Source organism: Cupressus sempervirens, chromosome 11 (genome assembly GCF_028749045.1).
Source record: "Cupressus sempervirens isolate cs-2001-9-10 chromosome 11, ASM2874904v1, whole genome shotgun sequence".
Lineage (NCBI taxonomy): Eukaryota > Viridiplantae > Streptophyta > Pinopsida > Cupressales > Cupressaceae > Cupressus > Cupressus sempervirens.
This window is the reverse complement of record NC_143128.1, coordinates 429,291,907-429,436,085: the sequence shown is the minus strand read 5'-3', so window position 1 is coordinate 429,436,085 and position 144,179 is coordinate 429,291,907.

Below are 144,179 nucleotides of genomic sequence, written 5' to 3'. Positions count from 1 at the left end.
CCAACTTAAAGGGTACTATATTTTTGACACCACTTACTTGCATTATATTGAGGATGGAGAGCGAGAGGACTGTATTCTCATGGGGTTGCAACATGCTAGCTCAACTATATGACGAGCTCTATCAGTTAGTGGATATCAAAGATAGAGTCTGTCTATATGCAATCTTCTATAGATTTGGTTGTTCGAGAACTTTACCTGTATATGTCCATAGGGTATCTCAATGATGGTAGATGTGAGCACAACTAAGGTTTTTTCTTATCTACTGAAGAATGCTTGGCAATTTGGAGATATCTTGTTTTAGAGAGTATCTCTAGACCACATTCCTAGTATAGATGTGATATGGAGGCCCTACTACCTGATGATAGAGTGGCCTGATACATGATTCCAAATGAGATACTCAAAATGGAGAAAGATTCTAGAGAGTTATCTAAATCATATAGTGGTGCCTTACTACTATGATCGGGTGATGAGACAATTTGGTCTAGTACAGGGTGTCCCTAGAGCAATACCTCACTATGTACATCCGATGATATATTATAAGAGATTTGACACTATACACCAACCATTGACAATAGATATAGAGGATAGTGATGTTGATGATATAGAGGATATAGAGGTACCATCAGATGTGACCTATTCAGACATGAGCCAAGACTACATCAGGTACTAGAGTCTATAGGGGTCCTATCCTATCTTCCCTAAGGATTATACTATAGGTGATCTAGGTGCTTCAGAGAGGACACATTGAGATGATGGTGTAATAGATGAGGATGAGAACATTAAATATGAGGAGGAGTACATCTCTAAGGTAGAGCCCATGGAGGAGGAGAGAGAGGAGAGAGTAGAGGATAGAGCAGAGGAGAGAGTAGAGGAGATGCCCCCATCTGGTGATATTTGTGTAGATATACACATTTATTACATATCACCATTGAGATCCCAATGACCCCCATGCACCCACATGGAGACACCATTAGCAAGGCCTAGACACGGTTAACATGGAGAGTAGTCACTCCATGCCCCCACCATCTAGACTTTTCAGTGATATCTAGGAGGGAGGCCTAGGTATGAAATATGATAAAATATGTAATTTGATTCAAAAAAATATGAAATTGATAAATGTAACTTTTATTCTACAGCTAGTGTAGCGAAGTGGAGGAGTTTTGTATTTGAGGTTATGAAGGATACATGTATATCCTACCAACTACTAGTGAGCTAGTGAGATTCATCACTTGGCTACAAAGATCTTGTCAGGCATGTCGATATCTTTGCAATTGTCCAATGAGAGTTAAGGATGTGTAGGGAAAGGGGGGAGAAATTGATAGCTAAGCTATAGAGTGCCCCAAAGTGCTCACATGGTATGAGCATACCTAGGAGTCATATGCAGACATAGATCTGCCACTTCCTATTATTGGCCAAAGAGATTTGGCAGCCCTTGACCATTAGTTAGCAGTGATAGGTGTAGTGATAGATAGGGTCATTGGCCATATATGTATCAGAACTTAAATCACTTTGTGATGAATGAAAAACTTTGTTTACTGTTTAGTTCTATGTTTGATATAAAAATTAATAGAAAGAAAGAAGATGCTTAAATATATTCAACATGTACTTTTTCTAAAACTACATAACCTATAAAAAATTTCCATAAGGAATATATAAATTCATAAAGAAAAAGAAAGAATAAAATTAAGGAAAATAAAATTTAAGATGCACAATATTAATAGGTTCCTTAAAAGAAACACAATCCATATCAACAAGTTATAAGCACTTGAACCAAAATCTTCAATAACAACAAAAGGTCCAAGCCAATTAGGGCTAAACTTTCCTTTTTCACCAGGTAAAGCATTCACATTTCGTTGATCCTCATATAAAACTAAATCACCAACCAAAAATGTTCATTCAATTACCTTATGATTATGTTGCTTCTGTAAAGATTTATGATAAGCTTTTATATGTTCTAATGCATGTATTTGTTGTTCATCCAACTATTCTAACTCTTGTAAATGTTGTTCTCAAAAAGTATCATTGCCAATTATCCCATGAAATGAAACACACAAAGAAGTTATTTCTAATTCTAAAGGCATAATAACATCAGTACCATAAATGATATTGTAAGAAGTACTCATGGCAGTATGAACACTTGTCCCATAAGCCCATAAAGCAAATGTCAATTGAGTATGCCACTCTTTTGCATGCTTGTTATTTTTCTTAAAATCTGCTCAATGATTTTATTTGATGCTTCAACTTGACCATTAGATTGAGGATAGTAAGGAGTTGAAAATATATGTTGAATTCAATATTTCTAAAAGAATTTCACAACTTCTTTGTTTTTGTAAGAAGTACCGTTATCTGAAACTATCGCTGAAGGTATACCACATCTTGTTATGATATTATTATGGATGAAGTCACAAATAACATCCATAGTTGTTGAACAAAGAGGAAGAACTTCAAACTACTTTGTAAAATAATCTGTAGCAATTAGAATGTAAGTATGTCCTTGAGAAGAAGGTGGTGAGATTTTTCCAATAAGATCAAAACCCCAAATACTAAAAGGCCATGAAGAAACTTGATTATGAAGCTCATGAGTAGGAGAATGAATCAAATTACTATGTTGTTGATATTAAGGAAATTTCTTAAGAAACATAAAAGAATCTTGCTCCATCGTTTTCCAATAATATCCCATTCTATGTAATTTATTAACTAGAGATTTTCTACCAAAATGTCCCCCACAAGAACTAGAATGAGCTTCTCCCAAAGCTATTGAAATTTCAGTTTTGTTGAGACATCTTGATAAAAATCCTTCATAAGAGAGTTTGTAAAGTATATCTCCTAAAATGATGTAACATGATGCAAGCTTCCTAATATGATTATGCATGTTTCTTGTTGAAAATTTAAGAAAAGTACCATCTTTCAAAAAATGAAAAATGTGAAAATACCATTCATCCAAATGCAAGTTAAAACGATCAGAGGTAATATTTTTAGAAATTATAGGGTTTTTAAGAGTTTGTATAGTAAATTGAAATTTCTCCACATTATTTTCAAGACACACCAAAGAAGTTGTGCTTACCATGGCGTCCGCATGTCAATTATCTTTTCTAGGTAAGATTTGTATTGTATAGGAGAATTGTGAAAGCACATCAAGAGCCAAATCTGTATATTGTGTCATTTTATCATTCGTAGTTTGATAACCTCCTTTAACTTGTTCAATAATCAATTGTGAATCTCCATAAATTTGCAAATGTTTGATGTTAAGGGATGAAGTTGCTCGTAAACCAACTATAAGAGCTTCATACTTCGCAATGTTATTAGTACAAGGAAAGGTTAGTTTGTATGATAAGGTATTGGCTTTTTTGTAGGAGCAATTAAGATAATACTAATACTAGATCTTGTCTTACATTTAGATCCATCAAAATACAATTCCCAAATATCATCTTGTTGAATGCGAGAATATTATCATTAGGAAATTCCATTGAAGTAGAACATGTTTCTGAATGAGGAAAAGGAACTTCAACCAAATAATCTGTTAAAGCTTGTCCCTTAATAGATTTTTGAGAAATGAAATTAAGATCGAATTCTATAAGTAACATCACCCACTTTTCCAAATAGCCAGAAACATTAGTTTGTGAGAAAATATGTTTCAAAGGATCAAACTTGACAATCACATTAACTTCAACACTCATAAGATAATGCCTAGGTTTATGACAAGAATAAACTACAATGAGACATATTGTCTTTCCAAATCTGTGTATCTTGTTTCATAATCAAGTAAATTCTGACTGATGTAACACACAGGTCTTTCCTTACCATCATCATCATTTTGGGCTAACAAGGTACTCACAACCTTCAAAGTCGCTAAAGACTATTAGTGAAATGGATTATCAAATTTAGTTGGTTGCAAGATAAGAGGATTTGCAAGATACTCCTTAAATTGTTCAAAATTTTGTTTACATTCATCATTCCAAGAGAATGATGCATCCTTTCTAAGAAGGAAGTAAAAAGAATTATTTGATCAACTGACTTAGAAACAAAGTGACAAATAACTTGTATCTTTCCTTGTAAAATGCATAGCTGAGAAATATTCTTAGGAGGAGGCATATTAACAATAGCACCAATCTTTTCACTATCAACCTCTATGCCTCTCTTAGAGATTATAAATCATAATAATTTGCTAGAGTCGACTCAAAAAACACATTTCTTAGGATTCAATCTCATGTTGTAACTTCTAATCCGTTCAAATATTTGTCATAAAATAATAACACAATCTTCTCTTTGTATAGGCTTTTCTAAACTATCATCCACATAGTCTTCAGGAATCTTATGGATGTAATCATGAAAAATCAAAGTCATAACGTGTTAATGAGTTGCTATTGCATTCTTTAATCCAAAAGGCATCATGACCCCAAAAAAGTTCCCCAAGGTGTTATAAATGTAGTTCTAAATTAATCTTTAGGAGGAATAAAGATTCAATTATATCTAGAAAAACCATCCATAAAAGATAACAAAGCATGACGACCCACTATTGAATCCACAATCGTATCAATATTAGGTAACGAGAAATCATCCTTTAAAGAAGGAAAGTTTAAATATCTAAATTCAATACACATCCTTATTTTATTTTCTCCTTTTGAAATAGGTACAATGTTTTAAATCAAATTGGAGTAATCAATAGAACGAATAAATCCATAATTCAATAACTTTTCAATTTCAATTTTGACTAGTAAAGCAATCCATGGATTCATCTTTCAAAAATTCAACTTCATAGGCTTCATATTTGGTTTTAAAAAAATATTATGAGTAACAATCTTAGAATTAATACCCAACATATTTGAATATGTCCAAGCAAAAAAGTCCTTAAATTCTAGTAAAAGGGAACTCAATTGATCATGTTCATCCTAATTTGAAAACATTTCCCGATCTTTATTATCTTGTCAGGATTATTCTCATCCATTTGAATATCAATAGTCTCACTTATAAAAAAATCACTTTGTATCAGAGGATCCATTGGTAAAGGAAGAATATCTTGATTATCATGTTCTCCAAAATAAGCATCGCTACTTAAACAACAAGGCTTTCTTCATTTATGATGGAACTTAGGTAAATCATCATAAATCCAAAAAAATTCCATTAAACTTTCATTTTCAGGAAAAAATCCAAAGTAGTTTTATGTCAATAAGAAGTGGGTTAACCAATGTCATCTGACCACCACATATATGATTAATATTAAGAGGAAAAGTAGATAGTTCTTTATATAGATTAAACCCTAATCCATACATATGATCATAAATTTCATTAGCCAAAGGTACTTGGATACCTTGCTCATAATCACCATATCCTTTTCCATTAAATCCTATTTTCTTAAGAAAATGATAACCAAAGTCGTACCAATCAGACATTTTAGACAGAGTCCAAGGAGCAACATATGTCACAATATAATAATAATCAGGTTTTATCATTTTAATTGTTTCATTAATCAAAGCATCAACAAAATTACTTTTTAGTTCCTCAAAAAGTGGAGAAGGAATACAAACTTGTTTCTCAAATTCAATTTGTTACTTCATGAATTCCAAATCAAAGACCTTATATTCTCCAATGCAAGTAGGATTAAAATCCAATGTCCCCCAATCATCCCTAATTAAAGGAGAAGATGAAGTTTCTGACTGTTGAATCACAGGTTGTATCTCAGGTTGTTTCTTAATCTTTTTACCTGGTTGAAGAGGCTTAGAGATTTTAACATATTCTAAATTTAAGAAAGGATTCAGTGCATCATCTACATGTAATGTATAAATTAAGTTGTTATAAATTAACTGAACTTTAAGGTGAAGAGTAGAAGGAACCACATGCATAGTATGTAACCAAGGTCTACCTAAAAGAAGATTATAATTGAGAGGTCCAGGCATAACATGAATAGGTGTATTAGGAATAATTGGACCAAATTTAGTAGGTAAAGTAATAATGCCCAAAGTTCTCTTTGCAATATTATCAAATCTGCATATAGGAACATTATTAGGTTGAATAGTAGTAAGATCAACCTTAATTGCTTTAACAATTTCCATGCTACAAGCATTAAGTCCATATCCATTATCAATTAATGTTCTTCAAATGATGCTTTGATTAATAGAAACAACAACCATAAGAGCATCATATTGATTTTGCACCTCAAGTTAAGGTAAATCATTATCATAAAACGCAATAGGAGGTACAAAAGGCACAATATGCATGCAATCCAAAATAGAATGAATGTTGTCTTGATTAGGAGGCGAAGTAGGGAGATTAGATAAAGATTTTTGCAATGCCTCATAATATGTTGAAGAAGTTTTTAGTAACTCCCTTAAAGATATCTTAGCAAGAGTAGCACGTAATTGATCAACTAAGTTATACTCCTTAAAGGTAGAAGAAAACTTAGGATCTTGAGGAAGAATAGGTTGAGAAAGCGGTAAAGATACCAAAACAATAGGCTGAGGGTTATTCTACATGCAATAAGCATGTAAAATGGAATCAGTATTATCAAAGAAATTGAAAGGATTTCTAGGTTTACCCTTAATTTTAATTTGAAGACATCCTTTAACCGTCATGAAAGGGGTAGGATATATCATTTTAGGTTTATCAATATTGAATATAGTGGAACATGAAGGTAACTATGCACAAACCCTATGGTAAAGATCAATTACAGAGGTTGTGGAGGAGAGTGAAATAGGAATAGGATCAATGGAGATCTTATCCACACTATTTTCAATCTCACTTCCATGTACCTCATTAGGGAATCTATCCTCTTTTACACTAAAAAATCCATCGAAGTATTCCAAACAAGAATCATACATATTGAAATACAAAAAATGTGAAAATGTTAAGTTTTTGTATTTTTAAAGAAATTTTGCAATTTTTTTTGTATTTTTAAAACATATAAATAGAGGAAATCTAATTAACATGCAAGATCTAACACAAGATGCAAATCTAACACCAAAAAGAAAGAGATGCCTATCACAGGTTCACTAAAATGAAGTGTAAAAATGGATCTTTAACAATGCGTAGGACATTCGCCACTATTCATTTATTTGTTTTAGAGTTGATATGAAATAAGTAATAGAAATGCTTGAAATTTGAAAGGATAAGATACATACCTCAAAATGAAACCAATATGAAAATAATTATTTTTGATGCCTGTTCACAATTTCCAAAAATCTACAACTTGTTCCAAACTAGAAATGTCAAAATGGAAAAAAACCAAAAAATATTTTTGTCTTCTTGAAGGGATGTCAACCTTGACCCTGCTGGTAGGGTACAATTGTGCCCCAAAGTACAATTGTGTCCCAAAAAGTTGACCTTGACCTTTTCTTCTTTGATGAATTTTTTTTTTATGGATCTCAAATCTTTGCAAAAAAGAATATCCAATTCTACGCTTTGATATTTGAAACAACACCTACATATATCTAAAAATAGGGCTTTGGCGTGGTTATATAGGGTTTTGCCTTAGTCAAACCCCCATTTTGGTGATTTCCACCTCCATGAATAGCCAAATATAATACAATGTGTGTATTGAATGTGTAATGCCAAGATCTAATCTACTAGATTGAAAATCTAGCATGAATATATATGTATGAGAAAGAAACACATAGACTTGAATAAAATAAGAAAGAATACCAAGCCCCCAAGGCTAAAGTACTCCTACCAAACCCATAATCCATGATTGCTACCCCATGATTGTATCTTTGAATACTTGAATATCGATAATGATGGATAAAGGAAGATTGGATCTCTCTTGCTCGAAATAGATGTTCATAATGGTATAAATTTTTCTTGATATCCATAATAGCTTGATCTTCTATATCATTCTCTTGCAATGTTTCATCTTCATAGCATCATCTCTTGATTCTAGTTGTCCTTCTGGTTATTGCGTTCATGTTCCAGTTGTAGAAAGATGCAAGTGAGAGTCTTTATATAGAGGCTTCAAGGTGATGATTCTAGAGTAATGTGAGGACCCATAATTCAAATTTTGCCTCAAATTATGGTCCAATCACAATAACCAACTAAGGAAGGAAAATAATTGAGTGTGAATTAACTCCTTTCTTATTCAAATTTGAAAGCTTGACATTGATTTTAGAGCCCTCGAGGACAAAAAATGTAAAAGGAGGTCAAACTCCTAAAGATGTAAAGGATGACCTCGACCTCGACCTAGGTCATGGTCAACCTCAACCTTTCTCTAGGTCAAGGTCGACTTGGTTGACCTTTCCCTAGGTCAGTGTCGACCTAGGAATCATCATCAGGTAGAGCAGAAAAAGGGAGGATTCTGAGGATGCTTGGAAACCTAGAAGTGATGTCAAAACATGATTAAATGCCTAGAATAGATACCAAGTCCTATAATGGATATGATAAAGGATAGGAGGACCTATTCCTAAGTCCTACCCATAAAATAGAGCTATTAAGGAGGTAAATTAAGGAGAATCTTTGAGATCCTAACCTTATTTTCACCTAGAATGAAAGAATCAAATGCATAATGCATCCTTGATGCTAATCTATCATAGTAAATATACTAAGAGAGGGTGCTAAACCTACCACAATGGAATTGCTTCCATTTTAAGATGATACAAATGCTAAGGTTGATGTGAAAAGGTGGTATAAGACAATTTAGATTGCTGATGAAGCCATGGTTCATTTGAGGAAGGAGATATTTTCAGTGTGTACATATAACAAGTTGAAAATGAAGAAGTTTGGACTATGCAAGATAAAGAAAAAACATGAATTTGGAAATGCTTATGAAGTAGAATTTCCTATTGAACTAAATATTTCACTAGTATTCCAAATTTTAGATTTTACAAAATATTATGAGGGAGGTGATGGAAATGAAGTTGTAGAGGCTCTATGGAGTATTCTAGTATCTACTTGAGGTATACATGAGATTGAGGAGATATTGGACAATTGTGTGGGAAGAAGCACAGGGAATAAGACATATGAAGAGTATCTGGTCAAATGGAAAGAGAGGCTAGTGGAGGATTCATCATGTCTAGCATGAGAGGAAGTTGACTATATTGATTTTCTTCTAACTACTTGAGATATGACAGGGTCTCTTCTCAAATTACCATGGGTGTCTAATGCAAGAGCATCCTTGGTGTGTAAGGGTAATCTTGCATCACCCAAAAATATTTCTATTTCTAGTTTTCCAGTTTTTGCATTTTTAATAAGGGCTATTGCTGCACAAAGTTTCTATTTGAGGGAGATTTCTAATTTTAGTAAGTTGGTATTATGTGCTTATATTGCTCTAATATCATATGTGGAGGTTCATCTTAGACATATCAACAAACTCATAAATTCTCAAATTTTTACTTTCCACCTTTTTGTAAGTAACCATGTTCAAACATTTATAATATTTTCTTCTTATGAAATAACCTAGGAATATACCTTCATCACTTTTATAATCAAATTTTCCATTCCTATCATCCTTAAAAATATAGAATCTACTTCCAAAGATTTTAAAGTAGCTAACATTCAATGTACGTCCATACCATAGTTCACAAGGTGTTTTATTTATACCTTCCTTCGATTGTACTTGGCTTAGTGTATATAAGACATTGTTGATTGCCCCTCTCTAGTATATTTGTGCAATCTCCTTCTCAAATAATAATTGATTTATTTCTTCTTTCAATGATTCCATTCTATTGTGGAGTCCTTATTGCTATTGGAAATATAAGAGTAACTTAGAGGGGATGGGTGAATCAATTACTACTAAAATAAACCCCAAATCCCTTAGATGTTAGTACAAAATAAATTTTGAAAATTGAATGTGGCTGATGCTCAGTAAACACACATAAAATGTTGTAACTTGATAAGTACCGATTATGCAAATCCAACTTTTCTTCATTAACTGAGTGAGCTTAGTTAACACTCATTTCTTGTAGACTTTCCTTCAACAATACTGCATTCTAAACTAGGAAAACTTGGTAGAGACAGAAAAATGTTTTCATTGCGTGAGTGAGCTTGGCATACACTGACTGATAATGATATGCCATTTGTGTAACATCAAAGACAATGCACAATTAATCAATTGTATCCAATGATCTCCGTCTTTGGCATTGATGGCAACACATGTCATAACACATTGAAATTTTGGAACAAGAATAAAGTAAGGAACATATTCTTAGTTTTATTCATGGGAACTCCCTCTATTAGTGTGAGCTCTTTCAACCTTCTGTTCCTCCTTCTATCTACAACAACTTCTGCCAAGTTCATTCTCCCTCATAGATATTTCTTCTTAAAAGTTTCTATGATAGAAAACTTCTTCCTCTTACAAAAAACTTCTCCTTCTTTGTAATAAAATTTCTATGAGATATGATAGTAAACTTCTCCCTCTTTGAAAACACATGCCAAAGATAATAACTGTGTTAATATCAATGTACCTTAAGTATTGATTCATTTGCAACATGCCCTTGTCAATTCTGTACCAACTGATTGATCTTCAAATTGCTCTAGTTTATGCATCACTAAAATTTATTTAGTGAGCTTCAGATAGGGGGATGAACCATAGCTTACTCTTAGATACATAAATACATCCTTAGGTAATGTCTTGGTGAATATATCTACAATATGTTCTTTTGTACTTACATATTCCAATCTGACTTCTTTATCCTACAACAACTCTCTTAGGAAGTGATATTTTATAGCAATGTACTTTGTTTTGGTATGCATCATTGGATTCTTTGATATATTGATTGCACTAGTGTTATCATAGTATATAACTATTGGATCTTTGATCTCTATCTTCATTCCTTCCAATAGTTGTTTGAACCAAACAATGTTAGAACAACTAACTACCATTGCCACATATTTTGCTTTTGCTATGGATTGAGAGATGCAATTTTGTTTCTTGCTTGTCCAAGACACTAGTATTTTACCAACAAAGAATGCTCCACCATTAGTTCTTTTTTTGTCATCAAGGATTCTTGCTCAATCAACATCAGTAAACACCTTCAAGTCCAAATTACCTCCAAGTTTGTACCACAAGCCATAGTCTTCAATACCTTTTAGATATCTCATGATTCTCTTGATTTCCATCATGTGATTTTCTCTAGAATTTGCTGAGAATCTTGTCACCATACAAACTGCTCATGCAATATTAGGCCTTATATGCACTACATATTGCAATTTTCTAATCACTGATCTGTTTGTCATCTGATCTACTTCTTTGGAATCATCATTCTTGGAAAGCTTATGTCCAATAGACATAGTAGTTCCAACTGGTCTTGAATGTTCCATTCCAAACTTCTTTAGTCTATCTTTGATATTCTTAGATTGAGTGATGCAGATACCATTTTTGTTTTGATGTATTTGCAACCCAACAAAGAATTTTATCCTACCAAACATGGACATCTCAAATTCTTTAATCATTTCTTCTGAAAATGCTTTGCACAAGTCATCATTTCCTGTGAATAAAGTATCATCAACAAATATTTCTACCAACATAATCTTCTTGTTTGGTCCTTCTTTGATATGCAGACTACTGTTATCATTTGTTCTTTGAAAGCCAATCTATATCAAGTAATTATGAAATCATTCATACAAAGCTCTGGGAGCTTGCTTGAGACCATATAATGCTTTGTATAATTTGCAAACCATGTCTCTTTTGCTAGGATCTACAAAACCTTCTAGCTATTCAATGTAGACTTCCTCATCAAGTATTCCATTCAAGAATGTAGATTTAACATCCATTTGATATACTTTAAATGCTCTATGTCCTTCATATTCTTGCAAAGTTCTAACACCTTCTAATCTTGCAACAGGAGCAAAAGCCTCACCATAATCAATACCTTCTTCTTGAGAATAACCTTTACATATCAGTCTTGCCTTATTTCTAGAAACTTCTCCATCTTCATTTAGCTTATTTATGAACACCCACTTTGTGCTAATTACATTTTTATCCTTGGTTCTAGGAATAAGAGTCCAAGTTTTTTTCTTTTCTATCTATTCTATCTCTTCATTCATTGCTTCAACCCAACTTTCATTATGTAATGCATCTTAATATTTCTTGGTTTAAATTCAGCAAGTAAACATGTACCTTTTAATTTGCTTCTTATCATTGTTCTATTAGATTTGTCTCCAATGATTTGATCAAGTGCATGATGCCTTCTGACATATCTTGCTAACATAGGTTCTTTGGGTTTTGAACAAGTTCCACTATTTTCATCATGAACTTCAGTATCAAGTTTAGGTCCCACTATCTATGACTCGGGTCCATTGGACTCAATTTGAACTAGCTCAGTAGCCTCTGACTCTGACTCGGGTCCTTTAGACTGTGACTTAGGTTGCACTATCTACAACTTGGTAACTATTGGAGATTTTAGGGACTCAAGAGATGAAACCTCCTTTCCTTCAGATAGGTTTGGTAGGGTATCAGGTTCATAGTAAACAAATCTTCTATAATCCTCTGGCTCTTTGTTGCTTTCTTCTTCACTCTTTTCTGCAAACTCATCAATTCTAATATGTGTACTTTCTATTATTTTATGAGTAGAAAAATTCAAACATTTGTATGCTTTACTTTTGTAGGAGTATCCTAGAAATATGCCTTCATCACCTTTTACATCAAATTTTTCTTTCCTAGATTCCTTTAGGATATAACATTTGCTGCCAAATACTTTCAAGTAACTTACATTAGGTTTGTAGCTATACCATAGTTGATAAGGAGTTTTGTTTGAATCTTTCTTCAACTTTACTCTATTAAGGGTATGAAATACAGTGCTAATAGCTTCCTTACAGTATTTGATAAAAACATTCTTTTCAATCATCAATGTTCTTGGACAATCCATGATGGATATATTTCTTCTTTCAGCTATACCATTCTGCTCTGGTGTACTAGGGGCTGATACTTATCTTTTAATTTCATATTTAAATGTAGAAATTATTGAATTCATTAGAGATGAATTCACCACTTCTATCTAATCTTCAACATTTCAATCTCTTTCCAATTTTTTTTCTACTTTTGCTAGATAACATTTGAATTTTTTCAAAGGCTTCTGATTTTTCTTTTAGATACATTACAATCATCATTCTAGAATGAAAATTTTTTCTCCACTGTAACTCTCTATTCTGATAGGTCCACATAAGTCTATATGAACAATTTCTAGGACTTCTTTTGACTGATAGTTTTTGCTTTTGAAACTAGTCTTTCCCATCTTACCGATTTGGCAATTCTTACATAAACCCATATCAGGCTTCTTCAAACTAGGAATATCTCTTACTCTTCTATGTTTTCTTATCTTAACTAGATTATCAAAGTTTACATGATATGATCTTTTGTGCCATAACTGGCTTTCTTCTACTTGAGCAATAAAATATGAACATTCACTGAGATCAAGATAAAATAGATTACCTTTTGTTTGTTTACCTGATCCAACTAGATTTCCTTTTCCATCTAGTAGTTTGGCCTATCCATTCATGAATTCTACCCTTGAATCCAATGTTATTCAATTGTGCCATACTCATTAGATTATTCTTTAGTCCTTCAACCCAATAGGCATTGTCACATACAAGTTCTTTAGTCAATGAAATACATCTTTTTTCTTTTATACAAGGTTCATTGTTTCCAAATCTCACACTACCTCCATGTGCTCAAATTTTGTTTTATCTCTAGTCATATGGTGTGAATAGCCACTATCAATAATCCATATATCATTTTTTTTTCTAACATGAGAGATAAGTGCCATCTTATCTCCTTCATCATCAAATTCATCTTTTACAACAATATATACCATTTCATCTTCATTGTTATCAGAATCTTTAGCTATAAAACAAGATTTCTTACCTTTGTCTTTGTAGTTCTTGTATTTCTTGGAATCCTTCTTGCCTTTGTGCTTATTGCTTTTCTTTTCATATTTGATTTATTTGTTTGGACACATTGTAGCAATGTGACCAACTTCTTCACAAGAAAAATAGATTTGAGGAACTTTACCTTTTTACTTTCCTTTGCCTTTGGAATATTTTCTTGCAAGTAGGGCTTCAAGAACTTCAAGGTCACTATTTGAACTTTCTTCTATTTCTTCTTCTTCACTTCCTGATTGACTAGACTTTGATTTTTTACCCTTTTCTTTGAGTGAGAGTTTAACTTTAAAAGCAGACTCAATAACCTTTGAACTAGGAACATAGTTATCAAAGTTATCTAACTCAAAAGTTGTCAATCTTCCAACTAGAGAATCCAAAGATATTTTATTAGTTGGATCACATTTCATCTCTTGACTAGCAGACACTCTAATTGCATAAATAGGAAGAAGAGTTCTAAGTACCTTGCTTACAACTGTTTTCTCTTCAATGTCTCCTCTAGATGCTTTGATTCTTTCCACATATTTTGCAATGTTCTCATCTTCTCTCATTTTCATCTAATCAAAATGACTTCTAAGACTTTCAGCCTTAGCTCTTCTTACATTGTCATCTCCTCCATATATGTCTTTTAGTTTGTCCACATCTCATGAGTTGTTTTGTAGTCTTTGACTTCATAAATTTCAACATAACTAAGAGCAGATGCAATATCAATCATCATGATGTTATGATTCTTCTTTTTAGAAATATCTTCAACTAATAATGTTTCAAAAGGATTCTTGTATTTAGTATCAAGATATTTGCACTCTTAATCACTAATAGTAGCCAAATGTAACCTCATAAGTCCTTGCCATGCTTCAAAATTGTCCTTGTTCAACTTATGAATCTCTCTTCCGTAAGACATCCTGATCTTTAGCTTAGCTACTTGAAAATGTTCTCTGCAAGCACCAAAAGCTTTGATACCAATTGTTTGAAATATAATAGTAACTGAGAGGGGAATGGTAAATCAGTTACTACTAAAAAATAATTCAGATCCCTTAGATGTCAATACAAAATAAATTATGAAAACTGAATACTATTGATGCTCGATAAACACACATAAAATGCTGTAACTTGGTAAGTACTAATTATGCAAATATTTCTTTAACTTAGTTACAAACACATTAAAGAAAATAGCATGAACATATTTGACACCAACATTTAATGTGGAAACCCAATTTGAGAAAAACCACCAATTGTAGCTAGTTACTATTTTCACTCTTTTGAAGTGAGCCCTATTAGGAGCCAACCTTATTAAAGATTACAAAATAGATTGTTAGGTGTGACCTTGTTAAAGGATTTAATCACCCTATTAGGAGTGGCCTCTTTAGAGGTCTTCAGACAATTCAATAGATCTACCACCTCATTAGGGGATTTACAGATAGCTGTTAAGCCAACTTTGTTAAGAGATTTAGATCACTACTACAATGGTTAGAGAGTAACAATGAGATGACCTAATTTGGATGTAGCTAAATTGTTGATTACAAATTTCTATTTTGGCTTGTATTTGATCCTTCCTAATCGAATATGACCTTTTTCTCCACAAGGATATTCTACTTATCCTTCAAATTCACTTCCTCTCTTCAATAATTAAATCTTCAATACATTCATAACTTCTAACTTTCTTGAATCCATAACTTGACCTTATACTTATATCTTTCATATTGTCAAGTCAGCTCAAATACAACTTAGAATAACTAGTATTCATCACCTCAATCAGCTATGACCAATAGATAAATCAATTAAGCTTAATATGCCAAAACAAGAAAATCCTTTATTAGCTGACCCAGCTTGGTAAACACTAACTCAGAAACAATTTCCTATGTTAACCAACAAAAGCTTGGTTAATAATGTAAACTCACAAAGATCCTTTGGCAATTGAGTGAGCTCAATTAACACTAGTTCCATCCAACTTTTCTTTATTAACTGAGTGAGCTTGGTTAACACTCATTTTCTATAGATTTTCCTTCGACGCCCGAGTGAACTTGGTAGATACTGCTTTCTAAACTAGGAATGCTCAGTAGACACAAAAAAGTATCTTCACTTCTCGGGTGAGCTTGACATACACTGGCTGATAATGATATGAAATTTGTGTAACATCAAAAATAATACACAATTAATCAATTGTATCCAACATTTGTAGAGAGTTCTCTCTTAATTCCATTCTCATTGCTAAAGAGTGAAATCTGTTGGTCAAATAAATAGTATTAACAAATGAGTGTCAACACACTTAACCATTTTCACTATGTATGCTGAGTACACAATGTATGCCAAGCCAAAATTTCAATAGGTGCCGAGTCATAGTTAGTGCTGAGCAATCCAGAATTGTTCATGTACCGAGTAATAGAATCATTTAGATGCCAAGCAATTCAAAACAACATATGCTGAGAAATACAGGATATAATAGGTGCTGAGCAAACTAGATAACATAGTTGATGTTGAGCAATCCAAAAACAGTATGTACTGAGCATCAATAATACTTCATGTGTCAAGCAACACATGATCAACATAAGAGTTTGTATTTTCACAAATTAAGATGTAAACCATTTTTGGAGCCAACCTAAAGAAATTTGGAAGGTAAAAAAGGATAAAGAGGAATTGTTTACATTCCCTATGCAATTTGCATGCAACCAATGAGAAAAATGGTGAAGGCATGCAACCAATAAGAAAAATGCAAAGTATGAGCAAGAATTTGAGATTCAATATAGATCGTAGATCCATACCTAACCCTAAGTCTTCACATTCTTTATAAGGAGAATGAATGCACCATTGTATTAGTGGAAAAAAACAACATAAGGGGAGATTATAGCAAAATTTTAGTGTGAAGAGAAAAGACTTAGTGGAAAGAACAATATTTATACATCCAGTTGATCAAAATAGAATAGGGGACATATTTAGAGATCAGATCTGGTAGAGATCAAAAGAGGAAGAGCAGATCAAGTACCTAAACTCAGTAGTTTGAGATTGCATTCAATCAGGTCAAATGTTCTAATACTTTGTCACAATTGTATTAGAGGTTGAAATCCTATGGTGATAGGTTAGCTTAACAACTAGGTAGAAGAGCCTTTGGAGAAGGTTAATAAAATCTTATGTATTAGGTGGGTTTAACAGCCTTTATGTAAATCCTTTAATAGGGTGACACTTCATGTAAAGTGTTTGTAAATCCTTTCAATAGGTCACATTTAATAGTGTGTTGTAGCCTTTAACAATGTAGGCTTTTAACAAGGAAAACCATCAGAAGTGGTTGAACTCATTGCTAAAGTAATTTTTGTGGGTGTCATCTCCACCCCAATTTTACCTTTTTATTTTTGGAGGTTTTTTGGGTTACCAAAACATCTTGTGTTATGCGTTGATGCATGCTTTCATTTCATTTTTGTTTATATGTTTCATGCATGGAAATTGTTTTACAATTATATGTTATTAAGGGTTTGAAAAGGTTAAAAAATAGTGTACTTCTGATTCACCCCCCACCCGTAGAAGTACCCTTCCTATTTGAACATTCCAACAATTGGTATCAAAGCTCTAGTTCTCACAAGAAGAAGCATAATAGCTCGGAGAAAAAGGTAAGAAGATGGAATTTTTCAAACTTGGGAAGATCATTGACAATCAGGTGATTGATGTGCAACTAGCTCTACACAAAGTAGAGGAAGCTAGGGAGGAATTGAGAAAATCTTTGAAAAGAAGAAAGGAGATACCCATAGCTGAAAATGACATACACTACAAGGAGATTGACACCACACATGTATTTTCCAATGGAGATTCCAAGGAATTTGATGCAACAATATCATAATCAATGGAGAAAAATAGAGCACAAGCTAAAGAAATCAGATTACTCAAGCTTGAACAAGAATCACAAGCCATAATACTTTGTGAAGTGACTGAACAAAAGAAAAGAGCTATTGAAGACAAGGCCATGGTAGAAGATGACAAGAGAAATCTCATCAATAGGCTGGAAGAGAAGACAATTGAATTTGAAAAGATTTCAAATATGCAGTTAGACACCTTAAGCCAAATGATGAATTCTCATCATGAGCTAAACATGAAGGATATTGAGATCTCCACCTTGAAGACACATAATGAAAATTTTTAGAATGAATTGAAGAGAGAAAAATAAATAGCAGAGAGTTATAACAAACCCAATGAGGCCATCAAGTATTTTGAGCAATTGTTGAAATCACCAAGGGCTAGTAATGATACTACAAGACTTGACTACATCAGCACTGAACAAGGAGAATTATCCAAGGCTATAGAAGAAAGAAGCAACAAAGGTAAGAAAACTAAACTTACTTGTCATTTTTGTGGTAAAAAGGGACATACCTCTAATATATGTAGAAGCACGAATAGTCATCAACATGATAAGCCTACAAATGCAAATTTCTGTTAGAAGTGCAAAAAACAAGGACATTTAACACAAGATTGCAGAACCAAGACCATGAGGACACCAAGATTTGAGGGTCACTACTACAACTACAAAAAAATGGACATAGAGCATTTGAATGTAGATCAAAGCCTATGTGGACACCAAATCATCTTGCAAGAGGAATTAATCATGCACATCACTACAATTGGGACTACAATACAAGGAAAAGTTGTCACTACTGTCAAGAATATGGTCATGTACCTCAGAATTGTATAAGAACACACTTCAAGGGGAACTACAACAGATGGTTGAATCAAACCACTTGTTTCAGTTGCTTGAAGACTAGAACTATCAGTAGGAACTGTCCAACAAAGGTCAAGGCACCCAAGACTAAAGTTAACAAGGGCAAAGAAAAAGTTGATGTGGAATACATCAGGAAAGATATGAAGAAGACATGGCAAAAGAAAGGTGAATGCAACACATCAAATGGAGAGGCCACTTCACCCAAGAGGTCAAGTGATCACACCTCATCAAATTGATCACTAGAAAGGCACATGGGGTGGATACATATAAAGATGTATCATATGTCAGCCCAAAAGAACATAGGAACATTGCAAAGAATTTTTTTTTGCATAAGTTAAGATGTCAAGATAAAAGTTGGAAGATGATGCCAAGTTACCTTTGGTTGTTGAGTAAGACTTGATAGTGGCTTCTGAGAAATTAAACAAGATCAGTAGATGTCGAGTGAAATGAGATAGTAGCTACTGAGTGAATGAAATAGAGTTGATGCTGAGTTGGAAAATCCTTTGGAAGTCAAGTGATAGTTGTAAGCACGAATGCAATAAATGCTAGGTTTCAAGCCTAATAAAAGAGAAAATTGTTCATTTATAAATCATTCAAACAAAGAGAAAAGATGAGTAGAGTGATTGAGCAATTTCCTAGCAATCAAAAGGTGATTTGCAACAATTCAACAACAACCCAACTCCATTTCATTGATTTGCTAGGTATTTCATCCAAGTGCTGAGTTACGTAGTTTGAAAAGTTTGTTTAAATAGTAAACCATAGTTCGGTTAGAAATGGCATCTAGTTCTAGGTCTAAAAAGGGAAAGGAAGGTTTGGAAATTCAATTAGTTAGAAATGAAGTTAGATAGCCAAAGTTTAGACCCATCCCTAAAGTCACTTACAAAAATGATCCCACTGGTGCCCTATTTGCGATCCCTGATAAAGTAGTAATTGTTCAGGATGTACATGAATGCTAAAACTATAAGATAGGAGCAATAGGTGATTTTGATATTTTTAATGCATTTGATAAGCTCTATGAAAATGGGAAACTTAAAGATGAATTCTCCATAGTTGAGAAGAAGGGTCTGACCAAAACCCTAGTTTTTCCTATTGTCTTTAAAACAAAATGGATACGTATTGTGTTGAACAGAGTCCATGATGGAGCTTTTTGGATAGAAACAGGGCCAATAAAGTTTAGTAAGAAAATGGTACATAGGGTTATTGGTATTCCAACCCTAGATCGGCCCAAAACCCTAAGGAGTGATAAGAGGGAGGCAATTGAGAAAAACACTGGTGCCAAGTGGAACAACATGGGTGTGACAATTGGCATCATCAAAGACCCCCTACTAGATTTTGCTGTGAGGATTATATCTCAAATTTTTTACCAATCTAGCAAGTTAAACGATGTACCCATGCATAGCAGTAGATGTTGCCTACAAGCTAGTGAAAAAGGATCATACTTATGATCTTGTAGAGTTGATGATGCAGCAAATTAATGAAAACTTGGGAGCCATAAGGAAATCAAAAGGGGCTCAATGCAAATTTGGTTCAGTTTTGGTTTATATGTTTTTATACATAATGAAATAATTCCCTTTACTAGGCAAGGTGAGATGGGATCCAAACAAGACCATTATTGACCAAATAAATGGATTCATTGATCAAATGGGTGAAAATTTTGATGCCCAAATGATTGGTTATTTTGAGGATTTCACGTAATCCATGAATCAAAGAATGAGAATCCCAGTCTCATTGGTGGAGCATCATGAAAAAGACATTTGTTTTCTAGTGGATATTGACTATACTTACATACAAGTAGTCATCCCTAGAGTCAAATGGCTTAGACCACTAGGTTACGAACTTGATGTGGATCAGGCTTCAACAGCTATTATAGCTCTACTTGCAGAGGAAATTGATCAAACTACAATTTTTTTTGGAACTTATGATGTTATCAAATCAAGGGTGGTTACAGACCCCAAAACAGCCTTAGCAATGAAGAAGAAGGATAAATTGGTCAAGAAGATCAAAAAGAAATTTGGTGTTGAAGAGGTAGGCACCGTAGAGGAAGAGGAAGTAGATGAAGAAGAGGAAGACAATGAAAATGAAGGAGATGAGACTGAACAAGAATCTCTACAATTGACACAAGGCTTAGGTGAGGATGAAGAGGAAGGTGCAGAGGAAGAAGAAGCTGAGGAAGCATCTATAAGAATGAAAGTCACCAAAAGAAAGGCAAAAGTACCACCTGCTCCTTAGCCCAAGCCAAAGAAAGTAGTAAAGACTGCACCCAAGAAGCCTACTACTAGAGCTACTACAAGGGCTACTACACAAAAGGCAAAAGAGGAGGCAACAAAGAGGAAGAAATCCACTGAGAAGACTGAAGATGAGCCAAAGAAAAGAAGAAAGTTTGTGGCTCAACCTGATTCAGATGAAGAAAGGATAGAATTAGAAGACACTAGTTAGTTTAAAGTGGTAAGTCATCCACCAAAGTCTTCAATTGACAAATTATGTGTTAAAATTAGGAATGGTGACTTGAATGATTTGAAGAATGTAAATTTTAATAAGCTCACAAAGGATGAGCAGAATAAAATAGAGAAATCTCTCTATAGTATGATGGCAGAATATAAACATAGACCTCTTGAATTGGATAGCTCATTGCCAAAGGAATTATATAAGATTGTAGAGGATAAATGGCATTTTTGTTTGCAAACTAAGAAGGAAATAAGGGAGTATACCTTAGCAAGAATGTTGCCTGATTTGACTAAAAGTCAAATAACTAATGCAGTCAAGAAGCACAATAATAGATTTACTCCCAAATACAGGGCATTTAGTATTCTATAAAACAAAATTGAAGAGGTTGTGAGCAAAACCATAAAAGTGTGGAAGATTATTTACAAGAAAATTGATGATGTATTTGATGAAGAATACAAGGTAGAAGAAAGTGCCAAAAAAAAGGAAATAAAAGAAGCAAGAAGGAAGAAAGTAGAGGAGAAGAAGCTAGAAGAGAAGATAGTGGAAGAAGAAAAGAAGGATGAAGAAGAAAAGGAGGAGGAAATGAGTAAAGAAGAGGAAAAGGGGACATATGTGCAACAAGAACAGAGTGTGCAGGACACTCAATTGCCACCTCCTAACGCTCCTCATTCTACCATCACACTTGCAAAGATAATCAAGATAAAGGATGTTATTGATACTTCTGGTCAAAACATTAACCCATTAACTACAAAGGATCTAGCAAAGATCCTTGACCAATCAACACAAGCAGCTAGACTATGTTCAAGCCCAATATTGGTCAGTGTTGATGAACTCCAAAAGGCAGTAGAGAAATCAAAGGAAGTCAAGGTGCAAACACAAGAACCACCTATGACCACACAATCTACTAGACTCCTATTCCTTCCACCACCATCTCCACCAAAAGAAGTTACAAATGCACTTTAGGAGCTAAGTGCAGTAGCAGGGGATGATAAAGGAAAATTAGTACAATCAATAGGTACACCTTGAGCCAGAATGATAGAAGAAGAGAAACAAGCTAAAGAGAAAGAAGAGACAAGAGATAAGGAGGAATCTGCATTACAAACTTTGGTTGAACTACCAAAAATAGGTACTCCTACAAAAACTCTTTAGCAACCAAGCACTAAAATGTTAGCATTGCAAATTAGAACACCAGGCTCGAGCTCAACAAAAGTAGCTAGGAAACTTCATTATGGAATTCCTGAGCTTGATGAGGAGATTACAATACCTTACTATGAATCTAGTACTCTTGCTAAGGAGAAGATGAATGAAATTTAGAATGCACTGGATAGAAGAAGAAGACAAGAGGTATTGAGGAAAGAATACAAATATAGGAAAGCATTGAATGAAATCAAGGACATATTCATGGATGCCTTTAGCCTTCAGTCTCCAGATGAGTCAAGACCAATTATAGAGCAACTATTAGATATAGTTGATCAGGTGACAAATTAGGACCATGACACCAATGACAAACTAATGGAATGGTTAGAGAAGAAGTTCCAAGGAAAGATCAATAAGAAGATATCAAATGATATCATTTTGGGACAAGTTGACCTTGCTAAGAAAATAGATAAAGTCAAAATTGTACTTGGGAATATATTCTCCCTTTACAATAAATTGTGTGATTTTTCCAACGTCACACATGAGACTAGCCAAAAAATAATGAGCTTGGAAAGAAATCTAAAGATTTCTAGCATGCAACTTCCTACCAATCCATCTCAAAGTGAGAAGCATTTTTCTCAGACGCTTCACACTCAAAGGGAACTAGCTGTATTAACAACAAAGGAGGCTAATATAAAAGCCAAGCTAATGGAAATTCAATCCTCCATCACCCCTCACTAGGAGGTACTCCACAAGGAGCAAATGTATGCAAAGACAGACCTGAAGAAAGATCCCAATCTTTCTACACATGAAGGACTTGTAGACTTAGTAGCAGAGCTTGCAATCCAACACAAGTCATTGGATATTACATTAAACAATTGGGATGCAGCTCTAAAGATACTCCTAGAGGTTAACAACTCATTTTTGGCCAAACATGGTATTACTCCATAGAACCCTTTGACATCAGTGTCAAAAAGGGGGAGATATATTATAGGGGGAGTGATGAGAAAAGGAGGAGATATGTAGATATTATGGGTAATTACCAAATTTTGATCATTTTGATTACATTCTTTCACTCCATTTTTTCATTCATTTTGAGAATAAAGGGGAATGATTGTAAATGGTCAAAAAAGGGGGAGACAAGGAATAAATGAGTGAAGAAGAGATGTAAAATTTTGTTAATCACATGGAATACAAGGATATCACACAGATCAAATACAACATATAGGCTCAAAATGCAAAAATAGGTCAAAGGACAGAAACGATCAAGCACATTGGCACAAAACTTCAATTTCAAAGGCATAATCAAATTAGGGGGAGTCATAAGATATATTGCTACTCATAATTTTTTAAATTTTGCATGAAAGCCAAGCAAGTAAAAAATGTACTCAATAAGGTTAGGATCACCAATGCTTAGTTAAGTGTTTTTGACACTCATGTCAAAGGGGGAGATTGTTGGTCAAATAAATAGTATTGACAAATGAGTGTCAACACAGTTAACCATTTTCACTATGTATGCCGAGCCAAAATTTCAATAGGTGCCGAGTCACAATTAGTGCCAAGCAATCCAAAATTGTTCATGTGTCAAGTAACAGAATCATTCAGATGTCGAGCAATTCAGAACAACATATGCCAAGCAATACAGGATATAACAAGTACCGAGAAAACCAGACAACATAGTTGATGCCGAGCAATCTAGAAAAAGTATGTGTCGAGCATTAGTAATACTTCATGTGCCGAGCAACACAGGATCAACATAAGAGTTTGTATTTGCACAAACTAAGATGTAAACTATTTTTCAAGCTGACTTAAAGAAATTTCAAAGGTGAAAAAGGATAAAGAGGAATCATTTACATTCCCTATGCAATCTACATGCAACCAATCACAAAAATCGTGAAGGCATGCAACCAATAAGAAAAATGCAAAGTATGAGCAAGAATTTGAGATTCAATATGGATCATAGATCTATACCTAATCCTAAGTCTTCACATTCTTTATAAGGAGAATGAATGCACCATTGTATTAGTGGAAGAAAACAACATAAGGGGAGATTATAGAGAGATTTTAGTGTGAAGAGAAAAGAGTTAGTGGAAAGAAAAACATTTATACATCTAGTTGATTAGAATAGAATAGGGGACATATTCAGAGATTAGATCTAGTAGAGATCAAAAGAGGAAGAGTAGATCAAGTACCTAAACTTAGCAGTTTGAGATTGCATTCAATCAGGTCAAATGTTCTAATACTCTGTCACAATTGTATTAGAGGTTGAAATCCTATGGTGATAGGTTAGCTTAATAGCTAGGTAGAAGAGCCTTTGGAGAAGGTCAAGAAAATCTTATGTATTAGGTGGGTTTAACAACCTTTATGTAGATCCTTTAATAGGGTGACATTTCATGTAAAGTGTTTGTAAATCCTTTCAATATGTCACATTTAACAATGTGTTGTAGCCTTTAATAGGGAAAACCATCAGAAGTGGTTGAACTCATTGCTGTAGTAATTTTTGTGGGTGTCATCCCCACCCTAGTTTTACCTTCTTATTCCTGGAGAGTTTCTGGGTCACCAAAAACTCTTTTGTTATGTGTTGATGCATGCTTTCATTTCATGTTTGTTTATATGTTTCATGCATGCAAATTGTTTTACAGTTATATGTTATTAATGGTTTGAAAAGGATAAAAAATAGTGTACTTTTGATTCACCCCCCTGCCCCTCTTAGAAGTACTCTTCCCATTTGAACATTCCAACAGAAACTCATCAGAAATGAACTAACATCCTATATTAGATCTTAAACACTTCAATTTCTTACCTATTTCTTTCTCAAATCTTTTGTTATACCATTTGAACATTTGAAACACATCATATTTTTCTTTCAAAAACATCACAAACATTATTCTTTAGTAATCATCAAGAAATAAAATGAAATATCTATCACCATAATAATTTTGTACTCTCATAGGACCATAAATATCAGTATGAACTAACTCAAGTACATCATTAAATGAGTAAGACTTTCTTTCAAAACTGGACTTAGTTATTTTCCCAATTTGACATTTGTTACATATCACTTTATTAGGTTTTCTTAAGCTTGATAAACTTCTCATTCTTTTCTTCCTACTAACCTTGCTTATGTTATCAAAATATTTTATGCGACAACCAAATATCTTCAACCCTTGCAATAAAACATGTATCATCAATAAAGTTTAGAAATAATAAGCTACCTCTTGTTTGTCCTCCAACATCATTCATATTTCTAGCATCATCATAGATCTTCACCTTTTTATTCTAAAACTTCATTTGTTGACCTATGTTATTCAATTGAGCCATATTCAATAAATTGTATGTTATTCCTTGAACCAAGTAATCATTTTCACACCTAGTCTTCTCATTCAACATAATGGAACATTTTTTTTTCATCGGACATGGAGCATCATTTGCAAGTTTAAAAAATCCATCATTATAATGCTTAATATTATCAAACTTGTCAAAATGACCAGTCATATATTGTGAACAACCACTACCAATAATCCATGTATCATTCCTACTAACTTGAGAAATAATGGCTCTTTCATCTTATACCTTTCATCATAGTTGAGTCATCATTTATAGCAACATAAACAACTTCCCCACCATCATCTTTATTAGAAGTCTCATACTTTGTGTCCTATTCCTCTACTAGGTAATAATACTTATTTTCTTTTTCCTTGTAGTCTTAGTTTTCTTAGTATCTATTCTCCCTTTTGTCAGTCTTATCATTTATGTTCCTATCATTCTTAGTATCTATTCTCCCTTTTAATCACCTTTTGAAGTTGCATAGAGTAACTAGGAGGTAGCCAAAAGCCACAACAAGTATTCTCAAGGAAAATCAAAAGGGCCAACTATTAAGACTATTTTAGTTTTCTTCCCTTTGAATTTTGCAGGATTTAGGAAGTGTACCTTGGAATTCACAAGTCTTCCACATATTTGTCAACTCTTGGTATGAATTCTAGAATAATAGATGAATGCATATGATTCTTCTAATTTAAGAACTGATGAAGGGATGCAAGATGGATACTTCCTCAAACCTTAAGACTCCTCAAATCAAATTCAAGCTATACTTTCAAAATTACAACAAGAAAATTTAAATATTTGATTGATTAATTTTGCACTATATAGTCCATCTAGATTTTGCCAATCCTAAACATGATTAGTGCCTTATTCATTGGGCTATTACTCATAAAATTTGATACTTAAGATCAAATCTATCCTATCACTTTGTGCAAAGGAAAACAATACTAGATATAAAATCTCATTCTTATCATAATATTCTTTTGAATGCACATCAAGCATTTACACAATCCATTAGATTATCAACAAAATATGAACTTAGATATAATCCATAGTGAATCATGACTGAGATTTAATAGACATTGTCATCAAATTTTAAAAACTTAAAAGCAACTCAAGAAGAGACAAGATCTAAATTAAGTAACCATCCAGTAAATGCTTTTGTATTATCTTCTTTAAAACTATACAATTCTATATCAACTTTGTAAGAAAACTCAAAAAGATTCAACAATTTAACTTTGCACTTTCATTAATGGCATTCCTAGGATAAAAAGACTATACTACTATGTACCAACTCCAAAACATGAGCTATGTTTCATTCAAAATGAAAACTTAGATGCTTCTCTAGCCTTGGGAACTCACTCATATAGGGTGAGTTGCAACAAGCTCTAGATTTAGAGGAAAAAAGGATATTGGTCCTTTAGCAAAACACGGTTACACTTAAAGGAAAAATGTCATTTTCAAAAACCCATGGGACAATTGATCTAAGAACATGTAGCCTAATTTGCATGTTTTGAAAGTAGTTTCATGATTTGTTACATAGGTATACCTATAGTGGATGAACCACAAAGGTAAGGTATCTTATTGCAATAATTACTTTCTTTCCTTTTGATAATCATTTATTGCAATACATCCTAGCTATCCGTGCTTTCTGGTCGGGCAAGGGCCTCTTCAAGCTTTTCCTTTTCAGGCTCACTAACAACCTCTTATCTTTTTTCCTCCTTTCTTTCTTTTGTAGGTTGTGGGCCATCTTTTCTTCTTCTATATTTTATTTCTATTTTTACTCTTCTACTTCTTTAATTGTTGATTAAATATCTTTCCCCTCGCATTGAACACATGTTTCAATTGATTGGTACTCCTTCTTAGTTGTGTCTAGGTCTTGTGTTTTATCCTCCATTTCTACCTGTGAAGATTCTATTATTAAAGAATATTTTGTTACCCATTCACCATAAAATAAATCATATAACTAATCAAAATTGAGGATATCTTTATCCTTAATCATGATATTCTTCCCTATTTTCTTTACCTCTTCAAACTTAGGCTCAAAAGATTCAAAAAATATTTGGACATTCACAATTTCTTCAACTATCATTGCAAACCAAATATTATCTTGTTTTTTTATAATGTCATTCATTCTTAAGCTCACAATTTCTTTCAATTCATTTTCCCATGCTTCCTTTGATTTAATATTAGTTGGGTTACTTAGGACATGTGGGAAAATACCAAAACCCTTATTAACATATCAGGAGAAACATGTTTTCATCTTTCTTTGTAGTATCTCTATTCTTGTATCAAAATCTAGCAGATCAATAGTTTGATCATATGTTCTTTCAATCTATGTGCTAGTATCAGTTTTATCAATTATTTTGACATACCAATTAGTTACCTCTTGTTCTCTCCTGATCCATTTGTCCAAAGTTTGTCTCAAATAAAATTCACTCTTGTTTAATTGAGCCCACATGGTTACCAACTTAGAAATTTCATAATAAAACAAAGGCTAATTAACACGATCAACCAAAAATAGAATTGTATCCCTGATTTTGTCTTCATCTTTTAGTGATGCTTCTACTTGTGCAACTCTCTGTTTGGCCTTTTCTTCTTCCATTTCCTTGGTATAGTATTCTTGATGTGTAGGTGTGTCTAGGATTTCAACAATATTCCTAGTAAGAGGATGTTAAGTAGGGGATGTTGCAATCATTGCTTGAGCTAATCCTTCTACCTTTTCTTTTCCCTTGTTGCCTCTCAAATCTGGAAATGATCTTTTCCATTTCATTGATTTTTATATATCTCTCATCATAAGATTCCAAAAAAAAATTTGAACTTGTTATTTAAATCAATGAATTTCTATTTATCCTTCTTGGCCACGTCTACATTAAAATCAGCTAGTTCTTTATTCATTAGGGATGATTGTTGACTCTCAGTTTCTGACACACTATAGACCATCAAACTTTATGTATGTTTTGCATCTCAAAACTCTTGTAACCTAGATTCATTCCTCTTCTGTAGTTATAATCACATAAAAATGGTCATCTAGACTAGTAGCCCCCTTCTCAACATTTTGGCTAAATTATTTAATCATTTACCTAGGCCAAATTGATAAAAATCAATTAATTAATTTAACCTATATATTGATTATATTATCCTAAGTCCCTATTTGATTAAAAGAATATGCCCCCTTTTAATTAAATAAAAGACCCCATTCTTCTAAACTCACTCAATGTGCACACATAAAGTCCTTTTTTCATTTACAAATTAAAAGAAAAGGCTTTTGTCTCACATGAAAACTCAACTCTTTTTCATTGGTTGAATTTCTCTTATGCATGGATCATTCCAAAAGTCAACCCCCACCCTTGATTATCCAATTCTTGATCTTGATCTCAACCATCCATCTACCTTTAAAAGGGAGAGCTCTCTCCTAATCTAAGGATCCCATTTTTGAGTATTGTTAAACTGCAAGTTTCTCAACAAATTTCTTAGAGCTTTGTGGAGAACTTCTACTTCTTTTCTAAATTCCCTCATCACCATTCTCATACTAGCTTAGAGTCATTTGAAAAGTAGTTTAGTTCATTTTGAAATAGCTTAAATCACTTTAGTTTAATTATCATGGATTGGTAACATTATCATATTGTTAACATAGTTGCATTCTTACATCTCATTCTAACATAGACCATAGTTGAATTTCATACTTGGGGACTCATTGTGGACACTTACATTCTTGTTCTTGTGTAACATACCTACCATTGCATGGTTTAATAGAAAGGGCTGCATCTCTAAGGCTCATTTGAGGGCTCATTTCATACTTGTCTTATGCCCCTTGCACTCCATGGATACAGAGATCTAAGATGCCATTCAAGCATTCCAATTCATGGGATACCTTGGATAGAAGGGTTTAAAGAAGTGGAATTTCTTTGGGTAAACTAGTGACCACATTACTAATTCTTGGTGGTCTCCACTATATTTTACCCCCTTATAAGTCTCCTTAGCTTCTTTCTTTGTTATGAATTTTGTGTCTTTTTCCATCCCAATAGAATCAAAATCTATGGCATTTGCAATGCCCATTTAGGAAGTATCAAAACACCAACATCTTTTAGTAGTTACCTTCTTACTTCAAAGGTTATTCAATCAAAAATTTGCATCAATTCCTCTTTTACTTCCTCTTCTACTATAGAGTCATCTTTACCAGGTTTCTATGTTTTCAATTTATTGCATTTAGCCTCAAAATTTGAAATATTAGCTCACCAAAAGAATTGAATGAATGCTCTTTATTTTACAAAATCATCACCAGAAATAAACTTCTTGGAAGCCTATTCAATAACATGATCAATTTCCCTTCCCTTAAAATCCTCAACCATGAGGTCTAAAACTAGTGTTAGGGACTCTTGTAACGTTCCTTCTAATTATGATGTTGTTATCAAACCATCATCATGGTCTCCTATTTGCTTCAATTATTTCCTCATTGTATATTAATTATCAAAATGCATGGGAGTTTGGGAGGGTGAATATTCCTAAGCTCTTGATGAAGTCCCAACTTCCAATTTTTCTCTCTATGTAAATGGCTCTAAGGGAGGACTTTTAGAATATTGTCTCTAATATATTGGAACATGATGTGCATCCATGTTCCGAACCACAGTATATCTAGTTCTTCTTTGGAGGGTGTATTGTCGTGGATTAATGACCTCCTAGAAAAATTATTCATTACCTCCTTTTCCTTCTCTGGATATGTATTTGTTAAGGCTTCCTTCTTCTCATTCAAAACTTGCACGATCTCAACAAAATGTGACATTAATTTATTGATCTTGTCACCCCAAAACTTTACATCCCTTAATGAATCATAATCTCTATCTAGAGAATTTATAAAATCCATTACCTTTGTGAAGGCTCACCATTTTTGTTTCCTCACCTCTTGCTCTTACAAAGAGAATTCATTCCTTATAACATCTTTAGGATAATAGAAATTATGACAATAACTCCTAGCCTTAGTGCTTTCTTTGAACATTTCATAGAGACCCCCAGGATCTTCAAGCCTATGGTGGGATTGTGCCATTTGATATTTATCCAAAACATTTCCTAGGTGTTTCTATCCACCCTTTGTTATCACAAATTGGTGGGCTACAATAAAAATTGGAAAAATTGTCCCTCCTGACCTCACAACTAATTCTTTTTCCTCTAGTCCTCCAACTTGCAATAAAAATTCAACAACACCTATTTTGAGAGGAACTTGGTAGGGTAACACATGAGGTTTACCTTGAAAACCATAGACTCTAGAAATAATAGATATAGGGTAAGGGATGATGTCTCCCTAATTAGGGCTTACCTTCAAACCTATGGCATCCTCCTTTGGTCTAATTAATTTCAACATGGGCTTTGGGATTCAAGGGTTGTTTTCTACTAACAATTCCCTCATCTTCAATGAAAAGTATCTATCCAACCTATCAAAAATGGCATCTATCACCTACTAAGACATATCATTATCCCACAACTGACTAATATTTTCTCACCTTCACATTATTTTTCCAATTTCATTTCTTTCTAAAAATCAAAAGCACCTTTATATAGGCATATATACATGAGCATGAAATACTAGCCAAAGGGCTTATCAACTTTACCTTTTCCTATTCCTATTAGTCCATTACAAATATTCTCTGCCAAATAAGAAGCTAAATAATAAATCAAGCTCATTCCATATTGCAAGACTTGGGCTATCATGTGCATGAGGGGAACTGAAATATGCTCTTGTTCTTCTATACCAAATATTTTTCATAAGGAAAAATACAATTCTTGCACCGAAGGATTAAAATACTTCATCAAAGATTTTGGGGTGGATGATGTAACCAATGTCAAATTTCCCACTTTGCTAAAGTGCTCCTAAAGTGGCCCACTCCCAAGGTAGACTCTCTAAGAATTATAATTTGCTTGCAATTTCCCAAAATCAATCTCCTAATGCAGGGTAGTGTTAGGGTTAAACATGAAAATTCTCTAATTACATTTGTTGTAACTTTAAATACCATCACCTAAGTAGTTTCTCACCAATCGTATGTAACATAGGGTCGTACCTCTTGGAAGTCATGTTTAGAAAAATTACATCCATGAAGACTCCTAGTATGATAAGTTTACCAACATCAAACTCCCATACATTATTGTGGGGTGTGTCTTGTTTTCTCGGGGAAAACCATTTCTTAAACTATTTTAAACCACTCATGGATGTCCACACATCCCTCAACAAGTTCCCCTTATCATATAAACCCTCATCAATCTTTAATCTAGGGGCTTTGATGACCAATTCCTTACCCTTGGTTGAATCATTTGCTAAAGAACTCAATTTTTCAAGGAAGTCATCATGAATATTCCTTTGTTGGTAATATACCTATCCAAAAAGTCTCATTTGGGAGGTATCTTCACAAAAATTAAAAAATTTCACCCAAAAAGAATTCTTTACTACTGGCCAACTTTGCCTTACCACCAAAATCACCATATTTGAATTTAAAAGATAAATGACAACTTTTGGAAATATAATATTGTGAGGTCGGGAGATGGAAGTCAAGGGCCTATGATGCTACAAAATTTCATAAGATCATGTGAGGAAAGTATGGAGTGTTGTGACGTTATGATGGTCGTAAGATTGGGGAGCCTAAATTATAAAGGTACGATGCTATGACAAGGGGTCCATCATAAGATCATAATATCAAAATGATGTCAAAGGTCATCATAGAGTTAGGAAAGTGAAACATGACGTTTACAATGTTATGCCAGAGTTGTAAGATTGAGGAATTATAGGATTGGGAGAGGAGAGAGAAAGGCTTAAGATTCTACACCGGTTGAGTGGTCAAAGGCCTTAAAGGGATCATTTGTGATGTTACAAAAAAAGCCTTAACTGTAGCACTAGGAGGGAAAAATATTAGTGATACGATGCTACAAAAATGAGAGGATATCATAAGATTAGGGAATCATAGGATTGTAAGGCCAAAAATGAAGACATAAGATATTATGAAGCTGTTGGATTTTGTGAGATTGTAAAGGAAATTTTCTTGATTTTGATCTTACACTTGAGAGACATGTGTCTAAGGAGATAAATTGCAGTTGGCATTGGTAATTGGGTTGACATTTTTGTTAACCGTTGTGGTTAAGTCTAAAGGAGGTGCGGTTAGTTAAAGTGATATGGTCAATCATGTGGAGACTTTGTGAGGTGGCAAAATGAAATTAGATTATTGGCCCATGCAGCCCATCTTGGTTGTAGGATTTAGTTGACCTATTGATTATGCTAGTTCATTGAGCCAACTATGAAGAAGAGATGCTTTTTGTATAACCTAATCTTCACGATCAATTTCAACCACTCTCTAATGAATGCCATACCTTGTGAACAATGGGAAAAATTCCACCATCTCTAGTTTTATCCATCTACTTGGTTAGAATGACTTAAGGGCACCATTCTATCTTCTCAAGGCTCTATTTTGGCAAAATATTGGGTTTCATTGTATTTGAATCTATACCAGGACAAGATTTTCCCTAGAACTATATGATTATTCTCTGAAGCATTTAAGATAGTGGTTGTAGAGTTACTCTAGTTAGAAATATCTTAGTTATGCCTAAGCTATAAAGGTAGATTTGTAATCTTTGTAAGGGTTGATCATTTTTTGATTCTCTAGTATTGCTTTCATGCATACTACTATAATTTCTCATGCCTCTGAACCATTGTAATCCTCTGTTGAGTCTCTTTTAGCCATTAACACATTGTGCAATGTTCTTTGCCTCTGGTTAATGTTTTTGTCTATGCTCTACAATTTTCATGATTGTATCTACTTTTGACATTTGAATGATATTAAGTGGAGTTTCTTCCTTTAGAATTCTCTTATTGTTTGATCTACATGTAATTGTTGAATTAGCAAGGTTTGAATCTATATTCTTTGAGATTATAACTAGTTGATTATGCATTCATGGGAAGAGATAAGTTCAAACACTCTATTTTGGTGCATCACCCCTTTAGGTTAGAGTAGGTAGATTTGATTTCATGCATCCCTTCTCCCTTTTCCTCTCCAAGAGTAGTTAGGTGCATCCCAGTAGCAAAGGAAGCTAACCTTCTCTAGAGACTCAACCTCATAGTTCAAGTCCCACAATTTGGAGGTTGTTTCCATGTTCCATAAGGTTGTCCTTAGGTAAAAACTTTGGATAAGGGTGCACAATTTTGTGACAACATTTACCAAGATGGGGACAAGAACTTACTGAACTACTCTCATTATTTCCTCATTGCAATAATTCACAATCTTCTAGAACTAAATTCCTAGCTCTTTTTTCTCTTCTCTGGTATTCAATCACTCTTTTGTAGAATAAGATGTGATGCATGCATTATAATTTTAGATGATACTCAGATGAGGATACTTCATTCATCATTAATGTGTTGCAGAGAATAAGTATGTATATTTTGCAGACAATTTTGAAAGTAGACCATTGATTAATAATATATTTGACAATTGCAATCGAATTCCATCACCGAATCATCCTAATGCATGTTGATGTGGTAGTCAAACCAATCATATTTTGCCAACTAGAATACACTTTATCTTTATGAGTCCTCAATGTACTTGCTGGAAGCCAAGAGATGCATGGCACAATATCGCTTCATCGCTATGGTTTAAAACCTTGCATGTTTCAATAGCAATAATGTGATATCCATAGATTTTTTTTGTGTTAGATGGTGCTGATTAAACCTCTTTCTTTTGATTCTTTTCTTCATAACCAATCCACCAATGATAGGTGGCATCACTTGCATAATCATATTTTTTAATAGTTGAGCATCTTTACTTATCGACGCAATGACATCCATTGATATCCTTTTGATCCAATGGTTGGAATATCTGTTATTATTTCATATAGCTAGGACCACATGGGAGACATGTCATACTATTGCATTGTTGCAGTGGTTAAAGACCTTGCATGTTTTAATATCAACAATGCAATGACCCTTAATGTTCTCTTGATTTGATGACTAGAAATACTCACAACTTCCTTTCCTTAGATGGCTCACCAAGGACACATGGCATCCAATTGAGTTATTGCAATATTTGTAAAGTTTGTATGTTCATATAGTGAAAATATGATAGCCATCAATCCTGTCATGATTGAATTGTTAATAATTGCTCATTATTTGTACACTTTTAAGTAGACACTTTACTCGAGATCTTGCCATGTGGAAACATCAAAACATGATTAAGAATCACTAAGCCCAGTACACATTTTAGGTTTCACCAACAACACTTGGCATGTTATCACATTCCTGTAATGAGTACACATCATGTTTTTTTATCTTGGTGAGAATGTGACTATCGTTGATGTTGATGAGGAGCAACAGTGTGAAACTTAGTAGATCTATTACATAGTCTGGCCTATCATGGACATGTGGTGATGTCACATTATTGCATCTCTTAAAATTTTCCATATTTCTGTAGAAAAAATGTGACATCCATCAATCTTCTTTTGATCCAAAAAACAATAACAAAGCACCATTTATATTCTTTCAAGTATACATTTCACCCATGATTTCACCATGTGGATGCATCTAAATAAAACCAAAAAAATTGTAAGTCTTTCACTCACTTGTAGGGACCCACTGAGGAAACATGAAACATTATCACATTATCACAATGGATAAACATTGTGCTTTTTTGTATGTCAACAATACAATAGCTATTAATCATAACAAAGATCAATGGTCCTAAACAAGCTCTTCAAAGATCTGACCTCCTACCATTAGAGTTCCTAATCTTGACATGTGTCTATCATCCATGTATCCATTCCCAACTTCCTTCAATACCAAGGTCCCATTGCATACACGTGTTGTAATGTCACTATGTCATTATGAGTATAGCTCAATAATCTTGCTACAACAACAACACAACAAGCCTTGATCTGATCAAGATCCAATGGTCCACAAAAAACTTAAATTGCTCCACTTGATGGCCCCATTGGGCACAAGTTGGAAGGTAGCTTTCTCACAATGATTAAAACTCTTGCACATCCTAATAGAAAAAGTGATGGTCATTGATCTAACCAAAATTTGATAGTCATGAAGCAACCAATAACATGGGTCCACCAAAGGAAAAATAATTATGGATAATATGAAAATTGAAAGGATTTGACATAATTAATTTCTCATGGCAAAGGGATAAGTAAAATAAAATCACGAATTTTTTTTGGATATAATAATTTAATAAACCCTTCCATTTATCAAAATAGAACCCTAGAGTAGAAGGTTCAAAATTAAAACAATAATAGAGCTTATCTTTTTTATTTAGGGTTTTAAAGATAAATTCCCTCTCTAAGATTTTCAAAATGATACTACTATAAATTTTGAAATCCAAACCTGAAGAAAGACAAAATCCTAAAAGGGCTAACAATGACTCTATATGGAGATGATGGATATTTTATATTCATGCAAGGACTCAAAATTTCTTGTTAAGTCAACCACACACTTGACAAGACTAGAGAGCACTAAAAAAAAATGACAATAGGCTAGAAAACCAAAAAAAGGGAAGACACACTTATATACAAAATATAAAAGATTTACAAACTTGACTACTATTCATAGAAAGCAGGATACCTCTATACTGAAGTACCTCATCAAGAACTATTCATGAATTGGCAGTTCAAGAAGGCCACCTGAAGGTTCTTTTAGATAATATGAATCTTCACCCTACTTGTCATGAACCAGATAAGGGCCTAACTAGATTGGATCAAACTTTCCATGTTTTCCCTTGTCCTCAAGTCTTGCATTCCACAATAGCATGATATCATCTATTTCAATTTTTCTCTCTACTGTCTTTTTTTCAAACAAATGTTTCATTTGTAACTATAATTTAGAATTTCTTTTAGATTATTCTCTTCTATTTTCATTTAACCCAACAAGTTCATCTATGCTTTCTTGTATGTCATCCACTAGATCTTTATCATACTCCTAGATAAATTTGTATAAGCTCATCAGATTGTTTTGAGGCTATCTGGCTTAAACCCCATAAACTAGGTCAAAAGGTGCTAGCCCAATGGCTTTCTTGATTGTCACCCTATCTGATCAAACTACTAGAGGTAATTTAGAGTCCCATTTCTTCTTATTCTCATCCAAAATCTTTTTGATAATCTTTAGCAAACAATTATTTGTGGATTATGCTTGCCCATTTCCCTAAGGATGATAAGGGGAAGAAGTAGACCTAGTAATAGCATACTTGTCACATAATTATATAAACTCATCAGATCTAAAACATATTGCATTGTTTGTCACAATTCTCTCTAGGCACCCAAACCTTATAATTATGTTATTTAGCAAAAAGCCATTCACAACTTTACTAATTTCTTGTCTAGTTTGGATAGCCTCTACCCATTTTGTGAAATAATTAGTAGCTACAAGGATCCATGAATAACACTACTTGATTGATTTTCTATCTCCCCTATAAAATCAATTCCCCATTGCTAAAAAGGTACTTGAACCTACACTAACCTTAATGAGGTGTTCCCAATAAATTATAATTTTCTAGCAAACCTTTGACTAAGGTCATACTTCCTAACCAAATGACAAGCATCTTTAAATAAACTTGGCCACTGGAAACCAACTCTCATCACTTTGTGGGCTATTGTCTTAGCTATGTAATGTCCCCCATAGAATCCACTATGCATTTCATTTAAGACCTTGGTTGATTCCTCTTGATCCACACATTTGAATAACACTCCTTCAAGATTTCTCCACCATAGTTTACCATCTAAAATAATGTACCTTAGTACTTGCAGTTTCAATGATCTCTTTTCATTATTAGTCATGCTAGGTGGATTATCCATGTGTTTTAGTAATGAATGACATCCTTGAACCACTCAAATTGGTCCATATCATAGGTATAAGAGCAGTGATATTCATCTACAAGATTAATTTGGTTAGCATCTAGGTTAGATTGTGGCATTAAATTTGCTAAATCTTGGCCTCTTGCCAATTTTGTGATTTGAACATCTATGCTAAACTCTTGGATAATGTTTATCCACCTACATATTTTTCCTAACACCTCTTGTTACAAGCATATGTCCTTTACAATAACACTTGGGACAAAATCTATGATTGTGGCACTAACCAAGTAACACCTAAAATCATTAACTACTTTCACTAAGGCATAAGCATATTTCTCATTTATATCATACTCAAGCTCTGCAGCTTGAAGTGATTTACTAAAGAATATAATAGGATATTCAAAACCCTCTTCATTTTTCTAAAGAAATACTGCTACAATTGTAGGGAAAGAAGAAAACCAAAAAATATGCATAGGCTTAGTGTAATCTGGAGTCCTAAGTACATGTGCATTTTTTATCGCATATTTTATCTCCTAGAAAGAAACTGAAGGTTATCCATCCTATCTAACCACTCCGCCATTTTAAGTATCTTGGAGATTAGCCTACTAATCTCTATAAAACTTGTTATAAATATCCTCAAGAAATTAACTTGGCCAAAAAATGACTAGATTCCTTTGACATTCTTAGGTTTAGGGACCTTATCAATGGTTGCAACTCTCTCTAGATCAATTTTCACCCTATTCTTGGATATTATATGACCAAGAAGTTTTCCCTCTATAATTCCAAATGTACATTTCCTTGAATTTAGGGAAACTCCATACTCTAGGGATTTTACAAGAATTCTCTCCAAATATTTACAATGATCTTTTGCCTTGTTGGAATAAGTAGTTAGCTTATCATAGTACACCACCATGAACTTGTCTATATAATCAATAAAAGAAACATCCATGGCTCTTTGGAATGTTTCCCTTGCATTAATTAAGCCAAAAGGAAATATAACATATATACAATTTCCTCATGGTGTTGTAAGAGTATTTTTATACTATTCTGCCTCATCAACCAATACTTGATTGTAGTATGAAAACACATCCATCGTTGTTATTAATTCAGAACCAGTCACCCACTACAACATAAATTCCATGTTTGGAAAACCATAATTGTCTTTTAGGGAAGCAATGTTTAAGTTTCTAAAATCTACACATAGCTTGATTAACCCATTCTTCTTCCTAAATGGTACCAAATTTGAAACCCAAGTGGAATGCCTTATGGGCTTGATAATACCTCCATCTCTAAGTTTCATTAACTCTTCTTACATCTTTGGAGCCAATGTAGAATTAATAGGCCTTTGTTTTTGCCTAAATGGTTTGACATTTTCCTTCAAGGGGATAACATGCTAAAATAAATCCTCCCTATAAGCATTTAAATCATCATAAGACCAAGTTGAAGTTGATGAAAGATCAACCCCATAGCTCCCATGAATCACTTGCATGCAAACACCTATTGCAGAAAGAGAGAAACAAAAGCTATGGAGGCTAAAATTCCCAAATCCACAAATGAGACATTCTTGATGAGAAAAAAGACAAATTACTATTATCAAAAGTGAATTAATGAATTTCAAAGAGATCAATCCTTATAAAAGGAGATCAAAGCACTAATAGGTAAAACCTAGGTTGCATGATAATAATTAACTATTATATGCCTAAAGTTTAGCTTAAATAAATTAGAGATAATAAGTGACTTAATAATTAAATAAATATAATTTAATTAATAAAGAAATATATTATTACTCTAACACCCCCCCTTAAGATAAGCTTAGTGAGTGGCTAAAAACCTAAAAACTACTGCTAAAAGGAAATTGGGTCCTGACAAAAAGGCTTCATGAGGTACCCAAGCATAACCAATTCTCTAAAAAGAGAAAAAATAGAGAAAACCACATGGGAAAAACCCTACTCCAAAAAGAGATGGAAAGAATGTTTTAAAAGATAGGAACAAAAGGATGATCATGAAGAACATTACTAGAGCATGAAGCTACAAACTCTACCAAACTATTGATCTTTAGAACCTCCACTATATAGAACATAACTGAGTAGAGAAGAATAAGTCTAAAGAGCTGATCAATCAAAGATGGAAGGTATCTTCATGACCTCCAAAAATTGGAATGAAAGAATATCTATATGGTAAATGATCCATCTCACCAAAATGCATAGTTATCTAGCCATTGAAATCACTTAGTGCATAGGATCAAATATTGAATACATAGCTCACTCCATCAAACCAAGAAATAAATAGAACCAACATAACCCTTTTATAATTCTAAGAGGTAAGATATGAACACTAAAACTGAATGCAATATCTCCTGCAAAAAGAAGAACCGAAAATATTGAGAGTGCAAAAGAAGTACAAACACCTATACTGGCATGTGGCATCCACACATCATGATGCTAATGTCATGGAAGGAACACACACTTGAGAAAGGAAGATGGAAATATGGACAACATGAAATCCCCCAAGGCACTTTATAATGTAGTGTGAGTACAACAAAAGATAAAGATGTGCAAGATCTAAAAATGCAATAGAGTTACACTTTATCTTAGCACATTTGCAAAAATACTACACAAGGATGTCATCATAGTTCAAAAGAGACACAAGGCCAATAAAATAAATAGTATAATCTATGAAAAATGATCTAAAACAAAAAAATTGATCCTTGGACCTAAAACAACCAAGATATCCATCAGAATGCAAAAAAATAAAAAACTAAATGGGATGTACCTGGAGCAAAATCTGGAAAATAGAATGTCTCAAAATATGTCTCCCAAAGAAAAAAATAGAACTCCTAGCTTTAATAGACAAAAAATCCATCAAAAGATCACCAAAACTAAAAATAACCAACACCAATGGAATAGGCTCAAAAGAAGCTTTTTGACAATATCTTGTTTGCAAAAAATGGAGTCTAGATGAGCAAGTTATGGCCAATAAACCACTTGTAGGTCAAAAAAGTGTTGGAAAGGTAAATTATAATAATTATACCACCTTGGGATCCATGAAAGAATGCCTTAGAAAGTGCACTCAATAGTACCAAAATTACCTTAGGTAACGTGCTAGTTTCATACCATAACTATCTTGATTTGCATGCCAATTTTTTTGGTATGTGTGCCAAAAATCTCAAATTGCGTATGAAAAATCTTGATTTGTGCACCAAAAATCTTGATTTCTATGTCAAAAAATCTTGATTTGCATGCTAAAAATTAAAAAAATGCCACTTCGGGAACATGCCTAATCTATAAGCAATATTATTTTGCCTCATATTTCAACTATGTCCAATTTGAACAAAGTTTATATGAAAATAGGGGTTTTTTGGGCACTCTAAGCTCAAGGGTGATGTCTGTTTGGGCTCAAATTGACCTTAAAATTAGTGACCCTCCTAGATTTAGTATAAAATAACTCTAAAAAATGAAATCCTTTGAAAGAAAAAAAAGATTTGAAAGCCAAGCCAGACTTCTCATAAATAGAACATGGGCATGAAGATCTAGAGCTCTCCTACCACATTGAAGTTGATGAAAGGTCAACCCCATAGCTCCCAAGAATCACCTACATGCAAATGCCTATCATAGAAAAAGAGAAGCAAAAGCTACAATTTGAAATTTCTGGATCCACAGATGTGATATTCTTGATGAGAAAAAAATTGCTACTATCAAAAGTGAATTAATGAATTACAAAGATATCAATCATTATAAAGGGAGATGAAAACCCTAAAAGGTAAAACCTAGCTTGCATGATAATAATTAATTATTATATGCTTAAATTTTAGCTTAAGTAAACCAGAGATAATAAGTGACTTAATAATTAGAATCAAAATGATTTAATTAATAAGGCTATTAATATCTCATTACTTTAACATAAAACACATATTTGAATATTATTAATAAATTAATCAATGATCTTCTTATGGTAGAAGAAAAATTATTTCCAATGTACACCCTCTTTGGGGCTCAACAGTTCCAAGATTGACTTCTTCTAATTCTCATGGCTTCTTGTCTTTTACTTCTCATTGAACTCTATCCTAATTATCAAAGAAACTCTCCAAAACTACTAATCCCTTGGGACCCTTGTTTGTTTTCAATTAAAATTTTTTTGACCAAAAATGGTATCCTTCCCATTTATAGTTTTAACAAAAGCACTGTAGTCTAATTCCTGACCATGGTATATATCTTCATTTAAAAGAAATTTTGGTATTTATTTATCATATTCAAACACTTGCCAATTCTTTACATTATCAAGGATAGATGGCCTATTCTATACTTTAGCCTTTGAAACTCTAGTAGAGGAAACATCATCAGTTTTAATAACCACATTAGCAAGCAAATTGGCCATTTTTTTATTTGTTCTATCCATCCAGGTTATGCCAAATGCATCAAATGATTCTATTTCATACCAAACAACATTTCAATACTATCTCAACCTTTTGTTTTTGGATTCATAAGTCTTGTTAACTTGAGACACTATCAATTCAAAATTTGCAATTACATTCAACTTCTTTATACAATGTTTGGTAGCTACTTTCAACCCTAGTAAGAGTGCTTCATACTCTACTATATTTCTAGTACATGCAAAATTTAGGGTGAAAGAATATTTAAATGTCTTCATATCTAGTGAAATAAAAACTACTCCAACCCTTGATCCTTCTTTAGAATTGACACCATCAAAATACATGACCCACCATCCTTGTGAATCAACACACCTAGTTACCTCCTGTGCAATTAATGGGACTGGATTCTTAGTTTCTAAAATAGTTATTTCAGCTCTAAAAGCATTCACATTAGTGTCAAGGAAGCATGTGGCATCATTATCTATATTATCCTCAATCATATGAGTAACCCTAGGCTCCCTATTTACTTTGACAACTTTGTCACCTATGTGGAAAGTAGAAAAGGATAGGCCACATTGTAGGCTTCCTCCAATTGTAGTACTCCACTTCCTTGATAGTAACATACCATATTGGGGAGGAATATCAACTACTAGAACATTCATAGTTAAATGATTGTTAGGGTATGCAACTAATCTATGTGGTAGTGCATTAATAGTACCTATGATAGGGACTTCTCTTCAATCTATAGAATAATATCTACCCTTTCTATTGTCTACTTTAAAAGCAAGGGACTCCATGATTTTGAAAGGCATGATAATGTTTGAGACTCTTGAGTCAAGCATGTAATTCTTGATAGTCTTTCCATTTATAAATAGACTGAGAAAGAAAGGGTGAATATTTTCTATGTATGTTGTTGTTGAAGTATCTATGTGCATTAGAGGTATTTGAGATATCACTCCTTTATATTTCTTTTCCTTTAGTGTGACTTATACCTTTTTTCACAATGATAAACCACTCTGAATGAAATCACCATTCCCAATTCCTCCCAACCAATCGAGGGCTTTTCTTTTATGCTCTTCTATTCTAAACATTCAGATAGTGGAACCTTTACAATAATTTATGACAACATAGATATCATATCAATAGGGTCATAAATTAGAGGTTTATCTAAAATACCTTTATTTTCTTGTACTTGGGTAGTAGAATCCTCAACCCTCTTGACAACATCAGGCTTTACCTTCTTTTCTCCTACATTTGTCTTGATTGAGCTAGCATTTTGGGTTTGCATGTTTTTCTTAGGTTCCCACTTCTTAGCCTTGACATCCTTGACCTTGACAGCTATTTGATCTTTTCCTTTGTTTTCATCATTCATTTATGAGTCACATCCTTGATAAAAATGCCTATGACATTTCTAGAAACATTTTTCACTATCCTATTTCTCAAGTTGTAATTATAATGAACTTGAGAAACAATTTATGTAGCTATCTTGTAAATTTCTTCCTTAGATGGTTTTCTCAAATTCATGTGTCCCACCTTTGAGATCATGTTGTATGCTTTGTCATCAATTTCACTTATCTAAGAAAATTTGTTGATGATAGACTTGATATACATCTCACTAATTACTTACATCCATTTTAAATTCTTCTATATCAGATTCTTCACATTCACAAAAAGAACTAGTCATATTGCAAGCTACACCATCATGATTCTTCTCTTCTTTTCCGTCTTCAAATTGTGATTGCTAGGATGTAGAGAATGACTGAGCCACTGAAAACTATTTAGAAGAATGGGTAGATTGGAAAACCACACACCAAGGCATCTCCTTAGCCATATTTACAAAAAAATTATGTAATGGATCTAGTGTACTCTTCTCATGTTCATTTTGCATAGGGTTATAAATAGGTTTACCAACTTTCTACTATGTGTTGTAGGGAAAATTTTGCAATTTGGTTTGGCTATTATTTTTAAACTATGTCTTTTTAGTTGTATTAGGCTTATTTATATTATTGACTGGAGGCTTCAAGTTCTTCAATAAATTCAACACTTAATCCATCTTATCTTCCTTTGGTTTCTTATTTGTACTAGGCTTGTCTACTTCCTTCTTGTTACCTTGAGGATTAAATACCTTTGAATAATACCTTCTTCCTAACTTCCTAGATGCTCTCCTATTGTTTTCAATAATTACAACTATCTTAAATGCACCCCTTAATGTCTTAGGATCCTTGTCCCTTAGTATATAGGGCATTTTAATATCAAAAGAATTAAAGTAAGTAGTCAAGAACACATTTCACCTAATCTCATGAATTGGAATAACTTGTACATCCCTTTTTGGAATCTAATATTGAAATCAAATGTGGATTTATTCCAATTCTTCTTGATAATGTTCAATTCATTCAATACAAAGCTAACATTAGTGTTATCTCCATATTGTTCCTTGAAACACTTTTCCAAATCATCCCATGAACCAATACTGACATTAGGGAGTCTCCTAAACCAATCCCTAGTATCTTATGTGAGTGAATGGACAAATTATTTCATAACAACATCTTCATGTTCCACCTCATAATAATTCAACATGTCAATCAATTTTCTAATGTGTTCCTTACCACTAATGGCATTATTTATAGAAAGATTTGTGACTTTATCCCTTAATTCATTTGGGATGGGATGGGAGAACTAGGGATACCTACAAAAGACACTTTCTTATATCTTTCCATGTATATGGGCCTTTTATGAGATCCTAAGTTATTGGAAGAACTAGGTCTAGTAGATTGAGTTTGCAAAGAGGTTTTCTCTTTTTTGTGCTATAGTTAGTTGACAAGTTGTGGTGGAAGAGGAAGCTTATAGTGACTGGGAAATTCCTTGATTACATATCATAGGACCACATATTGAGATAGTAGATACACCTTGTGAGATCTAGTTTTTCCCTACTATTAGACCAAAGGTGGATTTCAAGAATTGGATTTTTCTCTACATTTCTGTTGCTTGAGCATCATTTCAGCCTTCTCCAATTCCTTTGCTATATCTTCTCTTTCCTTCTTATCCCTTCCCAATTCTAAATCAATTTTGAAGATACCAAAAATCTTAGATGTAACAATAGGTTCATTGATCTAAATACCAACAACTTTTTTCTTTCATTTGTCAACATTTCTATTAGTGAGATTATTACATTCTCTTCAAGGGGTTTATAGGGTTGGACCTAGGAAATAATGGGTCCTTCCCTCTCATACATGGCACATTCTTGATCTTGAACCTTATACCTCATTTCTCCAAAATATCCAAATATATTTGAATGTAGAGTTGAAGATTTCTCCTCCAACTTCTTATTTTTCTCTTTAAGCATTTCCATTCTTCTAAGAAAGTTTTTCCTCTCTATGAGGGCATTCATGGTAATCATTTCTTTTTCCTTTTTCAAATGTATATGTTTGGCATCCTTCTCTACAAACTTCTTCCTAAGTATTTCAACTTATGACAACAAGTAATCAAGATCTACAAAGGTGGTCTTTGAATCTATAGGATCACTCAAATCTATAATCTTTCTCTCAACAAAAGGAATGTGCCCACAATTGCCTATTATCTAGGGTATTCTTATATTTCTAGTGTTGATCCACTTCTTTAGACACATTTGGTCCAAAAGAAGTATCCCTAGGAGAGGGGTAAGAATTTGGTATAGATTTGACACCATGCAATATTTTTCCTCAAGCTTTCATACCATTTAATTATTTTCCTAAGGTAAGAATGAAATGGCAAGATCTAGAAGCTCAACAGATAGCACAATAGAGATAAGATATGATCAAATGAGAATGGATTAATCACATAGTTGGATCATTGGATGAATACATCATAGAGGTGCAATGAGTAATTGAGAGGGGAGGGGTGAATTAGTTACCACAAAAACAATTCCAAGTCTCTTACATGTCAATACAAACTTTTCACTCAATAAAGAAAATCCTCGCTCTACTCGGTTAGAACTAGATATTCGCTATAACTCAGTTAACAAAGTAGTCTTAAGAGATTAATGTGAATTAATATTTAGTAATTTAGTTGTAGAAACATAAAGCATTAAGTAAATAACATGAACACATGAGACACCAAGATCTAACATAGAAACCTAATTTAGGAAAACCACAAATGCAACTAGTTACAACTTCTCACTCTTCTAAAGAGAGCTCTATTAGGAGCCAACCTTGTTAAAAGTTACAAAACACACGGTTAAGTGTGACCCTATTAGAGGATTTGAATCACCCTCTTAGGAGTGGTCTTGTTAGAGGTCTTCAAACACTTTAATATAGAAATTCCAACTTGTTATAAGATTTACAAAATGACTGTTAAGTCAAATATGTTAAGATATTTCTTCACTGCTAAAATTGTCAATGATAGACCTGATTGATGAAGAAATTGACTTTCTAGATTTAGACTACTATCCTAGTTTATCCTCTTGATCCTCCCTAATTAGAATATACTTTTCAGCTCCTTGGATGTTTGTCTTTAATCATATATCCTTCTTATTTCATATCTTTTTCATTATTTCAAATTACTATTGGAATTCTTTAGAATAACTGAGAAGGGGGTGATTCAATTATCCAAGGTCCAAATGTACAAATAAAACTTTTCAGTACTAATCAAATCCATATCCATAAAACCTTAACATGCATGCATCCATTAGATCATACAATACTTTAACTTTTTAGGTCATTGTCCTAGGTCAAAATAATTTTGTAGAAATGTAAACATGAAATACCATAAGCATATTCACACAATTTGACATAAGGATTTTATGTGGAAATCCAATTTGGGAAAACCACTAGTAACATGCTACCAATTCTCACTCTTATGAAGTGATTCCCTATGAAAGGCCAACCCTATTAAAGGTTTAATACATATTATTAAATGTGACGTGGTTGAAGGATTTCAATCGTTGTGTTAGGAGTGAGCCTTGTTAGAGTACTTTAGACAATTCCATTAGAATGTCATCCAGATAAAGTATTTACAAATGACTATTAGGTGAACCTTAGTCCAAAGGAAAAAATCCACATTGGTAGAGTTGTGAGACAACAACAATAGGACTTGATCTGATAAAATCTTATAACTCACTTGCAAATTATAGATCTCTAGTTTAGTCCTCCATTCTACTTGACATGCATACTCTTTAGCTTTGATAGCTTGTTCACCCTTCAAGCATTCATCTCCTTAAGCCTTCTTGCTTTGTATGCCAGCTATAGTCTCTTATATTCAGCCACTAGATGAAGTAATACTCTAGACTTCTTATCTTCCTTAGGTTCTCACACATGACAAAATTTTCTTCTGACTAGCTAGTCTTTTAAATAGAGAATTTATATCTTTTGCTACTTAACCGCAATCATCCATTTTAGGGTTAGGTAGGATTCCATGAATCTACCCACTTTTCCATTTGGTTGCTCTAGAAACTTCCTTTATAATCTTCCTTGAATTCACCTCAGAATATTTTACCTTAAATTTTGTGCCATCAGATCATCATAATTATCTTCCACATTCTTCACATAATTCACAAAATCAAATTAGTTGGCTTAGATTTGTCAAATCTTTGATTATTACTATTTGCTATTGCTTGACATCTATACTATTCTATCACTCAACCAACACTAGTTCACTCTAAAAACACTAAAGTTTACTGGTGCTCAACACCAACTAAACTTTACTTGGCATATACTAACATTCATTAGGCTTGCATAATTTTTCTTCTTTTCTCGGCACCTATTGATTTTCACTCAGCTTCTATTGATTTCTACTCAGCTTGCACTGACTTCTTGACAAGGCTTGACAAACACTTTTCCTACTTGATCTTCTTCCAGTCTTTGCTTCTATAATCTTTCATTTCATACTTTAAGTAGATAAAAAATATACTATAATATCAATGTCTTACTTGGTTGTAATGCTTCTTTTATACACCAAATAACTCAAACTTTCTCTAGGTCATCTTGTTATCTCCTCTTTTCAAATCCTCTTAATCAATTAACTAAATGATAGCTTTTAGACCAAAAAGTAATTGTCTCACTAGCAGGTAGTAAGTTTGACATCATTGACAAAATAATGATTGTTTCATTATAGGTTCTTCACTTCAAAACTATCTCTTTTCAACAATCTCCATCTTTGGCATTGATGGCAAACCAATACCAATAGCAATACCAAAAAGAAAATAACATCTTTGAAAATTTTCCCTCTATCAGTATATATCTTTACTCTATATAGGGTAATGTGAGCTTTTTCAATCTCCTTCATTGTATTTTCTATCTCTGACTTATATTTTTCTTTCTATGTCTCCCTCTTTGACAACAATGCCAAAGACTTGTCATCTTTTTATGTAGATATAATCAATTCATTTTCTCCCTCTATCACCTTGCATGTGTAAATCTTCTAATTCAAATCCTTCATTACTTTAGGAAACTGCTAAAGTATGATCCACTACATTAGGTTGTAAGATACAATATTTAACTCAGTTGATGTAGGACACTACTCATGCTTCTTAAGTACCTTGGGATAGGGGTATCACCACTAGTTTACCCCTAAGATATTCATGTTCATCCTTGGGTAAATTTTTTGTGAATATATCAGCTATCTATTCTTTTGTATTCACATATTCCATCATTACTTCTTTTCCTTGAACCAACTCTCTCAAGTAATGGTACTTTATTGTAATTTTCTTGGTCTTTGTGTGTATCACATGTTTCTTTGATATATTTATAGAACTTCTATTATCAAAATAAAGTACCATGGGTTCAATGATTTTCTCCTTCATATCTTTGAGTAGTTGTTTGTTCCATATCACATTTGTACAATTCATTGAGGCAACCACATATTCAGCCTCAGTAGTAGATTAAGATATAAAAATTTGTTTCTTTTTGGTCTAGGTGACTAATCTATTGTTAATCTCATATTGGTTTTGACATATGAGTAACAATAAACTTAAGTTATTTAAAAGATAGAACTTAGTTCATGCAAAACAAGTAATGTATGCCAAACAAGATATACAAAATGTTTTGAGTAACTAGTAAATGCTGAGTCACTCAAGAGCCGAGAAGACAATTGATGCTGAGTGATCCATGGATGCCAAGTCATTCAGAGGCCAAGTTATGACATTGAAGATTTAGAGGATGCCGAGCATCAGAGACTTCAAGAGTTGAGTAAAATAGTTCTGGACATAGTTTTTTGTAATAACACAAACATCTAAGTATACAATTTTTGAGCTGACTTAAGTATTGTTTTACAATTATAAATGATAAGAATTAATCTATATTAAGGATCCCTATGCACTATATGCAACCAATTAGTTAAAGGGATGGATTAAGAAGAGAAATGGGTGAATCACAATCTTTGATTCATACCTAACCCTAAGTCACCTAGATCTTCTTAAGGAAGGAAAATCCTAAACATTGTATGTGTGGAGAGATAAGTTTGTATATGTAGATAGAGCATTCATGGTGGCTAAGGAGTTGTGAATTGAAATAAATTGCAAAATCAATTAAAGGAGAATAGAGAAAATAAGTTAGAGGATAGAAGTGACACATCTGATCAAAGAGGCTCAAGGATATATCTGTTATCTAGTAGCAAAGTGCTAACTATAAGATTATTGTTGAGACATTCTAACATGTGAATCAGTTAAATCTCTTAACAAAGTAGTCCTAACAAGCTATTGTAAATCATTTAACAAGGTGCTTAGTTAATTATAAGTTTAAGTCCTTTAATCAGGCATACTTCTAATAGGGTGTTGAAATTCTTTAACAGTGTATGATATAACAATTTTGTAAGATAGAGTAGACCTTTCATAGAGTAGATCATAGTTTATGATCAAAATTCGTAACCTTCATTAGATACAATTTACAAGTGCAGTAGTGTAGATTTGTGGGTGTCATCTCCACCCTAGTTTTACCTTCTCATTGGAGGGTTTTTGGATAACCAAATATCTTGTGTCATATATGCGTTGAATGCCATTGCTTTTATGCTATGGATGAATATTTGCTATAGAAAAGAAGAAGAGAAAAGTAAAGAAGCTAGCAAAAAGAAAGCCCAAGAAAGTTGTTAAAGCTTCACAACAAAAGCCAACAATTCCTGTCACCAGGGCTAGCATAAGAGATACTACTCTCAGGAAGTTGAGAAGCCTAAAGGGAAGAGAGATAGTATAGCTACTAAGGAAGATGAACCTAAGAAAAGACAAAGGAGGAAATATATAGCTCCAATTGAATCAGATGAAGAGAGGACTGAGTCAGATGAAAAAAACCAATTCAAAGTGGTAAGTCATAGTCCCTCTTCTGATTTTGACAACTTGTGTGATAATATCAAGAACAATGTTGATTTATCAAGGTTCATACATATTGAATTTAATAAAATTGGAAAGAAAAAACTGAGTAAAGTAGAAGAATTTGTGTATGCTATGATTGAAACTTTTAAGAAAACTCCAATTGAGATTGCCATCTCTTTACCTAGAAGTCTATCTAATAAGGTTGAGAAAAGGTGGCAATACAGTCTCTTAACTGAAAGGAATATTAGAGAGACTACTTTGGCAAGAGTGATGCCAAACATGAACAAGTCTGCCATGACAAAGACCATTAATAAGTATTAGGGGAGATTTGCTCCAAAATATAGATTCTTTAACATTTTAAAGAATAATATTAAAGATGTTGTCCAAAAGACCACCCAACTATGGAAAGTGATATATGGGGTAACAATAGATGAGTTAAACAAATAGACACCTGTGGAAGTAGGTGAAGATAGAGTTGAACAAGAGAAAGTTGAGGTAACAAAAGATGATCTATAAGGGAAGGATATGAGAGTAAAAGCACACACCTGTGTCACCTTTTATAAAGAAACAAGATATCAAAATGTGACAGTTCAACATTAATGACAAAAAAATTGGTATTTGTTTTTAAAATTTGAAGATGATGTAAACTGGTGAAATGTGTAGAATTGGATGAATTTTATGCCTATAGTTTTTATAAATTTTTTGAGTAAGAATTCATTTTCTTTTATTTTGAAGTCCCATTTTTAACTATAAGAAATATAGGGTGTAGTTTCTATCAAACAAAAATATGCAAATCATCCTCTTTTTTTTTTGTTCTAATTTGAAAATATATTATAGAAGACATGTATAGGTAGGCAACAAAAAAAGAAATAATTATTTTTGATGTATATTTTCTTTGTTATAAGTACTCAATCTTGACCTTATTAGAATCCAATAGTTTTTTTTTCCTCCTATCAAAACTTCCTTATCAAATCTACACCTTCTTGAAAAAAAATTGCATATTCATGAAGAGGACTCTCTCCTCTAGAGATACATATTTTTAAAAATTTTTTTTTGATATGATTTACTATTTTTTTTCCTTTTTTGAAGGATCATCTTCTAAAATGTTGAAATATCAACTTATAATATTTTAAAATTATAACATATTAAAACTAATGAAAACACTTAAAAATTTATATAATGATGATATTGAATCTGAGATCTATAAAAGGGTATTTTTATTTTTTGAGAAAAATTGAGTTTTGATAGAGAAATGAGATTTGACAAAAATAGGTTGTGGTATCCTAAATGGTGACACAGATATGTGCTTTTACCCATGAGGAAGGCACTGTAAAAGAAGAATATACAGAGGGTACAATTGAGGAAGAGAAAAAAAAAGATCAAAATATACCAGAGGTACATATGCCAAGTGCTAGTCCACCTCATGTAGACAAAGAGGATCAAAAAATAGAAATAGTAAAGATCAAGGATGTCTCTAACAACACCACTCAAAACATTAATCCCTTAATAGAGGAAGATATGAAGAAGATATTGATTGATACCACCACCAAGGAAAAACTTTGCAACCATCCTATATTGGTGAGTGTGGATGAGATTGAGAAGGTAGAATTGGCATCTGCAAGGGAGAAAACTCAGGAATTATCTAGTGCCCCCTCAATCTATAGAAGTGCAATCTACCATGCCTATGGTAGTATATCAAAGGAAGGACACAATGTTAGCACATATCAATACATTGGTGCAAATTTTTTTAGTACATATCGTTCCAATAGCTGAGAAAGATGGGACACTAGCTCACATAGGCCAAGAAGCCAGTCTTGCACCTAAAACACAAGCACAAGGTGATAAAAAGTTCAAAAAAAGGAGAAGGATAGGATTGAAGATTCAGTCTTGACTATGAAACCAGAGGAAGTGATAGCGATTCAGACACTGGTTATTTTACTAGATACTACTACTCCTATTCCTAGTCAAACACTTCATAGACCAAGTATAGAAGCTACACCATTTTAATCATCAAGGCCTAGTCCTAGCACATCTAAGGTTGATGAAGTTACATCTTATGGTGATATCAACTTAGATGAAGTGATTAAACTACCAAATTTTGATCTTAAATCAATCACCATAGATAAAATAGAAATATTGTAGGATGATCTAGCCAGAAAGGAACACCAAGAGCTACTCGAGAGAGAGCATAGGTAGAAACAAGTACTACATGACATCAAGGACATATTTCTTATTGCATTCAGCCTACTTGCACTTGATGAAGCCAAGCCAATCATTGAAATTTTTTGGCAAATATTGTGGAGAAGATAAATGATGAAGACCTTGGCACAAATGTTAAATTTTTATAATGGTCTAAGAAGAAATTTCATACCAAGATAACTGAAAGATATCAAGTGTCATTGCACTTAGTTAGGTTGAGTTAGCAACCAAAATTAATGGTGTGAAGAAAGTGATGGAGAAAGTTTTCTCTCTTTACACCAAGTTGTGTGATGTACCTTTGTTCACATAAGAAGTGAAGAGACACATTGAGCACCTCGAGGGATATTTGAAGTCAATAGGTAAAATTATACAACAATATCCTAGTTAAAGTTAGTAACATTTGAAAAATTTGTTGTCAGCACAAGGTCAATCAGCTGCATTGCAAGCTCAAGATGCCAACATTCAGAGTACATTGATAAGCATCCAGTCTATGTTGACCCCTCACATGGAGGTGTTACACAAGGAAATAATCTTTGCAAAAACATTGATGAAGGAAGATCCCCATCTTTCTACTCATGAAGGCCTCATTAACCTTGTTGCTAAGTTAGGTAATCTAATCAAATCTTTAGAGGTAGTGTATGACAACTAGGATGCAACACTAAAGCTTATAATGGAGGTCCATAAATCATTCTTGGAATAAAACACTATCCATATACCACCCATGATATAAGTGTCAAAAAGGGGGAGAATGGGAAAAAGGGGGAGAATGCATAAGTTTTGGGGGAGGCCAAACAAAGGGGGGGTCAGTATAGAGAAACATAGCCATCACAATAGTACATAGATCTACTTAGCAGGAGTACTTAGATTTAGAAAAGAACAATATTAACTTAGGGGAAGTTATAGAATTTTGAGGTATGATTGATAAGTCACAAGTTTTGCAAAATTTTAAAGTTTTGAAATTTTGTATGTAAGCTGAATACTGAATAAAGATTATCTAAGTTATGCTCATAAGTTAAGGATGTTCATGCATGACCAAGTGTTTTTGCCACTCATGTCAAAGGGGGAGATTGTTAATCTCAGATTGGTTTTGACATATGAGTAACAATACACAAGTCATTTACAAGATAGAACTTAGTTCATTTCGAACAAGTAATGTATGTCGAGCAAGATATATAGTATGTGTCAAGTAACTAGTAAGTGCCAAGTCACTCAAGTGTCAATCAGACAATTGATATTAAGTGATTAATACGTCGAGTGATCAATGGATACTAAGTCATTTAGAGGTTGAGTTACAACATTGAAGATACAGTGGATGGCAAGCATCATATACTTCAAGTGCTGAGCAAAATAGTTTTGAAAATAGTTGTTTGTAATGACATAAACTTCTATGTAAACCATTTTTGAGTCAACTTAAAGATTTCTTTGCAATTATAAATGATAAGAATGAATCATATTGAGGATCCCTATGAAGTACACCAACCAATCAATTAAAGGGATAGATTAAGTGGTGAAATGGGTGAATCACAATCATTGATTTATACCTAACCCTAAGTCACCTAGGCCTTCTTAAGGAAAATCCTAAACATTGTATGTATGGAGAGAGAAGTTTGCATGCATAGAAAGAGAATTAATGGTGGCTAAGGAGTTGTGAATCGAGATACATTGTAGAATTAGTTGAAGGAGAATAGAGGACAGAAGTTAGATGACATAAGTGACACATCTGATTAGATAGGATCAAGAATACATGCAAAGAGGTGATCTATTATCTAGCAATAGAGTGCTAATTATAGGATCATTACTAAGACATTCTAATAGGTGAATTAGTTAAATCTTTTAACAAAGTAGTCCTAATAGGCTATTGTAAATCCTTTATTAGGGTGCTTACTTCATTGTAAGTTTAAGTCCTTTAATCAGGCACACTTCTAATAGGGTGTTGAAATCCTTTTAACATGATAAGATGTAACAATCCTATAATCCTTTAACAAGGCAACTCTTTTACAAGTTATATCATAGTCTATGATCAAACATTGTAACCTTCATTGGATACACTTTACAGCTGCAATAGTGAAGATTTTTGGGGGTCATCCCCACCCCACTTTTACTTTCTCATCAGAGAGTTTCTAGGTAACCAAATATCTTGTGTTATATATGTGTTGAATGTCATTTTCTTTCATGCCATGAATGAATATGTTTAGCTAGCTATTTTAGTTTACATGCGAATTGTGAGATGGATGTGTGGTGACTGATTTTATTGTTAAAGTTTTAAAGGACTTATTCACCTCCCAACCTTTTTAGAGTTTACTTTCCCTATTGTATTTCAAACATCTCTTTGCAAAGAAAATTGCTCCACTACTTGTGCTCTTTTTGTCATAAATGTTTCCAGCTCAATCAATATATGTATAGGCTCTTAACTCAAATTTTTCATTTTTCTTTTATTATAGGCGACAATATTTTGTTCCTTTTAGATATCTCATAATTCTCTTAACAACCATCAAATGATAACCTTAGGATTTGCATAAAATCTTGCAACAATCGCAACGACTAATAGAATGTCAGGTCTTCTATGCACTACATATTACAACTTACCAATCATAGAACTATACAATGTTTGATCACTTTAATAGAATCATCATTCTTTGAAAGTTTACCTCCTATTATCATAGGAGTGATAACTAGTTTTGAATCCTCCAATGCAAAAGTTTTCAATATTTCCTTCACATAATTAGACCTGGTGATGTATGTAACTATATTTCATTTGATATACTTGCAAACCAATAAAGAACCTAATCTCTCCAAACATGGACATCTCAAATTATTTCTTCATTTTATTTTCAAATGTCTTACATAATGCATTTTGACCTCCAAATATGATGTCATCAACAAAACATTCAGCTAGTAAAATACCTTTACCTCCTTCTGTCTTCAAGTATTGATTGTAATTATCATCAGTATTCTCAAAACCAATCTTTAGAAGATAATTGTGAAGCATTTCATACCATGCTCTTGAGGTTAATTTAAACTACATAAAACTTTGTGTAGTCTATACACCATGTTCTTGTTGTTAGGATCAACAAATCCTTTAGATTTTTCTATATAAACCTCCTCTTCTAGTATACCATTTAGAAATGCTAACTTTGCATCTATTTGATAAAATTTGAAACTTTTGTATGCAGAATAAGTAAGGAAAGTTCTTACTCCTTCCAATCTTACAACTGGGGAAAATGTTTTTCTATAGTCAGTTCCTTCTTCTTGTACACACTCCTTGCAAACTAATCTTGCCTTATTCTTTGTGACTTCACCATTCTCATCTAAATTGTTTTTGTACACCTAGTTGGTTCCAATCACATTCTTATTCTCTAGTCTAGGTACTAGAGTCCATGTCTTGTTCTTTTCAATCCTATCAATCTCTTCTTTCATGGCTTTAATCTAGTCTTCATTCTTTAAGGCATATTTCACTGTCTTAGGCTCATACATGCTCAAAAAACATGTATCACTTTTAAAAATATTTCTTGTCATTTGTCTAGCTTCTTTATCTCCAATAATTTGTTCAATAGGGTGATGTCTTTTGGCATACTTTGACAATCTTGTTTCTGCTCTTCTTTCTTCAATAGGTCTGTCAACTTCAAAATCACTATGTACTTCTCTATCAAGTAGATTGACATTCTTTTCATCTACACTTATCTCAAAATCAAAATGCACCCCATCTTCTATCTGCAACTTAGATCCTAAATGCAACCCAGTTCTTGAATGCAACTCGACATTCATTCTATGTGACTCAACAATCACTGAAACTTTCTATTGTTGATTTAAAACTTGGTTCACAACAACTTCATCAACAAACATACCTTCATTTAAGTATATAAAATATTTTTACTCTTTAGATTTCTTTATAGTTTCATCTTTATGTACCTCTATATATTCATCAAGCTTCACATTTACACTTTTCAAAACTTTGTTAGTGTTAGTATTTAAACACTTATAAGCTTTACTTCTTGTGGAATAGACTAGGAATATACCTTCTTCACTTTTAGCATCAAATTAAAAATTCCTATTGTCTTTAAGAATATAGAAATTTCCTCCAAATAACTTAAAATATTTTACATAGGGCGAGTATCCATACCATAGTTCAAAAGGTGTTGAATGAGTACCTTTCTTGACTTGTACTCAATTTAGGGTATATAAAACTATACTTACAGCTTCTCTCCAATATTTCAAAGCAACATTCTTCTACATCATCAGTGTTCTAGCATAGTCCATTACAAATCTATTCGTCCTTTCAACAATCCCATTTTGTGGAGGGGTCCTAGGTGTAGAAGTCTATCTCTTGATTCCTCTATCATTAAAAATTATTTCAAACTCATTTGATGTAAATTCTCCACCTCTATTAGATACCATACATGTCAAGTTTTTGCCTTTCTCTTGTTCAACTCTAGCCAAGTACCACTTAAACATTTGGAAAGCATCAAATTTTTGTTTTAGAAACATAACTATCATCATCTTAGAATAATCATCAACAAATAGGATAATGCACTTGTCACCTTTATAGCTTCGTACATCAATTGGTCCACACAAATTAGTATGAACTAATTTTAGAATTTCTTTAGAGGAGTGAGTCTTACTTTTAAAATTAGATTTTATCATTTTGCCTCAATAGCATTGTTTTCAAATCATATTGTTAGGTTTCCTCAGTTTAGGCAAACCTCTGACTCTTTTCATGTTATTGATATTGGGTAAGTTATCAAAGTTAACATGGCATAACCTCTTGTGCCATAGCCACACATCATCAAATTTTACAAGAAAAGTAGCATCATTCATGTCAAGATAAAGTAGATTACCTCTAGTTTGATCACCTTTTCCAACTAGTTTTCCATCAGTGTGATAGATCTTTGCTTTCTTATTCTCAAACTTAGCTTTACAACCTCAATGATTGAGTTATGACACACTCGACAAGTTATAGTTAAGTCCTTCTACATAAAAAGCATTGTCACACATGATTTTTTTTGTTAGTTTGATTGATCCTTTACCTTTTATCAAACATGGGGCATCATTACCAAATCTTACACTATTTCCATTATAATAATCAAGGGTAATAAACTATTTGATACAATTGATTAATTATGTATTGTTTTTGATGTTACACAAATGTCATATCATTATTAGTCAGTATATATCAAGCTCACTTGGGTAGTGAAGATAGTTTTCTGTGTCTACTAAGCATTCTTGAGTTTGCCAAGCTAAGAAGATAGTGCCTACAGAGTTCACTTGGGCATTGAAGGAAAATGTACAAAAGATGAGTTTTAATCGAGCTCACTCAGTTAATAAAGAAAAGTTGGATGGAACCAGTGCTAACTGAGCTCACTCAGTTGCCAAAGGATCTTCACAATATTAACCAAGCTTTTTTTGGTTAACATAGGAAATTACTTCTGAGCTAGTTTCTATCGAGTTGGGTCAGCTAACGAAGGATTTTATTATTTTGGCATATTAAACTCAATTGATTTATCTATTGATTCTAGCTAATTGAGGTGATGAATATTAATTATTCTAAGCTATATTTGAGTTGACTTGATAATATGAAAGAATAAGGACAAGTTGAGAATTTGAAAGTGTGCAAGTGTGACGATGTAATGAATGTATTAAAGATGAAGAAAGGAAGCAAATTTGAAGGATAAACAAAATTTCCTTGTCGAGAAAAAAAGCTATATTCGATCAGGAAGGATCAAGTACAAGCTAGAATAGAGATCTATAATAAGAAATTTAGTTACATTAAAATAAGGTCATCTCATTGTTACTCTCTAACCATTGTAGCAGTGATCTAAATCTCCTAACAGAGTTGGCTTAACAACTATTTGTAAATCCTCTAACAAGGTGGCAGTTCTATTGAATTATCTTAAGACATCTAAAAAGGCCACTCCTAATAGGGTGATTAAATCCTTTAATAGGGTCACACCTAATAGTGTATTTTGTAACTTTTAATAGGGTTGGCTCCTAATAGGGCTCACTTCAGAAGAGTGAAAATAATAACTAGTTGCAATTAGTGGTTTTTTCCAAATTGTGGTTCCACGTTAAATCCTAGTGTCAAATTTGTTCATGCTATTTTCTTTTATGTGTTTGCAACTAAGTTATAATGGTAATCACAAATAACATCTAAAGTTTTCATGTTAAGAATTTACTAAGCATATTCAATACTTATCGAGTTATAGCATTTTATGTGTGTTTACTGAGCATATACAGTATTGTTTTTAGATTGTATTTTTGTAATAACATCTAAGGGATCTAAGATTTATTTTAGTAGTAATTGATTCACCCCTCCCCTCTTAGTTAATCCTCTTATATTTCAAACAATTGGTATTAGAGCTTTTGGTGCTTGTAGAGAAGGTTTCAAGGACATAAGCTAAAGATTAGGATGTCTTACAAAAGAGAGATCCCCAAGCTGAATAGAGATAATTTTATAGCATGGCAAGGACTTATGAGGTTACACTTGGCTACCATTAGTGATTCAGGGTGCAAATATCTTGATACTGAATACAAGACTCCCACAAGAATATTATTAGCTGAAGATATTGTTCATAAGAAGAATCATAACATCATGATGATTGATATTGCATTTGTTCTTGGTTATGTTGAATTTGATGAAGTCAAAGATTGTAAGATAGCTCATGAGATGTGGATCAAACTAAAAGACATATATGGAGGAGATGATAATGTAAGAAGAGCTAAGGTTGAAAGTCTTAGAGGTCATTTTGATTAGATGTAAATGAGAGAAGATGAGAATATTGCAAAATATGTGGAAAGAATCAAAGCAAGTGTAAGTGCAATCAAAGCATCTAGAGGAGACATTGAAGATAAAACAATTGTAAGCAAGGTACTTAGAACTCTTCTTCCTATTTATATAATTAGAGTGTCTACTATTCAAGAGATGAGATGTGATCTAAATAATAAAATATCTTTGGATGCTCTAGTTGTAAGATTGATAGCTTTTGAGTTAAATAACTTTGATAACTATGTTCCTAGTTCAAAAGTTATTAAGTTTTCTTTTAAAGCTAAAATCTCACTAAAAAAAAAAGCTAAGAAATCCAAGTCCAGTCAATTAGGAAGTGAAGAAGAAGAACCAAAGGAAAGTTCAGATAGTGATCTTGAAGTTGTTGAAGCCCTACTTGCAAGAAAGTATTCCAAAGGCAGAGGAAAGTATAAAGGTAAAGTTCCTCTTATCTACTTTTCTTGTGAAGAAATTGGTCACATTTCTCCAAGGTGTCCAAATAAAGAGATCAAAGATGAATAGAAAAGACATAAGAACAAAGGCAAGAAGGATTCCAAGAACTAGAAGGATAAAGGTAAGAAATCTTATTTTATAGCTAAAGATTTCAATAACAGTGAAGATGAAATGGTATATATTGCTGTAAAAGATGAATCTAATGATGAAGGAGATAAGATGGAACTTATCTCTCATGTCAGAAAAATTGATATATGGATTATTGATAGTGGATGTTTACATCATATTATTGGAGATAAAACAAAATTTGAGCACATGAAATATTATGATGGAGGTAGTGTGAGATTTGGAAACAATGAACCTTGTAACATAAAAGGAAAAGGATGTGTTTCATTGACTAAAGAACTTGTATGTGATAATTCTTATTGGGCTGAAGGACTAAAGCATAATGTACTAAGTGTGGCATACCTAAATAACATTAGATTCAAGGTAAAATTCATGAATGGACATGCCAAACTACTGGATGGAAAAGAAAACCTAGTTGAATCTAGCAAGAAAACAAAAGGTAATCTATTTTATCTTGATCTTAGTGATTGTTCATGTTTTATTGATCAAGTAGAGGAAAGTTGGCTATGGCACAAAAGACTATGTCATGTAAACTTTGATAATTTGGTTAAGATAAGAAGACATAGAAGGGTAAGAGGCATTCGTAGTTTGAAGAAGTCTGATATGGGTTTATGCAAGAATTGCCAAATTGGTAAGATGGGAAAGACAAGTTTCAAAAGAAAAAATTATTAGTTAGAAGAAGTCTTAGAAATTGTTCATACAAACTTATGTGGACCTATTTGAATAGAGAGTTACAGCAGGGAAATTTCTTTCATTCTTTTTGTTGTTGACTATTCTAGAATGACGATTATAATGTATCTAAAAAAAAATTAGAATCCTTTCAAAAGTTCAAGTGGTATCTAGCAAGAGTAGAAAAAGAATTTGGAAACAGGTTGAAATGTTTAAGATTAGACAGAGGTGGTGAATTCATCTCAAATGAATTCAATAATTTCTACATTGAAAGAGGAATTAAAAGACAAGTATCAACCCTTGGTACACCAAATAGAATGGTATAGCTGGAAGAAGAAATAGATCTATCATGGATTGTGCAAGAACATTAATGATTAAAAATAATGTTTCTCTAAAATACTGGAATGAAGCTATCAAAACTATAGTTCATACCTTGAACAGAGTATAGTTGAAGAAAAATTCAAACAAAACTCCTTATAAACTATGGTATGACTACAAACCTAATGTAAGTTACTTGAAAGTATTTGACAACAAATGTTATATCTTGAAAGAGTCTAGAAAAGGAAAATTTGATGTAAAAGGTGATGAAGGCATATTTCTAGGATACTCTTGTAGAGGTAAAGCATACAAATGTTTGAATTTGTCTACTCATAAAATAATAGAAAGTGCACATGTTAGAATTGATGAATTTATAAAAAAGAGTGAAGAAGAAAGCAACAAGGAGCCAGAGGATTATAGAAGATTTGTTTACTATGAACTTGATACTCTGCCAAACCTATCTGAAAGAGAGAAGGCTTCATCACCTAAGTCCCCAAAGTCTCCAATAGTTACTAATTTGTAGATAGTGCAACCTGAGTCATAGTCTAAAGGACCCTGCTGGGTGGTCATTATGTACAAGGTCAACAACAGGAATCCATTGCACAATTCCTCTCTTGAAAAGCTAATCTTTTGAGAATCAACTCCAAGGTTCAGTATTTGTCTTGTGACATATCAAAATCTACTTAGTTGAAGATAAATGTGATTGTTCACGAGTAGGCCTTTGTTGGTTCTATTATGATCTTAGAATGAAGTAAATCTATTTGTTATCTCACAATCACACACAAAAGAACAATATATTTGTATGTTGTGGTTTTTTAATGAATGTAATTCTAACAGTGCAACTAAAATGAGTTCCTATTCTAACAAGGGGTTAGCAAAGAAAATAACAAAACTAAAAGAAAATAACATGAAATTGAAATAACTTGAAATTGAAATCCTAAATAGACATAAGCTACAAAAAATAACATGCTGTGAGTTGAAATTTTGAAGAAATCGGTAGGAAACCAATAAAAATAGGAGCAATGATTCGTAGAATCCATTGATGCAATCGTCTGTGAGAAAGTTTAACAATCGTATGATATTTCAAATTTCATCAAATCACAAGGTGACAGAAAGTGCGCTCATGTGAGACAAAAGGCTATGCAAACACAATTTGATGATCTCTTCTCAAGCTCATTATGTCAACAAAATTTATAAATCTATAGCAAACACCAAAACTAAAAGGTCACACAACGAGAAATAATGCAATAAACCTTTGGCTCAATCACAATCTCATGAACAAAATTCACAATAAAATGACACATTCAGGCAATAATGACTACACTCCAAATGCGAGCACCAAAAGCATAATTTTATTACATAATAACAATGGCCCTTGTTACATTTTACAATGGGGTATTTATAAGAAATTGTCTCCTCAATTTGTGTTGAGCATGAGAGATATCTTCATGCAACAAAATGCTTTTAAAATATTAAAACAAACTAACTATATACAAACTAACAATTAATCTAGTACTTAGAGGGAATCCATCCATATTTTATTCATTTATTAGATGCATGAGCCCTTTTTATGTCAAAAATAGAGAAAACATAGGAGAGAAAGTAGGAGAAAACCTTTAGTCAAAGTAGGAGTGTCAGGTGCCAAAAATAGAAGCTGGTCCTTCACTAGGTGTGTGTCGAAGTTAAACTATTGTCAGAATGCATTCCCATTGCATGGAAAATGCTATTTTTGGAACAAGCAGTTAACTCTCAGTGCACCTCTAAATTGTGGAGCTGCAAACTTGTGTACCTGTAGAGTTGTGATAGGGTCAAAATCTCAAAATTTTATTGAGTGTCAAAGTTGAAATTCTGGCATTTGGGTTTTGTTCTTCTTCATCCCAAAGCTATGTTTGGATGTTTGCCCTTGAATTTCTCTATCATCTCAGTTATCTTAGTCACATATAGAAGATCTAAAGCCTCATACTTATCTTTGACCTTCTATCTATAGTTATCTACCTCAATCTAGGTGTCAGCAAAATCCCTAAGTTTGGTATCCAATTCTAATAGTGCTTCTTTAGTCCTAAAGGCTTGTCAGATGTCTTCATCATTAGCAACCTCCACAAAAATCTTCTTGAAATTATCCACTACTATCTCTATAGGTAACAACTTTTCACATTCCTCATCTTTAAAAATACCCAAGCATGCATCACTGTAGTGTCCCTCTGCTTCCAAAATTTGCTCTTGGGCTTAGTCCTTGAGTTGATGGATCTCCTTGTGTAATGTCTCCATTACTTTATTGCTATCTGCTATTTTCTCTATCCAATCATCAATCAAATCCAATTCTTCTCCGGTATATATATCAATAAAAACCTGATATCTTTTGTCCTTTATGGTTTGTAGAGTTTGCAAATCGTTACTCTAGACACATACCTCATCCATGATACTGAAGTCCTGCTTCAAAATTGCTACGATCTTATTCATGTTCTCCTGCATAGTATTGAGTAAATTCAAATTGCCTATGATAATTGTAACACCTTTCTGCTCAAAAATTTCTCACCACTCTTAACAAGCTTTCAAAAATGGGTCCAGTTGTACACCTCCCCCTTCTCTAAGTACAGTGTTCAAAGTATGCTCTAGGTGTTTAGGATCAAGAGGACCAATGACTTTGGCTAGATATCCTTTTAGGATCTCAACTTGACTTCAAAGTGCATGGAGTTCAAACTCCTCTTGTTCCATGTACTTGAGGACTTCTTTGACTCCCATAGTCATCATTTGTCATGCTGAATCCTGTATAGGTCTTCCCAACATAACATCCTTTAACTCATAATCTTCAAGACTAAAGCCTTCCACATCTATGCATTCAGGAGGGAGAGCCACTTGTGCAAATAAATCTTGGTTCTATATGGTGGTGAAAAAAACCAATGGTGCTACCTCATGTGATGGAGACTCAAGTTTTTTCAAGATCTTTGCAATGTCACAAATGTCTTCTTTTGAAGCATGGAATTGAGGCTTAGTACTCCTCATTATCTCCTTTTAGATCCATCTAGGGATGCCTCTTGCTGAGGACCTGACTCTTGATGATGAAGGGGTGTGTTTTACAACTTCCTTCCCTTTGTCACTCTTATTGGGAGTTGTATTCTATCGAGAGGTCTCTCCTTGTGTAGCCTCAATCTCAGTAGACCCTATAGCCTAAACCTCGGTGTCATGGGAATGTGGTTGAGAATATTCCACCATTTTTCCTTCTCACACTTCACCGATTACCATTTGTTCTAGTCTCTCCTCTGATAATGACTCCTTTTGAACATGCTCTTCCTTTGAACTCTGAGGTGGGGGAGTCACCAAGACTTGTTCTACCATTGTAACTTGTGGTGGAGATGGAGGAGTAAGATCAAGACCCTATGTATTTGGTGGCATCTGCGTCTAGTCTTCCTATTAAGGTTCACCTATAGGGGTGTCCCTAATTTTAGCCCCGATCAACTCTGTACATATGGGCATGAAATCAAAATTAGACATTGAGAAAACATCATCACTTTCTTCACTCTACTCATCCACCCACTACTGTACTTCATCTTCCAAAGAAGAGAGCTCTAAAGGTTCTGCTTGAGTGGATGGTGGGGTACCCATGTCACTCTTTCTCCTTTGCAACTCCATGGCTCTAGCTAGCCAAGTTCTTCCCTATAGGAGCACTTGTTCCTCTTTCTCTTCTGATTCTTCTTCTACCTCCTCTTCATCTCCCTCTGGAATACTTTTGGGAATAGATGGATTAGGCACTAATCTTCTACTAATCCTTTTCCTTTTCTTCATCTAAATCTTAATCCTCTTCTTTTTTTTCTTGGAGGTAGAAGGAGAAGCTGGCTCATCTTGCATAGGAGGAATGAAGATTTGTGAAATCTCTCCCTCTTTTGGTTGAGTAGACACAATGGGAGGCAACTTTGGTTCATCCTAGACTTGGGTAGGTCTAGTATCTTGAGACCCTTTTGGACTCTATTTCTACTATTGGGGAGGAACCTATTCTATCCGAATCCTCTGAGGAGAGGTCCTCTTTCTTTTATTCTTTCCTCTCCTTTCAAGAGGGTGATAATATCCAATTGGGCAATCAAGCTGGTACACTATTTTTGGCCTAATAGGAGACTAAGTTGTGAAGGTAGCAATTGTTACTTTCCTTCCTCTACCTCTTTCTAGATGAGCATGTGCATGGAAGATCACTGTGTTAGGAATTGGATCAAGTGGAAAAGGTTTCTTGATCCAATCCTTTGTCATTCTAATGACATGCCTCGCTTGATGATTAATATCATTGGCTTCCTCCCTATCAACTTCAATATTTAGAATAGGTCTTTCATCAATTTTATCTACATTGAAGAAGGGGTCTAGTAACTCCTTAGAATCTTGTTGCCTTATCTCATCAAGGATGTTCAACTAGAGAGCCTTTTCTGCTAGATACAAAGTCATCCTGTAGTAGTCCCTAATGCAAACATCATAGTCATTTGTGGCATTCATCTAGTGATCTTCAACAATATCCTCATGATGGAAGTCTCTTCCTACCAGACTCTCCACTTTCTCGACATTGTCAAAATATGGCTGAGGAGAGTTGTATTCTTCAAGAGGATAGTTTTCCCACTCCCATTCGAAGGATGAAATGTCTTGCTTCCGCTTCACCTAATATGGTCCAATGACCAATGGCTATGCCCAATAAGGTCTCCATTGTCTCTTAATCTTCTCATAGGCTGACTCAATTTTCTAGGAGATCTCCAACTGTACTAGTTTATCACTTGGGTATCTCAGGAGCTTCTTAGGATTGATAGAGGCACTGACTACTCGAAGATATGTGAATGTCTTGAACTATATGAAGTAGGCTCCAAGAGCTATGACTTTTGCTTTGGCTTCATTAGATAACCTCTTCCCATAGTCTCCCTCAATGAATTGAATGATTGTAAATATGAATGCATCATTCATGATTTTGTATTCTTTTCTCTACCCTAAGAACTTCTTCTTCACCAGCTGGGGGTAGACTATATGTTAGGATAAACCACAGACAGAAATAAAAACTACATTCAAATATAACCAATAACAAAAAATAATAGAACACACAGAAATGAACACAAGGCACCAAGATTTAATGTGGTTCACCCAATCCCTGGGCTACGTCCACCAAATAGCAAGTCCGATCTTATTACAATCCAGTGATTACAACCTGATTACAATCCGTAATCCCTTACAGCTCAATACTGCTGCAAGAACCAATTTCGTATCACCACACATAAAAAATACCCAACCCTAAGACCTTTTTATACAAGTATTAAACCGCTTTAGGGTTATAACATGTCGGCCATAATATGTCGGCTACCATGTCGGCTACCATGTCGGCTACTTCCAAATTTTTTTTTTTCGGGGCGATGCCCCTAACCCCACTATTTATGAAGTATGTACAATACTTTCCTGATTAGTCACCACAATCTAACAATCTCCCACTTGGGGACTGATCAGGCTCCACACTAAACAACAATCTCCCACTTGGAGACTGATCCTGTAGCAATACAACTACTGCATGGGGCTCCCACTGGATCAAACCACCCTAGACTCTATTGTTCTTTTATTCACATTTAGTCTAAAAGACAAACTGAAGCTGAAGAGGAGTTCAACTTCTCCCTTCTGACAACCTTTGTCAACATATCTGCTGGATTTTCATTGGTATGTATCTTCTCTAGCTTTAACTGTCCATCCTCCAAAACTGACCAAATGAAATGGTACCGCAACTGTATGTGTTTGGTCTTAGAATGCAAAGCTGAATTCTTAGCAAGATGAATGGCACTCTGACTATCTGTGAACAAATAATTATCCTTTTGAGGATGTCCCAATTCTTCCAAGAAGAACTGAAGCCATATCATCTCTTTGGCTGCCTCTGTAGCAGCAACATACTCTGCCTCTGTAGTGGAGAGAGCATTAATCTTCTGTAGTCTAGAAACCCAGCTCACGGCTGCCCCACCAATAGTAAAGACATAACCTATAGTACTCCACCTGGTATCAATATCCTCAGCCAAATCTGAGTCAACATAGTCCTGTAAATCAGTAGTAGAGCCCCCAAAGTGTAAACACTTATTGGATGTTCCTCTCAAATATCTAAGAATCCACTTGACAGCATTCCAATGCTCAAAACCTGGATGACTCATATACCTGCTAACGACTCCCACTGCATGTGCAATATCTGGCCTAGTGCATACCATAGCATACATCAAACTTCCTACAGCTGAAGCATAGGGTACCTTGGACATCTTATCCTCCTCTTCCTGTGTCTTGGGACACATCTCCTTAGTCAATTTCAAATGACCAGGTAAAGGTGTGCTGACAGCTTTAGCATTCTCCATAGAGAAATGTTGCAACACCTTCTCAACATAATCAGCTTGAGATAGCGTCAATGTTCTGTTCTTCCTATCTCTGCAAATCTTCATACCAAGGATTTGTTTTGCTACCCCCAAATCCTTCATAGAAAATGCATGTGCTAACTAGCATTTTAGCCCCTTAATATGATGCATGTTAGACCCAACTATAAGCATATCATCAACATATAGACATAAAATAATGTAGCTATCATCATCCAACCTCTTAAAATAAACACAGTAATCTGAATGACACCTGTTATATCCATGCTCATGCATAAAACTGTCAAATTTCAGATACCATTGCCGAGGTGCTTGCTTCAGGCCATATGATTCCTCTGGAATACCACAACCCAAAGGAGTAGAGGGACCTCTATTAATCAAATATACTATAGTATTGACGGCCTCCGCCCACATGTGTAAGGGCAACCCAGCATGCAACCTCATGCTCCTTGCGCGCTCCATTATAGTCCTGTTCATGCGTTCAACCACTCCATTTTCCTGTGGAGTCCTTGGAACAGTTTTTTGTCTACGAATACCATTAGTGGAGCAATAATCTTCAAATTCATGACTGCAATACTCACCACCATTATCAGATCCGAGACATTTTAATTTCTTACCAGTCTCATTTTCAACCAAGCATTTCCATTTCTTAAAAGTTTGAAATACATCAGATTTCTGTCTAAGGAAATAAACCCATACTTTTCTAGTTGTGTCATCAATAAATGTAACATAATAATGAGAGCCACCAAGGGAAGATACCTGAGCTGGTCCCCATACATCTGTATGCACAAGCTCTAATTTCTCCTTTTTGTTTTCCTTCCCTGTCTTTACAAAACTCACTCTCTTTTGTTTTCCATACACACAACTTTCACAGAAATCCATATTCACACATTTTAGACCTGGTAAAGCTTTCCTTGAATGAAGTACTTTCATACCTTTCTCACTCATGTGCCCAAGTCTATTGTGCCACAACGCTGTATCAGAATCTACAGCAGCTATTTGTTCTCCCTGCTCAACTGCAGTAATTGTTCCTGAATATTCATTTTTCTCTGAAACAATCAAAGTAGAAGGAACAATATGACCTGTACAAAGATATAAGGTGCCTACTTTCACACCTCTTGCTACTACAAGGGAACCTTTTGAAACTTTCCAATTTTTATCATTAAAAGTAACTACACAACCCTCATCACTGAGTTGCCCTGCTGAAATTAAATTTCTACTTAGTTTTGGAACATGTCTTACCTCATGTAGTAGCCAATGATTCCCATTCTGCAACTTAATCTTAATTTTTCCCTTTCCAACAATCTGACAGGGTTCATTATCCCCCAAATAAACAAGCCCAAAATCCCCTTGGACATAATCAATGAAATAACCTCTATGAGGTGTAGCATGAAAAGAAGCACCAGAATCTAAAACCCATGAATCATCAACACTCTCTAAAGACAGAAGCAAAGCATCCTCTTCGGATTTATTACTTATCACATTTGCCTCTTTGTCTCCATCTGATTTATCTCCTTCATTTTTCTTTCGAGTCCAGAAATCTTTCTTTTTGTGCCCTGGTTTCCCACAGTACTAGCAATCATTTGGTCCTCTCGATTGAGACCTCCTCCCCTTTGACTTTCCTCTTGATTTCCCATGATTTCCAGAGTTACTTCATCTTTCAGTTATTCTGCCCCTGCTTTGTGCATTTAAAGCACTTCCTAATGTAGATCCACCTGAGGATTTTCTACGAGTTTCCTCACTTAAAATAACACCGATCACATCATCATATTTTAGGGTACTTGATCCAGGAACAGAATTACTCACCGCCATTACCAAGCCATTCCAACTTTCAGGCAAAGAACACAAAATCAAGAGAGCCCTAATTTCTTCATCAAAATTGATACCCACAGAAGATAATTGACTAGTAATAGTATTAAACTCATTTAAATGATCTGCAACAGATCCACCTTCTGCCATTTTCATATTAAATAAACGCTTCATGAGAAATACCTTATTTGAAGCGAAGGGCTTTTCATACAGCGTCGCTAGGGTTTTCATCAAATCTTCTATCGTCTTTGCTTTTGTAATATTAAATGCCACCGATGGTGCCAAGCATAACCGAATGCTTTCGAGTGCCTTTCTGTCCAAAAGATCCCATTCAGCCTCTGACATAGTTCCCTGATTCTTGGCTTTTCCTTCCAACGGCTTCCATAAATCTTTTTGATATAAATAGTCTTCCATTTGCATCTTCCATAACTGGAAGTTCTGCCCATTAAACTTATCAACCCTCAGCTTACCATCATCTTCCATTGCTCCCACTCAACTGTGAGACTCCCACTTAACTGTGAGACTTTCCTGCAGAGGATAACTGAGAAACAACTAGGCTCTGATACCACTTGTTAGGATAAACCACAGACAGAAATAAAAACTACATGCAAATATAACCAATAACAAAAAATAATAGAACACACAAAAATGAACAGAAGGCACCAAGATTTAATGTGGTTCACCCAATCCCTGGGCTACGTCCACCAAACAACAAGTCTGATCTTATTACAATCCAGTGATTACAACCTGATTACAATCCGTAATCCCTTACAGCTCAATACCGCCGCAAGAACCAATTTCGTATCACCACACATAAAAAATACCCAACCCTAAGCCCTTTTTATACAAGTATTAAATCGCTTTAGGGTTATAACATGTCGGCCATATGTCAGCCATAATATGTCGGCTACCATGTCGGCTACTTCCAAAATTTTTTTTTCATATGTATAGTACTTTCCTGATCAGTCACCACAATCTAACGCTATATATGGCCAGGCATTGGGGTCTTGCATACTACCTCTCCTATACAAACTGGGATAGTTTGTTGCCCTTGCTTCCAGTAGGTACGCCATGCAAGAATTCATGTAAAAAAATTTCTTATCCTTCACTTTCCTTAGTTGCTCACACAAGTTTTCGCTTAGTGTGGTGGCCCAATCTAATGGTATCTTTGCCTGTCTGATGGTCTCAATGAAGTTGACCATGAAAGTGTTGAGGTGGCCTGCTGTAAGTAAGCCCATGACTTTCCTCAAAAGAATGATGGAGTATTCAATGTCCTCCTTCATGTATCCTTGAGTCATGTCTACTTTTCCTATTATCTTTCCTCGAGGAGGCTTCTCAATGAGATATGAAGACTGTATGATGTTAATCACTTCCTACTAGTGCTCCCTGTACCATCTCTCAGCTACTTCATATCAGAGTCTAATGAACTGGTCTACTCTTGGAAGATGGAAGACCTTCTCAATGTTATCGGGTTAGAGATCAACACCACCTCTCTGGTGACACTCTTGACTATTCTTTTATCAGGAACAAAATGTTGAGATAGGGCCATGATTAGTTAAGCTAATTATACTGACATGGGGTGTGGTGTGACATTCACCAACCTGGAATGGATCAATGTAGATACCAAGGCTGATCTCTCTATTGGCTTGTTGCAAATTCTTAGAAATTCTCCTAAGTCAGTGTGACCCAAGTTAGTAACTCGAATCTCTATGTGGTCATCATGGAATCTCAACTTTGAGGGTACACCTTGGAACTTGAACACAATAGATTTTTGTGCTACTCTAGATGTGGATGCCATTTGATTACTTGCACATTATGAGAAAAAAAATATTATTAGTCCAAGGATAAAACATAAAAACTATCAATTAAAATAAACATAAAAAAAAATGCCCCATTTGGGCATTTTATTTATTTTTTCCTTTTTATTATATATATATATTTTTAATTTTTTTAATCTTTTTATTTTAATTTTTTTTTTCTTTTTTCTTTTTACAAAATAAGATGTATACATAAAAAAAATGTATAGCAAGAAGGAGCCGCGGAGCTACGCAAGCACAGTGGGAGGACACTAAGAGCACACCGTGCAAGCACACCTAAGGGTAGCGCATAGGCTCTACCATGTGGGCATGCCTAAGGGCAGTGCATGGGTGTTGTCTAAAGGCTCTGCATGGATGTTGTAGTGGAAATGCATCAAAAGGGCACCATAGGCACTATCGCATCAAAAGGGTGCCGTGGGTGCTGCCATGCGAGTGCAAAAGGGTACCATGGGCACTGCCATGCGACTGCATCACAAGAGTGCCGTAGGCCCTACTGCACAAGCTACCCTAAGGGTTTTGTGCAAGTGTCGCAATGCGGGCATGTTACAAGAGTGTCACGTGAGTGTGGTGGAAGGTCATCTTGAGGTAGTGAGTGGATGGGAAATGCAAGTATGAAGGATGTGCCAAGCATGAAGGATGCACTTGGGGGTTTTATAACCCTATGCTAGGCTGGGTGCATGGTGTGCCTCGATACACATGCCAATGCATAGCGTGCACTCTACCCACACATGCACATATGCATGTGATTGAAATTTTTATTTTATATATATATATATATATATATATATATTTTTTTTAAAATTTTAAATTTTTATATTTTCCCCATTTTTAATTTTTTTTTTTTGTGTTTTTAATTTTTTTTGATGACTGTAAGACTTTAACTCTAACAATTTACTCTCGACTCTCGAATTGTGAGTCCGGGAGTTTGAAAAAAAAAGTAGGGTGTCCCCATTCCTAGTGAGGAATGGGGTGTGTGTCATGGATACCACAACAGACCCAAGTTGCAATCAAAGGCTACTAAGCTAGTTCAAACTGAGTCTGATGGACCCGAGTCATAGACAGAAGGACCCGAGCTTGAAATTAAAGTTCATAATAAAGACAATGAAACTCATTCAAAGCCCAAAGAGCCTATGTTAGCAAGATATGTCAGAAGGCATCATGCACCTAATTAGATCATTAGAGATAAATTAGATGGAACAATGACAAGAAGTAAATTAAAAGGTACATGTTTACTTGCTGAATTTGAACCTACAAATGCAAAAGATGCTCTAGAAAATGAAAGTTGGATTGAAGCAATGAATGAAGAGATAGATCAAATAGAAAAGAACAAAACTTGGACTCTTGTTCCTTGACTGAAACATAAAAATGTAATTGGCACAAAATGGGTATTCAAAAATAAGGTGAATGAAGAGGGAAAAGTTTTAAGAAATAAGGCAAGACTAGTATGTAAAGGTTATTCTCAAGAAGAAGGTATTGATTACGATAAGACTTTTACTTCTATAGCAAGATTAGAAGGTGTTATAACTCTACTAGCATATGGAGCACATAGAGGATTAAAAGTATACCAAATGGATGCTAAATCTGCATTCTTGATGAGAAAATCTACATTGAACAACCATAAGGTTTTGTAAATCATAGCAAAAGAGACATGGTTTGCAAGTTACACAAAGCATTATATGGCCTCAAGAAAGCTCCCAAAGCTTGGTATGAAAGACTTCATAATTACTAGGTACAAATTGGCTTTCAAAGAACAAATGATAACAATAGTCTATATATCAAAGAAGGACCAAACAAGAAGATTGTGTTGGTAGAAATATTTTTTGATGATACTCTATTTATAGAAAATGATGACTTGTGCAAAGAATTTTGAAAAGAAATGAGTAAAGAACTTGAGATGTCCATGTTTGGTGAGATAAAATTCTTTGTTGGGTTGTAGATACATCAGAACAAAAATGGTATCTACATCGCTCAATCCAAGTATATCAAGGAGACACTGAAGAAATTTGGAATGGAAGATTTAAGACTAGTTGGAACCCCTATGTCTATTGGACATAACCTTTCCAAAAATGATAAAAAATAAAATAGATTAGACCACATACAGATCAATGATTGGAAAATTGCACTATGTAGTACATACAAGGCCTGATATTGCTCTAACAGTTGGAATGGTCGTAAGATTCTCAACAAATCCTAGACAAAATCACATGATGGCAATCAAGAGAATCATGAGATATCTGAAAGGTACTGAAGACTATGACTTATGGTATAATCTTGGTGGAAATTTGGACTTGAAAGTATTTACTAATGCTAATTGGGCAGGAAGTCTTGATGATAAAAAAAGAACTAGTGGTGGAGCTTTTTTTCTTGGTAAAAACTAGTGTCTTGAACAAGCAAGAAACAAAATTGGATCTCTCTATCCATAGCAGAGGTAGAATATGTAGCAGCAATAGTTAATTGTTCTTACATTATTTGGTTCAAATAATTATTAGAAGGAATGAATATTGAGATCAAGGATCCAATAGTCATTTACTATAACAACACCAGTGCAATCAACATATCAAATAATCCATTAATGCATACCAAAACAAAGCACATTGCTATAAAATATCACTTCTTAAGAGAGTTGGTGTAGGATAAAGAAGCCAATTTGGAATATGTGAATATAAAAGAATAGATTGTAGACATATTCACCAAGCTATTACCTAAGGATGCATTTTTGTATCTAAGAAGTAAGCTAGGGGTCATTCCCTTATCTAAAGCTCACTAAATAAAGCTTAGTGATGCATCAAAAAAAGCTAAGTTAAAGATCAATCAGTTGGTGTAGAATTGATAAGGGCTTACTGCAAATGAATCAGTACTTAAGGTACATTGGTATTAATAGAGTTGTTGTCTTTGCCATGTGTTGTCAAAGAGGGAGAAATTTATTTATTATCATATCTCTAAGAAATTTTTGTCATTCCAAAGAAGGAGAAGTTTTCTGTAAGAGGGAAAAATTTTCTATCACAAGAAACTTTATGGAGAAAGTTCTGTGAATGAATTTTTAGAAGTTGTTGTAGATAGAGGAAGAATCCAATGAAAGGAAGAGCTCATATTGATAGAGGGAGTTCTCAAGGATTAATCCAAAATTTTATTGTGTTATGACATGTTGTGTTTCCATCAATGCCAAAGAGAGAGATTTTTGGATACAATTGATTAATTGTGTTTTATCTTTGATGTTACACTAATGTCATATCATTATCAGTCAATATATGTTGAGCTCACTTAAACAGTGAAGATAGTTTTCTATGTCTACCAAGCATTCCTAAGTTTGTCAAGCTAAGAAGGTAGTGTCTATCAAGTTCACTTAAGCATTGAAGGAAAGTGTGTAGAAGATAAGTGTTAACCACGCTCACTCAGTTAATAAAGAAAAGTTGGATGGAACCAGTGCTAACCAAACTCACTTGGTTGCTAAAGGATCTTCATAGTGTTAACCGAGATTCTATTGGTTAACACAAGAAATTGCTTCTGAGTTAGTTTCTATTGAGTTGGGTTGACTAATGAAGGTTTTCTTATTTTGGCATATTAAGCTCAATTGATTTATCTATTCGTTTTAGCTGATTGAGGTGATGAATATTAATTATTCTAACTTGTATTTGAGATGACTTGACAATATGAAAGATATAAGTATAAGGTCAACTTGAGAATTTGAAAGTGTGCAAGTGTGAAGATGTGATGAATGTATTGAAGATGAAGAAAGGAAGCAAATTTGAAGGATAAGTAGAATATCCTTGTAGAATAGCAAAGCCATATTCAATTAGGAATAATCAAGTACAAGCCATAATAGAGTTCTATAATCAGCAATTCAATTGCATTCAAATTAGGTCATCTCATTGTTACTCTCTAACCATTTTTGTAGTGATCTAAATCTCCTAACAGAGTTGGCTTAAGAGCTATTTGTAAATCCTCTAACAAGGTGACAGTTCTATTGAATTGTCTTAAGACCTCTAATAAGGCCACTCCTAATAGGGTGATTAAATCCTTTAATAAGGTCACACCTAACAGTGTGTTTTGTAACCTTTAACAAGGTTGGATCCTAATAGGGCTCAATTTAGAAGAGTGAAAATAGTAACTAGTTGCAATTGATGGTTTTTCTCAAATTGGATTTCTACATTAAATCTTGGTGTCAAATGTGTTCATGCTATTTTATTTTATGTGTTTGAAACTAAGATAAATTAATAGTAATCATAGATAACATCTAACATTTTCATGTTAAGAATTTACCAAGCATATTCAGTACTTACTGAGTTACAACATTTTATGTGTTTTTACTAAGCATCTTTAGTAATCAATTTTTAGATTGTATTTTTGTATTGATATCTAAGGAATTTGGGATTTATTTTATTAGTAACTGATTCACTCCTCCCCTCTTAGTTACTTCTCTTATATTTCCAACATAAACTTACTTTTATCTCCAGTCATGTGATGTGAACACCCACTATCGTGAGCAATGAGATTGTTGCTATTGAGAGTTTGGCATGTGTTGATAGAGGTCTACATATTACTATTGATATGGAGTTTGTTGCTAGTGTGGATTCACTAGTTGTTGATGTGGATGAGAGTTTGTTGATAAGCATTATGTTTAGTTTGTTCTTGGGAGTGAGCATGCTAATTGGATGGTTAAGATTTTGGTGTTTGACAGAGTGATATAGATGTGGATGATTTGCATGTTGGTTTTCATGTTGCTGATGGAGTGGAAACCTTTGGTGAATATGAAAATAGTTGTAGATCTTTCTTTTGACGTCAAAGTGTGGGGCACACTTTTCTATCTACAAGGGGAATTTGATGTAGGAGCATCTTACATCAGAAAATAAAGTGGGAAATAATTTTATTTTTATTTATTTTTTAGAAAAAATAAATAAATAAATTATTACAAAAATAATAAATAAATAAATATTATGGAGGAGAGAGAAAGTGATGAAAGTTAGAAGAAAAATAATAAATAAATAAATGAAAATCGAGAAAAGAGGGGGAAAGGCATTTAATAGGTGGCATTATTAAATGTAACTTGTGGCTAGAGGGTTTATTTAATGTAATTTGCTAAGCTAACTTGTGTCTTGAGGGTTTATTTAATATAATTTTCTAGTGTCCAACTTGTGGCTTGGTTTGGTATAAGTAGAAAGCTTTGTCTTGTCATTATTCATTCATTTGGAGGAGCGAGTGTGGAGAGTAGTTGAAGAATGAGTTTTTCTCGAGTCTATGGACAGTGTGCCAAATGTGAGGTAGTTTATAGTAGGATTGTGATTATCATCTAGTTTGGAGAAGAGCATGAAAGATGGGGTAGCTAAGTGAGAGAAGTTTTTTTAGAGTGTGTGGACAGAGCGCTGAATGTGAGGCAATTTACACTTGGATCTTGGATAAAGTTTGAGAAGAGCTAGTAGATGTGGCTTGGAAAATAAGGATATTGCTTGGTGGGCTTGCAAGCACAAGTTGGGATCTTCCTTGGAGGTTTCTACCAAAGTGTGGATCTCGACTAGCTAGAGTTAGGATTGGATCTTGAGGGATCTTGCAGAATTACTATTGTAATTTCTTATGTATTTGGTTGTAACTTGGAAGGCCTTACAATCAGGCATGTTGGATGCAATTTTTATGATTATATTATGAGAATTGATATTATTTTGGATCTAAATATCCATGTTATTATTTATTCTTCCATTGTGTGGTTATTTGTTAGGGGCTAGGACATCTCCTTTGGGGATTCTCTTGGCTTGCACTGCATCATCATTAAAAATAGAGACATATAATTATGAACTAATAGTATTTAAGTTTTCTATTGGGAAAGCAATCTATACTAGAATCTAGGTGGAATTTAGTCAACACCAAAACCATGCTTGGAAGCCCTTTATTAGTGCTTATGGTAGGAGGCCATTTTTTAATGGTACTACCCAACTTTCTTATAAAAATAGATTTTGGCATCAAGAGAGGATTCATAGAGAAATTAGAGTCCAGATTGATTTTATCTCATATTTTAAAGTTTCAGATCTTGGGTGAGTGCCCATTTAATATTCATATCAAAGCTCTTTTTTGCAAATCTCAATGTTTCTCAAAGTGGAAGAAGTAATTTGAACAAGAGTTATGAAGTTATAGTAAAATAAAACTGAGATACACTCCATTTGATTGCATTCAATATGGAATGACAAATAACTTCATAGTAGGAAAAACCAAAAATAAATCTTTCTATAGAATCTAGAGACTTCCATCAGACATAAACTTGACTTGATTTACAATTCTAATGATCTTTTTAAGCTAATAACAATCAACTAAATAATTAGAATGAACACAATCCATATACACCATATGGAAGTGAAATTTTGGTATGTGTAGATATTGTTCCTTAGTCTGAATTGTTATAGAGATCCAAACATGCACATCACTACACATGTGTTACAATGAAGTGGTTGTCAGTTAGGAAGTAGAAGGGAAACTCAATGCCACACATATTATGTGAAGGGATACATGACATTGTAAAGCACACAATAAGGAAAATTGGGCCAATGGTGCATTGTACTACATCAACCTAGCTTCCATTCAAACATTAGCATCCAAGATGACTCTACTTGTTGATGTCATCATGTCATCCCACCTTTTTGCAAGCTTTGATTATTTGTATCTTAAGAAAACATAAATTGCTTTTGCAATTTGAATGATATTGGAATCATCTCTACAAGCCTTTTAAATGAGCTTACTTTTGTGTAAAAGAATCACAAACTCAAAAAAAAATTCTTGGCACAAGAATGTGTTGAGTGACAGTTTGGTTGACATGCAATGGATGTCGAGTGATAGGCAGTAGGTGCTGAGTGAACTTATCACATGAAGTAGTTGAGTGGCTCACCACTAAGGGAAATTTGGCACAAGAGAGTGCCAAGTGAGCTCGATCACCTAAAGAGAAGGTGAAGCTTGGCTTAGTGGTTTTCAAGTGAACTTGGTCAACAAGGATACTAAGTGAACTTGATAGGAACTATAGAATAGAGAACTCAGTTAAAGAGTAAGTGAGTGAGTTGTTCAACAAACTTATAGTCTAGAAATTTCTATCATTAAACCATAGAGAGGATAACTTCAAAACTTGCAAGTATGAATATCTTAAATGTAAACCATGTAATGTCAAATAGAAGGGAGACAACAATGAGCCAAGTATGCTTTCTTGCCTACTTGCTTGCTATTCAACTAAGTTAAAACTATTACAAAATTTGGGAGCATTTAGTTACAACCATAAAACTTTTAAAACTTCAAACTAATAAAACTCTAAACTTCACAGGTCGAATCAATATGAACTTATAGAATAACAAAAGGATTCAACACATGTTGAAGCATCCTTTATGTCTTCTATACTTTTTGTACTTTCTTCCTCTACTTTGGTCTACTAATCTACTTCTTTTGCTCTATGCTTCACTTTGTACATCTGTTCTTCTTCTATGCTCTACTCTCTTCAACTAATTGAATGAAATAGATTCATTCCTTTTGTCTTCCAACAAAAATTTCCCCTCTCATTTTTAGATTTGAACTCACCTACCAAGTTGAACGCTCTTAGGTGGGTAGGTGGGGGTGTTTGGCTCCTAGGGAAATTGACCAACTACATTAAATTTTAGACACTGCCCCTTTGTCTCAAGCCAAACAAAACAAGGATCACTCTTAATCCAAATCAACTACACCAAGACTCTCTCTTAGGTGCACAAAAGTTACAATGCCTAAAGGCTTAGTAATTGTTCAAACTTACAAAATTTCATCTTGATATCTCCATTCTTCACCAACTCTTTGATGAAGTCATATCTCATCTCTATATGCTTGCTTCTCCCATGGAAGACTAGATTCTTAGACAATGTAATTGAGGAGATGTTGTCACAAAAGATTGTGGTTTCATCCTCTTGCCTTTTATTCAAATCTATCAAGATCCTTCTTAACCAAATCACTTAACATACTTGCTGCTATGTATTCAACCTCTACTATAGATTGAACAATAATAGGATGCTTCTTGGATGCCCATGAAATTACACCTGATTCCATATGGAATATGTATCTGAAATTTCTCTCCTATCATCTAAGCTTCCAACCCAATCACTATCTGTGTAACCAACCAACTTCAAATCATTATCTATAGTATACAAAATCTCAAATCCCTTGGTACCATTCACATACCTTAGAATCCTCTTTCCCACTTGCCAATGGAAGTCCTTTGGTGTTTCCATAAATCTATAAATCAAACTTACTACATGCATAATGTCTGGAAAAGTGACAGTCAAATACATCAAATTTCCAACCATACTCTTGTATCATGTTGGATTCACACTTTTTCTGCAATCTACCTTGCTCAATTTCAAACCTACTATTGTTGGTGTTGGGGTTGCCTTGCTATTCTACATTTTGAATCTTTCCAAGATTTTTCTTTCATATTTTCCTTGAGAGATGAAGATGCCATCATGTATTTGTTTTGCTTATATGCCTAGAAAATACTTCAAGAGACCTAGATCTATAATTTCAAAATCATTCTTCATGGCCTCTTTGAACTCACCAATTAGGAAATTATCACTTCCAATGAAGATAAGTCATCAACATAGAAGACAATAATCAATATATTACCATTTTTTTCCTTGATGTAAAGTGTAGGCTTACCATTTCTTTTGCTAAAGTCATTGCTCATCAAATATGAGTCAATATTACTATACCAGGCCCTTGGAGCTTGCTTGAGCCCATAAAGAGCTCTCTTCAATCTATACACTTTGTCTTCTTTACCTGAAACTTCATAACTAGGTGGCTACTCCACATATAATTCTTCCTTCAATACACCATTCAAGAAGGCAGACTTCACATCCATTTGATATACCTTCCATTTGTGTTGGGCTGCAATTGCTATGACAGCACACACAATTTCCATTCTTGCAACTAGGGCATATGTCTCATCATAATCTCTATCATATTGTTGCTTGTACCCCTTGACCATTAAACATGCCTTGTGCCTATCTATTTTTCCTTTAGAATTGCACTTGGTTTTTTAAACCCATTTCACTCCAATTACTTATTTCTTGGGAGGCAAAGTAGTTAACTCCCATATCTCATTTATTTAAATAGCATCTATCTCCTCATCCATGACATCACAACATTTCTTTTCATTCACAACTTCCTAAAAAAAAAATGGATCACTATGACAAAATATTATAAAATTTACACTCTCATCATACTCTTCATCATACCTTTCATCTTGCTATATCTCCCTTAAACTCTTAGTCTTTCTTGGCAATAGGGAGGTGAGAGTGGGATCTAAATTTTCAATATTTTTGATGCTACTATTTGGCATACTAGCTCAAGGCTATCTTGATGTGCTTGGAGCTATTGTTCAACATGTTAAGGGCTCCTTGGCTTTTTTCCTCTGTTAGCAATCTATGTTTGCTGCTCCATCATCTTGTTGATCACCAATGTCATCTTCTTCTTGTTCAATAATAGGCACTTTACTTGAAGTTATTAAGCATTCATCTACCAAGCCATCTCATGACTAATTTACAAGAAAATCCACATCACTTGAGATGATGATCTTCTTGTCAATTGGATCATATAGCCTATAAGTCTTTGATTCTTAGTTATACCCAATGAAGATGCACTTCACACCTTTCTCATCTAGCTTTTGCCTTTGTTCCTTAGGCACATGTGCATATGCCACACATTTGAACACTCTCAAGTGTTCAACTATCCATCTATTCTTTGGCCATGCCTCAAGAGGTATCTTGCCATGAACTAATTTTGTAGGACACCTATTAATTAGATATACTATTGTTGTTATAGCTTCTTCCCAATATTCAGTTGGGAGTCCTTTTTCTTTCATCATGTTTCTTGTCATTTCAACAATGCTCCTATTCTTTCTCTCAGTGACTCAATTTTGTTTCAGAATATATATAGTTGTAAGCTCTTTCATTGTGCCATTATTCTTGCAAAAATTTACAAACATATTGGAGGTATACTCCTCTCCTCTATCCAATCTAAAGACTTTTACATACTATCCACATTATTTTTTAGTGAGGGCTTTAAATTCAGCAAATTTATCAAATGCTTCAGATTTATTCTTCAAAAAATACACTTATGTCTTATGATTGAAATCATCTATGAATGTCATAAAATAAGTACTCCCCCTAATAGAAGTTGTTTTCACAGGGCCTATTATATCAAAATGCAACAATTCTAATGGTGCTCTAGCCCTTCTAGAATTTTCAAAATTAAAGGGAAGCCTATGTTGCTTACCCAAAATGCAAGCCTCACACTTGTCATAAAAATCTACTATGCTTGGCAAATTATCTACCATTATTTTCTTAGATAACAAATTTAAACTAGAAAAGTTAAGATGTCCATACCTAAGATGCCAAAGCTTGGAGGGTTCTTCAATTATGCTCCTAAGAGATAATTGTTGATGCACTATTGTATATGCATGCTTGGGAGGTGCATCACTAACTTGAGAAGAGAAACATGTCTCTATCCTTAATGGGACATCTAGTTCTTTATCATTTGGATTGTTGCAATTAATCTATTACTCCCAACCTTCTCATGAATGACACACTTGTCATTTTCCATTAGAACCTTGTATCCATTTTGAATGAGTTGTTGAACACTCATCAAGTTGTTGTTCATACCGAGGGTAAAATATACATTCTATATCTCCTTCTTCTCACCTTGCTTGGTGAAGACCATTGTAGATGCTTTTCCCACTATGGGAATGGTTCCATTATTTCCCATCTTAGTTTCAAACTTCAAAATCTTATCAATGAAAGAGAATAAACTTTCATTACCACTCATGTGGTTGCTACAACCATTGTCTAGGTACAATACCTCACAGGGCTGTCTTCTTCACAATTGTTGCACATGATGAAGGATGTGGGATAGTTTGGGTTTCCCATGTTTACATCAACCACATTAGCATTTTGTTTTGACTAATTACTCTACTTCTTCTAGTATTCACTTGCATAATGCCCATACTTATGAAAGTAGTAGCATTCAACATTGCTCTTGTTAGAGTTGTAAGGTGGTTGTTTCCATATCTTTCCTACATCTCTTTCCATGTCAAATATCTTAGAAAACAAATTTCCTAAATCACTATGGATGTGGGGTCTCAAAGCTCTGATACCATGTGAAAAATAAATCACAAACTATTAAAATTTCACTCAACACAAAGCAGTGTCAAGTGATAAACTTGCTTGGTACAAGAGGGTGTCAAATGACAAGAGGAAGGTGCCAAGTAAGATCAACACATGAAAGAGCTGAGTGACTCACCACTATGGGCAACTTGGCACTGTGTATGCTAAGTGTGCTTGGCAATAAGGGATTTTGAGTGAGCTTGGAAATAAAGGATGTTGAGTAACCTCACCAATAATAGTAGAGATAGAACTAGTCAAAGACTAGACTGAGTGAGCAGTATAACAAACTACCATTAAAAAATTAGAGAAGATAACTTTGAAAACTTACAAATATCAAATCTAAAGTGTAAAATATATAACATTAAATAGACAGAACACAACAAATAGTAAAGTATTCCTACTTGCTTGCTTGCTTATATTCAATAAAACTATTTCAAATCTAGGAGTATTTGACCTCAACTAGACAAACCCTAAAAACTTTAGACTAGTAAAACTTTAAACTTTAGACTTATAGCTCTAATGGTTGCATACAACAATACCTAGAGCAATAAATAATTCATAGGTCAAATCAAAATGAACTTACAGAATAACAAGAAGAAACATGTGCAACTATGGAAATGAAACTAACTTCCTTCTATCTTCTAAACTTTGACTTAATTTGTTGATTGACTTCCTTCTCTACTCTATGCTCTTGCACTTCTCTGCTCTTGTACAATTCTTCTGCTCTTCTACAACTAATAAAAATGAATAAAAAATACATTACTTTTCTTGTCTCTTAGCAGAGACATTTTCCCTCTCATTTCAAAATTTGAACTCACCTACCCACATTCAATATTTTTGGCTGTTATGTAGGCTGTTAGTGTGGTAGGTGAGTTTTTGGCTCTAGGGCCAAATGACTAATTGCATTAAATTTTTGACAATGTATGCATGTCTTTGGTCTCAATGGTTTGACCCAATAACCTTTTTAGGGAAGACTATTATGAAAGTGCATAGAATGAAAGTAGTCTACTTTGTTCAACTAAATAAATCCAAAAGAGAGATAGAAAAGTTGTTATGGTTGAGAACATTCTGCCACTTGTCAAACACCTTTGAGAAAACTTCTAATACAACATAATCTATTTCCAAGATAAAAATAAATAGATCAACCACTCCATAAGTAAATCAACATACTAATTTATTAATTTAAATGATTTATATCAATTCTACTTATCACCTTTAAAAATTACAATATTTTCATGAACAACTCATGAATTCACTAATTTCTCCTTCTATTCAAGGATTAATATATGGCCATGAGAGAAACCTAAAATCATAAAAGGCTTGTCTGACATCTTCATCTTTTTCATATTAATTGTCATAGCCAAACACGACCAATAACAACCATGCAAAATGAGAGAATGTATTTTTTAAAAAGTAGCTCCAGATAACTAGTAAGCAAGAAGCAAACATGTGATCAACTTCATAAAGTACATGATCCTTGATGACCTTCTAGGGGCTGACATGGATCCTATGACAATATTCATATGAGGTGTCATCTCTTGCAATGTTACAAAGGTATAAAATACAATGTTAGAATGCAAAACAACCCCTACAATCCAAAAGAAACCAACAATTTACATTTCATTATAGCCAATTAGCACAAGGGTTTTTCTTTCTAAGACATTAAAATGTTCGAATGCCATAAATTCTTCACACATAAGCACATTCAAGTTCATGCAAGTAATTTATTTCACATATATGCACATAAATATCTTGGAAACTGTTTAAGGTTTGATAACAAATTTTGTAAAAGTGGGTGAAATTTCTCCGATCTCAAAGTCAATAAAGGTATTTATCAAGATTACTTTTGAAGGACTAACACAAGTCCTAGATGCCTTTTGGAGTGCAATTTTTCTACAAAAATGGGTTCAACACATAAATTATGTGTTGTGATATGATCCTCTAGTGGTTGCAACTTTATGTTGTTCCTTTAATTGTTAAATTTTGAATCCATGCAAAGAAAGGTCATATTTTTTCTTACAAAAAAAAAATCCACTCCATCACTAATGAGATATAAAATCATAATTTCTCACTTTTTCAAAAATGTTATTCCCTTTCCCTTCAACTAGCTTAGCTCTTGAAGGTGAATTAACAATTTTCATATATATATATAACCCTCTATATAGTTTGTGTCAAGCATTTCACTAGAAGAGTTTAAGGGGTGGAATGAAAGCCATTGTTATGTTGTTTCCTTAGTTGCATGTGTGGAAAAGGTTATATAACATAACTTTTCCTCAATGCTCCCAAAATATATAACAATATATATTGAATTGGGCTTTTAGAACCTAGATACTATTACCTTTTGTACCATTTGACATAAGAACAATATAGTTTTTGCTTCCACTTTGTTCAAAGATGACCCCAAGTTAGGAAGACCTTAACAACTATGATAAATCATACCAGAAATAAAACTCCAACATTCCTATCTTTCACTTACATGCCCACAAACTCACATAAAGTTTCTCACGTGTCATCATAATTAGGAAAAAGTATTTTAACTATAAAAGGGTACTTTGTGACCTGAACGCTATTCACCGCACATTATAATTTGAACACAAAATGGATATTCTTTCTCAAAGGAAGTAAATACCTTGGCCACTAGTTAATGTTTCAATTCAACTTTGAATGAAATGATAATAGAAAATACTAAAAGTATGTTTACTTCAACATATCATCTAGTTTTGTATTCAATGATGCAATAGACTTTGATGCCAATATAAAAGAATAGGGGCTTTGGTTCTCATTGTATGTAGATATTGATTCCTCCATGTTTGATAGCATCAACATTGAGAATTCCAATTTCCATATTGAATTTTGGGTATTACTCCATGTAAAGAACTATTGATCCATGTCTTCACATCCTTCAACTGGAAGAGTTAAAATGCAAATTAGAGACCATTTTATGTAGAGAACCTAATGCAATCATGCCAACGATTAATCTTTCAAATGTCTTTTATACTATGATTTTATTTTTTCTTTGTGATTCCCTTCAGTATTTTCAACAACACTTTTTCTTCAGTTTTGTGCAGTTCCAAACTTGCGAATGCTCAAGCATTAAGTACTAAATAAGCATGGAGTAATATATTCCATTCAATTTTTCTTCTAATTTTAGATTTGTGTATCTCTTTCTAAATTTGTAGATGTGTGATTTGTTGTTAAACTTAATTTTACCTATATTTCTTTAGATGCTATGTTTGGTCAGATAGACTTCAAGGGTATACTATGCCCTCACCTCTCTCTCATGCTCATTCCCTCCTTGTGTTATCCTTTGCCTCTTAGTCTTGTCTATAGGGAAATTCACTATGTGTTTTGGATCTACTATGTGCTAATCAATCCATTTATCTTTAGACTTCTCAAATATTTATATCTATTGAATGTTGCCCAACAAGACATATTTACTTATAAATGGTGTTATCCAATATTATCTCTATGATGATCACATCCTCTTGTTATCTTCTAGAACTCTTAGAGACATCAGAAGAATCTACATAATTATAATCATTGAGACCTACATCCTTAATAAAATATAAGAATTTCTAATTGTCATCACCCTATTATCCTTTATCCTTCTAGCAACTTCAAAAAATGTGATTTGATTGCAAATTATGCAACCATTGGTAAATCAGTTAAAAAAATGCAAGAGTATAATAGCCTAAGTGAAATTTAAGCTTCAAACAAGGTACTAAATAGAATGGTTTATATGTTTGTTTATGTGATATTAGGACATTTACAATCAATCATCTAAAAGTGAGACTAGATTCTTGAGGATTTAATAATCAACAAGTGTTTGCAAAATCCAATAACAGAATATAAGGAAACTTATTCCTTGTCCAAAAATGAATGTACTCAATAAACAAGAGATTTATTAATAAGATGCCAATACCAAAAGATGAAATCAAAGACATACATTCATTTGCAAAAAGTAGGGGTAGTATCCACACTAGTATTGCTAATTGGAGGAGCTATACAAACTTTGAATTTGCATATTAAAAACACTTAAATTAAGGTGTGTTAATTAAAGTGTGTTACTTACACCGATCAATGCCCAGGCTATAATGGATCTTCACTAGCAACAAGAGAGTGCAATTCCACCATGGGTCACACCATTAGCAAGAAACAAGTAGATATTAATGAGTTTGAGCAATAGTAAGACTCTTTGAATGTCATTGGTTGTAGGCTTCACACTCATATGAATAAAATTTAATGACTTCTCCCAACATGATGACTCTTTGTTGTAATGAACTTGGTCCTAGTTTTGGATATAATTGTAGACCACTTCTTTCATGCAAATCCCTACTTGTGGCATATCCCTATGAATGCACACACTTGGGAAAGTGGAAAGAGCAATAAACTAGCAAAGGGGATTTTGTCCCTTACAAAGCACTAGAATTACCTTGCAAAGAAAAAGAAGTTTCAACATAGAAATATCTCCCTCTAACCACGCCCTCATAAAAGAAGCTCTCTGACTATGCCCATAATAGAAAGAAGTGTTATGTGTGTCCAAACATGTAGAGTTAGATGTTATAACAACAACACTTATGCAAAATGAATGGTGGTTACCAAGAGGGTTGTAGATGTCAGTCCAAGTTGCCACCTAGGAAAGTGACCCACCACCACCAAATGTGATGAAGAAAAAAGAATATTGAGAGAGGAGATAAGTGAAAATTTTTGATGTAGGAGCATCCTTGATGTAAGAGCAATATTACATCACCCAAAAATCTCATTGCTCCAAGTTAAGTATCAGAGAAGTTATTGTGGATTTTTGGTGGAAATTTTAGGAGAAAAATTTTTAGGCTCACTGTTGGGCCTTAGAGTTCCTAGATGAGGTCCAAAAACTTGATGGAAGGGTGCTTGTACCATTTTGAGCATGTAGATTAGGAGATAGAATTTCCAAAAAGTGATTATAATAGCCAATCAGAGCAACAATTCAAGAGTTATGGCCTTCCAAAGTTGGACTACCTAAAATTCCTAAAGTAAAAGTCATAGATGTATTTGGCCAACTCTAGATGTATTGTTAGGGTCTATATTCCCTAGGTATTAAGTTTGAATGTCTAGAACCTTCCCAGGTGGAATAACATTGCCTATTTAAGAAAGACCCAAACATTGTCTAGAACAACTCTGGGTGGTAGTTCATAGCTTAGTCTTGCAGATTACTGTAATGCATGTGTCCATGTGAGTTAGCATATTATACTTGTGAATTTTGTAATTTTGCATTTGCGGTGAAAATAAGAAGTCCATATTTTGATCTCACATTTGTTGTTGTTTCTTTTTTTTTGTTATGTGTTTATGGTATTAAGGGGAACACCCTTCAAGTGGTATTAGAGCTAGTGTTCTTGAGTGTGTGGATAGATTACCAACTATGAGGCAATTTGCATCATGTCCATAGTTTGGGCCGAGTGTGTAGACAAATCACCAATTATGAGGTAGTTTACACCAGGACTTCAACGAAAGTGCAAAAATGCATCCATCAAGAGAGCATAGAAGAAGAGTTGTAGGTGTTTTGTAGGTGTTACACTTAAGGGTTTTAAAGCCCTACAAGCATTGGAAGAACAAATGCATAGACAAATAAATCTTTCTGTAAGAGATGAAAGTGAGGATGAGGAAAAAGTAGAATAAAATGTCGAAGCAGAGGTAGTTCTAAACCCAAAGGAAGAGAGGCTTTTTAAGGCCATCTCCAAGATTGGAAAAAGACCTAAGTTTGAGGTTCCCACATTTTTAGGAAATCTTAACCAAGAGGAGCTGATCGATTAGATCAATGAATTGGAGGAGTACTTTGAGTATGAAGATATTGAGGATCTTGATAGGGTCAAGTTTGTGAAGGAAAAATTAAAGGGACATGCAAAGATCTAGTGGTAGGAGGTTCAGTTGGAGCTTATAACTTCTCAAATTACCCTGGGTGTCTGATGCAAGAACATCCTAGGTGTAAAAGAAATCTTACATCACCCAAAAACAATATTTTGTTTTTTAGTTTTCTATTTTAATAAGGACTAGTAGACAAGGGGTTGTTATTTTTGGAAACTTGCTAATTTTTATAAGTTTTTCATACGAGCTTAGAATGTTCTCATTTTCTACATGAAGGTTCATTTTAGAGTTATAAGCCTACAATAAAAATATCATTGCTCCAACTTAAGTATCAAAGAAGTTATTGAATATTTTTAGTGGAAAATTTAGGAGAAAAATCTACAAGCTCACTGTTGGAGGCCTTAGAGTGCTTGGATGATGATGAAGGGCCAACACCACCCTTACAAACTCACAACCAAAATCACAACAAGATGGAGATAGAGAGATGACAAAAATGCTTCATAAAGCATCATCCATTAATACTTGAAATTCATTAGAAGAGATTACATTTGAAGAGCTTACAATTCAAGAACTTCTATTTCTTGAACTTCCATTAGAAGGGCTTCCATTTTTTGAACTTGATTACAAATGATAATAAGCCTTGCTTAAATAGTCACTTCTAACCCAAGACATTACAAACACAACCAATGTGGGATAAAAGCTAAATACAACTACCTTTAAATAAATATTAAATTCCCACCCCAAATACAACTAAGCACCCAACAAATATTAAATACATGATTCAAGGAACTTTCCACAAACTTCTAAATTGCCACCTATACACCTCGATTAATGGAATGACAACTATTTTTATTATTTTTCTTTTTATGCCACCTATGCACCTTGAAAATAGAAATTACTCTTTTCTCATTTTTTGCTATTTTATTTTTTTATTATTTTTTCTTCTATTTTTGTCACTTTCTCTCGCCTCCGCAAATTTTTTTTTTCTCTTTTTTTTTTCTCCTCTTTTTTTTTAATTTTAAAAATTTAATTTTCCCATGCAAGATGCTCCTGCATCAGACTCCCTTGGTAGATAGAAAAGTGTGTCCCACACTTTGATGCCAAAAGAAAGATATAGAACCATCTTCATCTTCACCACAAGCTTCCACCTCAATAGGGACAAGAAAACCAACATGCAAATCTTCCACATTTTAAAATTCTTTTTTGCTGATCCATGATGCTCTTGCATCCGACTCCCATGATAGGAAAAATTTTGTGAATATGGATTCACAAAATGAAGTAGCCACTGTTGACATTTTTTTTTTTTTTTCTCTTCCTCCAACACATAGCTAGAACAAGTATCTGATGCCGATATATTTCCTTCTTTCTTCTTTTCCAACACCTAGTTAGAACAACTGTTTGCTACTGAAAATACTCCTTCGCAATGAACTCTATCCAAGTATAACTCTCATCCTCATCCAATATTGTTGAATTAATCACACCTGTAATAAACCCAACAACACCATACCAATCATCCTTTGCATACCATACATGACTAACAAGATCCTCATGCAAACCATTATCAATATCTTTCAAACTCAACTGAAATTCAACATCATATAATTCATAGAAATTTACCTCTTTGACATAGTCATCTTTTCTTGCCTCTTTTATGTTGTCAACAATGCATGTAACTACTTCACTTGCTTGATCTCCAACGAAGGCACTATACTTTTTCTCCATTGCTGCAATCTTCAAATCATCTTGATCTATTTTAGGTTCATAAATCTTGTCATCTTCATGCTCTTCCTCTTCTCGTTCATCTTCTTCAACTTTAGGTTCACAAATAATTTCCTCTTCATCCTCTTGTTCTTCTTTTGTACCACATGTCTGATACTCTACTAGATCTTCTTTCTTTTCAGCATCCAAGGAATGATCAACATCTCTTTTCTGGTGACGTACTCTTTGTTTCCACAACTTAGCTTCTAATTCATTCACTTGCTTCTACAAATCAACTAGCAATGATTGTTGATTTCTTGCTCTAAATTTATCAAGTCGAGGAATCCTCAGAATCCATCCAATCACAAAAGTCATCTTCTTCTTTCTCTTCTCCATAATCAAGTCTTTAGAAGACAAATCTCATGCAACACAAGAACCTTGTGCAAACTGCCTCACAGTCGGCGATCTGTATACACAATCAAGAACTTCTTCACAAACTTCTCCCAACTCAAGGTCCTGGTGCAAACTGCCTCACGTTCGGCGATCTGTTCGCACGTTCAAGAACTCTCGCTCTGATACCACTGATGAAGGGCCACAACCCAAGAACAGAATGGACACAACAAAAAAGAGAAATTGTATTAACTAAAAAATAAGCTAGTACATTTAGTACAGAGAAAATAAACTTCAAAACATGCCCTAAGGGCTTACAATAGCATAAATGTGGAGATAATTTCTCCTTTCAGTACCTCCTCTCAAACTCCACTCCGAACTGCCTTTTACAATGCCAAAAATCTCCTTAAATAGACCCCAGAGGGTTAAGGACTAGGAGTACATTCTAGAAAGTGCTAGTAGGCATCCACCGACCAAATAGAAGGTTCCAAAAGCTTTGTTAGAAGTCGATGCAAATCTAGAAGAATCCAAAAACGGTAACTGAACTTTCGGGAGGCATAACTTTTGAACCGTAGCTCTGATTGACAAACCATTTACAGTTTCGAAAAGCTCTCAAAGCGCTCTATAGCCTTATGGACAAGCATCGCTCATTCCCAATTTTTTGGCCCTTTTTGAGTCATTTAATGCCCCTAACCTAACTTTGAAGCATTCTTAGGAGGTCTCCACAACCCAAAAAATTGCAATAACTTTCAAACCGTGGGGCCTTTTGACTTGATTCTTTTTCTGGAATGCTCCAAGTTACAATTACATTCATCTAGCCAATTTATACCTCCTAGTTCACCAAAATGATGGCTCAATTACATACTCCTATTTTTTTAGAATTTACACGAACACTGATAGTGGAACTGTGAGAGTTGGAACCTTTATTTGACCCAAATGGGTATCCAAAAATGAAAACACATGAAACAGAAACTAAGTCTAAGTATATTTTTTTGGGTGACACAAGATTACCCTTCTAAAAACTCATTGGAAGGGCACTTGCATAGTTTTAAGCCTATTGATCAGGAGCTAAATTTTTTGAAAAGTGGTTATAATAGTCAATTAGAGCAAGGTTCAAGAGTTATGGCCTTCCAAAGTTGGGCTACCTAAAATTGCTAAAATAAAATTCAAAGATGTATTTGGTCAACTCTATATGTATTTTTAGGGTCTGTCGGCTATAGGTTGATATTAAGTTTGAATGTCTAGAACATTCCTGGGTGACATAAAATTTCCTAGTTAAGGAAGGCCCAAACATTGTCTAGAATAGCTCTAAGTGGTAGTTCATAGCTTAGTCATCCAAATTACTTTAATGAAGGCACCCACATGGGATAGCATATTGTACTTGTGAATTCTGTAATTTTGCATTTGTGGCAAAAATAAGAAGTCCATATTTTGATCTCACATTTGGTGTTGTTTCTGTGTTTCTGTTATGTGTTTATGGTATTAAGGGGAGCAGCCTTCATCACATTTTTTATTAACTCACTTTCCCTATCCTCATGACACCCCTAGATACATAAAATCATGGTGTATAAGATAGGCTAAGTGAAAAAAAAAAAAAAAAAAAACTTAATTAGAGGGAGGGGAACATGATAGTCCTCCCTTCCTAGGATTTCTTATCCCCAAGCAATCAAATTGCCAGGTACTAGAGACCTATTGACTCTCCCATGTTGCATCTTCAATCAGTAAATTATTCCATCTAACTAGATACATTCTAATAGTTTTGTTCCTTAACTTCCTCTCTATCATGTTCAATATTCCTGCAAGTGCAAGCTCCAATCTTGCTTCTTCTACCACTAGGGTATCCTTGATGAAACTATGAGATGTTACCCAAGTTCCTTTTTGAGGGACAAAACATTAAAGACATTGTGGATCCAACTATTTTCTTGTAGTTCCATTTTGTAAGATGCTTCTTCAATTTTTGTTGCCACCTTGTAGGGTCCATAGAATCTAGGCTAGGTTTTCTCAAACCCACTCTTCTTTAGCAAAATCTACCTGTAGGTTTGGAGACATGGAAATACCATCTCCCCTACAATAAAATGCCTCTCAGTTCTATGTTGATCAACATAAAGATTTTGCTGATTTTGGACCTGTTGTATGATCTTGTTTAGTACATATGATATACTTCTACTTTTGCAACTAGTCATTGTCCAATGGTGTTAGACTATTTATTAACACTAAATACAAAAAATATAAAGGCTTATGCCCATAAAGTGCCTAGAAAGGGGACATGCAAATGGTCATATGATAAGTAGCATTACTCACCTAGTTACAAGCACTTAACCCATGCTCATTGTTGCTCAGAGACATAGTTATAGAGGTACCCCTCTATCCATTTATTGACTCTCTCTACTTGTCCAATAGTTTGGTGATGGAAATTAGTATTGGGTTTCAACTGAGTTCCTACAAGCTTGAAAATCATGCTCAGTAACTTACTATCCTTATCACTAACAATTGTCTTGGGTAGAGAATGTAGAATAATGTAGAGCTCTTTGTGATGCTGACCAATTAGTTACCATTTATTCATTATCTCTATTTAGCCATCAGTTTGGGAATGGCACTAGTGTTGGGTGTTAAATGAGTTCCTATAAGATTGAAAATAATTCTAACTTACTATCCCTATCATTGACAATTGTCTTGGGTAGACCATGTAACCAAAAAACCTTCCTGAAGAATAATGCAATAACTTGTGAAGCTAACCAATTAGCTACTATTGCAAAGAAATGTGCATATTTGGTTAACCTGTCTACCACCACAAAGATACCATGCTTACCCTACACCTTTAGAAGAATTACGATTAAGTCAATGGATTGTTCTGGAATTGGTAAGGGCTGCAATCAAGTAGTAGGGTGTGAATGTTTGAATTTGATTTGTTTACAAGGTAAGAACTTCCTTACATGATGAAGAACATTGTTCATTAGTCCCTTTCATATAAATCTCTCACATATCCACTTATAGGTCTTAAAGTACACCATATGACATGTTGTAGGACATCATCCTAAATATGCCCTTACATAACCTAGCAAATGAAGATATTTTTGGAGTACTCAACTAAAAGTTGAGATTTCCAATCAGTTGAAATCTCTAACATAGAACAACAAGTGGCATTCATTGGTCTTCTAGATAAGGCATTTACAACTTTGTTGTTCTTCTCTTTGATGTACTCAATGTCAAATTTAGAAGCTTGGATCTTGCTGATCCACTTTTGTTGCCTCTCATTTAGCTCCCTTTGGGCCAAGAAAAAACATAAACTATTATGATATGTTCACACAAAAAAACTTCCACCCACCAAGAAGTGTCCAAATTTGGCTAGGGCATCCATGATAGCCAACATCTCCTTGTCATAGGTGGAGTGCAATTTATCATGGTCTTTCAGTTTCCTTCTCTCAAGCAATAGGATATCTATCTTGTATGAGTATCACCCCAATTCCATAACTTGATGCATCACACTCCAAGATGAAAGGTCTATTGAAATTGGGTAGTGCTAACACTGGGCATGCTCTCAATTGCCCTCTTGATTTTATCAAACTTCACTTCAAAATCCATAGACCACTTAGAAGCTCCCTCCTTTGTTAGATCAGTAAGAGGTATTGCAAGCTATGAGAATCCCTTTATTAACCTCCCATAGTAAGAACATAACCCAAGGAATCCTCTCAAATTTGACATACTCTTCAATGGTGGCCAATCTAGAATAGCCCAGTTCTTTTCTTGGTGGACCTTAACCCCATTAGCATCGATAATGTGCCCTAAATACAAGTTCTCTATCAATCCAAACTCACATTTGGATTCCTTAGAAAATAATGAATGCTACTCCATAATCCTTAGAACCTCATCCAAATGTTGCAAATGCTCCTCCCAGGTCTTTGTAAAAATGAAAATATCATCAAAGAAACCAGAAAAAACCTACACATCTACTCATTAAATATGTGATTCATGCATTACTGGAATGTAGTAGGAGCATTTGTGAGCACAAAAGGCATCACCAAAAAATTCATAGTGGCCATAGTGACATCTGAATGTCATCTTATTCACATACTCCTCACAAACCTTAATTTGATGGAACCCAAAATGATGATCAATCTTCAAAAAAATAGATAGGTCTATGTAGCTCATCAATTGGGGCTGCTCATGAAGATTATCCTACTCATCGTGATCACATTTTTTACCATCATTTTCATCATTTGAAACCACTTTAATATAATGAATGTTTCCTTTCCCTCTATATCTATGATCTAGTGATTAAGGTTTGTTGCATGTTAAACAAAAATTTATCCTTCTTAGTTCATCTCTTGACTCAAAATGATTTTTTTGTGGGTCACCCTTATTTTTATTTGAGGATTTCATATTGGTTTTGGGTCCCTTAAAGGGCCTTTTTGAAGGTTGAACTATTGAAGGTGAGCTATCCAAGTCAAGTGCCATCTTGATCACATCTTATAAGGTGTTTGGTTTCAGCTCTTTGATAAATCCCTTCAACCTCTCACTCAATCCTTTGACAATCTAGTAGTTTCACAGTTTCATTCTTGTCTAGCTTTGATAAACCCCTATACCTCTGAATACACAACTTGACTCTGATACCAAAAGTGATGGAGACTGCAACCAAATAAATGGTGGAAACCACAAACCAAATCTATTATGTATTCAATAAAATCTAATCCAATATAGAGGCAATCTCTTTATCAAAGGTACTTATTACTTTCTCTACACAAATTCACACAAGCTATTGTAATTTATAGGCTGAATGTTATTAATGAATCTTGAAACTATGCATAATTTACCATGTAAAATTTTAGTCATTTAGGATAGAGATGAACATTCTCATGCGCATAATCAAAGATATTAATGACTGGAAGTATCCAAATGTTTAATATTCATCAACCTCTATTATTTACACATTATTGGGCCTAAGACAAAATCTTAGAATACTTTTCCATGACCTTACTTTCACACACATTACCTTCTTCTTCTATTTATGACCCTTAGGGAAAAATGGAATTTGTTCTTGTTCTTTATTATTTGCTAAAATAGCTCCAATTATCTTAATATTTATAAGACCCTTCAATCTATCAAGTCCTTCCCAACAAGAGAGATTCATTTATAATTTGAAGAATGCACTCATAGCTCTTAGACTTGGACTTGGAGAGTACTCTGCAAGTCCACAATTTTCAACTCAGTAAAAACTCAACAAAAGCTTGGGAAAACTCAGTAACTTAGAAAGAAAAGAAAAGAAAAAAAAAAAAAAAAAAAAAAAAAAATATATATATATATATATATATATAATCTCTTAAAGAAACATATTTCTTTTGTAAAATTCAATAACAAAATGTATTAAATTAAAAGTTGACATCTTGAAAGAGAAAATGCATGGTTTTATAAGAAAAATATTACAAGGAAAATATATTTCAACCATTGTTTTACCTACTTTGACATTTCTACTCATGATTTTTTTGTCTAAAAAAATGTGAGAGTTAAAACTTTAGATTACTTACCCAACAAAAAAAATAGAGAGTACTCAGCAACTTGGGGGGTACTTAGAGAGTTTGTGAACTATGCATGCACTATTATCTCTATGAGGATCACTTCCTATTATCTAAGCTTATGGAAGCCTCTTGTCCCCCCTGAGACTCTTGCCATAAAAGTTTATGATATTTTAGTCATAACAATTTCAACTTGTTGAAGTACTCTCAGGTAGCACATCTATGCTATTGGTGAACTTTTTTTGACTTTATTGTGTTCCTACTAATTCCATACTAGATTTTCTTGTTGTGTACAATTCAACAATACATTCATCTACATATTTCCACCCTATATATCAAGTTGAATTCTTCAAACTAAGGAAACCATCAAAACAAGTGTATAACAATAAAAAAAATAGTTTCAGGCTTATGGTTTTCTTCTCTTGTAAAACATCTAACTAAAATCTTTATTTTGCTAGAATCTATTGGTATTATGTAGTTCAAGAAAACACTCACCTCTTCCAATTTTAGCTAAGCATGTTTAATATGTGCCAGCGTGTTTGTGGATCACTCTTTCTAGAAATTGGATTCCTCTTGCTAACTATTAGAACTAACTTGATTCAAATTTGTAAACTTCATACATTCTTGACTATGAACTCTTCTAAGAACCTCATGTCTTCTTCAATATCATTAAACATTGATTCAGAATTTTGTACATGAATTACATAGACTTCAATTTCAAATGTTCTTGTTGGGGTTTTGTTTCATCACAATGATATACTCTAGGCATTATTTCTCTAATTATAGTTTCATGTTCTTCATCTCTTCCTGAACCTGTAGACTCATAATTACTTTGAAAACCAATATTTACCTTTGTTTCTTTAGATGATATGAGCACCTCTTCTTTTCTAAGTGACTAAATATTTCTAATTTCTACCTATAATTTATTCTCCCAAATTTGATCTTCTCAAGATATTTTTGAGCAATTTCAAGTTTTCTAGACATTTCCTAAGCATTACATTTGAATTCTTTTCTTGATGACTATCCTTTCTTTCATTATCTTTATGAGCCAACTTTGTGCTTCAAATAGTAGTAACAAACTCCTCCAATTGTTTCCTAGTAATCATATCATGTATCGATTTCCAATTAGTTAACTTTATGAGACCATTTCATCTCTTTTTCCTCCTCCATAATAAAAAAATGGTTTATTCTTTGTTCAATACATTTTCTAGGTAGTCCATATTCCTTTATCTTTTAACATTCTCATATAAATTTCTATCATCTACAAATCATGTCATTATACATAAATTATCCTTGTTAAGAATGTAAGGCTTTCTAGTCTCTTTTGGTACCTCTATTATTAGATATTTATGTTTATCTGCACTTTTTAAATAGTTAATGGGAATTTTATGAAGTGTCTCATCAACATTCTTTTCTCTAAGGAATGATCCCTACTATGGTGTACAATACTGAACTTCCTCCTCAAATTTAGTTACTCCAAGTTCTACTTTAACCAAGCTCTTGACATGTGTCTCAACTTCTTCTAAAATTTTCTAATAATTAACTCTTGAATAGGTCTTATAACTCACTTCTTCACTCTATCTCTTGTCTTTCTCACTTTCATGTAGAAACATCATCATTTGATAGAGTTACTCCTTAATCTGTGTAATTTCCCTATCATATTCCCCTCTTGAACCATGTTTCTAATATTTATAGACAATATCACATAAAAATAATATAATTTCTACTGTTACATTATTCACAAATGGCTCTAGGTCCTGAATCGTTTCACAATAATAGAAAAACATGCTAGTCCATGAATTCACATCCAGTTTTACTGATTTCCATAGGATTAGGATCAATATAGTTTATGTAATGCCCCGCCAAGAGATCCAAAGAATTAACCTAAAGTTTCACTAAGTTCGGTAGCATTTTTTTTTTTAGAACATGAAAGTAAAACCATTCATAACATTCACGAAAGCAATAGTAACAATACTAGTGAAAGTAAACATAGCATACATAATAGGTTACATTCTTAAGGATCCCTTAACGTTGAATCACATCTAATTTATGTATTCATCTAACATCACATCCTCATGAAATAATAATGATACACCCAACATATTTAAACAATATACAAATGTCCTTTTTGTAATTACATTTTAGATTCCTCAATCATCCACTATACATGCCACAGGGTATGAAAGGCTAAAAAGAACACACATCCATGTAAATTAACTACATCATCATACTAACTCTAATCCATGATGCAATAACATAAATGAAACCACAAACCATACATGATACATCATCATAACCATAAATCATCAAACATAATTAACTAAGTTCATGGTTCCTCCCAACCATAAATAGCATCATTAGACCATCATGGATCCTAGCCATCCCTTAGTGCGTAACATTTCAAATCACGAAGAGATCATCGATACTATCATAGTAGGAATGTCACTCCTAAATCATACTACATCATATGAAGAAAGAAATCTAACATGCCAAGTAAAGCATAAGATAACATCATCTAACATATGCAAATTACCAATGTAAGGATACATGTCCACCATCATAATCCATGAAGATAGATGCCAACAAGCATCAGCCACGGTGTCTCAGACGGATCTCAAATGGTAAGAGTGATATAGCACTACCACCCGACCACGTGGAACCTAAATGGTCCACTCCAACCACGCTGAGGAGATAATCTCAAGTTCCAAACAGGTTATCAAAATCACATAGCATAAATACTCTCTAAGTCTAGGAATCCTAAAAGTATACTAACTTAAAGGTTCCCATCACAAAATGACGTCTAATCCTAGAGGCACACAAAGACATGTAGGAAACCTATTATGCAAGTGAGAAAGTGTCATTGCACAGATCATGCTAGAGTTACCCTGACAGTCTCTCAATAGACCTTGGCCCCCTAGTGATCCCTGTGCGGCCACTAGTATCCTCTCATATAGATAAGGCATACTACAGAATGCAAGGTCGCAACCATGCATTCTCTCTACTCCCATCCTAGTTTGTACTAGCACTCAAGGCATGGGTGATAACATACAATTATCTTATTAGGTTCATTTAATCCCCATTTAGTGTAAATCTTTTCACTTATTTAAACAACTTACAATGAGTTACCCTGGCAGCCACTTAGGGTCCCGACCCCCATTGCAAGCCACTTCCTGACACTACAAGTAGATAACCTACCCTAAGCTCATAGAATCATAAATCTCAAAATCACAAAAGATAATCCACAATATACACATCAAATCTCCATGAGTCAACTAAAAAGCATCATAGATAATCATGACCACAACAGTTCTCTATTGGAAACTGAAGGTATCCCTGATAATCACAATAATCATTGGTTCTTAATAAGTAACCAAAAGTATCTCAAAATAATACTGATCAAAGACTCCAAAATGGTTGAGTCAAAACATGTCACAACATGACATCATCAAGAAATAAATCAACATTTCAGTCCCATCATGGCGACTAGAAAGTAATGCAAGGATAACTGATCGATGACTCAAAATGGTTAAGTTGAGTGTTTCAGATACATATAACTCAGCTTCTTAACTGAATAACTCTTCTTTAATATAAATTCAACTTCTCCAAACATAACCAAAATTGACTAGTCTTTAACACTTACTTTAAATGCCATGCTTAATCAATTAATCTTAATTAAATCATATAATTAAATTAATTAATAATGTACATAAGTAAAAAATCCATGACTCTATATCATTCTAATAGTTCTTAATTAAAACTCAATTAAATATCACTAAAACTTAAGTCTCATCACTAACAACTATTAAAATATCTAAAGTCATTATTCAAGTCAGTGGAATACGACTTTATCAACTTCGATGTAACTACTTCACAACTTTGTTAAAAGAATCATATCCATTAAAAATCTATTACATAACTTAATTATTAATTTAATTAACTCTAATTAGTTAATTTAATTAATAATTACATAACCATACAAACAACCCAATGGATATCAGTTGATTAATAACTAACTATAATTTGTAAGTTAAAAGTCAACCATAATCCAATTCTCTAATATTAATAGTTCAATAACTCGTTATTATTCAATAACAAGTTATATTGGAAATCTTATTAATAAATCTATAATGACCACATTCGTCATTCTTTTCAATGAATACAAATTTGTATTATCGATAATTGTTTCAATTAAGACACTATCGCATGACTTAATTAATATTGTAACTATATTAACAACTGAATAAATATTAGTTGATTAAAAATCAACTATACTCCAAATTCATTAATATTTAAATTAATAATTTAATAATAACTTGTTAATAACTATTAACAAGTTATATAAATCTATGATAATTATCACTATTTAGTTTAATAATAGTTGTCAAAATTATTAACAATTCAATTCTAACATAATAATTATTAGCATTTATACATAACAAATGAAATAACAAATATTAATATTAATTAATGAATAATATTAATATAATATATACATTACCATATATGGGCGTCAACCAAATGTGATTTATATTTAAAATATTATAGAATGATTATATAATAAAAGAAATATTCCATTAATCATATTTTATTTATAAATAAACATTAATTAATATTATATAACATTTAATATTATATACTTAATTAATATCACATAATAATCATTAATTAAAAATTATTAATATATCATTAAATGAAATTCATTTTAAACCGATTCATAAAAATAAAATTGAAATCGCATTACACATATATTAAATATGTTATAAAAATAAAAAAACACATTACATATGTGCGAAAATTGCTATCGTGGTACGCAGGTACCCTACCATCACAGGGCCTGCGGTGACAACGGTACAGAGTATCGCCTGTCGTCATAGTACTTGCAACGAAGGTACTCTGCATTTGCTTCGCCGGCGGGGTACAAGCTTTTCCCTCTCAACCCGCAATAACTTTGTTAAAAATTTTCTTTGTTAAAACTATTTTTTTATAAACGCCACTCGAAAGAGATTTTGCATTTCTCAAAAGCGAATTCTCATTTTCAAATAATCCAATTCGAATTTTATATATATAGTTTCCACTGCGATTTAATAATAAGTGTTTCAATAAATAAATAAATAAATATATGTATATGTATATGTATATGTATATATATGTATATATATGTAGAGATTTATTAAGCACTACAACATTTTTAATAATAAACATGTGTGTGTGTGTGTGTGTGTGTGTGTGTGTGTGTGTGTGTGCGTGCAGATTCATATATTTAAAAAGAGGACATATAGCCTTTAAACAAAAAGGGCTTCTCAATTCTATAAGTTAAGAATCTTTAAAAAAAATAAAAATTTGTTCTCTAAATATGTCCATTAATCCATCTAATAGATTTGACTATAAATTTTAATCTAGAATTTCCATTTCAACCTTCTTTCCATTTTTAAATTCAAATCCTTGTCAATCTAAATTCACAATCTTAATTCGAACCTGAACCCGATTTAGAACTAATTTCTTTCCATGAATGGAAGCTAGAGTTTTCTAATTGAGATCCCTACTGATTTTTCCGTAGGCAGACAAAATTAGCATGCATATTTCAATTCCAATTACAAGATTGAAGATTTAGTCATAAAGAATATTCAGACACACATAATAGACACGATGAAGACAGGAAGAGAAAGCGTACAAATGGAATATGTAAAAATCACGAGTGCACTTGGACACTGATGCTAATTTTCCATGCCTCAGAAGTCCATAGAAAAATTCCTTCCTTCTCCAACATTCGCCATTCCTCCAAGAATCAAACCAACTGAACCCTCAAGTGACTAGAAGTGCTTGTAGAAGCATATGAGGATGTGGAAGCATCTGAGAATGTCGAGGCATACGAGCTTGTAGAAGCCTCTCTGGGGTGTTTCCATACACACTAGGAGAGCCTCTATATAAAGGCCTCTAAGATGCATCTAGAATGTGTCTAGAAGAACTAGAAGATAAACATGACAACCAAGCACATAACTTCCACGATAAAAAGACAAACAAGATGAGCTGTCTAGAATGTTGTAGACACCATGTGCTCAAATAATATGCTAACTCCTAAGTGTAGACAACATATGCATAATTAGAGTGCAAACTCTTGTGTTGTCGACATGACAACTCTCAAGAATTTGCAAAATCCTATGTGAAAAAATATTAAAATAATGCACATTAATTAATTTAATATTCACTTTACTCTTTTCAATTTAATTTATTAATTTTTATATCTTATGCACTCACTTTAATAACTCCACTTGTTTTATCTTAATATATTTATATTTTAATCAAAAACACGCATCATGCAACTTATAATCTTTTAATAATTTTAATATCTTTTCCACTTTAAATTCATTTTCAAAACTTAATTGCTAAAATATTTATTAACTTAAATAAATATTATCACTTTCCAACTTTAAAATTATAACTTTTATCTTCAAATTTAATTATTTTATTTAATTAATTTTTCAATTTATAAAATAAAATAAATATTAAAACACCATATTGATTTTTCATTAAATTAAACCATTAATTAAATCTTTTAATTAGGCTTAATTAATAGAAAATACACCAAAGACTCATAAAATAAAATACAAAAAACCCACTATAGTAGAACACATACAAAATCAAACCAAAAGAGTTAATATCACAAATTATGTCATCTAACGCATTCAGAGGGTACTCAACTCAGATACTTGTCCTAATTTCCAATTAAGAAAAATGGCTTAAAGGGTTGGGATTTGGATTTGAGAATTTATCTTCCCTCTCTTACAATTGAGATAATGCGATAGGGTATGCTCATATTGGCAATTCAGGGAAGTCGATACCCGGTACCTACAACTTACATAAAAAACATTGCATGTACATACAATATATATATATATATATATGCTAAGCTAAACAGGCAATGGTAGGAAGTGGTGCATCATGTAGATCCCGAATAACAGGTGACTATGACTCCCTTCCTTAACCACATCAGAAATGTCATACAGAAAGAAAAAAATATGCACACCATACACATGCAAGTATGGGGTAAGTATACATGAGAAAACACATATGATGATAAATCATCTAACTATTCATCATCAATATCTGAAATCACTTGAATAATCATCATGCATGCATGAACTATAAAGTACCAAGTAATCTCATCATATAATAAATTGAATTTGAAACAATATATGATAATCTCAAAATAATGTTACTAATAATCATCAACATAAAAGTAGCCCTAAAAGAGTTCGACAATGATAACAAAAATGTGACCTAGGGGCAAGCACTACAGTTTACCCATAAATGAAGGCTTTGTAAACTGAGCGAGATTCCCCACACATTGTAATTTAACTATGAAGTTGATCTCATTTCTCAAATGAATCGAGTGCCATGACAATGCTTCACCTGTTGATGCCAAAATTTGAGTCTTCATGAGATGATTGTCAAAAATTTGAAAAAGTTAATGGTCGGTTGCCCCTGGAGCCCAATGCCCACCTATCCACCTAATACTCATTAACTTAGTTAGGTGAATTTGAAATCTTGAAAAGGGAGGGAAAGTTTTTGAAGCCAGAAAAAAGGGATGGAGCTCATTCTTTTGAGAGATAAGATAGAGGAGAAGAGCAGAGTAGAGAGTAGAGACAAGAAGAAGATCAACAGATCAGAGTAGAGTAGGAATATTTAGAATAGAGTTCAGAGGATAGAAGGAAGGTTTAATTTTAGTGTATGCAATTGCACATGTTTGAGACTCTCTATCATTTTGTAATTTCATTCTTGTTTGTCTTGTGAAGCAGTGATTTCTCCAGGTGTTATTGTATGCAACCTTTAGTGTTGTAAGTTTAAGAATAGTTTTATCAGTTGAAGTATTTAGTGTTTTCTAGTTGAAGCCAAATGTTCCCAAATTTTGTAATAGTTTTAACCTAGTTGAATAGAAAGCAAAAAAGTAGTCATACTAATCATTCCAGTTGTGTTGTCTCATTGTTGTCTCCTTTCTATTCATCATTGCATGGTGTATAGTATTTGAGAAGTTTATATTTGCAAGTTTCATTATTACCTTCTTTGTGTTTTAATGATGGAGAAGCTCAAATTGTAATTCTATAGTTAGATGACTTAGTTCACTCCTTAACCAAACTCCTCCTCTATCAACTCAGTTTGTGTAACACTTGTTGTTTCTACTAAGTTTAGCAATTATCTATCTGTCATTTTTGTCAAGTTCACTCGATGCCTTCATTAACTAAGTTCACTTGTTCTTAATGTTGGTTGAGTGTTGAGCCTACCAAGCTCCACCTTTCTTTGGTGATCAAGCTCACTCAACATCTATTGTGTGAAGCCCCAATACTATCAAGATCACTCATCTCATTAGTGTGTAGAGCTCACTCAACATCTTGCCTATCCCTCAACACCCCTTGTTGCTAAGAAAAACTGTCACTTGACACCTTTTGTTGCCAAATAAATTTTAAGTTGTGAAGTTAAATTCTTTACATGGTATTAGAGTTTCGAGGCCTCATATCCATAGTAAGTTAGGGCATTTGTTTTTTAGGTATTTGACATGGAAGGAGATACAAGAAATATATGGTAGCAACCATCATCCTTTAATAGACAACATTATGATACATGGGCAAAGAAAATAAAAACCATAATGGTAGCTAATGATTTGTGGGAGTTTATGATTAATGGGTTCAATGATGTTACCATCCCAACATTGTATGTTGTCCTCACAAACCTATAGAAGACTTAGTTGAAGGAGTTAGGATGGAAGGATGCGAAAGTATTAAGTTTGAATTAGGTAGCAATGACATAGACTATCTTTTTAAAGATTACAACAATAAAATATTCAAAGGAAGCATGGGATATCCTTGAGATGAACTTCAAGTGAACTAATAAAGTTAGAGTAGTGAAGATATAGATTATTAGAAGGGATTATGAGAACCTTCAAATGAAGGACAATGAACCTACTACAGAGTTTAGCTCATGAATCTCCACTTTGATAAACTATCTCAAATCAAATGGAGAAGAATATGAAGAGCAAAGGATTGTGTAGAAATTATTGAGGAGTTTACCTTATAAATATGACAATATCATGATGACCATTAAGGAAGAAAAGTAACTTGCCACATTGACCATGGATGATTTGATGAGAACTCTTTAAACCCATGAGCATTGGATCAATAAATCAGCAACAACTTCCCAAGAGAATTCAAGAGGTAGGGAGAGGAAGAAATGGCTTTGGTAGAGGCTCAAGAAGTAGAGGCTATGGAAGGAATGGTCAAAGAAATTCTGGTGTAGAAAGATCAAGATGAGTATGCAACCAAGAGGGAGCAAGCACCTCTCAAAATAAATCTAGAGGAGGTAAGAAGAATTACAACTCCAATAAGAGCAATGTTGAATGCTACTATTGTCATAAGTTTGGGCATTATGTAATCAAATGCTAGAAGAAGCAAGGTGATTAGTCAAGATGGAATACAAATGTGGTTGATGTGAATATGGAAAATGAAAAAAATCCCACAACATTCATCATGTGTAATATTGGTGAAGAAGGCAACCCTGAGGTATGGTACTTGGACAACGATTTTAGCAACCACATGAGTGGTAATGAAAGTTTATTTTCTTTCATTAATAATACTTTCAAGTGTGAAATTAAGATGAGAAATAATAGAACCATTCCTATAGTGGGAAAGGATCTATCATGGTCTACACCAAGCTATGTGTACAAAATGTGTCACATTTTTATAAACCATTATTCTTTAGAGAACCCATGGAAGAGGGAGTCTCAAGAGCTATATTATAGCTCTCTATGTATGACATGAAAATGCTATGAGATCATGGATCTCAAATGAACCAAACTATGCAACCCTTGCAAGGTGCACCATAAAATGAGAGATTGAAAAAGTAGAGGCAAGAGTGCCACTATCAAAAAATCTAGAATAAAATGCAATGCAAATACAAGCTCCTAAAGATAACTATGATAAAGCACAAAGGAAAATAAGCTAAAAAGTATGTCATAGTGTAAATAGAATGAGAGCTAAGTTAAAATCAAAAAATTCAAGAATGCCCCAAGTATCCAAAATCATCAAGAAAACTTGCAGCATAATAATAACATGAGAGACTAAGATCTTAGAATGAAGAGAGAGCCCTCCCTTTAAAAAAAATGGATGGTAGAGATTAAGAGGCAAAAGAGGCATAATCAAGGGAGGAAAATGCATCTTGAGTGTTCCATGTGCACAAGCATATCCACCAATCACAATCAATAGTTGACTTTTGAGAGGATTTGAAATATGTGGAGGATAATTAAAGTTATTTTAAAAATAAAATATTCCTCTCACATAGAAAATTGTGCATTCATGTGTAGACAAAAATGTTTTTTAATTTTTTTTTTAAAATAGGAATAATGCTTTATGTGTGCACACTTAGGATAAGTAGGAAGTGGGGATTTTTATTTATTTAAAATAGAGTATTTTCTTTTAATTAAATAAGAGACTTGGGATAAAGTGGTCACGCCATAGGTTATAATCGAATAAATAGTTTTTTGGAGATTTGATCAAGGATACGAATTAGATAAATTATGCAAAAAATGCTAGAAAGGTGGCGCATAGTCTAGATCACCATTTTTGGGTGATTATGTTTACCCCCTTTTACTAATGTGTGATCAATATGGGAACATATGACATCAAAGAAACTAAAAGCTAAGTAGGTAGCAATAGATAGAGAGATCTAATTCTGAAGAACAAAATGCAAAAAGAGATAGCAAGTCTTGAATGTATAGTTTGATAGAGATAGTTCTAAACACTAGAATAGAGACAATATCAAAACTCAAGAAGAGTACTAACACCAAGAAAAAATAGATAGATCAAGAGAAAATTGATAGTTGTAAAAGAAAGAAATTTGCAACAATGATAGAATATTCCTTCCCCTTTGGGATTGAAATTAAAATGAGATAGAGGAGATGTAGAAATAAGCTAAATTTGATCAAATCAGAACAATGAAATGTTCATGATGATAGTTAAGAGATTAAGACCAAAGAGTGACCACCAAGAAATAAATATATGCCCCAATTTGACTAAGTTTGACCAATAAAAATAAAGCATAAGAATCAGGTCAAAGAAATAAGTAATATGAAATGAGATGAAATAGAAATAAAAGTGAAGTGTGGAAGAGAGTAGAAATGATAAAGAAATAAAGAAATGATGATTTCCCCAACAAGATTCAAAGGTTAAGCCTCAATAGGTCAGGCAACTACATAGAAGAAGGAAGAAATTTTGACTAGCAAGATGAACCCAAATTTGGATTTTGATCCCAAAAATGGATATAGGGTGTTGAGATTAGAAAAGATAGGTCAAAACAATAGATGAGATAGTAAGATAGAAAATAAGTGAGAAATAGGAAAGATGAGATAAGATAAGATTGAGAAGAGGCAAAAGAAGGATGAACATAGTTAGTAGACAAGTCCATGAAAGATAAAGAAGAGAGCTCTTTGAACATGTAAAATGAAAAGCTAAGCTAGAATGAACCCTAGAATGCAAGCTAGTGTAAAAAGGTCCAATTGCAAGGGTTGCATAAGTAGGTACTAGTTTTTATCATCAAGCCTTATTAGGGACATTAGAAGATCATACAATCATCACTAGGATGAACTATGAGGATATGAAGATGATCTATTTTAGATAGAAATGTGGAAATCCAATCTAAGCATCAAAGACATGTAAGTATATAGAGAAAGGCTATGTATATACTATGCCATATGTATGGGGGAGATATGTAAGTTATGTATATATAGTAGCTTTACAAAGATCAATTTTAAAAAATAAAAAATTTAGTATGTTAGTGTACATAAGTCTTGGCTCATAAGTGTTTTTGTCACTAATGCCAAAGGGGGATATTGTTGGTATTATGTTGTATTTGTCATTAGTGACAACACTTATTCAATTTTGAATGGTTATCTAGCTCATCTCTAGTCTATAGTTTATACCAAACATTCAGTGGTTGCTAAGTAAGTTCATCACTTAAGCAATTCACACCGAGCATTCTTGAAGCTACTAAGTGAGTATGTAGTCTAGTAGTATTTACCAAGCATATAGTGTTCACCAAGTAGATAGTAATCACCAAGCTTCACAGTGTCTACTAAGTTATTAGTTTGTGTGATGTAAAGAAAGTGTCTACGGAGTGATGGATGTGTAGTGTTTACTGAGTGATAGCAAGGTAAAAAAAGGATTCAATATCTACTAAGTGATACTATATATCTATTGAGTCTCCAACGGTTATCGAGTTTGAAGCTATGTTGTGTGATTAATATGGACCATGATTCTACTTCTACTGAGTGCATGATGATGCTGAGTAATGCAGTGAACACTGACTATCAAAAGTTCACCAAGTCAGCTTTCAGAACATGAGTTTCTACTATTTGGCTGACTCAATAATAATTTGTATACTTGTGTTTTAGGCAACCTTGTAATTATAAATATTGGAATGGTATATATGTAATGTATTGTACTATTTTCAATGCATGGATGTATGAAAAAGTATGGATGAGAATATCAAGGAATGAATATGTAATGCAAATCAATAGTAGAGTAGAATATATAGCAAGATCATCAAGGAGCAACAAAGTTATATTAGTCACAAAAGGTGATCTATACTTCAAGGATTTATTCAACAATCGAGTTTTAAGTCAAATCTATTATTTCATCCTAATAGGTGAATCAGTCTTCTAAATCTTTTAATAGGGTAGACTTAATATTCTCTATATAAATCCCTTAACAGAGTGCATACTTCATTGTATGCTTGTAAAACCTCTAACAAGATGGATTTAGTAGTCCAAATTGCTCTTAATAGGGTAAATCATTAGAAGTGGTCAATGTAAGCCCTAATAGGCCAACTTTATATTGTAGTAGTGAAGTTTTGTGGGTATTGTTCCCACTCCAATTTTACTTTCTATTTGAAAGATTTCTAGGTCACCAAGATACTATGTTCATGTGTTATGAATGTTTATCTTTTCTCATGCATGCAGTAGATTAGATGAATAAATGGTGAATGATTTATATTATTAAGTGCTGAATTAATTTAAAGTTTTTGAAGTTATTGATTCACCCCTCCCCTCTTAGTAACCTAGCTAGTCTTGATTATTTCTAACAATTGGTATCAGAGCATTGTGGTTCTTAGGATAAGGTTTGACATCTTGAGAAAAGATCAAGGACAATGGAGATATTCAAACTTGATAAAGCTATTGATAATGAAAAGCTAGATCTGGAAATGGCCATAGCTCAATTCAAGGAAGCAAAAGAGCATCTTTCCCAATCCCTAAAAACAAGGAAGGAACTTGCAAAACAAATGAATGATCATTAGTATGTTGAAGAAAAGATTGAAGACTTTTTCCCATCAAGAAATTCAAATGAAGGTAATGAGGCAATCAAAGAACTCCTAGAAAAGAATTGCTCTCAGTAAGAAGAGGTAAGAAAATTGAAAAGAGAATAGGAAATTTCATCAATAAGAATGTGTGAAATCTTGGAACAAAGAAATAAGGCAAGTGAAGACTTTGAGGCAAGGAACAATGCAAATCAAAATCAATCCCTTTAGCAAGAAAGTCTTATCAATCAGTTCTCCAATGTAAATGAGGAAATCATGAATTTGAGATCTAAAAATGAAAGTGTAAAGAATGATTTAATCACTGAAAGATAAATCAGTGAAAGATTGAAAGCTGATCTAATTTTTGAAAAGTAAGTCAATGAAAGGATGATGAAATCTCAAGCAGACATGGATCAATTGAATTAGCAAGGTGAGTAGAATCTCTATAGGAAAAAAAGTAAAGTAGGACTTGGATACAAAGAAAAAGGTGAATCTTCCAAGCAAGGTGCCCAAAGGAGTCAAAGACCTACTTGTAATCACTGTGGTAAGTTAGGTCATACATCAAATAAATGTTGGAGCAATGTAAAGGAAAAATTCAATATAAAATGCTACAATTGTAGTAAACATGGTCATAAAGCTAATAAATACAAGGAGAAACCAAAATTTGAAGGCAAATGTCACAAATGAAAGAAATAATGTCACAAGGTATCTGAATGTAGATCCAAAACATTCAATCTAGTTGAAAAAATTGTCAAAGCAATATTTGGTTGGGACTATAATACTTGGTGTAGATGTCACTATTGTGGAGAATATGGACACATTGGCATAGACTGTACAAGGCATCACTTGAGAAAGAGGGATACAATAGTAAGATGTTAGACATGCACTGAACTTGGTCATATAGCTAAAAATTGCATGAACATAAGAAGAGTTGAAGATGAAAAGAAAGCTAAAGCTGATAATATTAGGAAGTAAATGAGATAGTAGTGGATTCTCAAATCTACTGAGCAAAATAGTTCAATTGATGGCCATCTCACTCAAGAAGTGGGTGACTCCACCATTTCCATTTAGATATATGAAGGATGAATTGGAACTGTATCTTCAAGTTATATCTCATGCAATTCCAAATGAAAGAAAGTAGAAGATCCAAATTAGTATTTTAGATATAGAGGGATCACATGAAATTTGGTCATACTAAGCAAGGTTAGTCATAGACTCAACTGAGCAAGGTCGAGAGTAATGAAAGTTTGTTTGATCACTGAGTCACAAGCTTCTACCAAGCTAGTGAGTGGATGATAGTTTGTCACGCACTACGTCATTATGGTACCTAGCATTAATGGAGAATTTTCATCAAAAAAGGTAGAATTTGACTTCATTTTTCACCGTGACTTTAGAATTCATAGAGCAGAGTGATTTCTAGGAGCATCTAAGCAATTTCGAGAAAAATTGCAGCAAAGAATTTGTTTGAAAATTTCTCTCATTTACCGAGTAGCCATGGCATCTAGGAGTAGCAGCAGTAGCAAGGAAAAAAGAGGATCTAAAATGTTGATTAAGAGTGTGGAATGGAAAGTACCAAACTTCAAGATAGTGCTAGTAGTTACGAAATCATTGGACCCTAATGGAGCTCAATCTCAAATACCTCCAAAGGTACTCCTAATTAACAATATACGCACTCATTTTAAGTGTTATGTTCAAGAGATTGGAACCCTAGAGGTGGATAGTGCCTTAGGAGAAATGTGTGTTGATGGTTCACTAAAACTTGAGCATAAGCACTTAGAAACCAAAGGGTTAAGCCATATCACACATATGCCAAGGATTTTTCAGATTAAGTGGATTAGATACATTCTCATTTGTGTGCACAATGGACAACTATGGTTATAGTAGCCAGTGTTAATCACCAATAAAATGATACATAAGATTATAGGTCTTCCCATGCTGAGCAAAGCTAAATCTACCAAAACCCTAGGTTAGGATGAACTCCAAAAGATAACCCTAGCTGAGTGGGATGATAGAGGTTTGAAAATTAGCACTATTTCTAATGTTGAATTAAGGTTTGGTATTCATGTCATTGCACATAAGATTTACAACTCCAATCATTTGAATAGTGTGTCATGTGAGGTAGTGGATTTGGCATATAAAGTTGTCAAGAAAAATATGGAATTTGACCTGTCAGAGTTATTAGTGAAGTAGTTGAACAAAAATATGGATAGCATCCGAACATCAAAGAACAACCCTTGCAAATTTGGTTCTTTGTTGACATGCCTTTTCTTCTATGTTCAAATTTTTTTTCCCTTCAAAGGGCTCAGTTGTATGGAGAAAAAATGTTCCTATTTTGTATTAGATTAATGAATTTATTGCAGAAATGGGTATAAATTTTGATAGCATTATGGACAACTACTTTGAATATTTCAAAGAAAAGATGAACATCAGGTTCAAGATTCCTCCTAAGCTTGTTGAGGATTACAAAGATGATGTATGCTTTATGGTTGATTGTGATAGAGTGTATATTCAAGAAATTAAGCCTAGAATTGCATGGGTGAAACCTCTTCCATATTAGGTCAATATTGATGAAACTAGAGATATCATTGAAGTACTAGTGAATGAGTCAGTACACCCTAAGCAGCCTATTTTTGGAACCTATGAAGAGGCCAAAGCTAGAATTGAGCTAGAAATCAAGCTACCCAAGGCAATAAGCAAAGGAAAGAGGAAGATAGCCAAGATGAAAATTGCCACTAGCCCTCTTATGGAAAAGGAGAGGATGAAGAAGAAGAAGTAGAAGAAGAATAGGAATCCGAAAAGGAGGTAGAGCCAACAAAGAAGAAAGGAAGGGTAATCATTACCAAGCCACCAAAGGCCTCCCCAGTTGTATTTACAAGAAGATCAAAAGGGAAGGGAAAAGGCGATAGTGAAGTCATGCTCAACAAGCCCCTACTTACCTTCCAAAAAAGGTTAAAATAGATGGAAGAAGGAGTAGGCATCACAAACTTCAAGACCCTAAAATTTGAAACAAGCTGGATTGATGCTAAAATGATGCAAATTGAGAAGTTAGTGCTCAACAAAATGGGAAAATGGAAATATTCTTTGAATTAGATTGCTCCACAGATTTCAAAAGAACTATTGGTAAGATTGCAGCCAAGGTGGGAATCAATTGTATAGATAGCAAAAGACATCTATGAGTAATCACTAAGGTAATTGCTCTCAAATCTTTCAAATGCAGAGGTCAAGGCAGTAATGAAAAAGAATGAAGGTAAAATGATGGTTAGATTCCATACATGTTTGATTTTGATTAAGGACATTGTGCATGTGGTTAGAGATGTAACAAACATATAGAAGAACATCTATCATCTGCATAAACCTAGTGATGACCTAGTGGAAATCAAGGATGATGATGATGATGAAGAGAAAGAGGAAGAAGCTAAAGAGGAAACAAGGAAGAAGATGAAAAAGGTGATCCAATGAGAATAGAAATAGAAGTCATTGCTTCCCTTCCTCACTCTCCACCTAAAATTGCTACATCATCACGGTTGGAGTGAGTTTCAGCAAGTATGATTGCAACCACCTTAGATATATCATCTACACAATCATTATTTGCTACCTCATAGCTTCAAATATCTACAATGGAAGTGTCTATCACTTCATCTACCAAGTTGTAGCCCTCTTCATTAGCTCCCAAGTCTACAACTTTAGCAGTGTGTGAAGCACCTAGTTCTATAATTATACCAACTTCATCAGCAGAATGTATAGTAAGTTTGTCATCATGTTCTATAGTTTTGTCCACTATAGCTTTAATTGCACCAACTTTTGTTCCATTCAGTTCTTTAGTTGTAAGTACTCCAGTTTGTGCACCACCTATTGTTACTTCATTTTTGGGAACCACATCAATTTTGGATACAATTAGCATTTCTTTTAGTTTTCCTTCAGTTGGACCCATTCAATTTTTTACTGCAAGTCCAACTATTTCTACTATTGTTTCCATTTCTAAGTCCAAGGAAGTAAGCTCAGAAGTAAAACCAAAGACTCTTTTAAAACTTTTGCTTATTGGTAAAGAAATTGATGAAGACATTGATTTGAACAAAGAAATTATCATTCCTAAGTTGGATCTAGACATTGCCACAGTCGATGAAATGAGATGGTTAGTCAACTTTTGGAGCAGAAGGTCCAAGAACATAATAAAAAAAGCTATAGGTGTTGATGTGGACTCATCACAAAAAATTTTGTTACAATTAGAAGAAGTTGTAAATAAGTTCAATGAGGATACATCTAGCCAAGAAAAGCTTATTGAGAAGGCAAAGAAAAAGTTTGATAATAAGGTGCTTAAGCACATTGCTCAACACACTGTCATTAACTAGGTAGAACTATCTTCAATTTTGGGCAATCTTGAACATTCTTTTTCCAATGTAACATCACTTTTTGCTAAGTTATGTGATGTTACTAAGTTTACTAAGGAAATAAAGGAAAAATTGAATAAGATTGATGTGGATATGAAGGCTAGTGCTCAAAGGCTATAGCTTGACCCTAGTTCAAGCTCAGTACATCACATCAAAGTGATATTTTTGTCAGATTTGGAAGTAGAATTGTTAAGAGAGGAAGCTAGGATCAAGTCCACACTGATTAATTTACAAAATATGAAACTTCTAGTTATGGACTCAATGTAGAAACACATTGCATATTTAAAAACATTGGTCCAGGATAACAAATTTTCCATAGCAGATCATATAGATTCAAGTGGCACTCTCCACCTACAAAATTTTGCAAGACAACTGGGATAAGAAATTGGCTCTTATTCTTAAGGCACACTCTGAATTTCTCTCACATTTTGGTGTCTCTATTTGAATATTTTGCATATCTCTTTGGCATTATTGTCAAAAAAGGGGAGTAAGAGATAGTAAGAGACATGGGAGTAAGAGATGATAAGAGACTTGTGGAGAAAATAGATTGATATATGTACAGAGAAAGGCTATGTATATACTATGCCATATGTATGGGAGAGATATGTAAGTTATGTATATACAGTAGCTTTATAAAGATCAATTTTGAAAAATCAAAAATTTAGTATGTCAGTGTACATAAGTCTTGGCTCATAAGTGTTTTTGTCAGTAATGCCAAAGGGGGAGATTGTTGGCATTATGTTGTATTTGTCACTAGTGACAACACTTATTCAATTCTAAGTGGTTACCAAGCTTGTCACTCAATCTACAATTCATACTAAGCATTCAATGGTTGCCAAGTAAGTTCATCACTTAAGTAATTCACACTAAGCATTCTTGAAGCTACCAAGTGAGTATGCAATCCAGTAGTGTTTACTAAGCATATAGTGTCCAACAAGTAGATAGTAGTCACCAAGCTTTATAGTGTCTACCAAGTGATGGATGTGTAGTGTTTACCAAGTTACAACAAGGTAAACAAAGGATTCAGTATCTATCGAGTGACACTATATCTACTGAGTCTCCAATGGTTACCAAGTTCAAAGCTAAATTGTGTGATTAGTATGTACCATGCTTCTACTTCTACTGAGTGCATGATGATGCTGAGTAATGTAGTGCATGCTGAGTATTAAAAGTTCACCAAGTCAGCTTTTAGAACCTGAGTTTTTACTATTTGGCCGACTCAGTAATGTTTTGTTTACTTGTGTTTTAGCCAACCTTGTAATTGTAAATATTAGAATGGTATATATGTAATGTATTGTACCAATTGCAATGTATGGATGTATGAACAAGTATGCATGAGAATATCAAGGAATGAATATGTAATGTGAATTAGTTGTAGAGCAGAATATACAACAAGGTCATCAAGGAGTAGGAAAGTTATATCAGTACAAAAGGTGATCTGTACTTCAAGGATTTATTTAGCAATTGAGCTGTAAGTCAAATCCACTATTTCATCCTAACAGGTGAATCAGTCTTCTAAATCCTTTAATAGGGTAGACTTAACAGTCTTTGTATAAATCTCTTAATAGAGTGCATTCTTCATTGTATGTTTGTAAAACCTCTAACAAGGTGAATCTAGCAATCCAAATTGCTTTTAATAGGGCAGATCATCAGAAGTGATCAATGTAAGCCCTAATAGGCCAATATTATATTGTAGTAGTGAAGTTTTGTGGGTATCATACTCACCCCAGTTTTACTTTCTATTTAGAAGGTTTCTAGGTCACCAAAATACTATGTTCATGTGTTATGAATGTTTATATTTTCTCATGCATGTAGTAGATTAGATGAATGAATGGTGAATGATTTATATTGTTAAGTGCTGAATAGATTTAAAGTTTTTGAGGTTACTAATTCACCCCTCCCCTCTCAGTAACCTAGCTAGTCTTGATTATTTCCAACAAAAACCACTCAACGAAGATAAAGTTCATCATAGCTAAGTTGTTAAAATGTTTAAGTATGTGTGTGTAAGTCACTTGGCCATTTCTTCAAGACTTGAATCTAATAATGAGAAATATCACAACATCTTAGAATGTTAGTACAATATCTAAAAAGTGTTGATAAACACTTGATGTCAAGGGAGTGTTGAGAAACACTATTTTAGATGAGTTGCCAAAGAAACTCTAGCACACAAGAGGACCCTGATAAACTAATAAATCATGCCTCTGAGATGAGGACAAGAGATAATTCCAAGCTAGGAAATGTTTTTCTAGACAAATGATATTGATAGACATAGGTGAAAGGGTCTCAAGTAGTGCTCGTTTCTAGGTTTTCACCACTTGACATTTTTTTCAAGAAATTTTATTAAACAATTTAAATTTTTTGAGATTTTTTATTTTTTTGGTGATACATCAAAGAACCTATTGCTAGGTTCTCACTAACATGATCATTTTTTCAAATCATTTTATACTTTTAAGGATTTTTTTTAGAATGATGTAGAGATTACTAGTTCTCAAGCAAGATCACATCATTTTCTCCCACTATCTAGCAAGGTGTAGGATATGATGGAGCAACAAGTTGGTGGATAAGATGGAGATGGATAGGAAAGGAATATGAAGCCAATGAAAGTGATCCTCAAGGACTAGCTCCTCAAGAATACCAAGCTAGTATAAGATAGCCAACAACAGAGATAACATATGACATAAGTAGTGGAAGACAATAAGAGAGATAAGCATGAAAGAGTGTAATGCAAGAGAGTAGACATGTCAAGAGGCCTAAGAAGCATATTTTTATTTATTGTGATCAAGACCAAGGGGTCAACTAGATAGGATAGTGATGGGATAGAACAATAAGAATGAATCTAGATATGAAGGCTATTAATGAATGAGAAAGCACGATAGAGAATCTCATGGATAAGATAGCCAATATGCAAGGGTAGCTCAACATTGTCAAGATCAAAGAGGAAGAGGGAATAAATGGATGATAAAAGAAATACACATGGCACTTATTTACTAGGTTTTCATCATGGTACTTATCCAAAGCACCACAAGAAGTAGTTTTCACCATAGGATGCATTTATTTCTTTTTCATTTTCTATTTTTTTGAATTTTTGATTTTTAGAAAGAGCTCAAGATTTTTATATTTGGATAGTGCTCCTATATCAGAGATAAGTCTTGATAAGCCAATAACATATATACATATCCTTAAAGATGCTAATAAGGTGAAGGAAGAGAGATGGTAGTAGGATAAGTATATGGAGGATAAGAATTCATGTCTTGAAAGGATTGTAGGAGTATGGATAGAATCTAAGTGTAGGCTTGAAAGGATTGCAAAAGGGTAGGTGAGAAAGTAGGCAAGATCAACAATGACACACAACTTGAAGGGTTGTGAAATGATGGAGTAATCATGAAGGAAATAGATTGAGGTTTAGATGTATGAGGTAGTAGAAATTTTTTGGAAAGATATGGAGTGGAAGCCTTTGGAAGCTTTAATGTCAACTTGGATTTCTTTTCTATGTTCAAGTCTTTGAAGAGAGACTTGGGAATCCATATAGCTTTAGATTTTTCTTTTTCTTTGGATGCTTGAGAGCACAATTCTTCAATGATGGATTTAGGAACCCATATTTTATTTTATTTAGCTCTTTGGGTAGTAGAACTTTGTGGTCTTTGAATTTTTTATCATTATTAGCATTCACATGTCAATTAGATAGGACATAGTGATCTTCATTTTTCAATGGATTCTTGTATTTTCTATGTTGATCATCCAAAATGCTTCTAAAAGACTTGGGACTTGTGGATGAACAAGGTTGGTATGACTAGTTTATATGGATATATATGAATGAGGATTCATCAAGGATGAGTGTCTTTGTTGATATTGAGGTATGATAGGAGAGTTAGGAACCAAAAATGTAGGAGATGAAGTAACATACTACCCCAATATGGAAGGAATGTTTGAAGGTTCTATCTTAGATGGATAAGGACCAAGGATAGATTTAGGAGATGTAAAGGGATAATGAATAGGGATATCAACATCTTTAGAGTGAGAAACATGGCCAAGGCCATCAATAGACTCATGAGTAGCTTTGATAGGAGAAATATTTTTAGTAAGAGCACTTGAAGCCTATGCATAATTTTGAAGTGGAATTAGAGAAGTAGAACATGAGGGGACACTTTGATCTTGACAAGTAGCTTTGGATAGCATAAGAAGAAGACTCTTCTCATAATTTTTAGTAAGGTCAATGGAAATAGTGGAAGTGATGTCTTCATCATAATTAGGAGGTGGATAAGACATAAGATATGGAAGAATGACCTCTTGAAGGAGATGAAAGGGTTCTTGATCTTGATCTTTCTTGACATTTATAGATTTTTTTTTTTGAAAGTCCTCTTGACATGGAACCACTTCTAAGGAAAAGGGGGTATGAAGAGAGAATGAGGCAGTTGTCAAAGTAGGAATCATAGTGCATGAAGGCTAGGGGTCTTTAGGCTTAGTAGCATGGAAAATATTTGCAGCCAAGTGAAGGTCAACTTGAGCTTCTTGTAGAGGTAGCCCTTGATGATAGACATAGTATGCAAAAAACATTAGGTTCCTTAATTGATGGAGGTAGGTTGGAAAGATTTGAATTTTTTAGAGGTCCATGAGTATTGGATGAAGTAGGGGTGTTATGGAGACTATTACTAGACATAGGTTCATCAACATGATCTTGATCAATAGAAGTATCATCATCACATGAGTCATTAGAGATATCAATAATCTCATCATCAATAAGATATTTGAATTTATGTTTCAGCTTAATGTAGTATGAAGTACTATGTTCATTATTTTGATGATAAGCATAATAGATATTCAAGAATGGGTTTCCATATGAGTTAGACTTAGGCTATGCAATGAGCTTAGTGCCAAGAAGTGTTTGAAAAATGTTGTCATAAGAATATTCCAAGGGAGTAGAAGTTCTCTCAAAAGTATGCCTAGGCTCTATTTTTTTCTTTTCAAGTGTATAGAATGCATCCATGTATTCATCATTGCCTTGGTCAAAGATAGGTCCATCATAAAATGTTGGTATAGGCTCAAAGGAGGTATAAATTCCTTGTTCTCTAAAGATGTCTTTAGATCTAGAAGATGAAGACATTTTATGCCTTGGAGTAGAATATGTATACCTTGAAGAAGATGACTTGTGCATATGTAAAGTTCTTAAGGGAGATTCATTCAAGAATTCAATCTTCTCCTCTAACCTTTTCTCAAATTTAGAATTCATTTCTATAATGCACTTAGAGAGATGAAGGTAAGGAAGATCATTTGTATCTTCTAGTTCTTTGTATTGAGAATATAGATCTTGAAACTCTTTAGTGGCATGGAGCATATCATGATCATCTAGATTTGGTTGGCTTTTAGTAGCAGAATATTTGAAGCCCATATTGGTAGATAAATAATCAAGCATTAAGGAGACTAGAGGAAGCTAAGAAGGTGAGCCAAGATAACTTGATGTCCAAAATAGAGAGGTAGAGTATTCACTTGCCAATATAGTAGAGAGAGATTAAGTTGACTTGTCAAGCAATGTGTCCAAGAAATGTATGACATTGGTGACTCAAGTCAAGAGCCAGGAAAGAAGCCAAATAGCCAAATAGATGGAGCAAGCATCGTGACAAATGAACAAGTTTCCCAACCCAAGAGTGTAGTCAAGAAATCAAGGTAACCATTTCAAAAAAAAGATAAATAGCCAGTGGACATAGGCCATGAAGATAGAAAGACCAAGAGAACTAAGACCAAAGAGTCACTTTAAACATGTTCAAGCACTAGAGACATAGAAAATCAAAGTCAAATGATGAAATTCCCCTAGTAAGAAACACAATAAAATTGTTTTGACTTGATGTTTTGGCTTGGTTGACAAAGTTGATAGCATAGAAAGTTCAATTTTCAAAAGAAAGATGTGACACATGGAGCAGTCTTAAAAAAATAAAGCAAGGGACAAAGAAACTTTGCATGATGCAAGCATATGTGAGGTCTCAAAATAACTCCCTATAACTATCATCATGTGTATTTTTAAAAATATTTTCACAGGTCTAGCACATTCAAAGACACTTGCTAAGAAATCTACCTAAAATTCATGGTTCATTACTCAACAACTTGGCCCATGCTTGATTCCCCTTCACCTCACACCAAGTGGTTACCCATGAGAGATATTGGATTTTTCATGGAGATGTAAATGGCATAACCAAAGGGACACAAATGGTGAGTGTAAAATCTTGGAGTCATCCAGGTAATTCATTAGGATCAATCCTTGAACCAAGATGTTGAGCAAAAAAAGAGAGTAGTTTCTATCCTAGGTTCTTAGTAAGGGCTTCCATTCATAGCACTCATCTTGCTCCCAATATAGGACACCTTACCTTTTGGCACATAACAAACTTCATGGCCACAAGAGTACCTTAAGCATTCTTATCTAGTGATTTCCTCATGGTTCCAATCTCACAAGTAATCTCACTAGATGAAGATGAGTACTATGTATACCAAGATTTTGTGTCCTTTATAGCCTTGAGTTTATAGTGGGTTGGTCGAGCTAGGTTCACTTGTCCCCATTTGGGTTGTTCCTCTTGATCTCTCAAGAGTAACCCGCTAAATGATTCTAGACTAAGAAGATTGGATCCACTCTTGAGAGTCAAGATTTTTTGATTTACCACAAGGGTGAAGAGCATACTCTCCTATTTCAATTATTTCCCCCAAACACATCAAAAAAGTTTAGTTAACCCACTTACTTTTAATATCTAAAGGTGGATCCAAGATTTCTAATTCACCACAAGGGTGAAGAGCATACTTTCCTACCACCAAGAGATCCCAATTGAAATTTTTATGTGCCTATGAAATATGAAAAACTAGTAGAATGTTGCACAAAAAAATTAAAATGGACACAAATCAAATCAAAACAATCTAAAAATTGGAGTAAGAGTTTTTAAATACATCTTCAACCTATAAAACAAATTTTAGATTCCACCTCTAAGCGGTTTAGGAGATATGATCAAATTTTTGAAAAACTAGGGTTGTAGCTTTCTAACGAATCTACACAAGGGTTAGCCTTAAAACCAAACTAGAAAACCTATAAAAACCACTTGATTAGATGCAATAAGTTTTTGTAAAACCTAGGTATGAGAATGAAACTTAAATAGCAACAAAAAATGGAGCTAAATACTTGGTTCTAGTCTCACGGTGGGTGCCAAAAATGTACACTAAAAAGGTGTTACACTTTTATAAACCATTATTCTTCAGAGAAGCCATGGAAGAGGAAGTCTCAAGAGATGGCTTATAGCTTTCTATCCAAGTGATTCCATGAGATTATAATACTTGGATGCCATCTTAGAGACCCCTATCCATGAAGTGCATGAAGTGTGTTTTGAGCAATATAATAGGCTCTTAGTTGAGCCTTAGGAACACATTTCTTGCTAGTAAACCATGCAATGGTCTCATTCTTTGAGACAAGAGAAAGAATGAAAGTGTCCACAAGAGAAATCTTAAAATGCAATGCAAATGTGAAGTAAGCTAATATGAAATGCAAAATGCAACTATAGTAACCAAGATGAGAGTATTACAAATCCAACTATTAAAGCTATGTGAGCTAGATTATTGCAAAAGAGTAAAGCTACATGAAACTACACTAAAATGCCATGATATGAGAGAATATAGACATGACAATGGAAGTTTTCCACAAAAGCTCTCAAATATTCAAATGGTAAACCTACAACATAACAATAGAATGAGAGACTAATATCTTAGAATGAGGAGAGAGCCCTCCCTTTTAAAGGAAAATTGGATGGTAGACATTAAGAGGAAAAATAGGCATAACCAAGGGAGGAGAATGCATCTTGAGTGATCCAAGTGCACAAGCATATCCACCAATCACAATCAATAATTAACTTTTGAGAGGGTTTGAAATTTGTGGAGGAGAATTAAAGTTATTTTAAAAATAGAAGATTTCTCTCACATAGAAAATTGCACATTCATGTATAGACAAAAATGCTTTTTCTTTTATTTCTAAAATAGGAATAATGCTTTATATATGCACACTTAGGATAAGTAGGAAGTGGGGATTTTTATTTGATTAAAATGGAGCATGTTCTTTTAATTATATAAGAGACTTGGGATAAAGTGGTCACACCATAGTTTATAATAAAAAAAATAGATATTTGGAGATTTGATCAAGGATAAGATTTAGATAAATCATGCAAAAAATGCTAGAAAGGGGCTCATAGTCTAGATCATCATTTATGGGTGATTATGCAAGCAAGGTTCTTGAGAAGAAGGAGATACAAATGTATATTTTTCCCTGGTATGAAGCACAATTTGATGAGTGTTGGAAAAACTCATTCAAAATGGTTACAAGGTGCTGATAGAAAATGACAAGTGTGTCATTCATGAAAAGGATATGAGTAATAGATTACTTGTAGTAGTCCAAATGAAAAAGAACCAGATGTTCCCTTTGAGGATAGAAACATGTTTATCTTCTCAAGTAGTGTTGTACCTCCTAAGTAAGAATGTACACTAGTACATCAACAATCAGATCTTTGGAGTGTGGTTGAAGACCCCTCCAAGCTTTGGCATCTTAGGTATGGACGTCTTAGCTTTGCTAGTTTAAATTTTTTGTCCAAGAAAATAATGGTAGATGGTTTGCCAAGCATAGCAGATTCATGTGACAAGTGTGAGGCTTGTATTTTGGGTAAGCAACATAGGCTTCCCTTTAATTTTGAAAATTCTAGAAGGGCTAAAGAACCTTTAGAATTGGTGTATTTTGATTTAGTTGGCCCTATGGAAACTACTTCTATTGGGGGCAGTACTTATTTTATGATATTTATAGATGATTTTAGTTGTAGGAAATTGGTGTAATTTTTGAAGAACAAATCTAAAACTCTTGAAAAATTTATTGAATTTAAAGCTCTGGCTAAAAAGGAATGTGGAAACTATGTAAAGGTCCTTAGGTCAGATAGAGGAGGGGAGAATACCTCAAATATGTTTGTAAATTTTTGCAGGAAGAATGTCATTAAGAAAGAGCTTACAACCAATTATATTCCACAATAAAACAGAGTAGGTTGGAGCAAGATTATGACCATTGTTGAAATAGAAAGAAGCATGATGAAAGATAAGGGACTCCCAATTGAATATTGGGGAGAGGTTATAGTAACAATAGTATATTTGATTAATAGGTGTCCTGCAAAGTTATTTTGTGACAATATTCCAATTGAGGCATGGTCAAGGAATAGATGGATAGTTGAACACTTGAGAGTATTTGGATATGTAGCATATGCACATGTGCCTAAGGAATGAAGGCAAAAGCTAGATGAAAAAGGTGTAAAGTATATCTTTATGGGTTATAGCTTGGAATCAAAGGCTTATAGATTGTATGCTCCAATCACTAAGAAGATCATCATTTCAAGAGATGTGGATTTTTTTGAAAATCAGTCATGGGATGGCTCAGTTGATGAATCTTCAAGCACTTCAAGAAAAGTGTCAAGTATTGATGAGGAAGAAGATGATGTTAGTGATTAGTAAGATGATGGAGCAATAGATATGGATCATAGACAAAGGCATAAAGGCAAGCAACTTTTAAAATTCTGAGTGATAGCTCCAAGAAATTCAAGACAACCTCAAGCTAGCATGCAAACTAGTAGCAACAACAATACTAAGAATTTAGACCCCACTCTTGCCTCCCTATTGCCAAGAAAGACACAGAGTCTAAGGGAGATATACCAAGATGAAAGGTATGAGGAAGATTATAATGAGAGTGTTATTTTTACATTATTTTGATCCAATTTATTTTGAAGAAGTTATGAAGGAAGAGAAAAGGTGTAATATCAAGGATGAAGAAATAGATTCTATTGAAAGAAATGAGACATGAGAGTTAACTGCTTTGCCTCCCAAGAAGCAAGTAATTGGAGTGAAATGGGTCTAGAAGAACAAGTGCAATGTTGAAGGAAAAATAGATAGGCATAAGGCATGTTTAGTGGTTCAAGGGTACAAGTAGCAATATGGTACAGATTATGATGAGACACATGCCTTAGTTGCAAGAATGGAAATTGTACATGCTATCATAGCAATTGTAGCCCAAAAAAAATGGAAGGTATATCAAATGGACATGAAGTCTACCTTCTTGAATGGTGTATTAAGAGAAGTATATGTGGAGCAACTACCTGGTTATGAAGTCCTGAGTGAAAAAATCAAAGTGTATACATTGAAGAGAGCTCTATATGGGCTAAAACAAGCTCCAGGGGCATGGTATAATAGAATTAAATCATAATTGATGAGCAATGGCTTTAACTAAAGAAATGGTGAGCCCACTCTTTACATCAAGGCAACAAATGGTAAGGTTCTAATTGTTGTCTTGTATGTAGATGACTTAATCTTCACTAGAAATGATAATTTCCTAATTGGTGAGTTCAAAGAGCCCATGAAGCATGAATTTGAGATGATAGACCTAGGTCTCTTGAAGTGTTTTTTAGACATAGAAGTAAAATAAATGTATTATGGCATCTTCATCTCTCAAGAAAAGTATGCAAATCAGATCTTGGAGAGATTCAAAATACAGAATAGTAAGGTAGCCCCAACACCAATAGCAATAGGTATAAAGTTAAGCAAGGAAGATTGCAGCAAGAATATGAATCCAACATTATATAGAAGTATGGTTGGAAGATTGATGTATTTACAACAACTTCTCTTGACATGATGCATGCAGTCAATCTAATTTCTAGATTTCCATTGGCAAGTGGGAAAGAGGATCTAAGGTATGTTAATGGTACCAAAGGATTTGAGATTTTGTATATTGGAGATAATGATTTTGAGTTGGTTATACTGATAGTGATTGGACTAGAAGTCTAGATGACAAGAAGAGCACTTTTGGATACATGTTCCTTATGGGATTGTGTGCCAATTCATGGGCATCCAAGAAGCAACCTATTGTTGCTCAATCTACAGTAGAGGATGAATACATAGTAATGAATGTAGTAGCATTCCAAGCTACTTGATTAAGAAGAATCATAACAAATTTGAATGAAAGGCAAGAGGATTGAACCATAATATTTTGTGAAAACATCTCCTCAATTGTATTATTTAAGAATCCAATCTTCCATGGGAGAAGCAAGCACATAGAAATAAGATATCACTTCATCAAAGAGTTGGTGGAGAATAGAGATATCAAAATGGAGTTTTGTAAGTCTGAGCAATAGCCAACAGACATATTTACTAAGCCTTTGGGCATATCAATTTCTTTTTCACCTAAGAAGGAGTCTTGGTATAGTTAACGTGGATCAGGAGTGATCCTTGTTTGTTTGGCTTGGGACAAAGGAGGAGTGTTAAAAATTTGACAAAAAAAATGGTTGATTGCCCCTGGAGCCAAACACCCACCTACCTACCTGCTACTCATTAACTTAGTTAGGTGAATTTGAAATCTAGAAAAGAGGGGGAAAGTTTTTGAAGCTAGAAAAAAAGAGAAAGTCCATTCATTCAAGAGAGAAGATGGAGGAGAAGGGAATAGTAGAGAGCAAAGACAAGAAGAAGATCAGCTCATCAAAGCAGAGGAGGAATATTCAGAATAGAGTTTAGAGGAAAAAAGGAAGGTTTAGTTTCAGTGTATGCAACTACACATGTTTGAATCTTTCTATCATTTTATATGTTTTTTCTTGTTTGTCCTATGAAGCAATGATTTCTCCAAGTATTATTGTATTCAACCTTTAGCGTTGTAAGTTTAAGACTAGTTTTATCAGTTGAGGTATTTAGTATTTATGGTTGAAGCAGAATGCTTCCAACTTTTGTAATAGTTTTAACCTAGTTGAATAGAAAGTAAGAAAGTAGGCATATTAATGATTCCATTTGTGTTGACTAATTGTTGTTTCCTTTATATTCATCATTTCATGGTGTCTAGTATTTAAAAAGTTTATATTTGCAAGTTTCATTATTACCTTCTTTGTGTTTTACTGGTGGAAAAGCTCAAACTATAAGTCTTTAGTTAGCTCACTTAGTTGATTCCTTAACCAAGCTCCTCCTTTGTCAACTAATTTTGTGTAAGACTTGTTTTTTCTACTTAGTTCACTAGGCACGTATCTATCATTTTGGCTAAGTTGACTAGGTGCCTTCATTGAACGAGTTCACCCGATCTTAGTGCTAGTTGAGTGTTGAGCCTGTTGAGCTCCACCTTTCTTTGTGTTGGAAATGATTGAAAATATCTTTGAATGAAGAATGATGGAATTGGTAAAGAATTATTTCAATCATTGTTTTTTCATTGATGCCAAACTTGCTAACTACAGAAATGACAATTTCTTAAGTGATCCAAATACTATCACTTAGTTGATTGACAAGGAGGAGTTAATCAATAAGATGTAACTAGAACACCTAGAGAAAGGTTGAAGTTATGATGTTGTAATGAAGTATAAGGATTAGCTAAGATAGTGATGAAATCATATATTAATGACACAGGGAATGGACACTAAAAAATGCAAGGTTTGACTAAACCATTTGCAAATGACTAACTAAGTTCATCTATGAGTGCCAAGCAATCCTTTAGGTGCCAAGCATCAAAAAAAGGTAGTGAATGCTAAGAAAATTTCTTCAGGTACTGAGCAATCCTTTAGGTTCCAAGCATCAAAAAAAGGTAGTGGATGTCGAGCAAATCAAGAATCATTTAGGTACCAAGTGATCCAAAAAATTGTGTATGTTGAGTAATAGAGATGTTCATATGCCAAGCTATACAGAATTCAACATGTGTCGAGTAACTTAGGATCCAATAGGAGCTGAGCACTATAGAGTAAATAGAAGTTGAGTGATTCAAGAAAATAGTAGAAGCCAAGCAATAAAGGAAAGCCTTAGGTGTCAAGAAAAGTAGAAACTACAAAGGATGCTGAGTAATCTAGTTAATGCCGAGCATCAGTAAACCAATGATGTTGAGTTGCTGCATTATTTGTTAAAGTCAAAAGAATTACCAGACCAGTAATGATAATTTTGTTACATTGAATTTTGTGAATTATTTGGATGATAAGGATGATGAGTAGATGTCACAAAATTTTATGTAAACCATGCAAACAAATTCAAGGCGAATACTGATGGATTTTCTAGGAGAAACAATTTGGAGGGAAAACAATTTTGAAGATCAATTCAAATTGATAAGTGGGAAGACTTGAATAGGAAATGAAGAACATAACTTCTTTATAAGGATTTATAGGTCAGAGATCAAGTGAGAGTTAGTTGGTCATAAGTGTGGTCATGCGAAGAAGCCAAGAGAAGGCTAGTGTGAAGTGTCAAAAGGAGGACACAATGAGGAGTAAGTATAGAGGATTAAGACTCTAAGTTGATCAAGTGACCATAGAGTGCATTGGCATAATGAGTGGAAGAAATCAAGGAGATAGATCTTGAAGGGTGGACAAGCTGTCAGCATTGCAAGGAAGCAAAGCCAAGCAAAGAAAAGAACTAAAGAGTGATCTGAAATATGTAAGGTTAGAGTTGCAATCTTTATTGGGTCAAAGCCTTTCTAATACTTTCTTATTATTGTATTAGACATTGAAATCTTACATTGCTAGGTTAGCTTAATAGCTAGGTGGATAAGCCTCAAGAAAAGGATAGAAGATCTCCAGGAGAAGGATAAGAGAACCTCAGGAGAAGGATAGGAGATACTTAGAGAGGGATAAAAGATTCTTTTGAGAAGGTCACTATAAATCCCATGGACTTGGGTGGGCCTAATAGCTCTATGTAAATCCTTTAATAGGGTGGCATTCTAAGTTGAATGTTATTAAGTCCTCTAATAGGGTACACTTCTAAAAGGGTGTAGAAATCCTTTAAAAGGGTCACATTTGACAGTGTGTAAAGCTTTTAACAGGGAAAACCATCAGAAGTGGTTGAAATCAATTGCGTAGTAATTTTGTGAGTGTCATCCCCACCCCAATTTTATCTTCTTATTCCTGGAGGGTTTCTGGGTCACCAAAATATCAAGTGTTATGTGGTGATGCATGTTTACTTTTCATGACTATTTAATGTTTAATTGCATACATGATAATTTCAATTATATGCCATTAAGGATTTGACAAGAAAGTAAAAAGGCTAGTACTTTTGATTCACCCCTGTTTTATTAAAAAAATTGTATTGGACATTATTGGACCTTGAATAACTAATTCACCCCCCCTCTCAATTATTCTAAAAGAATTCTAACAATTGGTATTAGAACCCACTACTGATTTATTTCAAGGTACTAGCAGCAGGAAGATCAAGATGTCCAAGAGAGAAGTTCCCAAGCTAAACAAAGATAACTTTGTTGTATGGAAAAGTCTAATGAAGTTGCACCTTGGATCAATAGGTGACTATTCATAGACCTCAATCATAGTTGATCATGTAGACCCTCTAGGACCCCTCACTATAGAAGACATGAACAAGAAGAAGTAGCACAATCAAGCGATGTTAGAGATTGCTTCAGCACTAAGCTATGCTGAGTATGATGACATCAAAGAATGTGATACTATACATTAGATGTGGAAAAAATTATCAAACATCTATGGAGGAGATGATAATATCAAGAGAGCCAAAATAGAGAGCCTAAGAGGAAAGTTTGATGACATGAAAATGGAAGAAGGAGATAATGTTGCTCAATACGGTGCAAGGATGAAAGAAGTGGTAAGTGCCATAAGAAGCCTAGGAGGATAGTTATCAGAAGAAATAGTATGTAGCAAATACTTGAGAACTTTGCTTCCTATGCTATAAGAATATTAGCCATCCAAGAGCTAAGGTGTGTACTAGGAAACACATTGTCATTTGAAGGAATAATTGGAAGACTCACTACCTTTTAGCTATCCAACTTTTACAACTACAAGCCAGAAAACTTTAAATTTGCATTCAAAGCCAAGACGATAATAAAAGACAATGAGGAGGTGCAAACAAAGAAAAAGAGTGGAAAAGGAAAGTATTCATCCAATGATAGTAGCACTAATGAAGATGATGTAGACCAATTGGAGGCATTACTAGCAAGAAGATTTCATAGAGGAAGAGGCAAATTCAAAGGTAAGCTGCCAATCATTTGTTTTAATTGTAATGAAGTTGGTCACATTGCAGCTAGATGCACACACAAGAAAAATTACAAGGACGAAGACAACCTCAAGAACAAGAAAGAGGACAAAAAGGACTATAGAGGTAAAGGAAAAAGATGCTACATTGTTGAAAGAGACTCTGACGAGAATGATGATGAAGTAGTCTATGTGGCCATGAAAGATGAATTAGATGAAGATGAAGCAACTGCCTTGGTAACCTACATGAACAAGAATAAAAGATGGATCATAGATAGCGGATGCTCTCATCACATGACTAAAGATAAAAGTAAGTTTATTACCTTTATCCAATATGAAGGAAATAGTGTTAGATTTGGTAACAATGCACCATGTCAGATCAAAGGAAAAGGTACTATCAAGCTTACTAAAAAGATATCATGTGATAATGCATACTATGTTGAAGGCCTAAATTATAACTTGTTAAGTGTCTCATAGTTATGCAACATAGGATGCAAGGTTGAATTTGAAAATGGAGTTTCCAAAATCTATGATTCTCAAGGAAGTCTAGTAGGAAGAGGTGACTAGACTAGGAGTAATTTGTTCTACCTAGACATGGAAGATGCTTCTTGTCTCATTGTTCAAACTGATGATGTATGGTTATGGCACAAGAGGCTATGTCATGTAAATTTTGATAATCAAATAAGCATCAGCAAAATGAAGAAATTTAGAGGTCTACCAAAGTTGAAGAAGCCTGATAACACCATGTGCAAACAATGCTATCTAGGGAAGATGACCAAGTCAACTTTCAAAAGCAAGGCTTATACTTCTAATGAAGTATTAGAGCTAGTTCATACTAACTTGTGTGGTCTTATTGAAGTGCAAAGCTACAAAGGTGATAGATACATAATGTTATTTGTAGATGACTATTCAAGGATGATGACAGTCATGTTTCTGAAACAAAAATCAAATGCATTCCAAATGTTCAAATGGTACTTGGCCAAAGTTGAGAAAGAGACTAGGAAGAGTCTAAAATGTCTCAGATCTGATAGAGGAGGTGAATTCACATCAAGAGAATTTGAAGAATTCTACAATGAAAGAGGGATCAAAAGGTAGACATCAGCACCCAGGATGCCACCTCAGAATGGTATAGCAAAAAGAAGGAATAGATTAGTTATTGACTGCACCAGAACCTTAATGATGGAGACAAATGTTGCACTCAAGTATTGGAGAGAAGCTGTAAGTACTGTAGTCTACACACTCAATAGAATTCAAGCCAAGAAAGGTACAAATGCAACACCTTTTGAATTATGATATGGGCATTCTCCTAATGTAAAACATTTCAAAATATTTGGATGCAAATGCTATATATATAAAGAGTCTAGAAATGGAAAGTTTGATGCAAGTAGCGAGGAAGGCACATTTCTTGGTTATTCTACTAGAAGCAAAGCTTATAAGTGCTTGAATGTTAACACTAACAAAGTAGTAGAAAGCAGAAATGTGGAATTTGATGAGCTTGCAGAAGTTCAAAGTGTTGAGAACACCAAGAAAGCAGAAGAATACAAGACCTTTGTATACTTTTATGAAGGTATACCTAATAATGGTGAAGTTGCAACTCAAAATGACAATCAACAACAAAATCCAGTATCTGCCAAGTCATAGACAGTGAATGCCAAGTAGCAGAAACATTCAAAAGTCAAGCTGCAGAATACAGAGAATGTTCATTTAGATTTTGAGAATTGTCAACATGAAGGAAATGAAGAATATTTGATGAAAATACACATGAAGATTCAGATTCTGAAAGAGACAACATGCAAACAAGAAAAGAACCAGTATTGGAAAAGAATGTGAGAAGACATCATCCTACAGATCAAATTATTGGAAACAAAGAGGCAAGACCAATGACAAGGAATATACTTAGAAGTGAGACATGTTTGCTCAGCAAAATGGAACCAAAAATAGTAAGTGAAGCCATAAAGATGGTGACTGGTACAATGCTATGAAAGAAGAAATAGAACAAATTGAAAAGAACAAGACATGGACCTTAGTCTCAAGACTAGCTGACAAGAATGTAATTGGAATCAAGTGGGTGTTTAGAAACAAGTTAGATGAGAATAGTGAAATCACAAGGAATAAGGCAAGACTAGTCTGTAAAGGGTATGCACAAGAAGAAGGACTAGACTATGGAGAAAATTTTGCTCTAGTTGCCAAAATGGAAGGAGTAAGGACCTTACACCTAGCATATGTAGCCTTCAAAAGATGTAAAGTCTATCAAATGGATATTAAGTCCACATTTCTAAATGGTATACTTGAAGAGAAAGTCTACATAGATCAACCAAAAGGATTTGTTGATGAAAATAACAAAAACAAGGTATGCAAATTGCATAAGGCTCTATATGGATTAAAGCAAGCCCCTAGAGCTTGGTATGAGAGACTTCACAAGTATCTAGTGCAAATAGGATTTGAAAGAACTGATGATAATAGCAACATGTACATCAAATCAAAAGAAGGTAAGGATATCCTTGTATCTAAATCTTTGTGGATGACATAATTTTTGGAGGAAAGGAAGCACTTTGCAAAAGTTTTGCTGACAAAATGAAACATGAGTTTGAGATGTCTATGTTTGGAGAAATCAAGTTCTTTGTTGGATTGTAAGCACACCAACTAAAACATGGTATATTTGTGACACAATCAAAGTACATCAAAGAGATACTCAAGATGTTTGGATTGGAAGACTCCAAACCTATTAGCACACCAATGGCAATAGGACATAAGCTATCCAAAAATGATGAATCAGCTAAAGTCAATCAAATAATGTACAAATCCATGATTGGAAAACTACAATATGTTGTACATAGCAAACCAGACATAGCATTAGCAGTTGGAATAGTGGCTAGATTCTCTGTTAATCCTAGAGAAAATCATCTCATGGTAGTAAAAAGGATAATGAGGTATCTCAAAGGAACTAATGACTTTGGCCTATACTACAAAAAAAATGAGAAGTTTGAGCTCAATACATACACAGACATAGATTGGGGAGGCAACATTGATGACAGGAAAAGCACAAGTGGAGGAGCATTATTCTTAGGTAAAAGGCTAGTTACTTGGACTAGTAAGAAACAAACATGCACATCTCAGTCCACTATAGAAGTAGAATATGTGGTAGCAGCAATCAATTGCATAAATATTGTGTGACTCAAACATCTATTGAAAGAAATGAAAGAAGAGGTAACCAAACCTATGATATTGTATTGTGATAATACAAGTGCTATAAACATATCCAAGAATCCAGTAATGCATGCAAAAACCAAGCATATTACAATCAAGTGTCACTATGTCAAAGAATTGGTGGAAGACAAACAAGTGAAGATGGAGTACATTCACACAAAGGAATAAATTGTAGATATCTTCACCAAACCATTGCCCAAGGATACTTATGAATATCTTAGAGGCAAGCTGGAGGTAAAGCCCCTAACTCAAGTAGTCTAAAGAAACAAAGAAGTTTCCCTACATCAACACAAGTAGATCATTGAAATATCAGAAAAATGATGTAGAGGATGACAATAGGAACATAAATTCTAGATCAATCACAAGTATGGTGACAAAGGAAAAAGACATAAGATACAAAGCTTACACCAATCATGTTGAAGATGCTACACCTTTGGCATTTATGTCAAAGAGGGAGATTTATGAGAATGTATGAGATGATGAAAGAGGGAGATTCAGAAGAGATAAGAAACTAATCAGCAAGTAGCTATGAAGGATTAGGAATACAGAGTAAGGATGTAGTAGTCAAGAGGGAGAAGTAGAATAAAGGATTCAATTTGTATCAAAAAAAGAGGGAGACATGATACAAAAAAGAAGATATGTAATGACAACAAGTTTTCTATTTGGTATATAATTTTGGTGGTAACTAAGTTGATCAACTCAATCAATTGATCAGTTTGGTTTGCCATTAATGCTAAAGAGGGAGATTGTTGGAAATGATTGAAAAGATCTTTAAATGAAGAATGATGGAATTGGTAAAGAATTCTTTCAATCATTGTTTTGTCATTGATGTCAAACTTGCTAACTATAGGAATGAAAATTTCTTAAGTGATTCAAATACTATCACTTAGTTGATTGACAAGGAGGAGTTAATCAACAAGATGCAACTAGAACACCTAGAGAAAGGTTGAAGTTATGATTTTGTAATGAAGTATAAGGATCAGCTAAGACAGTGATGAAATCATGTATTAATGACATAGGAAATGAACACTACAAAATGAAAGGTTTGACTAAACCATTTGCAAAGATTGACTAAGTTCATTTGTGAGTGTTGAGCAATCCTTTAGGTGCTGAGCATCAGAAAAAGGTAGTGAATGCTGAGAAAATTTCTTTAGGTATCGAGCAATCCTTTAGGTGCCGAGCATCAAAAAAAGGTAGTGGATGTTGAGAAAATCAAGAATCATTCAAGTACTGAGTGATCCAAAAAATTGTATATACCGAGTAATAGAGATATTCATGTGTCGAGCTATACAAAATTCAACATGTGCCAAGTAACTCAAGATCCAATAGGAGCTGAGCACTACAGAGTAAGTAGAAGTCGAGTGATTCAAGAAAATAGTAGAAGCCAAGAAATACAAGAAACCTTCAGGTGCCGAGTAAAGCAAAAACTACAGAGGATGCCAAGTAATCTAGTTAATGCGAGGCATCAGTAAACCAATGATGCTGAGTTGCTACATTATTTGTTAAAGTCAAAAGAATTGCTAGATCAGTAATGATAAGTTTGTTACATTGAATTTTGTGAATCAGTTGGATGATAAGGATGATGAGTAGATGTCACATAATTTTATGTAAACCATGCAAACAAATTCAAGGTGAATACTGATGGATTTTCTAGAAGAAATAGTTTGGAGGGAAAACAATTTCAAAAATCACTTCAAATTCATAAGCAAGAAAAATTGAGCAGGAAATGAAGAACAAAACTTCTTTATAAGGAGTTATAGGTTAGAGATCAAGTGAGAGTAAGTTGGTCATAAGTGTGGTCATGCGAAGAAGCCAAGAGAAGGCTAGTGTGATGTCTCAAAAGGAGGACACAGTGAGGAGTAAGTACAGAGGATTAAGACTCTAAATTGATCAAGTGACCATAGAGTGCATTGGCATAATGAGTGGAAGAACTCAAGGAGATAGATCTTGAAGGGTGGATAAGTTGTCAGCACTGCAAGGAAGCAAAGCCAAGCAAAGAAAAGAACTGAAGAGTGATCTGAAATCTGCAAGGTTAGAGCTGCAATCTTTATCAGGTCAAAACCTTTCTAATACTTTCTTACCATTTGTATTAGACATTGAAATTCTACATTTCTAGGTTAGCTTAATATCTAGGTGGATAAGCCTCAAGAAAAGGATAGAAGATCCCTAGGAAAAGGATAAGAGATCCTTAGGAGAAGGATAGGAGATCCTTAGAGAGGGATAAAAGATTCTTTTGAGAAGGTGACTATAAATCCCATGGACTTGGGTGGGCCTAACAACTCTATGTAAATCCTTTAATAGGGTGGCATTCTAACTTGAATGTTCTTAAGTCCTCTAAATCAAGCACACTCCTAACAAGGTGTAGAAATCCTTTAATAGGGTCACATTTGACAATGTGTAAAGCCTTTAACAAGGCAAGCCTTTAACAGGGAAAACCATCAAAAGTGGTTGAAATCAATTGTGTAGTAATTTTGTGGGTGTCATCCCCACCTCAGTTTTACCTTCTTATTCCTAGAGGGTTTCTGGGTCACCAAAATCTCAAGTCTTATGTGGTGATGCATGTTTACTTTTCATGATTGTTTAATGTTTAATTGCATGCATGATAATTTCAATTATATTCCATTAAGAATTTGACAAGAAAGTAAAAATGCTAGTACTTCTGATTCACCCACATTTTATTAAAAAATTGTATTGGACATTATTGGACCTTGAATAACTAATTCACCCCCTCTCTTAGTTATTCTAAAAGAATTCTAACACTTTGGTGATCGAGATCACTCAGCATCTATTGTGTGAAGCCCCACCATTGTCAAGCTCACTCAGATCCTTAGAATGCCAAGCTCACTCAACACTTTTCCTATCACTTGACACTGCTTATTGTTGAGAAAAATTGTCACTTGACACCTACTATTGAGTAAATTTTAAGTTGTGAAGTTGAATTCTTTACAATGAGATTAACCAATACTCAAACTTTGTTTTTGTACTTTAAACACATTCTTTCTTTCTCTAATCAATGATGCATCTCTTCTTTTGGTAATATCAATGAATTGATGTTTTGGTTCACTTTTTATGTAGATAGTGATTTCACAAGGTTTGTCTACATTGATAATACTAATTTCAATTTCTATATTGAATTTCTAGTTTTACTTAACACTTACCATCAAAAAGCTCAATATTTTTCAATTGGAAGAGTTTAGATGCAACATAGAGATAGTTCAATGGAGAGTTTACATAATGTAATCATGCCAAGGCTTGATCTTTCAATGATCTTGAATAGTGTGATTCCATTTATCCATTATGATTATGTTCAACATTGTCAACAATATTGCTTTATAGGTTGGTGCCACTCCAAACTGGTCAATGCTCATGCAATAACTATTGTTAAACAAATTAAAAATTTTGCTCACACTATCTTTTAGACCCATCACTAGAAATAATTAATGGGTCTTTGTAGTAGCTATAAAGCTACACTTATAAATCTTATATTGTTGGTGGTAATATTTGTCTTTTACATGATTTTTTCGAGGTGGAAAACAAGCAAATCACTTATTTTCTCTAAATAAATACAACAATAATCTCTTCTTGAAACCTTCCTTTTCCTTACTCACATCTACAAATTCACATGTCCTTGGACCGAAAGCCTTGAACTCATCAACCAGTCTCAACAACCTGAACCTTCTAGTAGTTTCACAAATTTAGTATTGACTAGCTATGATAAACCCTTGCTCTAATTAAATAACTTTGTTGTGCTACCAAAAGTGATGGAAACCATAGACCAAATTAATTATTTATTCAACACAATTTAATGCAATATGAAGGGGACCTCTCTCTATCAAATGTAGGCCCAACCTTCTCTAGAGGAATTCAAAAAACCTGAAATAATTTCTTTGATTTATACTATTAATAATTATTGAAACCGTTACATAAATTACATAGAAAAATGTCAGGTATTTACACTGCATTATTTTCTTTAACAAACAATAGAGTATACTTGATTCTTAGCTCTCCAATGCTTGTTCCCATCTTCTTGTGTGTATTCTTTGCCTCTTATTATGTCCTATAGGGATTTTGTTTTTTTGGATAATATTAATATTGCTTGCTAGAATCACCCCAACTCTTTTAAGATCTCTATGATCTTTTTACTTATCAAATTCTTGCTAACAAGGCATAATTTTTTATAATCTTAACTATCCAATATTTCTTTGTGAGGATTACATCATCTTATCTAACCTTATCTTCTAGAATTTATAAAAAAAAAATACAAGAAATTAGATTAATTATAATTATTGAGACATATAACCTTGGTAAAGTTGAAGGCTTTTACATCACTGGTGAAAGTCATGGTATCACATTTCAAAAAATGACATGCTCTCTTCATTAGCTCGATTCTTAATCTAACTATCAAGAAGCATCTTGAATCATGAAAAAGATTTCAACTCATCTTGGAATATCAAGTGTGATAGAATATTCTCATTTTGCACAACTTGTTCCATAAGCTTTCTATGTAATTATTAATATCCTCCTATTCATTGTATATGAAATTTTGAGCTCATATCATTATAGAACCTTCAAATGTATTTTTCATATACCTTAGTCAAATTAGCACATTTACTTGTTGTTTCTTGACCATAATCTGTCTTTTGAAAATCAAATATGCTAAAATAAAATCCTTGTAATCCAATTTTTTCAAAAGTGAAATCTTCATAAGTCAAATATTTCAAGACTAAAAATATCTTGCACTAAAAAATATGCATGTGTATATGCCAAGCATATAGAGTAGTAGAACTATCATGATCATAAAACATGAGAAAGATACATTGCAAGGCACATAACCCTTCCATGAACTAGGAATCTTGCTCTTCAAAAACCTTGCAATATTGTGTTTATTGCAAGTGTAGACAAAAACCCTCACATTTTCTAATTGCAATCTCATCCAATCAGTGCCAAGATGCATTATTTCAAGTGTGAAAAACTTTTCTTTTAATTGTAGGCTTGAATTACAATTTGGTAATTTATTTTTTGTATACTATAGACACTAAAAAATGGTCATGTCAATGGTTTCATCACTATTTTGTACTAACTTGTCCCATTTCCTCATTTCACTAATTTTGATCTTTTGGCCAACTTGATTTTATCTCAAAAATATTCTTTATCACTCATATCCTCTTGTGCATCATTTCAAAATCATATCTGATCAACATAAAAACCATATCAACATTATCAAAATAATATCAAATCAACCTAGAATCACCCCAAATCTACCTAGAATCACACAAAATCAACCGTAACCAACTAGAAACATGGAAGATATCCCAAATCTATCATCATCTATCCAATCCTAGGCATTATTGTGGCTTTCAAACCCTTGAAAACCTATCAATCTAACCTTAGTACTATCATGACTCTTAATGCTAGGTCAAACTATCATTCTTGTCATCCAATCATTAAAATTATCAAGTCCCTTAGTGTCAAATCATGGCATCATAAAACCATTTTAATAATATTGACATCATCCATCGATGTTATTATGATCAAACATATCAATCAATCTCAATCTTGTAGCATTTACAATATCGGTTAAATGTTACATGTTCTTAATTCATGTCATGTGTCCTTGGCATGTTATCAATTTTAATCAATCAATCAATTTGACCATGGCTTTGGTCTACTTTTCATCATCCTAGTCAATCCACGTTTTTATCAAAAGATATTTTTCGTATTTATCAAATCAAATTGGCCAATCATCTACTAATTTTCTCTATAAGATTAAATAACCCATAATTTAATCCTATGTCACTTGAATCATTTTTGTCTTGTATTTATTAATCATTCTTCCTAACTAACATTTTCAATTAATTGATATGCATTAATTAATTGATTCATCATTCACAAACTATGGAAATTCACAATTTCCTAAGTCATATTTTCCACCATTAATTTCCAAATTCCTAATTTCTATTTGTGTGGATATATGGATTTTTAATTTAGATATTCCACATAATATTGACAGAATCTTGACATCATCATGACACATGGGCATGACACATCATGGATTCTCCATTTACACTTGGCTAAGATATGTCATAATCTATATATTCTTATTCCCTTATGTATATCTATATTTAGCTTCCATTGTCATAGATTCTTGGCTTTAAGTGGGTTTGAGGTGTCACATGACACATTATAGATCCTCTTCCATTTTTAGCCATATTTTACTTCCAAGCATCATACAATCCTACATTTGGCATCTTGTGTCATATCTGTCATGGATTCTCAAAGGAATCTCTTTCCAAGTCACATATCTAAGGTGACAAGTCCAATGCTCTCATCTTTCATGTTGATTATAAATTGAGCATTATTCCTCTCACATCCAATCCCTCAAGTCCTTCAAGTCCCTTGAGTCCTAAGTCTTGAGATCCTAACTTCTTAGCCTCTTTATGCTTCAAATCACTTCTTCTAGTACTCTCATATCATCATCATTATCATAGACTTTTTCTTGCTAATTGTGTGTATTATAAGCAATTGGAGCATCAAATGGAGAAGAAAGAAGGACATAGGAGCTACAAATGAAAGAGGGGTTTTTAACTTTGTGTTTCTTTCTTTGTTTATTTGGATTTCATGGTAGACTAGAGGGTGTCAATGTATGTTTATTGAGTTTGTGATTTTCTCATATTATGTTAAATATTAGCCTATTTTCTAGTCCTAAAAGACAACTTAGATGTACTCACTAGAGGCCCTATATCTGTCTATCATCCGTAAGTACATACTTGTTTGCCATAGTGATGCTCCTTGGGTAACCAATCCATTCTGCTTGCTCCGGAGCTCTTTTCTACCAAATGTAAGGCTAAAAATGACTTTCAAACCCTCTCCAAGCCCTTTTATATTATATTTCTCCCTAAATAGATGTGAAAGAGGAACTTTCTATGTTGGTCACAATGCCTTTTTGCACTCTAGAGCCCATAACTTTCACATTTGAGCTTCGATTTGTAATCCATTAGTTCGTATGGATTTTTTTTCTTGTTATCAATGAAATTGACCTATCATATGTCCATGTTGGTCAATTTCTTGAGGGGACACCAATATATAACACTATTGCTAGGGCATATTTTTCTGTCTTTTTTCATTAGGATTCTTTGACACAAGCTCTAAATCACATTGTATCAAAGATGGGAAAAATGTAGATGCTCAAAAATGGTTTGAATCTATTGTTTCATCACTATTTCATACTAACACATCCCATTTCCTCATTTTAAAAATTTTGATCTTTTGGACAACTTGATTATATCTCAACAATATTCTTTATCATCTGTATCCTCTTGTGCATCATTTGCATATAATTTTAGAATCATATCTAATCAACCCAAAAACCATTTCATCAACTCAAAAATCATATCAAATCAACATAGAATCACACCAAATCTACCAAAAATCAACCATAATCACCACAAAACATGTCAGATACCTTAAAAAAATCATCATCTATCCAATCCTAGGCTATGATATCCCCATTTTGACATATATAATTTAATAATAGATAATTATAATATAAGTATTATATAATATTAAAATGATTAATAATGAACATATATTAAAATATAAATTATTATATATATCATAAATATTATCGTATAACTATATGTATATATAATATATAAATACATACATATATATATAAGATATTAAGATACTATTTTATTAATTAATATATATACACATATATCAACTATTGACAATTACATTTAATTACTTATTAAAATAGTATTATTAATTATAAGGAATATGATTTATATAATTAAATATAATATATAATCATATTTAATATAATAATATAATATAATTATCTTATTAATATAATTGATATTAATGAAAGGGCATGACTCTTGGAGATACACATATAAATATAGGATACCAATAATGAAAAGGGGATCAGGGAAAAATATTATGAAATGGATACAAAAAAAATATGAATAATCAAATGTCCTAAAATAGGACATTACAAGTGGTATCAAAGCATCGATCTTGCCATTATTTCAAAAATAAGTTTCTAAAAGATTTATCAGAGATATTAGAAATTTGGAAGAAGCAAAAGAGATTGAATAGATAATGTGGGTCATAATTGTATATGGAATATTATCAAATTGATACAAACAAAAACACAAATAAGTAGATGTTCCAAAAGGCCTGTAAATTATAAAGACGCCTATGTTATTTGTACACTTATTAAAGTTAATTCTGAAAATTCAACACCAAAGGAAAGATTAGAAGAATAAAATGTTGCATAATTGAAGGTATTTCTCCAATGGACCTGATTGTAAACACCAAACATTGCAAAGTTTCTATTCGTCATTTTTTAAATTAATATAAATGAGTGGAGAAAGGATATATAAATGTTTCACAATGGAGAATAAAGGATGTGATGAGAGGGATTGAACATGAAAATCACAACTATTGTATCTTACACGAAGAGGCAATTAGTTTAGATCATTCACTAGAATTAAGTAAGGATGACTCAAGCAATACAACTTGCATTCATTCAAGCTCCTCCAATAATGGCATGATGAAAGAATTGTTATCTAATGGATGATTGCAATGACATCACCTAGATATGTTCTACCAGATAATGAGGACATGAGCAACAATAAGAAATAGCTAATCCATACTCAACGCCTCAATATTTTACTCAACGAAAGACCAGTAAAGTGGAATAGTAAAAAGGCATTGGAGAAGGAAATTGGAAAGAGAATTGAAATATATATATATATATATATATATATATATATATATATATATATATATATATATATACAAACAACATCCAATGAAGTATAAGGTATGCAACAAGAAAAACACAAAATTCACTTAGTAGACAACTCGTAAGTGATATCAAAACCACTCAACATAGTAATTGATAATATAAGGGATGCCAGAAGGACATAGAAGGAAAGCATTGAACATAGATTGTAAAAAGAATGAATTAGTAGATTTTCTTATTGCCAAGATCTAATGACTATTCAACTATTGTAAAATATCTAAATATTACAATTACACTACCATCTAGGTTATTGAATGCAAAGTTGATTCATAGAGCAGTGAGAATGAACTTGCTTACATTAAACTATCACCAAACAAATTTTGCTAAATAACTATCTCAATACTATGTAAGTCAATGATAATGAAATATGCAACTCAAAATGCCAAGTATCATAGTGGATATGCACAAGTGGTAGAAATCAAAATATTAATAATTAATATGTTGGTTGGTAAAAAAATATGTCTAACAGTATAAAGGATAATAATCCAACAAAGGCAAAAATGGAGATGTAAGGCAATGATCTTTATCTGAAGATGATGGTGATCAACCTCATACTTATATAAATTAGTGACTAAGTGAAATTTATGTTGATAGAATATATTTTTCATTATTGAAGATGGTGATTAAATCAAAAAACCAACACAAAGCTTGGTTACAATCAATTTAAATAGTGATAAAAATAAATGTTTGAAGTCTATAACAATAACTATTAAGAAGATTAAAAGAGAAGTGATTGTAAAGGATGGTAAAACCTAAATGAGTATGGAAGAAGAAAGAAAATATTAGAGAAGTGTTGAATATTATAATGATTTACAATTGGTCATTTCTAGTAGAGAAATATACTAGCAACGAATCAATAGCCTATTCATCATTGGATGTTATAACAAATATTATCATCAATACAGTAGAGGCATACAATATCAAGTGTCTCACAATCATATAATCAGAGTGAAGACATAATCCAATGAATATCATACTATCTATAGATACGAAGTATTGTGGGGATATCAGAATGATTTAGTAGAAGGAGAGAAGACATTGAATATAGAAATATAGAGGAAGAAAAGTAATTTTCCAATATTTAGTATGACACAATCAGTGTAACAAGCAATATAAATGTCAGAAAACCAAACAGTGCATTTAATAATCAATTATTGAACACTTCAGTCAATTGAGATAAGAACTTAGCAATGGGTTCATTAGGGACATTGTATCATTACATACTATAGATTGAACCAAGGAAATATCTATAATAGAGATAGACTATCCTTTGTAGCAACCAAATTCATTCATTAGCAATTAGACGTGGTTTCAAATCAAGGAAATTCAAATTAGTAAAGTAGTTACATACCTCATATTTGGAGAAGGAATTATATAAAATCATTTCTAGACATAAAGAATGAAGAGTTTGATTATAAAAATTAATTGTACCCCTCTTGTGAAGGATACATTAATCAGATTATAGGAGTCTTCCTATATTTCATATCAAAATAACTATTATGAAAAAATTATGAAGAATATACATGATAAGTATATGTTTCATGATTTTATACATTGATAAATATCTATTTCTATATAATCCCCATCACATTTTGATAAGGCTTGATAAATAATCACTTGCAAGTGAAGTTATGAACAAACAATTTCAGAATTTGAGGTTAATTTGACAGGGGACATTTTAGTGCTAGTGCCATGGTGTCATGTAAAGGCATAGCTATGTCAATCAGGCAAAGAACTAAATTATCGATCAAATTTGTAGCAACACAGAGAAAAAAAGGTCAAAATGCAATTGCCACATTGCCAACATGATGGTATCATACGTTGCAAATTGATTATAATGTTCCTTTTTCATCACAAAAGGAAGGAAATATGCATCCAACTAATATAAAAGAGAGTCTCACCTAATAATCAACATCTCACATGGACCCACTATTAGATAATTTACGACAAACTTCAAAAATTACAAAAGTAAGAATATTTCAAATCAACAAAGGAAAAAATGACAAATTATATAGCATGTGGATAAACATAAGAAGTGGATGAAGCCTATGGTTATAAGTATGGTTATAAGTTATTAGAGGGATATTACACTAAGTTATTAGAGGCATCTCACACTAACCATACAAAGGATTAAACTAGAGGAAGACCTTAACTGGATATGAAAATTTCTTTATCGCCACTTCAACACATAAAGATAATGAGGTAAGTTATATATTTTATGCATTATGAAATAATTGTTAGTGTCTTTCTTATTACTGACACATTTTTTTATTGTGAAGAATATTGAATAGTTTATCAATTATTCTAGTTACAATGAAATGAAATTGATTTTTTAGTTGATATGCAATAACCAAAGATTATAGTTAAGTAAAATCAATAAGATTACCTAAGGTCATCACCTTCCAAGATAAGATAAGGCTGGCGGTGGAATGGGCTCGATGATACCAGTTGGAGGTACAAGGCTTAAGGCTTGCAGTGAGATGGGCATTGAGTTGCATCATCCAAGGGTACTAGGTAAGGCCTACAGTGGAGTGAATACCTTGAGGTACATCATACAAAGGAACTATCTTGGAGATGATGATTGGAGAGAGATAATAATAATGAGGGAGAATGGTGAGGCCCATGATTGGGTAATAGGGCACCCTATTATAGTTTCTCCTCCCATACATAGGAATTGATGAGTTAATATTATAATGAACTATACTTTTGATTGAAAAATTGAGACTATAAACATCTTGATAGGAGATTGACTTATATATAATGTCTACTAATGATTTTTTGGTTGCAAGTTCACAATCAAGGAAATGGATAACGCATTATGTGTTTGCATTGTGTATGCTTCATGTTTTCATGTGTCTACATTGTGTATGCTTCATGTCTTCATATGTCTGCATCATGTATACTTTGTGTCTTCATCTATCTACATCATGCATACTTTGTCTCTTCATTTGTTTGCATCGTATATGCTTCGTGCTTTTATGCATTCATGTGTCTACTTTGTGTTTTTATTCATTAAGATGTATACCTCATAAATCTTTTAGGCCTTTGTATGCAAATATGTTTTGCGCTAATGAAGGAGCTTGTGTATGATTGATTTTGCTTGAGGACAAGCAAATTCAAGATGGGAGGACTATGATATCCCCATTTTGACATATATAATTTAATAATAGATAAGTATAATATAAGCATTATATAATATTAAAATGATTAATAATGTATATAAATTAAAATATAAATTATTATATATATCATAAATATTATCATACAACTATACGTGTACACAATATATAAATACTTATATATATTAGATATTTAAATAGTATTATTAATTATAAGGAATATGATTTATATAATTAATATTAATGAAAGGGCATGACTCTTGGAGATACACATATAAATATAGGATACCAAATAATGAAAAGGGGATCAAAGAAAAATATTATGAAATGGATACAAATAAAAGATGAATAATCAAATGTCCAAAAACAAGACATTAAAAGGCATTGTTGTGGCTTTCAGTGCCTCAGAAACCTATCAATCTATCAAACCTATCAATCTGACCTTAGTACTGGCATGGCTCTTAGTGCTAGGTCAAACTATCATTCTTGTCATTCGATCATTAACATTGTCAATCCCCTCAGTGGAAGATCATGACATCATCAAACCATTTTAATAGTGTTGACAATATCCATCAATGCTATTATGATTGATCATACTAATCAATCTCAATCATGTAGCATTTATGATGTCGGTTAAATGTTACTCGTCCTTAATTCATGTCATGTGTCCTTGACATGCTATCAGTTTTACTCAATCAATAAATTTGACCATGGCTGGGTCTACCCGTCATCATCTGAGTTAATCCACATTTTCATCAAAGAATATTGTCACACTTATTTAATCAAATTGGCCAATCATCTACTAATTTTCTCCATAGGATTAAATAACCCATAATTTAATCCTATGTCATTTCACTATTTATTCTTCCTAACTAACATCCTCAATTAATTAATTTTTTAAATTAATTGATTCATCATTCACAAACCATGGAAATTCAAAATTTCCTAACTCATATTTCCCACTCATAATTTCCAAATTCCTAATTTCTATGTGCGGATATATGGATTTTTAATTTAGATATTGCACATAATATTGACATGAGCTTGACATCATCATGTCACATGGGCATGACACATCATGGATTTTTCATTTACACTTGGCTAAGATATGTCATAATCCATATATTCTTATTCTATGTCTATATTTGGCTTCCATTGTCATGGATTTTGGGCTTTAAGTGGGTTTGAACTGTCACATGATGCGTCATAGATCCTCTTCCATTTTTAGTCCTTCAAGTCCCTTGAGTCCTAAGTCTTGAGATCCTAACTTCTTAGTCTCTTTATGCTTCAAATCACTTCTTCTAGTACTCTCATATCATTATTATAGACTTTTGCTTCCTAATTAGGTGCATTATAGGCAATTGGAGCTACATCAAAT